This window comes from Schistocerca americana, chromosome 3 (genome assembly GCF_021461395.2).
Source record: "Schistocerca americana isolate TAMUIC-IGC-003095 chromosome 3, iqSchAmer2.1, whole genome shotgun sequence".
In the NCBI taxonomy this organism is placed as follows: domain Eukaryota; kingdom Metazoa; phylum Arthropoda; class Insecta; order Orthoptera; family Acrididae; genus Schistocerca; species Schistocerca americana.
The window spans coordinates 808025190-808169368 of NC_060121.1; the positions used below are offsets into that span (position 1 = coordinate 808025190).

At 42.3% G+C, this 144179-nt stretch overlaps 1 non-coding gene across 1 annotated transcript; it reads right to left on the bottom strand.

The window, feature by feature from the left end:
• Window positions 1-82257: 82257 nt before the first annotated feature.
• On the bottom strand, window positions 82258-82332 carry Trnas-cga. The gene has a single exon. It is a non-coding gene; the product is annotated as a tRNA-Ser (tRNA).
• Between the last annotated feature and the right edge of the window lie 61847 nt (window positions 82333-144179).

Consider the following 144179-nt stretch of genomic DNA (forward strand, 5'->3'; position numbering starts at 1 on the left):
TAGCTCAACACTGACTGATACCAATTGCTCAGAAAGGCTATTTAAAGGTATATTCACAGAGTAAATTAATTCAAGTTTTTTGAGGAACTACTACATTGAACTAGAGATGGTCAAATGCAGTATCGATTGTGTAGTAGCTGCTTAATAGCGATCACTGAGTCAAGGTGTTACGGTAACTTTAGATCGAGAGAGGTACGAAGGATTCTCACGCGTAAAGACGTGTTGCACCTGATGTGTGCTGGGTATATACTTACTCGCTACAGGCAGTAATGATTTTCTTATTTGCAAAATACTATGGTGTTTGATAACTGCAAAAGGAATCTCTACAGAAGTTGGAAATAATTAAGGTAAAGAAAGTTTTTTGTTACTAGCATAATGCGCGTTTTCAGAAGTGTTGACCGAGACAATGCATAGCACTCACATCCAATGATTTTGTAACGCTAATTTTTAATGTATAATCAGTTATTTGAGTGTGTTAATTGTGAACAGTATTAATTTTCAAAGAGTCAAAATACAAGTTGTGAAGTAAGTACAATATTGTTACGTATCCCAAGACAATACAAGTTCTCTGATCCATGTCATCTTTGATTAACTATTTTTCCCAAGAATTTATTGTCTCAGTCATATTCGATTTAATTAAAATTTATGCTAAGCAATAGCCTTGCACGTTAGCTGTTTGCTAGCTAACAATTTAAAATACTGAGAGAGAGCAGTGCGAAGAGTGTTACCATTATGTAGATAAAGGTGAGAAATTTTATTATTTCGGGGATAACATTCACTCAGCACAGGGACCATCATTTTCAAATTGATTAAGTTTTGTTTTATTATTATGGCTAATATGAAATCAATAGTGTTGCATCAGATACAGTACTCATGTTAGGTAAATTCATGCAATTTTGCTTCGGTATAAGTTATTCACAATTTACATTCTCGCAGATGAATTAAATTTACATTCTCGCAATCAGGAAATTTCAGTACAGGGCAAAGCGCATATACGACGAGATAAAATATACGTTCACATGCCTTTCCCACTCTACGCAATTTCAATCTTATTTCAAACGTACGTTTCATTTGGCGACAACTTTGTGCAGTTCGAAATTCTTTTTGGAGTATTTTGAAATAATACAGTCAGGCATACGCTCTGCTCTTTGTTACTCAGTTCGTAAGTGCAGTTAGCAATTTTGTGCTGCGTGTTTACTAATCCGTGTCAATCATTCCTAACAGGACAACGGCAAGTTGCTCTTTATTTCTTGTCTATTTGTTTGTTGTTTTATTGTATTTGTGCATCAAGCCGCTTAAAACGATTAGTAGCACTACGCATAGCTCTGTCATGTACAATACCGAAAATACTCATTTGCCAAATAACTCTGTTGCAATGAACATTTCGCATTCTCTTTGTTATTGCTCGCGTAATAACTAATATATTGATAAATGGTTGAGATTAATATGTTGCTACGAAAAGAGTCCTGAAATACCTTTTAGGGATGCTGTTCTGTGACTCTCTTTGGATCATTAATTTTCAACAAAACAATATATATTATGTTCTTATTATTCTGGATCCGGTTTTCTATAAAGGGAACAGTGTTTCGTTACTGTAACTCGTTATAAAGTTCAACATATCTTTCTTACTTTACAGTTATTGAAAAGGTTACTGAAAATTATTTCATTAACGATACTGATGTTACAGTACGCAATGTTTGTTCAACATCAAAATTTTGCAGGCGATTTTTGTTAACAGTAAAACACCAATAAGTACCACGACTAACACGAGAACATGAGACTATTATCACAGAAAAAATTTTTTTACTATAATGTTTGCCAGACCAGAACTACGCACAGCAGAATTTCTTTTATGTCATGAAGGTAAATTATCTTTTAGCACTGTTAATAATATATCATCCACAGCCCGCGTCCGCCTGTAAAACACATCATAAAATCTGTTGCTCTGTCCTGCAATCCCGAAAGCTGAAAGAAATAATTTTAGTTCACTATTACCTGTCCGCTTCTTTGCGGTATGATTGGTTTCATTTAATGCAGTTTGAATGCGCCGAGGCAGCGGCTCGTTCGTTCGTAGCGCAGCTCTGCACCACGAATAATATTTGAATAGCTGAAAATGTCTTAAAAGAATGGGATAAAATACCAGGCAAGCTTATTACAAATCATAATGCAAGTTTTCACTAAATAACTCTATTCAGAACATTTAGACAGATTAAATTTTTACACAGCTTTACAAATCAATGCCTAATGGCGTCCTTCCCTCAATCTTGACGAAAGAATGCTACACAAACATACAATATAGCGTCACAGGCTCTTCCTACTCACGTACCTCCAAAAAGACGACAGAGAAGTTAATGCTCGAGCGATACTATTTATACTCAGTTTGATATATTTTCAGCTTTGTTTGATCGGCTTCAGTACTCGCCGACACAGATATTATCTTTAAAAAAAATCGGTACATAATTCTATACAAGTATAAAACATAACATATAATGGTTTCTCTTTATTACATAAAGTTCACACAATCATTGCCCACGCAATTACAATCATCCAGTTCAATTATTCTTTTATTTTTTTACCACATATAACACGTGTTTTGCCAGGAGACGTTGCAAACACCAATTCTGACAATACTGCATTGACGACAATGCATTACCCGGCAGTCAGTGAAAGTGCATCTTCAATGCCAAACAGTCAAACTACCTTGAATTTTGCTTTACCTACCGATGTCGCAATTAACCAGACGGCACATTTCACAAATGGGGAAGCCGCTGATACGCCGACTTCCTACGTACAGAATTACTTTCTGATTATTTACCCTTAGAATTCAATCAAAATGACATGTCAAATGCTGCACTGTTGAACTGTTTACGCAAAATACTTTAAGGGGACCACACCGTGGTTCAGGTCGAGAAAAATCGATTTTCGGTTTTCATCATATTTCGATATATTAAGGTTTTATTGAAGTACTCTGAAAAGGGTTTTGCTGAAAAAATTTTTTTCGAGCATTTAAAGTGCATTTTCCTACCACGTGCCCCTCCCATTTTTCTGTCACCCATTTTTCTGCATATATTTTAGATCTTTATATTCCCTACATTGCACGTTAGGGATTTTTTTTTACTCCCGAGTTTGTTGGCTATCTTTGGAATGCAACGGTCGGCATTCTTTTGTTTCTGCTATTTGTAAACAACATGGTTTCAAACACGCAGTTAGTTTTGTTCAAGTGTGATTGCGAGTAATTGTTATAGAAAACTTGCAGGTATACTATGGGCAGGCAATTAGGAGAAATAAAGAAAATCTGGAGACAATAAAGAGAGATGTTTAGGCCATATTCTTCCATAAGTCCTCTACTGATGATAAGCCAAGTCATGGATTGTGTCCATCAGGAGAAAATTCGTGGTGGAAATACCATAAGCCTCAGGCAACTGGAGAATCTTATTTTAACCATCATTCTCTTCCTGCTGCTGTTATTACAGCAATTAAACTTATTTTCAGAGACTTGGCTCAGCTTGATCATCTAAGGAAATGTCAGCATGGGCAGACACAGAACCCAAACGAATGTTTCAACAGCATAATTTGGAACCGCCTTCCTAAAATGGTATTTGTAGGCATGCATACAATGAAACCAGGAGTTCGTGATGCTGTTATTACATTCAATTGTGGTAATATTGGAAATTGTTGGGTACTGAAAAAGCTGGGAATTAATCCTGGTGATAATATGACCACTGGGCTGCAACATTGCGATAAAATGAGGATAGCCGATGCAGACAGGTCTGCATCTAATAGTCTATGGCCAAGAAAGCAAGACAGACATCCAGGAAGGTGAAAATGAAGCTAGAAGACCTGCTAGAGGCCAAAGAAGGGCCATCATAGGCAGCAGGACAGTTTTAATTAACTGTAAGTAAAAAATTTTCAAAAGTTTTTTCTTCAAAGTCAGTTTCCCGCAAACTAAAATTTTCAGTACATATGCCCCATTATATCAGAAACTATCACAGGTAAATGAATGAAATTTTCAGAGACTCTGCGTAACATAAAAAGCCACCTTTGGTACTACATTCATTAATATTCCCCCATTAGGAAGTTCACAAAAAATATATTCTGCAGAAAAAACCTAATATTTGTTGTTGATAAATAAAAAAAATATTTCTTAAAAACTATAAAATGGATAAAGTAGATTTTAGTACAATTGACTCTATTAGCATCATCTAACATACAGTAAAAATATTAAGGTCCTGCATCAAATATTTTTTCAGATATGGGTCAAATACTTGCCTAAATTAACATGGGTTAGATAGGCAGGGTGTGGGACCCATAAACACTGATGGTCAGTTATCGAACGTAGTAAAATACATAAACAGCTGCTACAGTAAGGTTTTCGGTGATCTTAAAATCATACGAGACACGAACACATAGCTTCAAATCCATTTTACAGAGCATTAAACACAAGTAGAAACTCGTTTGAGTCAAGAACACGAAAAACACGAAGAAGACATGCAAACTGTCATCTGCCAGGAAGTTTCAGTGTCATCAGTAGACTTAAACAATTAGAGTTTGATACTGATTGTACGTAGACAAATCTGACATACACAAACTTAACAAGTGTACAAAGAAACTGCAGAAACAGATCGACGAAAACGACACCAACAATACTGCTCAAATTTCATCAGTTACTGAAAAACCTGGTGACTTTTCGAACACAGTAGATTTTAGAGAGTAATACCGATACTACATCTGAAAACAATTGCCTTATCTTTTTATTCAGTCTGAACAATTTCAGTCTATGAACCGCGCTACTAACGAGCTGAACTCACATAGCAATGCACTGAAACGGCCACGTTAAAAGATCAGATATACATAGTAACCTCCTATATAATGAGGTAGAACAATTTGACACTACACCGTTAGAGTAATATCTTGGCAGAATACGACGTGTGAGACGATTAGAAGCGGAACAACGTCTGCAAAACACATTTTTTAACGATAAAGAACGGACACGATGGTTTCGATTACAAGCATTTCTTGTCAGTACGCAGGTTCAAAGTATTCCGCAACAACAAAACAGATCTCCATTCCTTATACTGGGTACAACAGTTTTCATTCTCGTTACCACCTCATTGGCCTATTACTCATAAATTGGAATTCATTTGCAAATTTTTGTAGGGCGGACCCGCTACCAGAATGCGCCCCACTACAATACAATGCTACTGATTACAAGAATTTCATAAAGCTTTTGTGTCATCTTATTGGTCGGAAACTACACAACGAGGATTTAAAGATCAGTTGATCAGTTTACTGTCCTTTGAAAATTCTGGCTCCCCAACCATGACGTAATTTTTGGAACACATGGTTCAACAAAATCAGCACCTTACCGAGCCAAGTAGTCAATGAGCATTAATACAGAATACAGCCATGCATCTCTAAATTACCGCGTTCATTAGGCAAGTCTACCTGTTAATGGATCAACAAAAAGAAAGCATTTCTTCATTTCGCGATCTTTTACAACTTTTGGAAGTTCAGCATTCTGACTATTCCTTCGTCAATGAAAATTTCTCCCAAAACAGCAACAGTAATAACGCTAATGGATATCGAAGCTCATCGGGAAATTTTAATCACAGACGTAATTAGAGGTTTAGGAACGGCAATTGCTTTCAGAATAGTTTTCATAGACGTCAAATTTTAATAATCAGTGTTCACAAAACCAACAACAGTACTAACTGTTTGGTAGCAACAACCAGAATTATCCATAACAAATTCACCAACAAAACCAGCAAGTTTGAAATTCCGGACAACAATATTCTCAGCAAGTCAACTCAGCTTCAATGGTTCGCCGCAGACTTCGTGAACACGCAACAGCGTAGCAACGATACTACGTCAGAAGGCAATAATTTCGTGTATAGAAACTAGATGTCGCATTTCAACTGAAATATTCCGTATCAGGCTGATTACAGCAATAAACGAATAGGTCACAATCAGAATTTTCAGCATAATTATGGAAAAAACAATTTTTCCAGAATCAAGGACAATTTCGACTACGACCTCCACTTATTCTGAATGAACCTGACGTACGTTTACACCCACCTTAAACCCTAATGACTACGGTAGCAGAATTGTAGAAATTATTGAGATGCCACAACAAGCTTCGACAAATAATCAAATTCAGAATACTACATGACTAAAGGACAAACCCGTTGCTTTAGCCTGCAACGACGATCAACAGTTAGAGCCTCACGAAACAGTAACTGAAAATGTAATTACTTTCGACGACGATAGAGAAACGCGTTTACAAGAAAAGAACCAGACTAAGAAGACAGCTTCACACCCTGTCACTGAAATACAAATATGTACTCATAAATTTACTGCTGTGATAGATTCAGATTCGCCTGTTATAATACTGTGATAAGTGATGCTACATTTAATAAGTGTAACCACGATAATTCCTGTCCGACTTTTCCACTGAGCAAAACAAAAGTACGTGGCACAGATTCTAGCAGAAGCGTCGACGTAAAACTTCAAACACATTTACTTTTCTCTGTACATGGTCACACATTTTATTCTAATTTTTCGATTGTTCCCTTACTCACCACAGACGTAATGTTAGGTATGGACTGTCTGATCGAACATAAGGCTATTTTGTATTTGAAAAACTCGTACCTCATATTAGATGAAAATGACAACAGGTTGCTAGCGAATTTCACTAAATTTGTCCTCTGAGGAATAAAACATCAATAGAACTGAACTTATTTCAGGTACCAAAAATACGCATTTGCATACATCTTTTTACACTGACACTCATTTTCATTGCAATAATGTACCAGAAGATATAGAATACTACATTCAACAAGTAATTACCAACAAGGTAAGTGAAAACCAAGCAACAATTAATGACGAACAGCGGCAATTACATGACAGTTTACTACATCATCCAAGAGTCTTTGATAACATTCCAGATTCTACAGCAGGTTTCTTGTATGAATTCCAGGTCAAACCTCAGGATTCTTTCACATCTAAATATTGTTCCATACCATTTATTCATAGAGACCAGATCAAACAGGAACTTCAAGCCATGCTCGACTAAGGAACTATAGAACCAGCTGTTAGTCAGTACATAAATCCACTACACATTTTTATTAAAAAGGATCGATCTTTACGCTTTGTTCTCGGTTTGCGCCAGATCAACGACATTACAGTAATGGAAACTGATCGACCGCAGGCTTTAGACGAACTTTTACGGAAATTTCTTGGTACATCTGTTTATTCAACACTAGATCTGAAATGGGGTTTTGGCAGATTGAATTTCATACCATCTGTATAAAATACATGACCTTTCTCTGTTTTCGCAATTGCTATCAGTTTTGTAAACTGCCATATGGTTTGAGAACATCTTCTGCTGTATTCATACGAGGTATGAACACAGTAATACTGGCTGAATTGAAAGACAGAATAACCACGTATGTTGATGACATTTTATTTGTGGAACCCACTTGGTCAGCATAAAAATACTCTTCAAGCTTTACTTCAGACATTCTTTAGCAAGGCCTCACAGTTAATCTGAGTAAATCCCACTTTGGTAAGGTTTCTATTAAATTTCTAGGTCATATCATTTCTGCCAACGACATAGCGCCCGATCCAGAAAAACTTAAAGCAATCCGAGATATTACGATTCATGCTCTAAAAAAGCAACTTCATAGTTTCCTGCGACTGATTAACTTCTCCGTCGTCACATTTATTAATTTGCACTGGATACCTCGAGATTATGTCAATTAACAGGCAAAAATACTATCTGAACCTTAAGCATGTACTCTTGAATGCACTGATACTATCATACCCTGCTCCCACTAAGAACTTTTCTATCGCCACTGAGAGTTCCAAAACAGCTCTCGACGTATACATTTTCCAAGAGACAGGAAAATATGGCATCATTCTTACTAAAAGCATTGCATTTGCGAGCCACATTCCATCTGCTGCAGAACGAAACTATTCGATTACAGAGTTGGAAACGTTATCTGTCGTTTGGGCCTTTACCAAATTTAGACACTTTTTGTATGGAAGACATACCACATTTTATACTGTCCACTGTGCTGTTCAATTCCTGCTTTCCACTAAATTTTATCACGACCTCCTTGGACAATGGAAGTTATATTTACAATAATTTGACTTTACTGTAACCCATATTCCTGGTTCTCAAAACGTGTTAGCTGATGATTTATCCTGTTCTCTTACTACCAGACAACAAGACATAGCTACACATTTTTGCCAAACTAATTATCGTATTTTGTAGATACAACAAGTAACGTTTGAAAACTTCTCTTCTTCGTCTCTTAAAGACATTCCAGTGAATAGGATAAGGACAATATCTGGGAAAATATTAAGCATCTTTAGCACGAGAAGACCAATTCAACAATCAGACATCACTGCTTAGTATATAACAATATTCTCCTTCGACATACACATCCACACAGCGACAGTTGGATCTTATTTATACCTTAAGGTTTAGTCCACAAATTATTTGGTACATGCACGTAAATTACCCACGTTATCGTTCACGAAAGTGTTTCCTCATTTTCCCTGTTATTTTGCAAATGTGAAAAACTTATACGACGTGTTCCAGCAACATGCAAGCTTTGTCAGTAATTGAAACTTCTTATCTCGCTCCATTATATCCCATTATACCAATTACGTTATGTCACATGGCCGCCGTGGATATCCCCATAAGCAAAAGAGGATTTCTTACATTTTTGAGCAGTAGTTTTCAGACCACTACGTAATGCTACATCCAAAATTGTTTCATCAACTTTTTCAAAACATTTTTTACCCATTGTTGGTCATGTACAAAAAGTTATTTCTAATAATGGACCACAATCCAGATCATCTATATCCCTGCTTCATCAGACTCATCTGAACGCATTATGAAAGAAATTGGCAAGCTTTGACCCCTATACTGCCACAATAAACACAAAGACTGAGATAAAGATATTTACACATTTCACATTTCAAGCAATTATTAAATCCGTTCAAATTCACTGTATATTGTTGTGTCTGTACATGGTATTAAAGAATGTTGGATCGCCAAGCAAAATTAAGAACTATTAGCATTTCCTGCTTCACGGTGACTACGTAACCATGAAGTCATCGACATTGCACTCAGCAATATTAAGCTTGCATCTAAACGCAGGAAGAAACAACAGAAACAGTTAAGTCGTCTCCGCGAATTTAAAATCGGTCAACAAGTACACTCCTGGAAATTGAAATAAGAACACCGTGAATTCATTGTCCCAGTAAGGGGAAACTTTATTGACACATTCCTGGGGTCAGATACATCACATGATCACACTGACAGAACCACAGGCACATAGACACAGGCAACAGAGCATGCACAATGTCGGCACTAGTACAGTGTATATCCACCTTTCGCAGCAATGCAGGCTGCTATTCTCCCATGGAGACGATCGTAGAGATGCTGGATGTAGTTCTGTGGAACGGCTTGCCATGCCATTTCCACCTGGCGCCTCAGTTGGACCAGCGATCGTGCTGGACGTGCAGACCGCGTGAGACGACGCTTCATCCAGTCCCAAACATGCTCAATGGGGGACAGATCCGGAGATCTTGCTGGCCAGGGTAGTTGACTTACACCTTCTAGAGCACGTTGGGTGGCACGGGATACATGCGGACGTGCATTGTCCTGTTGGAACAGCAAGTTCCCTTGCCGGTCTAGGAATGGTAGAACGATGGGTTCGATGACGGTTTGGATGTACCGTGCACTATTCAGTGTCCCCTCGACGATCACCAGTGGTGTACGGCCAGTGTAGGAGATCGCTCCCCACACCATGATGGCGGGTGTTGGCCCTGTGTGCCTCGGTCGTATGCAGTCCTGATTGTGGCGCTCACCTGCACGGCGCCAAACACGCATACGACCATCATTGGCACCAAGGCAGAAGCGACTCTCATCGCTGAAGACGACACGTCTCCATTCGTCCCTCCATTCACGCCTGTCGCGACACCACTGGAGGCGGGCTGCACGATGTTGGGGCGTGAGCGGAAGACGGCCTAACGGTGTGCGGGACCGTAGCCCAGCTTCATGGAGACGGTTGCGAATGGTCCTCGCCGATACCCCAGGAGCAACAGTGTCCCTAATTTGCTGGGAAGTGGCGGTGCGGTCCCCTACGGCACTGCGTAGGATCCTACGGTCTTGGCGTGCATCCGTGCGTCGCTGCGGTCCGGTCCCAGGTCGACGGGCACGTGCACCTTCCGCCGACCACTGGCGACAACATCGATGTACTGTGGAGACCTCATGCCCCACGTGTTGAGCAATTCGGCAGTACGTCCACCCGGCCTCCCGCATGCCCACTATACGCCCTCGCTCAAAGTCCGTCAACTGCACATACGGTTCACGTCCACGCTGTCGCGGCATGCTACCAGTGTTAAAGACTGCGATGGAGCTCCGTATGCCACGGCAAACTGGCTGACACTGACGGCGGCGGTGCACAAATGCTGCGCAGCTAGCGCCATTCGACGGCCAACACCGCGGTTCCTGGTGTGTCCGCTGTGCCGTGCGTGTGATCATTGCTTGTACAGCCCTCTCGCAGTGTCCGGAGCAAGTATGGTGGGTCTGACACACCGGTGTCAATGTGTTCTTTTTTCCATTTCCAGGGGTGTATTAGTATGTAGTCATCATCTTTCCAACAAAGCCAAAAATAGGTGCAACAAGTTCGAGTTGCTGTGAAGTAGTTTGGGAACATCACATCAGTAACTGAAAACATTTTGTTGAATGAAACCATTTTTTTTTCCTGACTGAGATGATATTTGATACTACACTGTCAACCATGACATAATAATTCCTTTTTCATATTTCTCTACTTTTAGCACATTTATTTCACTATGTACTATGTATTTGTTATTTGTCTTGTAACTTACTACCATTTCATGCACTACTGTGTTTTTACAGATAGCCATCATCTAGGTACAGGTAATATTTCACATGTTTACTGTATATTGTCATTACTATTTTCTCATCAAGCTCGTTCACTGTTCCAGAACAAGTTGTTAGCATAAGTATAAACTTAAGTGTAACATCCATATACTACAATCTCATTTATATGCTGCTACTAATCAGTTCCTTTTCAGCATGCTACATGAGTATTATAGCAATATCAAGAACACCATGTAGTAACGATTTTTATATGTATGCTAGAGATGTTTCAGTTTGATTATAGTAATATTTTATTAAGTGATAATAATGAAGACACAATGATATTCTATTAATAACAATAATAATTATTAGTGAATGATAAGGCAAAGAAAACTGATGACACAGAGGTCACACTGTTACAATGAGAAATGTTTTATGATGATTTGAAGTTAAACAAATACACAATAATGGATTAACAGAGGTACAGATACTGTTGTTTAACCTATTGTAGAAGAACATGACATTACTTGGTACACACATGCATTACTTCTTCTACAACAAACAAAAGATTTGCTTTTGAATGGTAGAATAGTCATGCATGTTCTTCTTGGTACACTGCAATTTTCTGAAATAATTATGATTTTACATGACATGTGCACTGGCATTGACCATCTGCTGATATTACTTTTGATTGCACTAACTGCGCCATTTACGGTTCCAGTATAATAATTTCCTCATGCTTGACAGGTACAAAAAGCCATATCTCATCACCTATTTTTTTTCCTTTGTATGCTTTGCAATCTATGCTTATACTGTATGTCTACAGTTGTTAAGTCATTCTGATTTCTTTGACATTTTCTTGTTATCACACTTTTTTACCATGCTTTATTTTGACTGACCAATTTGACAACTATAGACAATATTGATTTTCTTTTGCAGCAAAAGTGCACTTTCTTTTGCCATTTTCCTACTTTTACCAGTAGTTATGCGCATTCCTTACATTGGCTATTATTAAATCATTTTTACTTCTCTCTATGTGGTATATTACTTATCTATAGTCACTATTTGCTAACATATACCATTTTCAGAGCTCATGAATTATAGAGATATTCTACCATACTGATCTTTCTTATTACATGTGTGAGCAAATAGACTGATTAATTATAAACTTTGTGTTTTTTCATTTATTTCTGTCAATCTTCATGTACCATTTTCTAGAATTATTGCCTATATACCTTAAGTTTTCAAGTTTACTTAGTGGCATTGCCACTGTTATCCTATATGTAACCACTACTGTTCTGCGGACAGATACTACCAGTAAATGTATTTATCGATAGCTTAGTACTAGAATACTTTAACTACTGAGTCTAAATCTTAATCTATGTACCATGTTGTTAGATAATGAATCATGAACACAATTTCTCACCTATGTATTGATGGTGCTGTCATAAGTAATCAGTCTTGGCTTGTGTAAGCTTAGGATTTTGCATTAATATCCAATACTGTAATACTTCACAATCTTAAAAGTCTGTAATGCCTAATAAGTCCCATTTTCTCTTTATGCTATTGTCCTTCTCTACCTTATCCACTGAGATAGTCATGAAACATGCACTTGTTTACTTGTCTGCAACAATATTAATGTATGGAATCTTACTAATGTCGACTATTACACACTACAAATGAGAGATCTGTAACGATACCATTCATTGCTCTCAAAACTGCAGCAGGCAGTACTTAATATACTAATATAATAATATAATATAATTAGCTGAGTTGTCATTGTGTTTCGTATTTACCACAGCCACCAATGAGTCTGCTCTATGCCAAATCTCACTACTTTGACATACATAGTGATGTTAACAAAAGAGAAAAGTTCAAGATAACATGACTTAAAAATTTAATGCTCTGATGAAATATGAACCAATGTCTATGGATTCTCGATTTCGAGACCATACTGACTGTAACTTTACCTTAGCCATTACTTTATCCTTGCCTTTTTCACTTTTTGCTTTGTATTTTATACTCGTGGTACTGTTACACTATGCTTTGTGTAACAATGCCTATGATTAGTCGTAACTATGGAAATAAGCATTATAAATGGACACTTGATTTCACATACTAGTGCACATAAGCACTACATTTCTCAATAAGTTTGTAAATACTTAGTAACGTTTTTCTATAACTCTGTATTAAATAACACAGGTTGCTTTTATTTCCATGTACTTTCTAAGGAGTGAGTTGCTGATACTATTGTGTTTTTCTAGTTCCCAAACTTTTATTAGCCTATACTTATGTAACGTTAAGAATTTGTTGTGTTATTATGGCCAATTGCCATAACAAACCTGCCAAATTCTTCAGAAGGAGGAAGCAGTGATATGAAAGGTATATATACACAGGGTAAATTAATTCAAGTTTCATACAAAAACACTATTCTGAACCAGAAATTGTCAAATGTAGTATCAATTGTGTAGTAGCGTTGCTGCCCAACAGTGATTGTTGGTTTAGGATGTTATGGGTAATGTGTTTAGATTAACTATAGATTGAGAGAGGAACTGAGGATTCTTAAGTGTAAAGACTTGTTGTACCTGATGTGTGCTGGATATATACTTACTTGCTACAGGTAGTAATGATTTTTTTATTTGCAAGATACTATGATGTTTTCTAACTGCAAAATGAATCTCTACAGATGTTAGAAATTATTAAGATAAAGGAAGTTTTTGTTATCTTCAACTTTTATAGTCCTGTCTTCCTCAGTTGCGTGTAATATTACGATATATTAATAATTTTTACTTATGGACCGTCTGACAGCAACTGAATAAAACACAATTTTAGTGCCATACGCGTTTCGCCTTTATTTTCTGCAAGGCATCATCAGTGGCCTGGAATATGTACATATGTTAGCTATTTTATTTACATTTTTGTCATTGTGCCCATAGGTTATAAACAGTTCTGGTGGTTGGTATTTCCTATTAAGTAGTAATGTTTTGAACTGTACTTACAGGTTGCGTGGACAATTTCCTACATATTACGCTCCTGTTGCATTTTTGGTGTTGTTCTTGTTCTTATGAACGCCAATTTGCGGTTTTTTTTCCCATTCCACAACACTATGCACTGAACGCTTGTTTTAAAGCAATGTTTTGGTTTCTGTTGCCGACTGTCAAATGTTTTTGCCAAAGATCGAATGTTATTGCCAAACTTATGAGTGTAACTATTGAAGTATCTGTGGCCTGTTCGTGTATGCATTTGTGTGCCCGTTTGTGTATGTGTGTGTGTGTGTGTGTGTGTGTGTGTGTGTGTGTGTGTGTGTGTGTGTGTGTGTGTGTGTGTGTGTGTGTGTGTTTTGGTGTGATATATATATTTTTTGTGCTGTGTGTGTGTGTGTGTGTCTCCAGATGATGTGGGGAAGAGTTTTCTTTTTTTTTATTATTTTTTGTTTTATGTTATCATTTCCTTTACTAAGTGTAGTAGGGAGCCTGTGCTGATGTGTCTTTGTTCATTTATCACATGTTTGTTTACTGCTATGGCTTTCTGGATGTGGAAATTTTCTTGCATTTGTATAAGATGTTTGTCATCGTTGCTTATTCTCATTATTTTTATTTCTTGTCAAATATCTGATTTTCTAGATAACTACAAATGAAAGTTTCAAAATCATATATTGGTACAGATACGCGGATGACATTATTTGTCTGGTAGATGAGCCAAGTGAAAAAACAGATGAACTCCATTCAGAAATAAAGAAAGCTCATCAGAACATAAAATTCACACTTGAAAAAGAAAAAGAAAATCAAATAAATTTTCTTGACATTACAATTAAAAAAGAAAATGGTAAACATACATTTAACATCTTTAGAAAACCAACAGCCACAGACACAATAATACATTCCACATCCAACCACCCCCACAGCCAGAAACTTGCAGCACTAAGACACATGTTACATAGATTAAACAGAATCCCACTCAGCAAGAGAAACTATGAACAAGAAATGAGTACAATCATACAAATAGCTAGGAACAACGGGTATGACACACATGTGGTACACAAGCTCAATCAAAAAATAAAAACACAAATAAAAAACAAACACAACAGTTCCACAATACAAGAGAACTCACAAGCTGAAAACTTACAAACACACTCAACAAACACACACAATGACAACACCACACAGAAAAGAACCAGATGGCCCACCATGACCTACACACATAAACTAACACACAGAGTTGCAAACATCCTAAAGAGACAGGGCTTCAAAATAGCATATAAGCCTGGGCAAACCCTTCAATCACACCTAAGCCAGCCAGCTACCGAGAGAGACAAATTCCAACAATAAGGAATATACAAACTTCAATGTCAAAGTTGTGATGCAGTATACCTAGGCATGACATGCAGGAATTTTCAAACAAGATACAAAGAACATATCAGATGTTGGAAGTATGAAACAAACCATTCCACATTTGCAGAACATTTAAAACACTACAACCATTATCCTACAAACATGGAACACGAAATGAAAATAATGAGAATAAGCAACCATGACAAACATCTTATACAAATGCAAGAAAACTTCCACATCCGGAAAGCCATAGCAGAAAACAAACATGTGATAAATGAACAAACACACATCAGCACAGGCTCCCTACGACACTTACGTAAAGGAAATGATAACATAAAACAAAAAATAATAAAAAAAAGAAAACTCTTCCCCACATCATCTGGAGACACACCCAGACACACACACACACACACACACACACACACACACACACACACACATACACAAACGCACACACAAATGCATACACCAACAGACCACAGATACTTCAATAGTTACACTCATAAGTTTGGCAATAACATTCGATCTTTGGCAAAAACATTTGACAGTCGGCAACAGAAACCAAAACATTGCTTTAAAACAAGCGTTCAGTGCATAGTGTTGTGGAATGGGAAAAAAACCGCAAATTGCCGTTCATAAGAAGAAGAACAACACCAAAAAAGCAACAGGAGCGTAATATGTAGGAAATTGTCCACGCAACCTGTAAGTACAGTTCAAAACATTACTACTTAATAGGAAATACCAACCACCAGAACTGTTTATAACCTATGGGCACAATGACAAAAATGTAAATAAAATAGCTAACATATGTACATATTCCAGGCCACTGATGATGCCTTGCAGAAAATAAAGGCGAAACGCGTATGGCACTAAAATTGTGTTTTATTCAGTTGCTGTCAGACGGTCCATAAGTAAAAATTTATATATTAATATATATATATATTTATATATATTTATATATATTTATATATTAATATTTATCGTAATATTACACGCAACTGAGGAAGACAGGACTATAAAAGTTGAAGATAACAAAAACTTCCTTTATCTTAATAATTTCTAACATCTGTAGAGATTCATTTTGCAGTTAGAAAACATCATAGTATCTTGCAAATAAAAAAATCATTACTACCTGTAGCAAGTAAGTATATATCCAGCACACATCAGGTACAACAAGTCTTTACACTTAAGAATCCTCAGTTCCTCTCTCAATCTATAGTTAATCTAAACACATTACCCATAACATCCTAAACCAACAATCACTGTTGGGCAGCAACGCTACTACACAATTGATACTACATTTGACAATTTCTGGTTCAGAATAGTGTTTTTGTATGAAACTTGAATTAATTTACCCTGTGTATATATACCTTTCATATCACTGCTTCCTCCTTCTGAAGAATTTGGCAGGTTTGTTATGGCAATTGGCCATAATAACACAACAAATTCTTAACGTTACATAAGTATAGGCTAATAAAAGTTTGGGAACTAGAAAAACACAATAGTATCAGCAACTCACTCCTTAGAAAGTACATGGAAATAAAAGCAACCTGTGTTATTTAATACAGAGTTATAGAAAAACGTTACTAAGTATTTACAAACTTATTGAGAAATGTAGTGCTTATGTGCACTAGTATGTGAAATCAAGTGTCCATTTATAATGCTTATTTCCATAGTTACGACTAATCATAGGCATTGTTACACAAAGCATAGTGTAACAGTACCACGAGTATAAAATACAAAGCAAAAAGTGAAAAAGGCAAGGATAAAGTAATGGCTAAGGTAAAGTTACAGTCAGTATGGTCTCGAAATCGAGAATCCATAGACATTGGTTCATATTTCATCAGAGCATTAAATTTTTAAGTCATGTTATCTTGAACTTTTCTCTTTTGTTAACATCACTATGTATGTCAAAGTAGTGAGATTTGGCATAGAGCAGACTCATTGGTGGCTGTGGTAAATACGAAACACAATGACAACTCAGCTAATTATATTATATTATTATATTAGTATATTAAGTACTGCCTGCTGCAGTTTTGAGAGCAATGAATGGTATCGTTACAGATCTCTCATTTGTAGTGTGTAATAGTCGACATTAGTAAGATTCCATACATTAATATTGTTGCAGACAAGTAAACAAATGCATGTTTCATGACTATCTCAGTGGATAAGGTAGAGAAGGACAATAGCATAAAGAGAAAATGGGACTTATTAGGCATTACAGACTTTTAAGATTGTGAAGTATTACAGTATTGGATATTAATGCAAAATCCTAAGCTTACACAAGCCAAGACTGATTACTTATGACAGCACCATCAATACATAGGTGAGAAATTGTGTTCATGATTCATTATCTAACAACATGGTACATAGATTAAGATTTAGACTCAGTAGTCAAAGTATTCTAGTACTAAGCTATCGATAAATACATTTACTGGTAGTATCTGTCCGCAGAACAGTAGTGGTTACATATAGGATAACAGTGGCAATGCCACTAAGTAAACTTGAAAACTTAAGGTATATAGGCAATAATTCTAGAAAATGGTACATGAAGATTGACAGAAATAAATGAAAAAACACAAAGTTTATAATTAATCAGTCTATTTGCTCACACATGTAATAAGAAAGATCAGTATGGTAGAATATCTCTATAATTCATGAGCTCTGAAAATGGTATATGTTAGCAAATAGTGACTATAGATAAGTAATATACCACATAGAGAGAAGTAAAAATGATTTAATAATAGCCAATGTAAGGAATGCGCATAACTACTGGTAAAAGTAGGAAAATGGCAAAAGAAAGTGCACTTTTGCTGCAAAAGAAAATCAATATTGTCTATAGTTGTCAAATTGGTCAGTCAAAATAAAGCATGGTAAAAAAGTGTGATAACAAGAAAATGTCAAAGAAATCAGAATGACTTAACAACTGTAGACATACAGTATAAGCATAGATTGCAAAGCATACAAAGGAAAAAAAATAGGTGATGAGATATGGCTTTTTGTACCTGTCAAGCATGAGGAAATTATTATACTGGAACCGTAAATGGCGCAGTTAGTGCAATCAAAAGTAATATCAGCAGATGGTCAATGCCAGTGCACATGTCATGTAAAATCATAATTATTTCAGAAAATTGCAGTGTACCAAGAAGAACATGCATGACTATTCTACCATTCAAAAGCAAATCTTTTGTTTGTTGTAGAAGAAGTAATGCATGTGTGTACCAAGTAATGTCATGTTCTTCTACAATAGGTTAAACAACAGTATCTGTACCTCTGTTAATCCATTATTGTGTATTTGTTTAACTTCAAATCATCATAAAACATTTCTCATTGTAACAGTGTGACCTCTGTGTCATCAGTTTTCTTTGCCTTATCATTCACTAATAATTATTATTGTTATTAATAGAATATCATTGTGTCTTCATTATTATCACTTAATAAAATATTACTATAATCAAACTGAAACATCTCTAGCATACATATAAAAATCGTTACTACATGGTGTTCTTGATATTGCTATAATACTCATGTAGCATGCTGAAAAGGAACTGATTAGTAGCAGCATATAAATGAGATTGTAGTATATGGATGTTACACTTAAGTTTATACTTATGCTAACAACTTGTTCTGGAACAGTGAACGAGCTTGATGAGAAAATAGTAATGACAATATACAGTAAACATGTGAAATATTACCTGTACCTAGATGATGGCTATCTGTAAAAACACAGTAGTGCATGAAATGGTAGTAAGTTACAAGACAAATAACAAATACATAGTACATAGTGAAATAAATGTGCTAAAAGTAGAGAAATATGAAAAAGGAATTATTATGTCATGGTTGACAGTGTAGTATCAAATATCATCTCAGTCAGGAAAAAAAATGGTTTCATTCAACAAAATGTTTTCAGTTACTGATGTGATGTTCCCAAACTACTTCACAGCAACTCGAACTTGTTGCACCTATTTTTGGCTTTGTTGGAAAGATGATGACTACATACTAATACACCCCTGGAAATGGAAAAAAGAACACATTGACACCGGTGTGTCAGACCCACCATACTTGCTCCGGACACTGCGAGAGGGCTGTACAAGCAATGATCACACGCACGGCACAGCGGACACACCAGGAACCGCGGTGTTGGCCGTCGAATGGCGCTAGCTGCGCAGCATTTGTGCACCGCCGCCGTCAGTGTCAGCCAGTTTGCCGTGGCATACGGAGCTCCATCGCAGTCTTTAACACTGGTAGCATGCCGCGACAGCGTGGACGTGAACCGTATGTGCAGTTGACGGACTTTGAGCGAGGGCGTATAGTGGGCATGCGGGAGGCCGGGTGGACGTACTGCCGAATTGCTCAACACGTGGGGCATGAGGTCTCCACAGTACATCGATGTTGTCGCCAGTGGTCGGCGGAAGGTGCACGTGCCCGTCGACCTGGGACCGGACCGCAGCGACGCACGGATGCACGCCAAGACCGTAGGATCCTACGCAGTGCCGTAGGGGACCGCACCGCCACTTCCCAGCAAATTAGGGACACTGTTGCTCCTGGGGTATCGGCGAGGACCATTCGCAACCGTCTCCATGAAGCTGGGCTACGGTCCCGCACACCGTTAGGCCGTCTTCCGCTCACGCCCCAACATCGTGCAGCCCGCCTCCAGTGGTGTCGCGACAGGCGTGAATGGAGGGACGAATGGAGACGTGTCGTCTTCAGCGATGAGAGTCGCTTCTGCCTTGGTGCCAATGATGGTCGTATGCGTGTTTGGCGCCGTGCAGGTGAGCGCCACAATCAGGACTGCATACGACCGAGGCACACAGGGCCAACACCCGCCATCATGGTGTGGGGAGCGATCTCCTACACTGGCCGTACACCACTGGTGATCGTCGAGGGGACACTGAATAGTGCACGGTACATCCAAACCGTCATCGAACCCATCGTTCTACCATTCCTAGACCGGCAAGGGAACTTGCTGTTCCAACAGGACAATGCACGTCCGCATGTATCCCGTGCCACCCAACGTGCTCTAGAAGGTGTAAGTCAACTACCCTGGCCAGCAAGATCTCCGGATCTGTCCCCCATTGAGCATGTTTGGGACTGGATGAAGCGTCGTCTCACGCGGTCTGCACGTCCAGCACGATCGCTGGTCCAACTGAGGCGCCAGGTGGAAATGGCATGGCAAGCCGTTCCACAGAACTACATCCAGCATCTCTACGATCGTCTCCATGGGAGAATAGCAGCCTGCATTGCTGCGAAAGGTGGATATACACTGTACTAGTGCCGACATTGTGCATGCTCTGTTGCCTGTGTCTATGTGCCTGTGGTTCTGTCAGTGTGATCATGTGATGTATCTGACCCCAGGAATGTGTCAATAAAGTTTCCCCTTACTGGGACAATGAATTCACGGTGTTCTTATTTCAATTTCCAGGAGTGTACTTGTTGACCGATTTTAAATTCGCGGAGACGACTTAACTGTTTCTGTTGTTTCTTCCTGCGTTTAGATGCAAGCTTAATATTGCTGAGTGCAATGTCGATGACTTCATGGTTACGTAGTCACCGTGAAGCAGGAAATGCTAATAGTTCTTAATTTTGCTTGGCGATCCAACATTCTTTAATACCATGTACAGACACAACAATATACAGTGAATTTGAACGGATTTAATAATTGCTTGAAATGTGAAATGTGTAAATATCTTTATCTCAGTCTTTGTGTTTATTGTGGCAGTATAGGGGTCAAAGCTTGCCAATTTCTTTCATAATGCGTTCAGATGAGTCTGATGAAGCAGGGATATAGATGATCTGGATTGTGGTCCATTATTAGAAATAACTTTTTGTACATGACCAACAATGGGTAAAAAATGTTTTGAAAAAGTTGATGAAACAATTTTGGATGTAGCATTACGTAGTGGTCTGAAAACTACTGCTCAAAAATGTAAGAAATCCTCTTTTGCTTATGGGGATATCCACGGCGGCCATGTGACATAACGTAATTGGTATAATGGGATATAATGGAGCGAGATAAGAAGTTTCAATTACTGACAAAGCTTGCATGTTGCTGGAACACGTCGTATAAGTTTTTCACATTTGCAAAATAACAGGGAAAATGAGGAAACACTTTCGTGAACGATAACGTGGGTAATTTACGTGCATGTACCAAATAATTTGTGGACTAAACCTTAAGGTATAAATAAGATCCAACTGTCGCTGTGTGGATGTGTATGTCGAAGGAGAATATTGTTATATACTAAGCAGTGATGTCTGATTGTTGAATTGGTCTTCTCGTGCTAAAGATGCTTAATATTTTCCCAGATATTGTCCTTATCCTATTCACTGGAATGTCTTTAAGAGACGAAGAAGAGAAGTTTTCAAACGTTACTTGTTGTATCTACAAAATACGATAATTAGTTTGGCAAAAATGTGTAGCTATGTCTTGTTGTCTGGTAGTAAGAGAACAGGATAAATCATCAGCTAACACGTTTTGAGAACCAGGAATATGGGTTACAGTAAAGTCAAATTATTGTAAATATAACTTCCATTGTCCAAGGAGGTCGTGATAAAATTTAGTGGAAAGCAGGAATTGAACAGCACAGTGGACAGTATAAAATGTGGTATGTCTTCCATACAAAAAGTGTCTAAATTTGGTAAAGGCCCAAACGACAGATAACGTTTCCAACTCTGTAATCGAATAGTTTCGTTCTGCAGCAGATGGAATGTGGCTCGCAAATGCAATGCTTTTAGTAAGAATGATGCCATATTTTCCTGTCTCTTGGAAAATGTATACGTCGAGAGCTGTTTTGGAACTCTCAGTGGCGATAGAAAAGTTCTTAGTGGGAGCAGGGTATGATAGTATCAGTGCATTCAAGAGTACATGCTTAAGGTTCAGATAGTATTTTTGCCTGTTAATTGACATAATCTCGAGGTATCCAGTGCAAATTAATAAATGTGACGACGGAGAAGTTAATCAGTCGCAGGAAACTATGAAGTTGCTTTTTTAGAGCATGAATCGTAATATCTCGGATTGCTTTAAGTTTTTCTGGATCGGGCGCTATGTCGTTGGCAGAAATGATATGACCTAGAAATTTAATAGAAACCTTACCAAAGTGGGATTTACTCAGATTAACTGTGAGGCCTTGCTAAAGAATGTCTGAAGTAAAGCTTGAAGAGTATTTTTATGCTGACCAAGTGGGTTCCACAAATAAAATGTCATCAACATACGTGGTTATTCTGTCTTTCAATTCAGCCAGTATTACTGTGTTCATACCTCGTATGAATACAGCAGAAGATGTTCTCAAACCATATGGCAGTTTACAAAACTGATAGCAATTGCGAAAACAGAGAAAGGTCATGTATTTTATACAGATGGTATGAAATTCAATCTGCCAAAACCCCATTTCAGATCTAGTGTTGAATAAACAGATGTACCAAGAAATTTCCGTAAAAGTTCGTCTAAAGCCTGCGGTCGATCAGTTTCCATTACTGTAATGTCGTTGATCTGGCGCAAACCGAGAACAAAGCGTAAAGATCGATCCTTTTTAATAAAAATGTGTAGTGGATTTATGTACTGACTAACAGCTGGTTCTATAGTTCCTTAGTCGAGCATGGCTTGAAGTTCCTGTTTGATCTGGTCTCTATGAATAAATGGTATGGAACAATATTTAGATGTGAAAGAATCCTGAGGTTTGACCTGGAATTCATACAAGAAACCTGCTGTAGAATCTGGAATGTTATCAAAGACTCTTGGATGATGTAGTAAACTGTCATGTAATTGCCGCTGTTCGTCATTAATTGTTGCTTGGTTTTCACTTACCTTGTTGGTAATTACTTGTTGAATGTAGTATTCTATATCTTCTGGTACATTATTGCAATGAAAATGAGTGTCAGTGTAAAAAGATGTATGCAAATGCGTATTTTTGGTACCTGAAATAAGTTCAGTTCTATTGATGTTTTATTCCTCAGAGGACAAATTTAGTGAAATTCGCTAGCAACCTGTTGTCATTTTCATCTAATATGAGGTACGAGTTTTTCAAATACAAAATAGCCTTATGTTCGATCAGACAGTCCATACCTAACATTACGTCTGTGGTGAGTAAGGGAACAATCGAAAAATTAGAATAAAATGTGTGACCATGTACAGAGAAAAGTAAATGTGTTTGAAGTTTTACGTCGACGCTTCTGCTAGAATCTGTGCCACGTACTTTTGTTTTGCTCAGTGGAAAAGTCGGACAGGAATTATCGTGGTTACACTTATTAAATGTAGCATCACTTATCACAGTATTATAACAGGCGAATCTGAATCTATCACAGCAGTAAATTTATGAGTACATATTTGTATTTCAGTGACAGGGTGTGAAGCTGTCTTCTTAGTCTGGTTCTTTTCTTGTAAACGCGTTTCTCTATCGTCGTCGAAAGTAATTACATTTTCAGTTACTGTTTCGTGAGGCTCTAACTGTTGATCGTCGTTGCAGGCTAAAGCAACGGGTTTGTCCTTTAGTCATGTAGTATTCTGAATTTGATTATTTGTCGAAGCTTGTTGTGGCATCTCAATAATTTCTACAATTCTGCTACCGTAGTCATTAGGGTTTAAGGTGGGTGTAAACGTACGTCAGGTTCATTCAGAATAAGTGGAGGTCGTAGTCGAAATTGTCCTTGATTCTGGAAAAATTGTTTTTTCCATAATTATGCTGAAAATTCTGATTGTGACCTATTCGTTTATTGCTGTAATCAGCCTGATACGGAATATTTCAGTTGAAATGCGACATCTAGTTTCTATACACGAAATTATTGCCTTCTGACGTAGTATCGTTGCTACGCTGTTGCGTGTTCACGAAGTCTGCGGCGAACCATTGAAGCTGAGTTGACTTGCTGAGAATATTGTTGTCCGGAATTTCAAACTTGCTGGTTTTGTTGGTGAATTTGTTATGGATAATTCTGGTTGTTGCTACCAAACAGTTAGTACTGTTGTTGGTTTTGTGAACACTGATTATTAAAATTTGACGTCTATGAAAACTATTCTGAAAGCAATTGCCGTTCCTAAACCTCTAATTACGTCTGTGATTAAAATTTCCCGATGAGCTTCGATATCCATTAGCGTTATTACTGTTGCTGTTTTGGGAGAAATTTTCATTGACGAAGGAATAGTCAGAATGCTGAACTTCCAAAAGTTGTAAAAGATCGCGAAATGAAGAAATGCTTTCTTTTTGTTGATCCATTAACAGGTAGACTTGCCTAATGAACGCGGTAATTTAGAGATGCATGGCTGTATTCTGTATTAATGCTCATTGACTACTTGGCTCGGTAAGGTGCTGATTTTGTTGAACCATGTGTTCCAAAAATTACGTCATGGTTGGGGAGCCAGAATTTTCAAAGGACAGTAAACTGATCAACTGATCTTTAAATCCTCGTTGTGTAGTTTCCGACCAATAAGATGACACAAAAGCTTTATGAAATTCTTGTAATCAGTAGCATTGTATTGTAGTGGGGCGCATTCTGGTAGCGGGTCCGCCCTACAAAAATTTGCAAATGAATTCCAATTTATGAGTAATAGGCCAATGAGGTGGTAACGAGAATGAAAACTGTTGTACCCAGTATAAGGAATGGAGATCTGTTTTGTTGTTGCGGAATACTTTGAACCTGCGTACTGACAAGAAATGCTTGTAATCGAAACCATCGTGTCCGTTCTTTATCGTTAAAAAATGTGTTTTGCAGACGTTGTTCCGCTTCTAATCGTCTCACACGTCGTATTCTGCCAAGATATTACTCTAACGGTGTAGTGTCAAATTGTTCTACCTCATTATATAGGAGGTTACTATGTATATCTGATCTTTTAACGTGGCCGTTTCAGTGCATTGCTATGTGAGTTCAGCTCGTTAGTAGCGCGGTTCATAGACTGAAATTGTTCAGACTGAATAAAAAGATAAGGCAATTGTTTTCAGATGTAGTATCGGTATTACTCTCTAAAATCTACTGTGTTCGAAAAGTCACCAGGTTTTTCAGTAACTGATGAAATTTGAGCAGTATTGTTGGTGTCGTTTTCGTCGATCTGTTTCTGCAGTTTCTTTGTACACTTGTTAAGTTTGTGTATGTCAGATTTGTCTACGTACAATCAGTATCAAACTCTAATTGTTTAAGTCTACTGATGACACTGAAACTTCCTGGCAGATGACAGTTTGCATGTCTTCTTCGTGTTTTTCGTGTTCTTGACTCAAACGAGTTTCTACTTGTGTTTAATGCTCTGTAAAATGGATTTGAAGCTATGTGTTCGTGTCTCGTATGATTTTAAGATCACCGAAAACCTTACTGTAGCAGCTGTTTATGTATTTTACTACGTTCGATAACTGACCATCAGTGTTTATGGGTCCCACACCCTGCCTATCTAACCCATGTTAATTTAGGCAAGTATTTGACCCATATCTGAAAAAATATTTGATGCAGGACCTTAATATTTTTACTGTATGTTAGATGATGCTAATAGAGTCAATTGTACTAAAATCTACTTTATCCATTTTATAGTTTTTAAGAAATATTTTTTTTATTTATCAACAACAAATATTAGGTTTTTTCTGCAGAATATATTTTTTGTGAACTTCCTAATGGGGGAATATTAATGAATGTAGTACCAAAGGTGGCTTTTTATGTTACGCAGAGTCTCTGAAAATTTCATTCATTTACCTGTGATAGTTTCTGATATAATGGGGCATATGTACTGAAAATTTTAGTTTGCGGGAAACTGACTTTGAAGAAAAAACTTTTGAAAATTTTTTACTTACAGTTAATTAAAACTGTCCTGCTGCCTATGATGGCCCTTCTTTGGCCTCTAGCAGGTCTTCTAGCTTCATTTTCACCTTCCTGGATGTCTGTCTTGCTTTCTTGGCCATAGACTATTAGATGCAGACCTGTCTGCATCGGCTATCCTCATTTTATCGCAATGTTGCAGCCCAGTGGTCATATTATCACCAGGATTAATTCCCAGCTTTTTCAGTACCCAACAATTTCCAATATTACCACAATTGAATGTAATAACAGCATCACGAACTCCTGGTTTCATTGTATGCATGCCTACAAATACCATTTTAGGAAGGCGGTTCCAAATTATGCTGTTGAAACATTCGTTTGGGTTCTGTGTCTGCCCATGCTGACATTTCCTTAGATGATCAAGCTGAGCCAAGTCTCTGAAAATAAGTTTAATTGCTGTAATAACAGCAGCAGGAAGAGAATGATGGTTAAAATAAGATTCTCCAGTTGCCTGAGGCTTATGGTATTTCCACCACGAATTTTCTCCTGATGGACACAATCCATGACTTGGCTTATCATCAGTAGAGGACTTATGGAAGAATATGGCCTAAACATCTCTCTTTATTGTCTCCAGATTTTCTTTATTTCTCCTAATTGCCTGCCCATAGTATACCTGCAAGTTTTCTATAACAATTACTCGCAATCACACTTGAACAAAACTAACTGCGTGTTTGAAACCATGTTGTTTACAAATAGCAGAAACAAAAGAATGCCGACCGTTGCATTCCAAAGATAGCCAACAAACTCGGGAGTAAAAAAAAATCCCTAACGTGCAATGTAGGGAATATAAAGATCTAAAATATATGCAGAAAAATGGGTGACAGAAAAATGGGAGGGGCACGTGGTAGGAAAATGCACTTTAAATGCTCGAAAAAAATTTTTTCAGCAAAACCCTTTTCAGAGTACTTCAATAAAACCTTAATATATCGAAATATGATGAAAACCGAAAATCGATTTTTCTCGACCTGAACCACGGTGTGGTCCCCTTAAAGTATTTTGCGTAAACAGTTCAACAGTGCAGCATTTGACATGTCATTTTGATTGAATTCTAAGGGTAAATAATCAGAAAGTAATTCTGTACGTAGGAAGTCGGCGTATCAGCGGCTTCCCCATTTGTGAAATGTGCCGTCTGGTTAATTGCGACATCGGTAGGTAAAGCAAAATTCAAGGTAGTTTGACTGTTTGGCATTGAAGATGCACTTTCACTGACTGCCGGGTAATGCATTGTCGTCAATGCAGTATTGTCAGAATTGGTGTTTGCAACGTCTCCTGGCAAAACACGTGTTATATGTGGTAAAAAAATAAAAGAATAATTGAACTGGATGATTGTAATTGCGTGGGCAATGATTGTGTGAACTTTATGTAATAAAGAGAAACCATTATATGTTATGTTTTATACTTGTATAGAATTATGTACCGATTTTTTTTAAAGATAATATCTGTGTCGGCGAGTACTGAAGCCGATCAAACAAAGCTGAAAATATATCAAACTGAGTATAAATAGTATCGCTCGAGCATTAACTTCTCTGTCGTCTTTTTGGAGGTACGTGAGTAGGAAGAGCCTGTGACGCTATATTGTATGTTTGTGTAGCATTCTTTCGTCAAGATTGAGGGAAGGACGCCATTAGGCATTGATTTGTAAAGCTGTGTAAAAATTTAATCTGTCTAAATGTTCTGAATAGAGTTATTTAGTGAAAACTTGCATTATGATTTGTAATAAGCTTGCCTGGTATTTTATCCCATTCTTTTAAGACATTTTCAGCTATTCAAATATTATTCGTGGTGCAGAGCTGCGCTACGAACGAACGAGCCGCTGCCTCGGCGCATTCAAACTGCATTAAATGAAACCAATCATACCGCAAAGAAGCGGACAGGTAATAGTGAACTAAAATTATTTCTTTCAGCTTTCGGGATTGCAGGACAGAGCAACAGATTTTATGATGTGTTTTACAGGCGGACACGGGCTGGTAAAAAAGGAGCTGCCTTTCTTTGAACTTTTTCGATGTACTCCGTCAGTCCTATCTGGTAAGGATCCCACACCGCGCAGCAGTATTCTGAAAGAGGACGGACAGGCGTAGTGTAAGCAGTCTCCTTACTAGATGTGTTACATTTTCTAAGTGTCCTGTCAATAAAACGTAGTTTTTGGTTAGCCTCCCTTACAACATTTTCTATGTGTTCCTTCCAATTTAAGTTGCTCGTAATTGTAGTACCTAGGTATTTAGTTGAATTCACGGCTTTTAGATTAGACTGATTTATCGTCTAACCATCTGCATACTGAAGTTCAGTGATGATTGTAGCGGATATTACAGTCTTGGCCCGTAGTCTATTGAGATTGAACAAATCACAACTAGTACTGTATTCTATTTCTGTGCGCTTTGGCTACTTCCCGTTGACAAGATGAAGTATAGTTTAACAAATATTGAAAACAAAGTGGGACCTATCACACAACCTTTTTCATACCCGTTGCGTTTTCGAAATTGTCTCCAGGACTATTGTTGACAAGAAACATGCCATTTATGTTATCGTGCAGAAGTCTAAGAACATTAATGTGCGTCGAGTGACAGTCTATTTTAGCTAAGATCTTCCACAGTCTAAAGCTTGACAAGACCCAGAGGACGTAGTTCTTCTTTACACTTCTCCTGCACTTGTGTGGCATAGAGAATCCTATCTGCAGTACTACGATTAGGTTGAAATCCACACTGTGTTGCAGATAAACACACTTCAGCGAGACGTATCAGGCAGTTGGATAGAATTCGTTCAAGTATTTTTCCAGCAGCAGATAGAAGGGATATTCCACGGTAGTTACCATAGTCAGTTATGTCGCCATTTTTGAAGATGGTAACTAACAGTGCATCTCTGAAATCAGGAGGAATGGTTTCAGTGCTCCATATTTTGACAATCTGAATTAGTTTATGTTCAGAGAGGAGACGCCCATCTTCTTTGAAAAATTCAGCATGGATTCCATATCTGATCCACCGGCTTTGTTGTTTTTCAGTTGTTTATTAGCTTTCTCGACTTCTTGTAGAGAAGGGCTTCGTCAAGATGAGGCTTTTTAGGTTATTGCGGAATTGTGGAAAATATTGTCTCATTGATCTCTGGGTCTTTATTCAAGAGTTCGTGCAAATGGTCCTTCCATCGTGTGTTAATGGAATTGATGTCCTTCAGGAGGGTAGAGCCAGCCCTAGAGTTACCTTGAGTTACTGGGCCACATATAGTTTTCGTCACGCTGAAGAATGCTCGAGTGTTGTTAGTTTCAGCTAGATTTTGCATTTCGTGAGATATCATCGTCCACTATTTTTTTCCTCTGCACTTGCTCCTTCGCTTCTAGATATTCTCTTTTCTTGGTGATTGGCTTAGGATTGCTCTGCCACAGCTGGTGTGCCTTTCTTGTATTGTTTACTAGTGCCTGTATTTCTTGGTCAATTTCGTCAAACGGGTCTTGGTGTTTGGTCTTGCAGTACCAAACTGATTCTTCAGCAGCTGACATTCTTGCAGCCTTCAATGTCGCAATGTGTTCTTCAGTGGTTTCAGAATATTTATCCGGTAGCCTTTCACCCAAGAGTTTTCTTTACTACTGCTATGCTTAAGACCGTCTGCGTTCGTTTTAGATCTTGAAATTTTCCTCTGTTTCCTACAATGTAAGTGAACGTGAAGGGATATCACATACTGTACCAATCGGTGGTCCGTTGAGCAGTCATCAGCGCTTGTCAGTGCTTTCTTGATGACGACATCGCGCTGGTCTCTAGGGCGCACAATTACATAATCAATCAAGTTGGTTCAAATGGCTGTGAGCACTATGGGACTTAACATCTGAGGTCATCAGTCCCCTAGAACTTAGAACTACTTAAACCTAACTAACCTAAGAACATCACACACATCCACGCCCGAGGCAGGATTTGAACCTGCGACCGTAGCAGTCGCGCGGTTCCGGACTGAAGCGCCTAGAACCGCAAGGCCACCGCGGCCGGCAATCAATCAAGTGCCAGTGTTTTGGCATTGGATGTTGCCATGAGGTTTTCAATTTATCCTTCTGCCTGAGTATGGTATTAGTGATAACTAAGTCGTGTTCCGAGCATTTTGTGAGCAGAAGAGTTCAGTTAGAACTGCATCTACCTATCCTCTCTTATTCTGTTATTTTGTGACATAGTGTTGAGTCTCTACCAATTTGTGCGTTGAAGTCTCCCAAGAGAATGATTTTGTCATCTTGGGATATTCTTGTCAGGAGCACTTCAAGTTGGTAGTAGAAGGCTTTCTTTTCATCGTCTTGACAAATGAGGATCGGGGCGTATGCACTGATAACTGTTTATTGATGAGTTTGAGGTATAGGTTCATGAGCCTTTCGCTTAAGCCAGCAGGGAGTTCATGAAGGTGAGTAACAAGTTCCTTAGTGGTATCAAAGCCAGAACCATGAATGCTGGGTTCATGAATTTCTTTTCCTTTCCAAAAGAAATTGTAGCAATCACCGTATTCTTTGATTTGTCCTTCGCTTGGTCTTCTAGTTTGACTCAGTGCTGCAATATCTATCTTAAATCTTTTAAGTTCACGAGAAACAATAGTTGATCACCTTTCCGATCGATTTACTCTATCATTATCCATTAGAGTTCGGATGTTCCAAGTAGCAAAGTTAATCTTTATTTTCTGTTGACCGCATGTGGTGTACCCTACGAGTGCGACTCTTTCCGGTCGGGTTAAAATTTAGGCTGGATACGTTTAGGGCATCTTTTACAGCCCTCTCCCCGTTCGAAGTGAGCAGAGGGGGTTCTGAACAGCCTCTTCTCACACAATGCGGCTGCCACAAATTCGTCGCCTATGTTCCTGTTCCCATAACTTAGGGTGTTGTGCTATGTCATTCAGAACGCCTGTGCATGATATCGTTCTGTGCGGGAATGCTGCTGCACAACAACGACAGCACATTTCTTGACAGGTTCGGGACCTGTGCCCAGTGGCATAGTAGTTACGGCGACTAGAGATTCCGAAACTGCTGCAGCCTTTCCAGCCGACGGGGAAACTTTGGTTGTCCCTGCGTGTGGTTTGCCGTTGAGGACTTTAAGCCCCCACCAGCTCATCCACCTTCCTAGGAAACAGCTGGTATAGGACAGGCGACTCTTTATACCGAGAGTATATCGAGGATTTTCTGCCAGGGTTTACTCCGTTAGCCTTAGAAAATCCCTCCTCATCCCACAGGATAATGAGTTCCACCTGTATTACCCGCATAAAGGTGGCTTGCCTCTTTCGCCAGCTTCGCCGTTGTGAGTTCCACAAATTACCGCCTTCGCCGCCGTTGATGGCTTCGCTGTACCCTGACAAGGGGCCCTCACGAGGCGCTATCACCCAGGCCAGGTGAAACGAAGCTTTTTAACAAGGTGCTACCTATCTTCCTCCTTTTCTCTCGACCGGACTTGGGGCCGACTATGGGAAAGTTCACACACCGAATACGTTCCTGACAATACTATTGGATGTCAATGTAACTTCATGCACGTACGCAACATCGACGGTTACTTAATGATTCGAGTTAGAGTTCTCTTTGACACTGCCACGAGCATGCGTTAGTGGTTGCGCGTGTTGAATGTTGTTAACAGAACTGGTAGAGTACATATGACGCATGAAGGACGACGGATGTTGAGTGATGCCAACTGCAAACAGGTACTGGACTCCGTGCAACAGACTAACAGCCCAACTGGGGATTATCGCCCCTTGAATAGGCTGGCGTTAACTCCATGACACAAATGACTAAGTTTGTTTTTGTGCCTTGAAGGGGAGGCATGGACTACTGACGAATGGCGTCACATTGTGTTTGACGATGAATTGCGGTCGTCAGCCAGTATGGCGGCGACTTGAGGAGAGGTCCTAATCTTACATTGTTTTGAAGGGGCACAGCGATGTTACTCCTGGGGAGTGTGGGGAGCCATTGGGTAAAACGTCAGGTCAGGATTGGTAGCCATTGAGGGAATTCTGAAGGCACAGCGGTACGTCACAGACATCGTGCATTCTCTCTTGCGACAGTATCGTAGTGCAATTTTTCAAGAGGACAATGCTCGTTTACATATAGCACATGTCTCTCTAAACCATCTGCATTTTTTTTGAGGTACTCCTCTAACCAACGAGTTCCTCAGAACTTTGCACATAGATCATGTGTGGGAACAGCTCGGATCTCAGCTCCGTCCCACTGCCAGTATCAAGGATATCAACAGTTGTGGATCAGCTTGGTTTAGGAGAAGGTACAACGGCTCTGTGGCACCATTCACCACGGGACCGGCGCGTGCATCCAGACCATAGGTGATGCGACGTCACACTGATAAGTGCGCTAATGCTGCCAAGTTCACTGTAAGTTATGGACGGGTCTGTAACCACTTAAATAACATCGCATCCCTCTCAACACATGAAGTTTCATTTCGTTTCCTCTTCCCTTTGTCGTCAGGCAGTGTACATTGTGGCACTAATTTATATAAAGAGAACAAAATATTGTTATGAGCTCATTTCTATTTGCATAGATATATGTATTTACTGTACATTACATATAATTATTTGTCACGTGATATGTACTTAAAATGATGAACACTCTTACGAGGGGGCAGACAGTGCTTCTCAATTGTCTGTTATAGCTGTTGACCTCTGTGGAGATTACGAATAACTGATCGCCTATTTTACCGTTTGCACTGCCCATTCCAATGGACAGTTGACGAACACTGTGAGCAAAACCGCACAAATCAGTAGATTAAAGTTTACTATAACTTTGTTAGGTAATGTTAACCCTTCCCAATAGCTCTCTTCATCACACGTTTGATGCCACTTTTCTGCTTTACAAGTGTTATTAGTAACTTTTTTTTTACACCAATTCATCACTGCAGCCATTTCATTATCCTTCTGTACTTTCCGTATGCAATGAATAGGACACATTTCACCTCGACAGTTATTCATTCCCAAAATGGTTAGCATGTGATGGTCCAACACGTTACTATGACTAAGCTTGCAAAAAAAAAAAAAAAAAATGACGCCACTGAATAAAATGAAATTCCTCAGCAGTTCCAGCCCCGCATAACTACATTTTCATATTCTTTTGTATTTTTATCTGAACACCCAAAATAAAAAGGGCGTTAGGCAAAGATTCAGTCTACTGTTCAGCCTCTTTATCGAAGAAGCAAATAAAATAAATGCTCAGCAACGGGACTAAGATACATGATGAAATGATATGAATGACACTATTCGCTGATGACATTGCTGTTCTCTGTAAAACGGAGGAAGAGCTATTGGAGCAACTGAATGGGATGAATAGCCTACTGAGCACCACATACTATGGACCGAGAGTAAAACAAGGAAATACGGAAGTATTAAGGAGCACCAGATACTAAATTAGCAGGAAACTTAACATCAAAACTGGGATGTACTTAAAAGATGAAATACAAGAATTTTGCTATCTTAGAAACAAAATATCGCAAGATTAACTAAGCAAAAAGGATATAAGAACCAGAATAGCGCAGCCAAATAGGGTATTTCTCGCTAAAATAAGTCCACTAGTATCAATGTTAAGAAAAAACGTTCTGAGAATGTACGACATTATTAAATACTATGTATTCTCACTTCTACTGGTTCCGATACTTACATGTACTCCTCCTGTGGAGATGTTTCCCTTCATCTATGTTGCATTTCAAATATGGTTTAGAACTGGCTGGGGAATCTTTGACTAATGACAGTCGTCATGAATTAAACACTGCTTATTAAGAGACCTCAATTTAACATCGCACATATATTTAGGCCGGCCAGGGTGGCCGAGCGGTTCTAGGCGCTACAGTCTGGAACCGCGCGACCGCTGCGGTCGCAGGTTCGAATCCTGCCTCGGGCATGGATGTGTGTGATCTCCTTAGGTTAGTTAGGTTTAAGTAGTTCTAAGTTCTAGGGGACTGATGACCTCAGAAGTTAAGTCTCATAGTGCTCAGAGCCATTTGAAGCCATATATTTAGAAATAAACATTTCAACCAGACTGTGCGGGACAAATTTGCCAATCCATCCGAAATGATCGTGACTTTCTGACTGTAATCTTCGATAAGGCTTTAGACAGAAAGACCATGGCGTAAAACTGGCTAGTATTAGTCGTGGATATTCTCATCTTTTTGTAATAAGAATATCTCCTGACGTTTTTTCCAATTAAAAAACAAAAGATAAAATTGTGTTCTTGTTTGTCACAAATATTTGGCTGTTTTTTTTTCCGAATATGGCACGGTTTCTGACGGAGTGGTAGACAGTTTTGACAGCACCTGGTCAAAACAGTCAAGATTATGTATTTTGTGTATGATAAATTTATTAACATTGGATAACAATATTTCATTCTGGCAGTGTATTAATTCTGTAAATATTAGCAGTTGCACTTCACTATAATGATTCACGTATCTGACAATCTCCTGACAGACTCTGCAGGAGAGGCGTTCTGCATCGCGGTGTAGCTTGCTGGCCAGGTTTCGAGAGGGTGCGTTTCTGGATGAGGTATCGAATATATTGCTTCCCCCTACTTAAACCTCCCGAGGAGATCACGAATGTAAAATTAGAGAGATTCGAGCGCGCACGGAGACTTTCCGGCAGTCGCTCTTCCCGCGAACCATACGCGACTGGAACAGGAAAGGGAGATAATGACAGTGTCACGTAAAGTGCCCTCCGCCACACACCGTTGGGTGGTTTGCGGAGTATAAATGTAGATGTAGATGTAGAAATGATAATGAGTATTATACTGAAATGTTTTATGTTTTGTATTTCAGAGTTTCTGACTTGTTCGACATCCACGAGAATCATCTCATTTTTGAGTCTATGGAACGAAAACTGAATCCACTCTAATCTCTAAAGTAATCTTATCGGATAGCGCCTCGTATTTGCAGACAACTATGACTACATGCCTGATAGAACTTAAGCGACCTGCCTTCCTCTAACTATGCTATTTTCCTTTCGTGGCGCTCTGGTAGCGGCGTTTCTTCACAGCAGTGCCACTGGTAGCGGGGAATGGACAGTGTTAGTCAGTAGTAGGGTGGGACAGTGTAGAACTCAGGGGGCTGCTGGCACAGTGGGCTCGTGGCCAACACAGAGGAGGAGGAAACAGGAAGGGCTGGGGTGGGGACGGACAGACAATTTGGCAGCCTGCCTACAGAGTACCTCTGCGCCGGCAAATACGAAAACAAGAGCGCCCCAATTGTCCCGGATGAGAATCTTTTCGGTGGAAGGCTACAGTGTCTGTGCGGGGCTGTAAAACTATTGCTCCTAACAAAACTATGAGTACACGCTCACAAGCATTCCGCTAACAATAGTGAGAGCATTAGAAAATCCGAACTAATTAAAAGTAGTTAAGAGACAAGATACACTACTGGCCATTAAAGTTGCTACACCAAGAAGAAATGCAGATGATATGCGGGTATTCATTGGACAAATATATTATACTAGAACTGACATGTGATTACAAAATGGTTCAAATGGCTCTGAGCACTATGGGACTCAACTGCTGAGGTCATTAGTCCCCTAGAACTTAGAACTAGTTAAACCTAACTAACCTAAGGACATCACAAACATCCATGCCCGAGGCAGGATTCGAACCTGCGACCGTAGCGGTCTCGCGGTTCCAGACTGCAGCGCCTTTAACCGCACGGCCACTTCGGCCGGCATGTGATTACATTTTCACGCAGTTTGGGTGCATAGATCCTGAGAAATCGGTACCCGGAAAAATCACCTCTGGCCGTAATAACGGCCTTGATACGCCTGTGCATTGAGTCAAACAGAGCTTGGACGGCGTGTACAGGTACAGCTGCCCATGCAGCTTCAACACGATACCACAGTTCGTCAAGAGTAGTGACTGGCTTATTGTGACGAGCCAGTTGCTCGGCCACCATTGACTAGACGTTTTCAGTTGGTGAGAGATCTGGATAATGTACTGGCGAGGGCAGGAGTCGAACATTTTCTATATCCAGAAAGGCCCGTACAGGACCTGCAACATGCGGTCGAGCATTATCCTGCTGAATTGTAGGGTTTCGCAGGGATCGAATGAAGGGTAGAGCCACGGGTCGTAACACATCTGAAATATAACGTCCACTGTTCAAAATGCCGTCAATGCGAACAAGAGGTGACCGAGACGTGTAACCAATGGCACCCCATACCATCACGCCGGGTGATACGCCAGGATGGCGATGACGAATACACGCTTCCAATGTGCGTTCACCGCGATGTCGCCAAACGCGGATGCGACCATCATGATGCTGTAAACACAACCTGGATTCATCCGAAAAAATGACATTGTGCCATTCGAGCACCCAGGTTCGTCGTTGAGAACACCATCGCAGGCGCTCCTGTCTGTGATGAGCGTCAAGGGTAACCGCAGCAATGGTCTCCGAGCTGATAGTCCATGCTGTTGCAAACGTCGTCGAACTGTTCGTGCAGATGGTTGTTGTCTTGCAAACGTCAGTATCTGTTGACTCAGGGATCGAGACGTGGCTGGACGATCCGTTACAGCCATGCGGATAAGATACCTGTCATCTCGACTGCTAGTGATACGACGCCGTTTGGATCCAGCAAGGCGTTTCGTATTACCCTCCTGAACCCATCGATTCAATATTCTGCTAACAATCATTCGATCTCGACCAACGTGAGCAGCAGTTCTCGATACGATAAACCGCAATCGTGACAGGCTACAATCCGACCTTTATCAAAGTCGGAAACGTGATGGTACGCATTTCTCCTCCTTACACGAGGCATCACAACAACGTTTCACCAGGCAACACCGGTCAACTGCTGTTTGCGTATGAGAAATCGGTTGGAAACTTTCCTCATGTCAGCACTTTGTAGGTGTGTGAATGCTGTGAAAAGCTAATCATTTGCATATCACAGCATCTTCTTCCTGTGGGTTAAATTTCGCGTCTGTAGCACGTCATCTTCGTAGTGCAGCAATTTTAGTGGCCAGTATTGTATTAACATAAAAGATACGCTAGAAAATAGCAATAGACATTTTGAAATACTGTTGTCCACTCTCTGTGCGAAGGTCCAGCGTTGTCTTGACAAATAAACGAAATTTTCATGCATCAACTGGAAAACTATCGAAATTTATGTCTTTTGAATACGAGCAGGTTATTTGCCTCTTTTACAGAAATGTGAAACATTACTTATTTCCTTTTTTTGTCGATGTTTTGGAAGCCATTTGACAACATAGTACATACACCACCAACATCTTGACTGAATGCTGTGAAAAGAAGCACGTGACCATTCGACCAGCTTCACGTTTCCGAGACACTCGTTGACGGGCTCTGGGTCATAATAATCTGTCCTTTGTCAAAATCGCTTATCTCGATGGATTTCCCGATTTGCAGGTCGTATCTTCACTAGGCCGGTCCTCCGTCCGTGTCTGGTCGGCTGACATATTTGTGTTACTTTGCCACGTGTACGAAACGCTACCAGGCGTCATCTAAGGCCGCGGTTGGGCAGCGGTGATAATATTTTGGCTCGTCAGTGTAACTGTCGTATTTCAGTAAGTGGTTTGTTATTGCTGTTTGATGACGTCGTAGTACAAAGCAGACAGGTTGTATCGGTAGGTTCTGTACACTCTATAATTAATCACTGTTGTGTACGCAGTGGGCTGTCCATTAGAGTTCACAGTTTTCTGTCTGACTTACCTCATCTGTTATTCCCCGTCTCTGAGGGAAAAGGCGGAGGGACGGGGCAGGAGGGGACTGTTGTAGTTTTAGAGGAGGCAGGTAGCTACATTGCCTTCCTTCCACTCCCCAAATAATTCATGTGCTAGCAGAGTCCACTGTCCACGGGCAGACCCGATAACCTACAGCCACGGCGCGGCTGGCAGGAAGTAATCCACTGCGTGGCGTCGGCCTATTTGCTTGTCACAGAGGCTGCCATAATGAAACGCAAACAGCAGCGCGCCCATTTGTCTTCCCGCACGCAGCGGACGCAGGGTGGCGGCCGCCTTGTCTAGCTGTCTTATTTTTGTTACGGTTTAACGCCCTGCCGACAGCCAAGTCATTACGGACTTCCTCGGATATGACAAAGAGTGGGAAAGGAGCGCTTCGTAATGAATCGTCACATTATTTTCCCAACATAATTTATTAACATCACGATCTATATACATCCCCCAAAACGAAATAATCTTTCTTCTGCGTTAAAAGAGCTTGAAATGTTTTCTAAACCTTAGATTTTAGAAGTACATATACTGAAATTTTCAGTTTCTATTTACTGACTGTATAACTCAACCCTTGTGTACGTTTATCACTATAGTGTTTTGTTCAGCAGCACTGGCAAGGCATGAACGGATCGATTTGTGTGAATTCCAGCTCTGTCTCTCATTCACTGATTCTCAGAAATTTTTTGCACATTGTCTATAGAACCTGTACTAGTTGCCCATACTGTATCTACCCAACGTAAGTACCGGGTGATCAAAAAGTCAGTATAAATTTGAAAACTTTATAAACCACGTAATAATGTAGATAGAGAGGTAAAAATTGACACACATGGCTGAAATGACATGGGGTTTTATTAGAACAAAAAAAAAAAAAGAAAAGAAACATCCCATATTGCTAGACGCGTGAAAGATCTCTTGTGCGCGTCGTTTGGTGATGATCGTGTGCTCAGCCGCCACTTTCGTCATGCTTGGCCTACAAGGTCCCCAGCCCTCAGTCCGTGCGTTTATTGGCTTTGGGGTTACCTGAAGTCGCAAGTGTATCGTGATCGACCGACATCCGTAGGGATGCTGAAAGACAACATCCGACGCCAATGCCTCACCATAACTCCGGACATGCTCTACAGTGCTGTTCACAACATTATTCCTCGATTACAGCTATTGTTGAGGAATGATGGTGCATTTATTGAGAATTTCCTGTAAAGAACATCATCTTTGCTTTGTCTTACTTTGTTATGCTAATTATTGCTATTCTGATCAGATGAAGCGCCATTTGCCGGACATTATTTTGATCGTTTGTATTTTTTTGGTTCTAATAAAGTCCGACGTCATTCCAAGCATATGTGTCAAATTGTACCTCACTATCTACATTATTCCGTGATTTATTCAGTTTTCAAATTTATACTGACTTTTTGATCACCCGGTATATTGAGAAACATACAGCACACAAGGGAAAGAAAATAGTTCAAAGTAATAAAACAGTCAAGTTGATAATATTTTTTACCTATGGCAGTTAAAGACGGCTACTTGACGGACAGAAAAGGAATAAAAAGACAAGTTATTTTCGTAAAGTAAAAACTAAGCTTACACTTCCCGTGAAAAAAAAAAAAGTTTACAGCCACATATATAACCAGTTTTGCCTATAGGTATTGAGGCACAGCCTTCAAATATCCACACACAGAAAGTAGAAAAGACATGAAAACACACAAAAGAGTCACAGGAAAGCAACAGTAGATCATGTAACTATGTCTGCAATCTAAATTAAATGAAGACAAGAAGCAGATGTAGCTAAGCTGGGTTAATCGAAAGTACATGGGGTAGGAAAACTCTCTACTTAAATCCAAGAAATAAGGTAGAGACGATGATTTAGTGTAAGATGATAAGATGACTCTGGAAAACATTCAGGAGGAACGAGCGTCTGTAGAACAGGAGACACAAACTGTAACGCATCCCCGAAAAAAATAAAACCAATAAAGTGAAATTTTCAGTATTAATTGTTCGAGAGGTAGGACACGTCACATTGACGACGGCAGGAGTATGACAAGAATACCATGGAGCAGCACACCTTTTTAGATTAGTGTTCAAAATGAACGTCCTGATGTGCCAAATAAAAGCTCTTACATATTTTTAATAAGAAGCAGGCGCAAATACATGAGTCTATGGAAAGATCTATGCGCGAAGCATACAATTACTACCACCGACTTACTTTAGCGAAAGATCTGGCAGAAAACCCAAGAAAATCCTGGTCGTGTGTAAAACCGCTAAGTGTGTCTAAGGCAGCCATCCAGTCGCTTGTTGACCACTCCGTCATAGCAGTTGAAGAAAGCCAGAGTTTTAAATTTCACGTTCAAGAAATCGTACAAACATAGCGTCGTTTGACCATCTAACAGGCATGCGTATGGACGACATAGTAATAAGCATCCCTACCGTAGAGAAACAGCTGAAGGAGTTGAACACAAATAAGGCACCAGGTCCAGACGAAATCCAAATTCGGTTTTTCAAAGAGTACGCTACGGAACTGACCCGTTACTTAGCTTGCATTTGTCTCTAATGTCTGACCCAGCACTAAGTCCCAAGTGCCTGGAAAAAAGCACAAAATGGTTGAAATGGCTCTGAGCACTATGGGACTTAACATCTGAGATCATCAGTCTCATAGATCTTAGAAATACTTAAACCTAACTAACCTAAGGACATCACACGCATCCATGCCCGAGGCAGGATTCGAACCTGCGACCGTAGCAGACGCACGGTTCCGGACTGAAGCGCCTAGAACCGCTCGGCCACCGCGGCAGGCGAAAAAAGCACAAGTGACTCCTGTGTATAAGAAGGGTAAAAGAATGGACCAGCAAATTACAGACCAATATACCTACCATAGTTTGCTGCAGAATGCTTGAACATATTCTCAGTTCGAATGTAAGATATTTCCTTGAGGCCGAGAAGCATGCCGGACGCGGTGGCCGAGCGGTTCTAGGCGCTTCAGTCCGGAACCGCACGACTTTTACGGTCGCAGGTTCGAAACCTGCTTCGGTCATGGATGTGTGTGATATCCTTAGGTTAGTTAGGTTTAAGTAGTTCTAAGCTCTAGGGGGACTGATGACCTCAGATGTTAAGTCCCATAGTGCTCAGAACCATTTTTGAACCGAGAAGCATATGTCCACTCATCAGCATGGTTTTATGAGGCACTTCTAGTGCAAAACTCAGTTTACCCTTTCCGAACTATGGCTGAAGGGCAACAAGCAGATTCCATGTTTCTAGATTTCCGGATAGCGTTTGACGCGGTGTCCAATTTCAGGCTATTAAAAAAGGTATGAGCATGTGGAATAGGTTCAGAGATACGTGAGTAGCTAGAAGACTTCTTAAGTTATAGAACTCAATATATTGTCCTCGACGGCGAATGTTGATCAGAGACAAGGGAATCGTCAGGAGTATCCCAGGGAATGTTATAGGACCGCTATGATTCTTTGTACACGTAAATGATTTGGCGAACAGGGTGGGCAGCAGTCTGTGGTTGTTTGCTGATGATAACGTGGTGTCCGGTAAGATGTCATCGTTAAGTGACTGTAAGAGGATACAAGATGACTTAGGCAACATTTGTAGTTACTCTGAGGAATGGCAGCTAGCTCTAAACGTAGAAAAAGGTATGTTAATGCGGATGAGTGGGAAAAACAAACCCGTAATATTCGGGTACAACATTAGTAGCGTCGTGCTTGACACAGTCGCGTCGTTTAAATACCTGAGGGTAGCATTGCAAAGCGATATGAGACGCAACGAGCATCCGAGGATTGTAGTGGGAAAGGCGAATGGCTGACTTCGCTTTATTGTGAGAGTTCTAGGAAGGTGTGGTACATCTGTAAAGGTGGTCGCATATATAACGCTAGTCAGTTTTGGATTAAAGAAGCACATAGAAGCAATTCATAACCGGCTGCTAGATTTGTTACTAGTAGGTCTGAACAACAGCGAATTGTTACGGAGATGCTTTGGGAACTCAAACTGTAATCTCTGGAGGGAAGGTGACATTCTTTTCGAGGAACACTACTGAGAAATTTTAGAGAAGGCTACTGCAGAACGATTCTGTTGCCTCCAACATACATTGCGCCCCAAGGACCATGAATATAACATGAGAGAAATTAGGGCTCATACGGAGCCATATACACTCTTGGAAATTGAAATAAGAACACCGTGAATTCATTGTCCCAGGAAGGGGAAACTTTATTGACACATTCCTGGGGTCAGATACATCACATGATCACACTGACAGAACCACAGGCACATAGACACAGGCAACAGAGCATGCACAATGTCGGCACTAGTACAGTGTATATCCACCTTTCGCAGCAATGCAGGCTGCTATTCTCCCATGGAGACGATCGTAGAGATGCTGGATGTAGTCCTGTGGAACGGCTCGCCATGCCATTTCCACCTGGCGCCTCAGTTGGACCAGCGTTCGTGCTGGGCGTGCAGACCGCGTGAGACGACGCTTCATCCAGTCCCAAACATGCTCAATGGGGGACAGATCCGGAGATCTTGCTGGCCAGGCTAGTTGACTTACACCTTCTAGAGCACGTTGGGTGGCACGGGATACATGCGGACGTGCATTGTCCTGTTGGAACAGCAAGTTCCCTTGCCGGTCTAGGAATGGTAGAACGATGGGTTCAATGACGGTTTGGATGTACCGTGCACTATTCAGTGTCCCCTCGACGATCACCAGTGGTGTACGGCCAGTGTAGGAGATCGCTCCCCACACCATGATGCCGGGTGTTGGCCCTGTGTGCCTCGGTCGTATGCAGTCCTGATTGTGGCGCTCACCTGCACGGCGCTAAACACGCATACGACCATCATTGGCACCAAGGCAGAAGCGACTCTCATCGCTGAAGACGACACGTCTCCATTCGTCCCTCCATTCACGCCTGTCGCGACACCACTGGAGGCGGGCTGCACGATGTTGGGGCGTGAGCGGAAGACGGCCTAACGGTGTGCGGGACCGTAGTCCAGCTTCATGGAGACGGTTGCGAATGGTCCTCGCCGATACCCCAGGAGCAACAGTGTCCCTAATTTGCTGGGAAGTGGCGGTGCGGTCCCCTACGGCACTGCGTAGGATCCTACGGTCTTGGCGTGCATCCGTGCGTCGCTGCGGTCCGGTCCCAGGTCGACGGGCACGTGCACCTTCCGCCGACCACTGGCGACAACATCGATGTACTGTGGAGACCTCACGCCCCACGTGTTGAGCAATTCGGCGGTACGTCCACCCGGCCTCCCGCATGCCCGCTATACGCCCTCGCTCAAAGTCCGTCAACTGCACATACGGTTCACGTCCACGCTGTCGCGGCATGCTACCAGTGTTAAAGACTGCGATGGAGCTCCGTATGCCACGGCAAACTGGCTGACACTGACGGCGGCGGTGCACAAATGCTGCGCAGCTAGCGCCATTCGACGGCCAACACCGCGGTTCCTGGTGTGTCCGCTGTGCCGTGCGTGTGATCATTGCTTGTACAGCCCTCTCGCAGTGTCCGGAGCAAGTATGGTGGGTCTGACACACCGGTGTCAATGTGTTCTTTTTTCCATTTCCAGGAGTGTAGATAGTCGTTTGTCCCTCGTTCTGTTTGCGAGTTGAACGGGAAAGAAAATGACTAGTAGTGGTACGGGATACCTTCAAACATGCGCGGTAAGGTGAATGAATCGAAAAAAAAAATGGAGTCGTCGTTGGAGAGCAGAGAAGCTTGATGACACAGGACCGTGAAAATATTAAACTGCACTCCAAGAAATGATTTTCTTGGAAGTAGCAATCATAATCGGACTTCGGAAAAAAAAGAAAAGTGGACTGCGGGTTCGACTTGTGAAAGACATAAATGTGCATTCGATAGCACGCTGATGGCGTGCGATTATCACGTCACCGATCCGTTCACTTGAAACGTATAAGCAGAAAGTTCAAATGATACTGGTGGATGGAATTGATCACTTTGTCAACAAATGAAACTATTGTGAAGTTTATTTCCATTAAAATCAAATGACAAATAATAAAATATACAGGACCTTGCAGGATGGTGGCCTGGATATAAAAGGACGGCAAGAGAAAGACTCATTTCGTTGTTTTTATAAAACATAAGATGAACGAAAATCGAACGTAGATGAGTTAAGTTTCAAAGAGGTAAGTTCTGCAACAAACACAAAACGATCTGATCGCTGACGTTAGGATTCGTTATAACATCCTGTTGAATGCGGAACAGAATGCCTACAATAATTTATTTTGCGCTATTCAACTGTAACTCACATAGTGGTTGAGTATTACATGAATTCTTAAATCAAATACTTGACAGACCAACGACACATGTATTTAGTTTAAAATGTAGTAGAAACTCAGTGTCGTCTAGTTAAATTTTCTGACAGAGTAGTCTCCAACATTTTGGACGCGTAACATAACTGTATTTTTTATTGCGATATTCTAAGCAAGCCTTGAAAAAGAGTAGACAACGCTTGATAGCAAAATATTAAATGGAAAGGCTTGGTGTTGACATATCGAAATTTAATTGAGCTCAGGGTTATTTAGATAAATATTTGCTCCCTGCCCCCTCTGGGCATAGTCGACGAATAACATGAAGAAACTTCGTTTGGGCCTTCAGACGTTAAGTGACAGTCATTAGCTCTTGGAAAAAAAAAAAAGAAAAAGAAAAACGAACTCGCTAGGCTTCACAGATTTAAAGATTTCTGAGTTCAGTTCTTTGACTTGTAATTCGTCATATTGTGCAGTTTACTGAAAATGACCTTTTTTGACAGTTTGCGCTTTAGCAGTTAAAAAATTCTTGGGATTAATTCATCATTAGGGTGAGCCCCTTTCATTCTGTGAACGATTACACATATCGAAACGCGGATTTCGGCAAATGTTAGAGCGTCGAGGGGCACGTATGTTTTTGTTTGGTTAATTTTTATAGCGCTGGTATCAACTGAGATATTGAAGTATGTACTTTTTAAAAAAATGAAATAGTATACTTTTTATAACTGCGTTCGATAGCTCTTGAGAAGACAATTACAGTGATATAGCGTCTTTTAATGTTGCCGTTGAAACCTGTCGTAAAAAATTTCGAGAAACGTCCTAGAATTTGAGAGCACTGCGTCTGGAATCGGCATTTGCGGCTCAAACACTGCGAAACAGGCGTCTCGGACCAGGATGTCTCGGACCAGGATGCGTAGTTGTATACCATTAAGTTGGCGTGCGCTACGAGAATAAATCTTTACTCCCCCTTGAACCAAATTACGACCTAGATGCAGGTTCACTTTCGAATGTTGTATATAGAAATACGTCATGGGCTAGAACCTAGTGTATCACAAAGGGCTTAGGAAAATTTTTTCACATTTGTGTATCCTCCCAGATTTATGTGATTTATGTGACGTGAAACAGAGAAATCAATTGCTCATTCTTAAAAACAATAAAGAGGTCTTATACGCTGGAAAACACAACTGCTGTATTAAATATATAAATGTAAGAAGGAAGATTTGACCATCTTTTTCTGTACGTGGCTGTGTTCTTGTTAGAGGTCAAATACATGCTATCGTACATCTGTCTCTACCTACACTGCCCTAAATTACATCATATGGGATACATTCATTGAACTAAATATTTTATTAAAAATACTTTGGTGACCACCTGTACACCGTAAAGTAAATATTCTTCTTAACGAAACGTCGCTTCGTGTTGAACGTAGGCGCGTAGTGACAATGTTACCAGCTACGTGCAATACACTCTGTCGACTTATTTGACATTGCAATGCAGTTTCGTGCACACGTACATGAAATAAATAGTTTACTAACAATGATTTGATAACCACCCAAATCATATTACATAAATTTTGCCTTAAATAAACTTTATCCTTTCTATAAGCACGTTATCAGTCTTTTGACCATGGACTGAAAGGAACATATGCAATCGCCGTTCGAGAGAACGATAAACGGATGTAATTACAATAGATGATACGGTAGAGCACGCACTGGCAATTCAACGACACATATCGTCTGGCGTAGTTGGGGCTCCGTCATAGACTGCATGTTTGACATCTTCCCAAAGATAGAAATAAAGAGGAGTCAAATCGGGAAAATTCACAGGTCATTTGGCAACAGAATTTCGTCGTACACAAAGTCCTGGAAAGTTCTCATTCAGTATTTTCGTTTGAAATACGGGACGCGTAAGCTGGACAGTCGTCGTGTTGCAGCCACATACACTGTCGAATATCCACTGGTACCTTTTCTAGAAGACCCGGCAGAATGTTGGTCAGAAAACTGTCAGAAAGTGTGCGTACGAATGTCCGTTTAGGACGCCTGAGACGAAGTAAGGTTCCACAATGTAACATCCTCTGGTGCCGCACCATACGTTTCCGCTACACGGCCGTTGATGTTGCACCTGACGAAGCCAGTATGGATTTTCGGCTGCCTAGTAGCGCATTAGCCTGGTTGGTAAACGTTGCTTCATCGGTAGGGAGCACACGTTAGAAATAAGTACGGTCGTCTCTGAGTTGCTGAAGGGAAAACCGACAAAATCACGGTCGTCGAGTGCCTTATGTAGTGATAGAAGATAGGGATGGAAATTCTGTCGATGCAGGATGCGAAAGACACTCCCCTGGGTGATTCCACATTCCTTGGCAATATGCCAGGTACCACTGTGCGGATTCATTAACGTCGCACCCAGAGCAGATTCTTTGTGTTCTTTGTCAGTAGTAGTTTTCTTTCTTATCCTCTTGTTGACTTTCAAGCAGCCTGTCCACACTAGCGTCTTGATAATTCGTGTAATTGCCTGGCGCATCGGACACTGGGGATCCGGACAGATAGCCCTATACCGCTGTACTGTTTTTACGGCACTTCTTTTACATTGACCGTATAAACGTAGTATATCCAACTTCACCTCTTTGGTATGTACTTCTGCACGCAACGAAGCAGATATGAGAGGCCTGCAGTGCAGACAAGTTAACAGACAATTGTATTGACTTTCTGACAGCGCAGCACGGAAGCTCTGCTTGGCGATTTTTGCTCCGCTAATACCGATTCCGCTCAGCGTGCTCTCAAATTCTGGGACATTTCCCGAATCTGTTTACGAAAAGTTTCAACGTCAGCATTAACAAACGCTATAACTCTGTAATTGTCTTCTCAAGAGCTATCAAATGCAGTTATAAAAAGTATACGGTTCAATTTAAAAAACGTACTTGCTTCAGTATCTCCGTTGATAACAGCGCTAAAAAGTTAACCAGATAAAAACACACGTGCCCCTCGACGCTTTAACATTTGCTGGAAACCACGTTTCGATACGTGTAACCGTTCAGGAAATAAAAGGGGTGTTACGTCTTATGTGACTCAACCTACATATATATACACTGATCAGCCAGAACATTATGAGCCGGCCGCGGTGGCCGAGCCGTTCTAGGCGCTTCAGTCCGGAGCCGCGCGACTGCTACGGTCGCAGGTTCGAATCCTGCCTCGGGCATGGATGTGTGTGATGTGCTTAGGTTAGTTAGGTTTAAGTAGTTCTAAGTTCTAGGGGACTGATGACCTCCGAGGTTAAGTCCCATAGTGCTCAGAGCCAGAAAATTATGACCAACGATCTACTATCGATATATACTCGTCCAGGCGACAGCAGCTTCTGGAGAGGACTGACTGCTAGTCAGACACACGCATGGTGCATGCAATATCAGTGAGCGTGCTGTCCATGTGTAGAATGGGGCAGGTGCGCTGTCTACCTGAGTTTGACCGAGGGCATAGTGTGATGGTCCGGAGGCTCGGTACAAGAAAAGAAGAATCCTTGAAACTCAGTGATATATATCGAAAATGAAACACTTGCAGCCGTCCTTTCGTTGTCATTTATTATACAGCAACTATCAACTGGTTGCAGACACAAAATAGCTGGTACCGTTTACAGAAGCCAGATCATAGATGTTGGTCACTGATAGGATTGTGTATATCATTGGAGTTCACCCCCTCAGCGTTACTTAAGGCCTAAAGATGGTGTACTGAGTTACCGAAATTGGTTGCTATATAGCAAATAACATCGACAAGACGGCTGCAGGTGTTTCATTTTATTACAAAAATGAGTGGTCGAAGTCCCACAAACACTCAATCACAAGGATGGACATACAAAAATCAGTGATATGTGGACAGTGGGTCTACAGAACCGATTGATAAGTTTTTCTCCACAGGGGACACTGATAGTTAACTTTTATCTCTGACAAAGATTATATCTGCTGATCACATGTAAACTCGACCACACCCACATAGCACAGGATTTGTTTCGCTCTCCAACACGTCAACTGGCAAGACTGAGCGCCGCCCGGATCGCCTTCAGTGATGTCCAGCACAGCTCTGGACAAAACGTTAGGAACTGAAAAGTTTCTTTGACCTCGCCATACAGCCTGGAAGTCTCATCAGCAACTGTGACGTCCGGCTGTGAAAACCTTCATTGTATGAACAGGGAGAAAGCGGTCTCCCAGACAACGTTGCCCCATTAGATCCCGTTCCAGGTGCCGTTATAGACTTGGAAGGCACATATAACTTGTCACCTATATGTAATAGTTTCTGCATTGTGGACACTATTGTCTGCCAGGATGGTCGATTCAGGACGCTGCGCAGGACATGGGGTGCATACTATCACTTTCTCACCAGTCATGAAATCAGAAAAGCTCCGTTAGCAGTTACAATCTTTATCATTGAGACCCTTGAGAAGTGGCTGCTGGCAGCGACGTGAAAGAATGCTTTGCCCTCGGATAGCCAAGCTTACCTCAGCAAAGTGCAATTCAGTGCATTCGGCTCGTGGCAGACGAGGGAACCAAGACAGCTGTGCCCTGTCTCAAGGAAGAAAAGTGATGACAAACTTTGCTGACTCAAGACTGACATCAGATGCTTCGCAGCTGGGAGACGTGGGTGTAGAACAGCCATCAGCTTCTGACCACACTGGCTACGATCCAAAGACCCCCTGGAGACACCCAGAGGCCTGATGCCAGCTGATAGTAATGGTTCAAATGGCTCTGAGCACTATGGGACTTAATATCAGTGGTCATCAGTCCCCCAGAACTTAGAACTACTTAAACCTAACTAACCTAAGCACATCACACACATCCATGCCCGAGGCAGGATTCGAACCTGCGACCGTAGCAGTCGCGCAGCTCCGGACTGAGCGCCTAGAACCACGAGACCACCGCGGCCGGCAGCTGATAGTATTTGTAGTGTTATATTACACTTGTATAGCGTGTGTGTTGTTTGCAGTGACTAGAAGTAAGAAGTATATGGTGCAGCATTTGCTTTTTACATGATAGAATAACTTCTTTGAAGTCTGTATTGCACACTATAAAAAAAATATATATATATAAGGAAGGAGGACTCGAAATTACACTCGCGGATGGAGGAGGCATGTGTTATATTTTCAGTGATTTTAAAATCGAATGAAATATACAATAAACTTTACAGTGTAAGCCAAAATATTAGTATGACATTGCACCACCGGTAACTTCGTTTGGGAAAGGTGTCATAAAGTCGTGTTATCCTCTCTTAAACTATGCTGGCACAGAATGGAGTCCACCTTCGACCTCGTCCCATACACGCCCTACCAGGAACAGATCTGAGGATCTTTCTGGCCAAGGGAGTTCCCTAAAATCACACAGTCAGTGACGAGCACTGCCCTCTTGAAAAATGACAGGAAGATACTGTCGAATGAGGGGTAATACATAAGGACATAGGATGTTCGCGATGCATGGTTTTCCTATCAGATTTCCCTTAATCACTACTAGCCGTCAACTGAGTGGAAGCCAAAGACTCGGCACAATGATGCAAAGAGCAACACCGCTGCGCCTCTCCACAACATTGGAAGAATGGGACGTTTCCCTAGGTTATCATGATAGTAGCTGACGATAGACATCGGGATAGTGCAAAGCCGTGGTTCTTTCGCTGAACACAATGCAAACACCATTCTTTAGCAGTTCGTGATACCTGGTCATGAGACGACTCCAAACATAGTAGTTTGTGCTGTGGTGTTAACGGCAGCCTACGGTTTGGACGGTAATTCCCTACTTCAAGTGGTGCTAGTCTCTGACCAAATGTGCAGGATGAGACAGAATGTTGTAGGAAGTCCATTACTGGCTGATGGGTGGCAGATGCGGATGTCGAGTAGTTACGATGTGCTTGGCATACAATATGAGGATCTGCCCTCGTGGTGGTCAGACGGGGTCGGCCATAAACTTGATGGCAAGTATGCCTGCCCTCAAGTTTGCATGCAATCGTACGTGGGGCGACCGACAAATCTGCATATTGCACGATTCGACAAGTCAGTCAAACGGAGACTAACAACGAGGCCCCTTTCAAGCTCTGCCAGGTGATGGCAACGCTCTCTCATACGAAAACGCATCACCTCCGCGTCCGCCACAGTGGTCATTCAGCAACTGTCGCTTTCACGTTCCTTAAGTATCCTGCCAGGCCTGGCGACAACACTAAACAGACAACACTAATATAGTGGTGGCCGTTCTACCTGTCACAATTAATTACAACTCTAATCATCTCTTGATGCGTAACGTACGAAGCTGCATTGATGTCCGATCATGTCTTCTGGGTGCTTCACGTTTTTTTTTGTCAGTCACTGTATGAATTACGTTATTTTCGTCGTTTTTAAAGCATAATACGATGACATGTCCAATGTCCTTGTAAAAGGTCTCAACGGATGAATAAAGCTACTTCTGTTACTAGTACTGCTGGCAAAACAAAGTAGACAGCTTCCCATTACGACGGGTGTCTCAGACTCTGGCAGTTATCGAAGTGGTCAACGGTTATTTCATACAGGACAATGCAAGAGCATAAACCGTTATTGTGTCTATGGCTGTGTATGCTCTTAAACCGTCCTGCATGAAATGACAGTAGATATTTTCCTTAGTTGTTAGGTGTCTGACAAAAGAACGCAATATACTGTTCGCACATCTGTCAGAAGATATGGACTAGTGAATAAGTTCGTTGGAATAGTTCGTGTTGCACTAATTGTGCATTCCACAGTCGAGTTTTCATGTCACGCAGAAGGCTCCTGATGTAAATGATGAAGATTTTTCGGAACTCCAAGGTCTAGTGTTCTGCGAGGCACATACCATGATAGATGCAGCCATGTTTCATGAAGGAAAAAAAATGGAAAAACCGGACAAGCCCGAGTAGAACTCGCGCTCTGAGGGTTCTGTACACACTTTATTATTTATACAGATGGGTCGTCAAAAGGTTTTCATGAATTAATTTTAGGTTTTCATGAATGAGGAAGGCAATGGCAAACCACGTCCCCTAGGACCTTGCCTAGTACAGCGGTGCGGGTCTCCCGCATCGTCCACTCCGCTCTGTCCACGAGTATGGGACTTCATCATCATCATCGTGAATGAATTTGTGTCTGTAAAAATATATGAAATCAATGGTCATATGATTTCGCTGCATTGACTCAAAAGCTTAAATAATTTACACCGACAAGGAATCGTAGACCTTGGTATTTGACATACATTTCAACTTAAAAACTGTACCTATACCTGAGAAAAAGAAGTCTTAACAGACATAAGGAGAAACAAACGGAAAAAAACCAGCAAAAAATTATTTTTTATATGATACAATTACAAATTAATAATTTTCGGTTTATTTCTTCACTTGTACTGTAAACCCTTGCTTCTTAGCGAATCGTGATTCTGGGTCAATGGGAAGTACCCAACTGGGTTTGAAGAGTAAGTTTGCGAGTATCAAAATATGTGACGTAAACGGCAGTATCTTTTGATTTCATTGAGTTATAAGCTTTTATTTTTTTCACCGCCAAGCCTAATCTCGACCGTAGTATTTGACGTATATTTCAACTCGACATCTTTACCCTTTCCTGAGAAAAAGGAGACTTATCAGACGGACAGACACATGGACAACAAAGTGAACTAGTAAGAGTCTCCTTTTCACCGACTGAGGTACGCAACATTAGGAAAGACCACTTCAGAATCAACCTCCCCACCGTGCACAGAGTACGCTAGCCAGTTGCAATACTTACATCGAACAAAAACGCCTGAATCGTTCGGTCGACACAGTATTGCTACTTCATTAGATTTCAGTTTACGTTTGGTGCTCAGCTCTGTGACCACATGTTGCTGACACGTAAGTCTGAAGCGTTAAATGACGCGACCGTTTTCTCAGACTTCTTTACAAGGCCGCTCGTAATTTAAAGTCGATACACCACTTGCTAGATTCTGAGATACGTGGCGCAGCGTGTACTGCGATCAGAGACATACTATGTAATGTCCCACGCCACGCCTGATACAGGAAAATACTCCCTGTATCCGAAAACATGTCATTTGAGTGCTGTAGCTGCCAGTTATAAAGTTCGTCGATGTTCAGTCGTATGTGAGTAAAAACAGAACATTATTTAAAAATTTACGTCGTTCATTTCCAGTTTGAGTTGCATACCTTTACTGTACAACTAGTTTAGATTCCCTAGATCATCTTCACATCTAAAAGCAAAGTAAGGCTAAGTATATACTATCTATTATTTAACGAGGGCTACATTTTTTCAAGGACTAATCGGCTGTGAAATTGAAACAGCAGGGGTATAAAAAAATTTATTTGCAAAATTTAACTACAACTTCCAGCTACTTGTCTATGTAGTTGCCGCTCCTACTTACGCATTTGTTGTACCGTGATACCAACATTTTAATGTCTTCTCCTTAGAAGGCAGCCGCCTCTGCTTTCCAACAACTCACTATACTGGCCGGCAAGGCATCGTGTGTGCCGAAATGCGGTTCGTGCAAGTAAAGACGTGAAACTCAGAGAGAGCCCTGAATGACGGGCGATCAAACACTGTCCATCGAAAACAATGCAAGAGCGTCTTTGTTCCAGGTGCACTGTGCTGCTGAGCATTGTCGTGAAGAAGGACAATGCCTGAAACTTCCTGGCAGATTAAAACTGTGTGCCGGACCGAGACGCGAACTCGCGGCCTTTGCCTTTCGCGGGCAAGTGCTCTACCAACTGAGCTACCAAAGCACGACTCACGCCCCATCCTCACAGCTCTACTTCTGCCAGTACCTCGTCTCCTACCTTCCAAACTTTACAGTAGCTCTCCTTCGAACCATGCAGAACTAGCACTCCTGAGAGAAAGGATATTGTGGAGACATGGCTTAGCCACAGACTGGGGGATGTTTCCAGAATGATATTTTCACTCTGCAGCGGAGTGTGCGCTAATATGAAACTACGTGGCAGATTAGAACAGTGTGCCGGACCGAGACTCGAACTCGGGACCTTTACCTTTCGCGGGCGAGTGCTCTACCAACTGCAAGGTTCGCAGGAGAGCTTCTGTAAAGTTTGGAAGGTAGAAGATGAGGTACTGGTAGAAGTAGAGCTGTGAGGACTGGGCGTGAGTCGTGCTTGGGTAGCTCAGTTGGCAGAGGACTTGCCCGCGAATGGCAAAGGTCCCGAGTTCGAGTCTCGGTCCGGCACACAGTTTTAATCTGCCAGTAAGTTTCATATCAGCGCACACTCCGCTGCAGGGTGAAAATATCACTCTGAGGACAATGCTTGTTCTGAACAGTCCTTCATAAATGATTTTCTGGAATCCCCTGGTCCACTTGCTGAACAGGATCATCAATTGACACCCGCTTCCTTTCTTGATCGCCAGCATTACGAACGCCTGTATGCCCAGCTTTAAAGTTACTGCACCATTACTACATTTAGCTGTCACGCATGACAGTTATGTTATGTGGGTTACTTTAAATCACCACCAACCCCTTAAATTGAAGAAATCGGATGACAGCAAGCACTCCAGGAGCTTGTTCCAGGTATCATCAGGTACTCACTGTGCGCACAGAACTGAAAGGTGCGATGTGACGCGATTGATGGATATATTAGAGACACTATTCAACACGTAGTCGTGTGCGGGAAGGTTCGCTGAATTTTCGCTGTCGTCTTCGTGACCGGTCTGATCTTGAACAAAAAAACCCTCGTACAAAAAGTAGGAAAGTGTAGTACAGAACTGTTGAATTTACCAACGTACTGAAGCTGTGTCAGCAACCCGTCGCGTCTGTATCCGAACACCACATCAGAATATTGTGGTATGTAACTGTGGCCTACGTTTTTGAGCAACTAACTGGTGGAGGGAGGAGCTATGGGGGAAAGGGAACAGAGAAAAAATTTAGAAGAGAGAAAGGAAAGCAGGGATGGGAATGCCGAAGGATGACAAGACCATAACGCATTTGCGTTCGATAAACCATTATAAGAACTTGTGGAACAAAAGGAGAGAATCTTAGGCTAAAGTGATAAAAACCAAAATTATGTAAATTTGTTTTCGGTTCTTTTGAGTATTACGGGTTACGTAATCACATTATGAATTCTACAACGACAGTAGGGGATCACATATTTTTCGAATCTTATTAATTCTTTTTCTCATTTCTCATTTCGTCGTGATGCTTCGTTTCGAAGCCGTGCAGAGAATTTCACGGTTGCAATGTAAGTGTAAGTGAACAAGTTTTGGTAATTTATTTTATTTTACCTTTCGTAGCAAAAACTGGCAGGAGGATTACAGCATACCTCAAGAAAGCAGTTAAGCCGACGAGGGACAGGATAATAAGAAGCAAGCAGCTTAAAACGGGCGGATTTTCACGTGAAGGGATGTAGCCAGGCAGCGTGGAGGAGTGGCACAGACTGCGGCGTGGGTGAGACAAAAAAACCAGTGCCGTGAGGCTATGCAGAGGACCGGCGCCGCAAATGGAGAAGCGGTGTCGGACAGGCGCTGGGATATGCCCCAGGAACGCGGCGCGCGGCGAACAACAAAAGCAGCGATATGCGCCTGTGCCTTCTGCGCTGAAGAATATCGCTGCCCACAGGCGTATCGTTATAACGCAGCTTCACAGGAAACTGCGGTCATCTGGTTCGGTTTGGTTTCAGGTAGGGTACGTCACGTGGTGTAGTGTAAGATGTTATTCTTCCTATTTACAACGGCTGCTAAACATCAGCATTCGCTCTACAGCGGAATATTACTGAAACATCCTGGAAGATGAAAGGTTCTCTCTGGATCGTTCCATAGGCTGTGGTTGAATCACTTTTCTGCAATTTCTTTTCTTCCCGGAATGCTGATGTAGCTAGGTATGGAGGGTTTCTACGAAGTTTGGAAAGCAGCAGAAAGGTATCGGCACAGTTTAAGGTAGCGTGGCTTCTGAATCGTGTCTGGGTAGCTGAGTCACAAATAGCAGTCCTCGCAACGACAATACTCCGTGTTCGAATCCCAGTACGGCACAGACCTCTAATCTGCCAGGTAGTCTGATAAGAGGAGGAGGTATACTTGGAAAATGCCGGGTGATACGGGAAGATTGCACGTAGATTACATTATGGTCAGACAGAGATTCCGAAATAAGATACTGGACTGTAAGGCGTACCAAGGTGCAGACATAGATTAAGATCACAATATAGTCGTGATGAAGAGTAGGCTGACTAAGTCATTAGTCAGGGAGGATCAATACGCAAAGAAGTGGGATACGGAAGTACTAAGGAATGACGAGATACGTTTGAAGTTCTCAAAGGATATAGATACAGCAATAAGGAATAGCTCAATGGGCAGCACAGTTGCTGAGGAATGGGCATCTCTAAAAAGGGCCATCACAGAAGTTGGGAAGGAAAACATAGGTACAAAGAAGGTAGCTGCGAAGGAACCATGGGTAACAGAAGAAATACTTAAGTTGATCGCTGATAGCAGCAAATACAAAAATGTTCCGGGAAACTCAGGAGTAGAGAAACACTAGTCGCTGAGGAATAAACTAAATAGGAAGTGCAGGGAAGCTAAGAAGAAATAGCTGCAGGAAAAATGTGAAGACATCGAGAAAGAAATGATTGTCGGAAGGACAGACTCAGAATACATGAAAGTCAAAACAACCTTCGGTGACATTAAAAGCTAAGGTGATATCATTAAGAGTGCAGCAGGAAGTCCAGTGTTAAATGCAGAAGAGAGAGTGAATTAAGTGTAAAGAATACATTGAAAGCCTCTATGAGGGGGAAGATTTGTCTGATGTGATAGAAGAAGAAGCAGGAGTCGATTTAGAAGAGATAAGGGATGCAGTATTAGAATCAGAACTTGAAAGAGCTTTGGAGGTCTTAAGATCAAATTAGGCAGAATGGATAGATAACATTCCATCACAATTTCTAAAATGGTTTAGGGAAGTGGCAACAAAACGACTATTCACTTTGGTGTGTGGAATTATGAGTCTGGCGAGATACCATCTGACTTTCGGAAAAGCATCATCCACACTATTCCGAAGAATGTAAGAGCTGACAAGTGCGAGAATTACCGCACAATCAGCTTAACAGGTCATGCATCCAAGTTGCTTACAAGAATAATATACAAAAGACTGGAAAAGAAAATCGAGGATGCGCTCGATCACGATCAGTTTGGATTCAGGAAAGTTATAGGCACGAGAGAGGCAGTTGCGACGTTGCGGTTAAGGCCAACGAAAATTTTTTTTGAAAAACTTTTTTTACTTTGACAGCTGATATTAATAGATTTTTATGTGATGAATCCAAATCTAGCATTAGATTTTCTGTATCACCCATAGTTTTCAAGGAATATGCTTTTTATTATATAGTTTAAAAATCGTGTGCTATACGGTAAACGGGGAAATTAATGAAACGCTTTGTCACAGCATAAGCATGGTTTGTATTTACAGTAAACTACTTAAAACAATGATATGTGTTAATAGAGGTTTCACTCGGCAGCTGGAATTGGTTTGTATTTTCTTTCTCTTTTTTGTGTAGCTTTTTCTAAGATGAGTCGCTTGCTGAACTTCTCGGTGAAGTGACCAACAGTAGTGCCCCATTATGTTGGCGTACCAGCGGCCTTAGTCGCGTTTTTCCATCACTTTAATGTCATAGTGGAAACGCTCTCCTTGCTCCTCACTAACATTTCCCATATTGTCCGGGAAGTAATCAAGGTGAAAGTTCAGAAAATGAACTTTCAGGCTCATTAAACATCCTCAAGATTTAAACTTCTTTAACATTGTAGCTATAAAAGAAACATATTATGGGTCTTTTTCATGCCCTAAGAATTTTGTAACGACTTGCTTGAATGATACCCATGCTTCTTTCTCATTCAAGGTCATTGCGGATTCAAAGCTAACATCAGACATCAATTTTCTAATGTCAGGTCCGACGAAGACGCCTTCTTTTAGTTTATCTTCTGAAAGGTGTGTAAACTTTTGGCAGAGATAATTAAAACTCGGTCCATCTTTAGGCAAAGCCTTTACAAACTGTTTCATTAGGCCTAACTTTATATGTAGAGGTGGTAGGAGTACGTGTTTTGGATCTACAAGATTTTTGCGTAAAATGTTCTTCTCACCAGGTTTAAAGACTTCCACACAGGTCAGTTCTTTCTGCACCAGTGTTGATCCCTAGCCCTACTGTCCCATTCACACAAGAAACAGCGAAATTTGGTAAAGCCATCTTTCTGACCAAGGAGCATGCATGTTACTTTTAGATCACCACATATCATCCAACCATAAGCAGAATAGCCTATTTGATTTAGCATTATTTCTAGGTTTTCATAGCTTTTTTTCATATGAACAGATGTCCAACAGGTATAGATGCATACATGTTACCATTGTGTTATAAAACAGCCTTTAAACTAGTTTTGGATGAATCAATAAACAGCCTCCAGTCTTCCTTTCTGTATTCAATAGCAAACTCATTCATCAGACCGGGAATGTCTGAGCAGTACACTAAGTCACCTTCTTGCTGAAAAAACTTGGAAAATTGCTGCTCTCTCTTTCTATACATGTATATGCTGGTTCTAAGTGCGAATAAGTTCTTTTCTTTTAATCTAGAGCCAAGGAATTCAGCTTTTTCTTTCGTTAAGCCCAGATCCCTAGCCAAATCGTTAAGCTCGGCCTGAGTAAACAATTTGGGCTCTAGACTTTCAGTATTAAAATGGAATTCAGCATCTGGTTCATCTAAATCAAACTGTACATCAGAAAATACTTCTGTTGAAATAGAATTTAAATCATCTGGTGGTTCAGGAACCATTAAATCTACACCATGCCCTACTACTCAGATGGCGGACGGAAGGTTAGGATAGCTTATTACCTTCTTGTTTTTCGAATTGTGACCAGTAATATCCACATTGCAAAAGTAGCAATCATCGGAATGATTTCTTGGCTTCCTCCATATCGTAGGAACAGCAAATCTAAAGGCTTTTGTTCTCCTTTTTGGATAATTTTCTCAGATCTTCAACACACACATAACATACCTTATGTGGCGCCCAAGATTTATCTTCATCACCAAGTTCAGATCGAAAGTATGATAGATAAACCTTTTTCACAAAGTCTGTAATGTTTCTTTGGTGTTTTTAATCACAAATTCACCACAAATATAACAAAAACTCTTAGCAGACACTGTACTGAGCACACGTACAGGAAACGGAAAAGTGAGGTATGGTTGACAGTAAACAAAAACACCATCTGTTAACACAAAAATAGAATTGACCTTTTTATGCTAGCAAATGTTTTTCAGCAGTGCTACCAACGTCATCTACATTCGTTACACCTCCTTTTTAGAATACTTTAACTATATATAAGCTGCTAAATTCTTTAAAAATGGCTTAATTCAATAAATTTAACTGTAAAATGTGAAGAAATGGGGGGGGGGGGGGGGGGTGATACAGTTTTTTAAGTATCATATTTGGATTTCCCACCCCAAAAACATAGGAATAAGGTTTTTTAACAAAAAAGTTTTTACATCGTTGGCATTGGTCTTATGCAATGTTGTACCTATCTGCAACTCAGAACTTCCATTATATGGTGAGTAGTAGCTATCCTTTTCACAATATTGTTACAAATATTCCTACTGTGATATAGGCCTATGCTGCCGTTGTTTAGGAATAGCTAGCCATAACTTGTTTTGCCATTACAAATTTCTCTTTTCAGGTAAAATTAATTTCGACAAACAGCATTTTCGGACTTAAAAATAAATGTGCACACAGTTGTTACAAACACAGAATATTGTGCTCTGCCTGCTGGATTATTCATTATTGTTAAATTTATTATATGGAGATAGTTATTAAGCAGTTAATATTATCCTTAAATACGATATGCTCAGTTCCAGAATATGATGTTGTTCGACAATGTAAAATGGTGCAACATGTTCTAAATTCTAAGAAAGTAGGGGTAAGCTATAGGGAGAGACGGGTCGTATACAATATGTACAGCAGCCAAGAGGGAATACTAAGAGTGGGCGACCAAGAACGAGGGGCTCGTACAAAAAGGGTGTAAGACAAGGATGTAGCCTTTCGCCCCTTCTGTTCAATCTGTGCATCGAGGAAGCAATGATGGAAATAAAAGAAAGGTTCAGGAGTGGAATAAAAATTCATGGTGAAAGGATATCAGTGATACGATTCGCTGATGACATTGCCACCCTGAGTTAAAATGAAGAAGAATTACGTGATTTACTGAACGGAGTGAACAGTCTAATGAGTACAGAATATGGATTGTGAGTAAATCGAAGAAAGACGGAGGTAATGAGTAGTAGAAATGAGAATAGCGAGGAACTTAACATCAGAATTGATGGTTCTGAAGTAGGTGAAGTTAAGGAATTCTGCTACCTAAGCAGTAAAATAACTAATGACGGACGGAGCAAGGAGGACATAAAAAGCAGACTAGCAATGGCAAGAAGGGCATTCCTTAATTTGAGAAAGAAATTTCTGAGAATATACGTCTGGAGTACAGCATTGTATGGTAGTGAAACTGGAACAGAAGAGAATCGATGCATTTGAGATGTGGTTCTACAGACGAATATTGAAAATTAGTTGGACTGATAAGGTAAGAAAAGAGGAGGTTCTGCGCAGAATCGGAGAGGAAAGGAATATGTGGATACAGACAAGGTACAGGATGATAAGACATCTCTTAAGACATGAAGGAATGACTTCCATGGTACTAGAGGGAGCTGTAGAGGGCAAAAGCTGTAGCTGAAGACAGAGATTGCAATACATCCAGCAAATAATTGAGGACGTTGGTTTCAAGTGCTACTCTGAGATGAAGAAGTTAGCGGAGAGCCGCATCAAACCAGTCGGACGACTGATAACAAAAAGAAGTCTGATAATTTGCAGCTTCAATCAGTACTTGACCATAAGCACAGCTAGCTTCACCTGTGCTGAACTATATTCTGACGAAATCTTACTACCTGTATTGCATAGCTGCCAAGATAATTGCTGATACGTCACTTACCATAATAACTTTCACCGTAATCTACGCCATCGTATATAGGGTGTCGCAAGAGGAATTGTCGATGTTTAGGAATATAACTGGTGCTATCATTCGAAGTAAAACAGTCTAGTGAACATACGCTCTGAAATGGATAATTTAAGAGCTTTGAGCACTTGTTGGTCATCGATACCGTGAAACAAGTCTTCTTTGCTGCAAGCTCTTTGTTTTCCACGTTTTTGGAGGAGGTAGTGTGGACCAAAACAACACACAAACAAAAGATTTCTATTAAACATGGGCTCTAAAATAGATACCTTAAGAGCTACGCGCACTTCTTCTTGTTCGATACTGTGAAACAAATTACTTCATCTGCAAGCTCTTTGCTTTCCATGTTTTGATAGTAGGTGGTATGGTCCAAAAAAATAAAAAATTTGTGTAGTAAACATTGGCTCTAAAATCTGTGCCTTAAAAGCGATGAGCACTTGCTCTGTAGATGTGTTTCACAGTAGCGAAGATGAACAAGTGTTCAAAGCTGTTATGTTATGCGCTTTAGAGGCCATGTTTCTTTCACGACCTTTTTTTTTGTGGTACATACTACTTACCCTCAAAATGTGGAAAGCAAAGAGCTTGTAGCGGAAGGTATTTGTTTCGCTGTATCGAAGATGAAGAGGTGCTTGTAGCTAAGCTGTACATTAGAACCTATGTTTATTACACTTTTTTTTTTTTTTGTTTAGTTCCAGACTATCTACTCCCAAAACGTGGAAAGCAGGGAGGTTGCATTAGAAGAGATTTGTTTCATTCTGTCGAAGATGAAGAGGTGCTCATACCTCTTAAGTTATGCATTTTAGAGCCCATGTTTACTAGATTCTTTTCCTTGTTTCGATCCATACTACCACCTCCCAAAAAGCGAAAAGAGAAGAGCTTGTTGTAGAAGAGATTCGTTTTACAGTACTTGTTTAACAGTATCAAAAATGAAGAAGTCCCGATAGCTCTTAAGGTACGTCCTGCGTTTACTAGTCTTTTATGCGTCGAATGGTCGTTCCTGTCATATCCCCGAACATTGACCATTCCTACTGGGAGACCGTGTATTCTACGGAAGCAGCTATACAGTGCTCTTCACGGTGGTTGCAGACTAGTGATGCAGATATAACTTGATTATGCATTCGGTCTCCTTTGGACTTTCTGGCAGTTAACATCCGTTTAATCTCTGGCAGTGCTTTTTGTATATGACAGATATCAGTTTAATGTTTCTTCATTAATCCATACAGTAATGTCTGGCTGAGTAAATCATTCACTTATCAAATCCAGATATAGGTCTACAGTGGGTCGTCCGCAACATGCAACGTGTTGTTCAAACCATCCTTCTGCACCTACACCTGCTTGTATATTCAGCGAATTACTGTAAGAGGCTATATCTACATCTACAGTATTCCACTAAGTTTAATTTTGCCACCCGTCCCAGCCGCAGATGGACCGGGAGACGAGTGACTGTTTACATCTCTCTCTCTTTGGTCTAAACCTACGTACCGAGCGAGATGGCGCAGTGGTTAGACACTGGACTCGCATTCGGGAGGACGACGGTTCAATCCCGCGTCCGGCCATCCTGATTTAGGTTTTCCGTGATTTCCCCAAATCACTCCATCAAATGCCGGGAAGGTTCCTCTGAAAGGGCACGGCCGATGTCCATCCCCATCCTTCCCTAATCCGATGAGACCGATGACCTCGCCGTCTTGTCTCCTTCCCCAAAACAACCCAACTCTCTAAACCTACGTAAGGGTGCATCGGCATGACGTGGTAAGTGGTAAGCCTCTTGACGATCTGCCACCACTGAGGCATGGTAGCTTGCTTTCTGCAAGTGCATCCCCGTCTGGTTTTTAATGTGGTCTGTCCACCGAAATGACACGCGTCTATGGGTCCTCTAGGACTTTTACGTTGCCTCTTCCCTTCTGCCAATGTGACCAAAATATTTCAACTGATTTTGGTTGACAAGAGTCGACCGTCTTGTTCTGATGGCGAGCTACCTCAGGATCGATTCATCAGTCCGATGTGCTGTCCATGATATTTGAAGTAGTCTTCTGTATCATCACATTTGCAGAGCATCAATCCTGCGACGATCCACGGTCTTCTTCGTCCAAGTTCGTAGCGATAGGGAAAATTAGAGTTCGGACGATGGTGGGCTTTATCTTGGCGGAGATGGAGGTGTCCTTCCAGATGAGAGCATGTTTTGCTGTAGAATTTCTGCCAGTCGACATGAACCTACGGATCTGTGGCTCGCAATCTCCAATATCAATGACAACAGACTCTAAATACTCGAAGCGACTGACGACCTCGTAGCCACAATTCTTGTGATGTTAGGTTTGTTGTCATTATGGTAATTTAAAGTCATTAATTTGGTTTTTTATTGTTTTTTCAACCGGACGACACTAAGAATGCGTACGTAAAATACATTATCACCAGGACTGACGGAGCAAAGTCAGCTTGCTCACTTAAGGACCCTGGATGCCCGGGAGAAAGAACGAGTGCTTAATAACGTCAAGCACTAGCCAGTGGATACATTTGTCAGACTTCGTATGGATTTTCAGGTCTGTACGGAAAGTAGGCCTACTTGAAAAGTTACTAAAGTGCTACTTTGGTCTCTTTCGCATCCTCCATCGTTGTCGGACGTCACATAGGAGGTCAAGGATTATGACCCTATGTCAGGAAGACAAAAAAACAGACACATCCACCACGTCCTCCGTATGAAGCCGTACCGCAGATACGCTGGTCGACGATGGTAGACTCAAACTGAATATCCACTCGAAGATCGCGGAAGTTCGGTGGAAGGTGCTACCTCCGATGCTCATCACAGTGAAGAGTGTCTACTAAAACAAAAAGAACGCGAGGAGTCACAAGCGCCGCCAAACAGAGGACCACTGATAAGATCTGGATACATGGTAGTGTAGGCTGCTCAAACAGGAACATCTGATTCAGTGGGTCGCCGATTCTGCGGGAGAGGGAGCCATACCGTGTACTCTGGTGCATGTAATGTAGCGTAGTACTTGGTGTCGCTGGACGGTGCGCTGTGGCCTGCCTACAAGAACAACCATTTGCAATTATTTAATATTTAGTATTTATCATTTGTGGAAGATTGTTCAAATATCTCTTATCTTGATTGTTTGTTGTTCGTATATATACTAGAACTTTGGAAAATTCGTGCGCCATGGCGCTCTGTGCGCGGGACCACATTGATTTGGCAATCTTTGCGAGAATTTTTAATCTCTGCGAGAATTTTGAGAGGTCGAGTAGAGAAACTAGCCGAGAGAGGTCGGGTGTTGCGACGCGAACGAGGAGACGCGTGCGAACGGCCTTTGCGAGGGGAGTTAAGAGGGGTGCGGAAACTTGCTCGGTGTCAGTCGGTTGCTGCTGTCTCGCTTGGCTACGATTATCCTTCGCGTATGGGGTCATTGGAGCTGTGGCCACTTGTTTATTGATTCCACTGTGTACGCTGCACGATCAGACCAATTCCGGCGTTTGAAAACGGTGAGCCTTACTGCCCTTAGGACGAACCTGTGTTCGACGACTGTTTGTAACGTGGCGAGTTGGATTTAATGAATAGAGCTTAGTGCTTGGAACTGTATATCCAGGTTAAAGGTCTCACAAGTGTACTTGGCTCAAGTATACACTTGCATGTGACTTTGTGGTATAGCTTGGACAGCTGAATTTGATGATCTAGTATGTTAACGTTCACAATGGTAAATGTTCCCACGCCGTGTAGTGCTTGCTGTAATTACATACATTTAACCTTATTAGTGGAGACTCCTCCCCCTATGAACCATGGACCTTGCCGTTGGTGGGGAGGCTTGCGTGCCTCAGCGATACAGATAGCAGTACCGTAGGTGCAACCACAACGAAGGGGTATCTGTTGAGAGGCGACACAAACGTGTAGTTCCTTAAGAGGGGCAGCAGCCTTTTCAGTAGTTGTAAGGGCAACAGTCTGGATGATTGACTGATCTGGCCTTGTAACAATAACCAAAATGGCCTTGCTGTACTGGTACTGCGAACGGCTGAAAGCAAGGGGAAACTACTGCCGTAATTTTTCCCGAGGGCATGCAGCTTTACTGTATGATTAAATGATGATGGCATCCTTTTGGGTAAAATATTCCGGAGGTAAAATAGTCCCCCATTCGGATCTCCGGGCGGGGACTACTCAAGAGGATGTCGTTATCAGGAGAAAGAAAACTGGCGTTCTACGGATCGGAGCGTGGAATGTGAGATCACTTAATCGGGCAGGTAGGTTAGAAAATTTAAAATGGGAAATGGATAGGTTAAAGTTAGATATAGTGGGAATTAGTGAAGTTCGGTGGCAGGAGAAACAAGACTTTTGGTCAGGTGATAACAGGGTTATAAATACAAAATCAAATAGGGGTAACGCAGGAGTAGGTTTAATAATGAATAGGAAAATAGGAATGCCGGTAAGCTACTACAAACAGCATAGTGAACGCATTATTGTGGCCAAGATAGATACGAAGCCCACACCTACTACAGTAGTACCAGATTATATGCCAACTAGCTCTGCAGATGACGAAGAAATTGAAGAAATGTATGATGAAATAAAAGAAATTATTCAGATAGTGAAGGGTGACGAAAATTTAATAGTCATGGGTGACTGGAATTCGGTAGTAGGAAAAGGGAGAGAAGGAAACGTAGTAGGTGAATATGGATTGGGGCTAAGAAATGAAAGAGGAAGCCGCCTGGTAGAATTTTGCACAGAGCACAACTTAATCATAGCTAACACTTGGTTTAAGAATCATGAAAGAAGGTTGCATACATGAAAGAACCATGGAGGTACTAAAAGATATCAGATAGATTATATATTGGTAAGACAGAGATTTAGGAACCAAGTTTTAAATTGTAAGACATTTCCAGGTGGAGATGTGGACTCTGACCACAATCTATTGGTTATGACCTGTAGATTAAAACTAAAGAAACTGCCAAAAGGTGGGAACTTAAGGAGATGGGACCTGGATAAACTGAAAGAACCAGAGACTGTACAGAGTTTCAGGGAGAGCATAAGGGAACAATTGACAGGAATGGGGGAAAGAAATACAGTAGAAGAAGAATGGGTAGCTTTGAGGGATGGAGTAGTGAAGGCAGCAGAGGATCAAGTAGGTAAAAAGACGAGGGCTAGTAGAAATCCTTGGGTAACAGAAGAAATATTGAATTTAATTGATGAAAGGAGAAAATATAAAAATGCAGTAAATGAAGCAGGCAAAAAGGAATACAAACGTCTCAAAAATGAGATCGACAGGAAGGGCAAAATGGCTAAGCAGGGATGGCTAGAGGACAAATGTAAGGATGTAGAGGCTAATCTCACTAGGAGTAAGATACACTCCTGGAAATGGAAAAAAAGAACACATCGACACCGGTGTGTCAGACCCACCATACTTGCTCCGGACACTGCGAGAGGGCTGTACAAGCAATGATCACACGCACGGCACAGTGGACACACCAGGAACCGCGGTGTTGGCCGTCGAATGGCGCTAGCTGCGCAGCATTTGTGCACCGCCGCCGTCAGTGTCAGCCAGTTTGCCGTGGCATACGGAGCTCCATCGCAGTCTTTAACACTGGTAGCATGCCGCGACAGCGTGGACGTGAACCGTATGTGCAGTTGGCGGACTTTGAGCGAGGGCGTATAGTGGGCATGCGGGAGGCCGGGTGGACGTACCGCCGAATTGCTCAACACGTGGGGCGTGAGGTCTCCACAGTACATCGATGTTGTCGCCAGTGGTCGGCGGAAGGTGCACGTGCCCGTCGACCTGGGACCGGACCGCAGCGACGCACGGATGCACGCCAAGACCGTAGGATCCTACGCAGTGCCGTAGGGGACCGCACCGCCACTTCCCAGCAAATTAGGGACACTGTTGCTCCTGGGGTATCGGCGAGGACCATTCGCAACCGTCTCCATGAAGCTGGGCTACAGTCCCGCACACCGTTAGGCCGTCTTCCGCTCACGCCCCAACATCGTGCAGCCCGCCTCCAGTGGTGTCGCGACAGGCGTGAATGGAGGGACGAATGGAGACGTGTCGTCTTCAGCGATGAGAGTCGCTTCTGCCTTGGTGCCAATGATGGTCGTATGCGTGTTTAGCGCCGTGCAGGTGAGCGCCACAATCAGGACTGCATAAGACCGAGGCACACAGGGCCAACACCCGGCATCATGGTGTGGGGAGCGATCTCCTACACTGGCCGTACACCACTGGTGATCGTCGAGGGGACACTGAATAGTGCACGGTACATCCAAACCGTCATCGAACCCATCGTTCTACCATTCCTAGACCGGCAAGGGAACTTGCTGTTCCAACAGGACAATGCACGTCCGCATGTATCCCGTGCCACCCAACGTGCTCTAGAAGGTGTAAGTCAACTACCCTGGCCAGCAAGATCTCCGGATCTGTCCCCCATTGAGCATGAAGCGTCGTCTCACGCGGTCTGCACGTCCAGCACGAACGCTGGTCCAACTGAGGCGCCAGGTGGAAATGGCATGGCAAGCCGTTCCACAGGACTACATCCAGCATCTCTACGATTGTCTCCATGGGAGAATAGCAGCCTGCATTGCTGCGAAAGGTGGTTATACACTGTACTAGTGCCGACATTGTGCATGCTCTGTTGCCTGTGTCTATGTGCCTGTGGTTCTGTCAGTGTGATCATGTGATGTATCTTACCCCAGGAATGTGTCAATAAAGTTTCCCCTTCCTGGGACAATGAATTCACGGTGTTCTTATTTCAATTTCCAGGAGTGTAGATACTGCCTACAGGAAAATTAAAGAGACCTTTGGAGATAAGAGAACCACTTGTATGAACATCAAGAGCTCAGATGGAAACCCAGTTGTAAGCAAAGAAGGGAAAGCAGAAAGGTGGAAGGAGTATATAGAGGGTCTATACATGGGCGATGTACTTGAGGACAATATTATGGAAATGGAAGAGGATGTAGATGAAGATGAAATGGGAGATACAATACTGCGTGAAGAGTTTGACAGAGCACTGAACGACCTGAGTCGAAACAAGGCCCCGGGAGTAGACAACATTCCATTGGAACTACTGACGGCCTTGGGAGAGCCAGTCCTGACAAAACTCTATCATCTGGTGAGCAAGATGTATGAAACAGGCGAAATACCCTCAGACTTCAAGAAGAATATGATAATTCCAATCCCAAAGAAAGCAGGTATTGACAGATGTGAAAATTACCGAACAATAAGTTTAATAAGCCACAGCTGCAAAATACTAACACAGATTCTTTACAGACGAATGGAAAAACTAGTAGAAGCCGACCTCGGGGAAGATCAGTTTGGATTCCGTAGAAATACTGGAACACGTGAGCCAATACTGACCTTACGACTTATCTTAGAAGAAAGATTAAGGAAAGGCAAACCTACGTTTCTAGCATTTGTAGACTTAGAGAAACCTTTTGACTATGTTGACTGGAATACTCTCTTTCAAATTCTAAAGGTGGCAAGGGTAAAACACAAGGAGCGAAAGGCTATTTACAATTTGCACAGAAACCAGATGGCAGTTATAAGAGTCGAGGGACACGAAGGGGAAGCAATTGTTGGGAAGGGAGTAAGACAGGGTTGTAGCCTCTCCCCGATGTTATTCTATCTGTATATTGAGGAAGCAGTAAAGGAAACAAAAGAAAAATTCGCAGTAGGTATTAAAATCCATGGAAAAGAAATAAAAACTTTGAGGTTCGCCGATGACATTGTAATTCTGTCAGAGACAGCAAAGGACTTGGAAGAGCAGTTGAACGGAGTGGACAGTGTCTTGAAAGGAGGATATAAGATGAACATCAACTAAAGCAAAACGAGGATAATGAATTGCAGTCGAATTAAGTCGGGTGATGCTGAGGGAATTAGATTAGGAAATGAGACACTTAAAGTAGTAAAGGAGTTTTGCTATTTGGGGAGCAAAGTAACTGATGATGGTCGAAGTAGAGAGGATATAAAATGTAGATTGGCAATGGCAAGGAAAGCGTTTCTGAAGAAGAGAAATTTGTTAACATCGAGTATAGATTTAAGTGTCAGGAAGCCATATCTGAAAGTATTTGTATGGAGTGTAGCCGTGTATGGAAGTGTAACACGGACGATAAATAGTTTAGACAAGAAGAGAATAAAAGCTTTCGAAATGTGGTGCTACAGAAGAATGCTGAAGATTAGATGGGTAGATCACGTAACTAATGAGGAAGTATTGAATAGGGTTGGGGAGAAGAGAAGTTTATGGCACAACTTGACCAGAAGAAGGGATCGGTTGGTAGGACATGTTCTGAGGCATCAAGTGATCACCAATTTAGTGTTGGAGGGCAGCGTGGAGGGTAAAAATCGTAGAGGGAGACCAAGAGATGAATACACTAAGCAGATTCAGAAGGATGTAGGTTGCAGTAGGTACTGGGAGATGAAGAAGCTTGCACAGGATAGAGTAGCATGGAGAGCTGCATCAAACCAATCTCTGGACTGAAGACCACAGCAACAACAACAACAAGAACAGTGGAGACTGGCAGTACCTTGGTATATTTAGCTTTCATTCTTGTCAGATAACGGAATTTAATCTTGTGTCAATGCTCATATGCAAAGGGTCCCTTTAAGCAATAAAAATGAGGCAAACTACTGCTGGTTATTAATAAACTTAATCGGTTTTAGTGCACTACTCCTCAGGTCCTGTAACTGGTCGCCTTTCCCTCCATGTTGTTGATCAAGGGATTCAAGTTGTTTATGGCGGTCCAAGTGGTCTGGGCCGATCAGTTGATGGAGAAAGGAAACAGCACAATGCAGTAACCGCATTTGTAATATTGCTGTGGCAAATCAGAACGGGTCGACGCCTTGACCTTGGATTATTGCCTCTGAGCACTGTGGGACTTAACATCCGAGGTCATCAGTCGCTTGTACGCGTTGAATGTGGTAAGGTCGCAGACGCTCTTCTATCAAAGTGTGATGAACGACAGTGTGCGACACACCACTTCTCGGACGATGCTTCTAGTACTCTGAGTAGGGTCTTGGTGGATGCGCTCCGGAATTTGTTCCTCGTACCTTCTTCGTGTTGTGCGCTTGTTCCTTCTGCGCGGGGTAGTAAAGAGCCAGTATGTCTCAATCTACGCAAATTAAATACGTACTCGTAAGGCGTCTACTGTTATAATTTATTTAATAGTAAAACGAAAATACACGACTGGCCATTAAAATTGCTACACCACGAAGATGACGTGCTACAAACGCGAAATTTAACCGACAGGAAGAAGATGCTGTGATATGCAAATGATTAGCTTTTCAGAGCATTCACACAAGGTTGGCCCCGGTGGCGACACCTACAACGTGCTGACATGAGGAAAGTTTCCAACCGGTTTCTCATACACAAACAGCAGTCCGTAGCTCGTGGTCGTGCGGTAGCGTTCCCGCTTCCCGCGCCCGGGTTCCCGGGTTCGATTCCCGGCGGGGTGAGGCATTCTCTCTGCCTCGTGATGATTGGGTGTAAAATAATGATCTCTTAAAATAAGAAAATTTTTCTTAAAAACACTGTATCAATAACTTTAACAAATCCCACGACAATGGTATTTTATGTAAGATGTTTCCTTTACATATTTAGCCATTATTGAGGTAATCTACATCGTGAACTACTAGCAACTCCCTGAATTCGTGCCAAAACTTGAGGCTAACAAATACTGACGTTGAGAAAACGGCTAATTAAATTTATAACGTCAAGAATGTCAACACAAATAAGACCGTTAGTCATTTCGTTTGAGAAACAATCATTTCTCAATACACACAACTGGTTAAGATCGTAAACCCCAAAAATGGTTCAAATGGCTCTGAGCACTATGGGACTTAACATCTATGGTCATCAGTCCCCTAGAACTTAGAACTACTTAAACCTAACTAACCTAAGGACATCACACAACACCCAATCATCACGAGGCAGAGAAAATGCCTCACCCCGCCGGGAATCTAACCCGGGAACCCGGGCGCGGGAAGCGGGAACGCTACCGCACGACCACGAGCTACGGACTGCTGTTTGTGTATGAGAAACCGGTTGGAAACTTTCCTCATGTCAGCACGTTGTAGGTGTCGCCACCGGGGCCAACCTTGTGTGAATGCTCTGAAAAGCTAATCATTTGCATATCACAGCATCTTCTTCCTGTCGGTTAAATTTCGCGTTTGTAGCACGTCATCTTCGTGGTGTAGCAATTTTAATGGCCAGTCGTGTATTTTCGTTTTACTATTAAATAAATTATAACAGTAGACGCCTTACGAGTACGTATTTAATTTGCGTAGATTGAGACATACTGGCTCTTTACTACCCCGCGCAGAAGGAACAAGCGCACAACACGAAGAAGGTACGAGGAACAAATTCCGGAGCGCATCCACCAAGATCCTACTCAGAGTACTAGAAGAATCGTCCGAGAAGTGGTGTGTCGCACACTGTCGTTCATCACACTTTGATAGAAGAGCGTCTGCGACCTTACCACATTCAACGCGTACAAGCGTTGTAAGAGTAAGATTTCCCTCCGCGACGAGCATTCTCAGAGTGGTTTTTTGTTACAAAGTGCGCAGCGTGATTTTGTAAACAAAGTATTCGTCACAGATGAAGCGTGTCTCACTTGCGACGGAATAAAACATTTCCGTAAAATGCACACGTGTAGTGTACACAATCCACAACAAGTAGTAGCAGTACATTTTCAGCGCCGCTTTTCCGTAAATGTATGTGTAGGTATAATCGATCATTACATTATTGGGACTTACTTTTTACCTGGACAATTGACTGGTAACAATTATCGCATATTTCTAGAGGCAACATTACTACTCACTTTATTACGAAATATTCCGTTAGCCGCACGTCATAACACGTGGTTCCTTCACGATGATGCTTCACGCCGCATTCATCACAGAGTACTAAGATTTTTGAACGGACGATTTCCAGGACGATGGATAGAACGCTTTGGTCCACATCGACCGCCAGAATGCAGTCCTGGTTCAAATCCACTCGATTTTACTTTAAGCGCCATATGACGAAATTGATTTATGCCCGGCAAGTAAATAATGTGAACGAACTTAGAGGATTTCCGATGCTGCCCGTACTATAAAGGCAGACAGATGTTCATGTGTGTAAACGAGTGCGATGAAACTGGGTTGGACGTACTGAAGCATGTGTCGAATCGAACAGAGATAATTTCGAACACTTATTGTAGTATTGGTGTAATGGGAAACAAAGCAATGTGGGTTTCATTTTTATTACGATTTGTTGAAGAAAAGGAAGCAATCTGAATTTAATTTTCATCATGGTATTGCTGCAAAAAGAGGAAACAACTGATTCTAATTAATGCACAACAAATAACGTAGTAATTGGTAGATTTCCTATTAAGGGAAACACATTTTATTTGATGTTAGCTTTTGTTTAGTACCACGACTTTCGTTAAGGTAACGTTGTAAAAGAGAAAACGTCGGGTTGTACTTAATTCATTCTCTACGTAAAAAGAATGACACGTTCATGACAACTCAATGACTGTTTAAATTGCTTGATTGGGTAGTAGGTACCGCCTCGCGACGTCGCTGTACGTGTCCAATGTTTAAACTGCGCTGGTTCGTTGTTATCATTTCTCTGACCGCCGCGTTGATGTCTGTAATAAAGAAGCAAGGTCGTGTGCCGTCAGTTTACAATGTAAACAGAACTGCGTCTACTATCAAACCTACAAATACCTGTCTTTTTGAAATACAAAAATAAAAAACGTGTTACAACGATATTTCATTCGACCTTTTTGTCGAGCATACCGAGATGTAATGTCTGTATAATTTTGGCAGTTTATAGCGTATGTAGCCTGTATATGTGAAATTAATGTTTAAAATTTGAACGGTGATCAGTTGTAGGCACATACACTGAGTTGAGTAGTGGCCACGTGACCGAGTGGTTGAAAGTGAGTGCAGAGTCTGGAGTGGGGCCTTCTTGGTTTTTCTCGGGATATATTTTGACGAGCCTTCCACCTGGGTAAGGTTGGTGATTACGGTTTAGACAACAAGGTAGCGTTCACCGGAGTTAGTAAAGTTCTGGTGGTCGCGAATTGGACTCATAGAAATTTCAATATTTAGCACAGTTTCGTGGGAGTGATCCCTGAAACCTGAATTCTGCCGGGACTTGGGAGAAATTCGTGTTGCTTTCAGTGATCGTTACTTCTGCGACGACGCCAATTTTATTGTTGTTTTAGGCAGCAGTGAACATAAATAATTTTCCCGAATTTTATTATTTCAGATTGTGTGACGAACTCGTTAACTGTTTGTCACGATAGCATCGACGATTAATAGACATTAGCTTTGGCTGTGAATGTTAGTGATATTTTGCGTAGACGAACGTTTAATATGTTAGTACTGTTAATGCAAGACTGAGTGTACTTATTTGTGCTTACTAATGAGCGTAAATGCTCTGTTTACGCTGTTTAACTACATTTGGCACTGTCCTTTGGAGAAAAGAGGACCACTTGCATGAATATCAAGAGCTCAGATGGAAACCCAGTTCTAAGCAAAGAAGAGAAAGCAGAAAGGTGGAAGGAGTATATACAGGGTGTTACAATAAGGTACGGCCAAACTTTCAGGAAACATTCCTCACACACAAATAAAGAAAAGATGTTATGTGGACATGTGTCCGGAAACGCTTAATTTTCATGTTACGCCTTATTTTAGTTTCGTCAGTATGTACTGTACTTCCTCGATTCACCGCCAGTTGGCCCAATTGAAGGAAGGTAATGTTGACTTCGGTGCTTGTGTTGACATGCGACTCATTGCTCTAGAGTACTAGCATCAAGCACATCAGTAAGTAGCATCAACAGGTTAGTGTTCATCACGAACGTGGTTTTGCAGTCAGTGCAATGTTTACAAATGCGGGGTTGGCAGATGCCCATTTGATGTATGGATTAGCACGGGGCAATATCCGTGGCGCGGTACGTTTGTAGCGAGACAGATTTCCAGAACGAAGGTGTCCCGACAGGAAGACGTTCGAAGCAATTGATCTGCGTCTTAGGGAGCACGGAACATTCCAGCATATGACTCGCGACTGGGGAAGACCTAGAACGACGAGGACACCTGCAATGGACAAGGCAATTCTTCGTGCAGTTGACGATAACCCTAATGTCAGCGTCAGAGAAGTTGCTGCTGTACAAGGTAACGTTGACCACGTCACTGTATGGAGAGTGCTACGAGAGAACCAGTTGTTTCCGTACTATGTACAGCGTGTACAGGCACTATCAGTAGCTGATTGGCCTCCACGGGTACACTTCTGCGAATGATTCATCCAACAATGTGTCAATCCTCATTTCAGTGCAAATGTTCTCTTTACGGATGAGGCTTCATTCCATTATGATCAAATTATAAATTTTCACAATCAACATGTGTGGGCTGACGAGAATCCGCACGCAATTGTGCAATCACTTCATCAACACACATTTTCTGTGAACGTTTGGGCAGGCATTGTTGGTGATGTCTTTATTGGGCCCCATGTTCTTCCACCTACGCTCAGTGGAGCACGTTATCATGATTTCATACGGGATACTCTACCTGTGCTGCTAGAACATGTGCATCTACAAGTACAACACAACATGTGGTTCGTGCACGATGGAGCTCCTGCACATTTCAGTCGAAGTGTTCGTACGCTTCTCAACAACAGATTCGGTGACCGATGGATTGGTAGAGGCGGACCAATTCCATGGCCTCCACGCTCTCCTGACCTCAACCCTCGTGACTTTCATTTATGGGGTCATTTGAAAGCTCTTGTCTACGCAACCCCGGTACCAAATATAGAGACTCTTCGTGCTCGTACTGTGGACGGCTGTGATACAATATGCCATTCTCCAGGGCTGCGTCAGCGCATCAGGGATTCCATGCGACGGAGGGTGGATGCATGTATCCTCGCTAATGGAGGACATTTTGAACATTTCCTGTAACAAAGTGTTTGAAGTCACGCTGGTACGTTCTGTTGCTGTGTGTTTCCATTCCATGATTAATGTGATTTGAAGAGAAGTAATAAAATGAGCTCTAACATGGAAAGTAAGCGTTTCCGGACACATGTCCACATAACATATTTTCTTTCTTTGTGTGTGAGGAATGTTTCCTGAAAGTTTGGCCGTACCTTTTTGTAACACCCTGTAGAGGGTCTATACAAGGGCGATGTTCTTGAGGCCAGTATTATAGAAATGGAAGAGAATGTAGATGAAAATGAAATAGGAGATATGATACTGCATGAAGAGTTTGACAGAGCACTGAAAGACCTAAGTTGAAACAAGGTCCCGGGAGTAGACAACATTCTATTATAACTGCTGACAGCCTTGGGAGAGCCAGGCCCAGCAAAACTCTACCATCTAGTTAGCAAGATGTATGAGACAGGCGAAATACCCTCAGACTTAAAGAAGAATATAATAATTCCAACCACAAAGAAAGCAGGTGTTAATAGATGTGAAAATTACCGAACTATCAGTTTAATAAGCCACGGCTGCAAAACACTAACACGAATTCTTTACAGACGAATGGAAAAACTGGTAGAAGCCGACCTCGGGGAACATCAGTTTTGATTCCGTAGAAATGTTGGAACAAGTGAGGCAATACAGATTAAGGAAAGGCAAACCTAAGTTTCCAGCATTTGTACTTGAAGAAAGCTTTTCACAATGTTGACAGGAATACTCTCTTTCAAATCCTGAAGGTGACAAGGGCAAAATACAGGGAGCGAAAGTCTATTTACAATTTTTACAGGAACTAGATGGCGGTTACAAGAGTCGAGGGGCATGAAAGGGAAGCAGTGGTTGGGAAGGGAGTGGGACAGGGCTGTAGCCTATCCCCGATGTTATTTAATCTGTATATTGAGCAACCAGTAAAGGAAACAAATGAAAAATTCGGAGTAGGAATAAAATCCACGGAGAAGAAATAAAAACTTTGAGGTTCGCCGATGACACTGTAATTTTGTCAGGGACAGCAAAGGACTTGGAAGAGCAGTTGAACAGGATGGACAGTGTCTTGAAAGGAGGATATAAGATGAACATCAACAAAAGCAAAACGAGGATAATGGAATGTAATCGAATTAAATCCTGTGATGCTGCGGGAATTAGATTAGGAAAAGAGATGCTTAACCTAGTAAATGTGTTTTGCTATTTGGGGAGCAAAATAACTGATGATGGTCGAAGTAGAGAGGATATAAAATGTAGACTGGCAATGGCAAGGGAAGCGTTTCTAAAGAAGAGAAATTTGTTAACATCGAGTATAGATTTAAGTGTCAGGAAGTCGTTTGTGAAAGTATTTGTATTGAGTGTAGCCATGTATGGAAGTGAAACGTGGACGATAAATAGTTTAGACAAGAAGAGAATAGAAGCTTTCGAAATGTGGTGCTACAGAAGAATGCTGGCACTTAGATGGGTAAATCACATAAGTAATGAGGAGGAATTGAATAGAATTGGAGAGAAGAGAAATTTGTGGCACAACTTGACAAGAGGAAGGGATCGGTTGGTAGGGCATATTCTGGGGCATCAAGGGATCACCAATTTAGTATTGGAGGGCAGCTTGGAGGGTGAAAATCGTAGAAGGAGGCCAAGAGATGAATACACTAAACAGATTCAGAAGGATGTAGGTTGCAGTGGGTACTGGGAGATGAAGAAGCTTGCACAGGAAAGAGTAGTATGGAGAGCTGCATCAAACCTGTCTCTGGACTGAAGACCACAACAACAACAACAATAACAGTTGGCACTGTTGGTCTGAATACTGTCCAACTCATATAGTAGTTTTGTCTATGTTAAGCCACCATTCACGGACGAGTAGCCATATTTCTGAAATAAACATTTGGCTCGAACGTTAAGTAGTCTGGTTTAGCCCTCTGCTGGCTTCACTATTTCGTCTCTCAAAGATACTCTTTCGTCTTCCATCGAATTCCTTACCCTTTATTACTCACACCTTGCGTAATGTCCCTTCCAAAACTCTCAACAACGTCGGGCTCCTTGTGTTTATCCAGGCACTATCTCTTTAACTTCCTACCAAACATCAGATGGAAGTATATTCTCCTTCGTAAGATCTGGGTGTTGCTGAACGGGGACAAGTGGAGAGTAGTGGAGCGACTTTTGCGGTAAGCTCAGGTGGAGCGGTGTGTGTGGGGACCGCAGCAGTCGCTTGCAAATGCAGGAGAGCTGCCAGCCAGCGCTGTGACGGAGTGCTGCGGTCTCTCCTGGGAAGGCGCCAGCGCCCACAGGCTGCGTCCAGGCCCCGGGGCGGCGCGCTTGCCTGCCACAGGACGCGGCTCCAGCTCGCTGTTTTACCTGCCATTCTCACAAGGGAAATATCCTCTATAAACGGCGTTATTATAGGGTGTCCAAAAAAAAAAAGTGTCGAATGCATTGAGAGGTGGTAGTAATCGAAACAAGAAAAGTAAGTCTAACGAACACAGGTCCGGAAATGCATACTTTTTGTAATGGCCGGCTGCGGTGGCCGTGCGGTTCTAGGCGCTCCAGCCCGGAGCCGCGCTGCTGCTACGGTCGCAGGTTCCAATCCTGCCTCGGACATGGGTGTGTGTGATGTCCTTAGGTTAGTTAGGTTTAAGTAGTTCTAAGTTCTAGGGGACTAATGACCACGGCAGTTGAGTCCCATAGTGCTCAGAGCCATTTGAACAATTTTTTTTTTTTTGTAATGATTCAAATAAACAAGGATGCAGAAATGTGTATTTTCTGCGCTAAACTGTTGTTTACACGGGTGGTCAACGTGGTGTCCATTTATGACAATGCACCCCTCTACCCTTCGGCGTGAGTAATGTTGTACACTTTGAAGTATAGCCGGTTGTTGTTGTCCCTGCTGGCAGGCATTGAAGACGCGACCCTGTAAAGCCCGCACAACGTTGATTGGCATGACCTGTACCAATTCCTCCAAGTGTCCCCGTAACCAAAAGTCTAGGGGATTGAGGTCTCGGAAAGGACCAGGCTAAGCCCCTCCTCCCACTCAGTCTTGCGGTCCTGAAATGTCTACGTCAGATGTTCGCTCACATTGCGACGAAAGTGTGTTGGTGCGGCATCATACATGAACTACTCTTTCATTCGTTCTGCAGTGGCACAGTCTCTAACTTTGGCTCAGAAGGGGGTAAATTGTGCTGCCACAAAACTCTTTGGTCACTTACCTAATAGCATCAAAAGTCTGACAGATAGCCATATACCATTTAAAAGGAAATTAAAAGAATTTAGAATTTCTTAATGGTAACTCCTTCTACTCATTAGATGAATTTTTGGATATAGTAAGTGGATAATTTCCCAATCTCAAATAAATAAAAAAATAAAAAAAAATAAAAAATTGAGTGTCATGTAATATTTTGTCTAATGTAATATCTTGTATAGTCACCTTTTATTAACCTGACACGTTCCATATCTTTTCGAAGTGTCGTATTCATGATCTATGGAACAAGTACTAATCTAATCTAATCTAATCCATCAAAGTAGGCAATACATTAATGAAAAATTCCAGTTGATGTGCCCCAGTAAACCTTTGTGGTAGCACGTGTGGCCCTATTAACCTATCGCCAAGTACGCCTGCCCATAAGTTGATGCCCTCTTTCCTGAATCTCTTGGCGATTTACATTTACCCACACATTCTGGTTGTGGAAATTCACAACACAATCTGTTGTTAACCCTGCCTCATCGGTAAATCAAATCTTGGATGTGAAGAGTGGATCAGCGGCACACTTCTGCAACAGCCATTGAAAGAACTGCCGTCTATCAAGATCATCCTCTGGCATTAGGGCCTGACTGCGATGTAGGTGATATGAGTACAGCCACTGTTAATGGAGTCCCCCCTCACCAAGATACCAGAGTAAGACACACCTTCTGCTGCTGATAACAGTCGACATTGCTCCCAGGGGTTCCTTCCACAGAACGTAGCACACACTCCTCCATGTCAGGCGTGCAGACTGCGTGGGACCTTCTACCGTGAGTCTTCCGAGGTGCAAGGGTAACTGTGCCTTCGGACGCTGGAAAAGTCTGCCGAACAGCTCTCGCTGTGAATATTTTTCAGCATAGAGGGCACCGGCAAGCAGACTACGACCGCAGAATACCACATCCGCCATTTCACTTGTCGAGTAGTAGGCTTCCATTGCTAACAGGTGGTGCAAGACAGAAAATGTAAAGGTACTACACCATTTGCACGTGCAAACAGTGCAAAAACAGTAAGCACATGAGTGAAACTGCGTTTGGAAGAAGGTAAAACACCATGATGCGTACCCAGGGTCGACAGTACTGTTCAATAAGGCACAAAAACACGACGAAAACTAACGTAGGCTATAGCACGACTCGAACCACACAACTGACTGTAGACCACCCGATGGTAAGTGGAGTGCTGTGAGTAAGACATCATAATACCTTGACGACACATTTGACGGAGCGCCAATGCAGCGATTGTGCTAAAATCCACAAGCAAGCGTCGCACTACCCTTCCTATAAACACGTGTTTGTCTTGGAAAGAATGCGTTTCCGGACCCACGTTTATTGCACTTATTTTTCTTGTTTCACTGACTACTACCATTTCTTAAAGTATTTGGCGCAAATAACTGTTTGGTACATGGACCTAGGTTTCGACACCTACTACGGTTGTCTTCATCAGAATGAAATTTTGAGAACCATAAAATTACATTGCGGGAAAACGGTGGTCAGAATTTGGAGCAGCTGTGTTCAAGTAAAAAATCAAATAAAACACGTTCTAGCCTTGTCACGTATGCCTAGCTACAAACAACATCAGTCTGACGTGACAACCCTGGAACGTGTTTTATTTTATTTTTGACTTAACGAAAGCTGCTCTAAATTCTGGTCTTTGTTTTCTCGGAATATAATTTAACGGTTTCTCAAAATTTCAATCTGATGAAGATACCCATAGTAGGTGTCGAAACCTAGGTCAGTGTACCAAACAGTTATTTGCAACTGGTTGGATATATATACTGTTCAGCCAATGATTTTTCTATGTTTCAAATATATACATACATCAAAAAACGTTTTGCATCACCTCGGTTCAGAGAGTTCCGGAACCTGTACAAACAACTGGAATAGAGATCAACATAAACATCATTTCCGCCCTTTTTATTGCTCATGAAAAAGACACATTGCATTTTGTACCATCATACAGCGAGAACTTCAGAGGTGATGGTCCAGATTGCTGTACACACCGGTACCTCTAATACTCAGTACCACGTCCTCTTGCATTGATACATGCCTGTATTTGTCGTGGCATGTTATCCACAAGTTCATCAAGGCACTGTTGGTCCAGATAGTTCCACTTCTCGACGGCAATTCGTCGTAGATCCCTCAGAGTGGTTGGTCGGTCAGGTCTTCTGTAAACAGCCCTTTTCAATCTATTCCAGGCAGGTTCGATGGGGTACATGTCTGGAGTACGTGCTGGCCACTCTAATCGAGCGAAGTCGTTATCCTAAAGGAAGTCATTCACAAGATGTACACGTTGGCGAAGCGAATTGTCGTCAATGAAGACAAATGCCTCGTCAATATGTTATCGATATGGTTGCACTATCGGTCGGAGAAGGGCATTCACATATCGTACAGTCGTTATGGCACGTTCCATGAGCACCAGCGGCGTACGTCGGCCCCACATAATGCCTCCCCGAAACAGCAGTGAACCTCTACCTTGCTGCGCTCTCTGTACCGTGTGTCTAAGGCGTTCAGACTGAGCGGGTTGGCTCCAAACACGTCTCCGACGACTGTCTGGTTGAAGGCATATGCGACACTCATCGGTGAAGAGAACGTGATGCCAATCCTGAGCGGTCCTTTCGGCATGCTGTTGGGCCCGTCTATACCGCACTGCATGGTGTCGTGATTGCAGAGATGGACCTCGCCATGAACGCCGGCAGTGAAGTTGCGCATCATGCAGCCTATTACGCACAGTTTGAGTCTTAACACGACGTTCTGTGGCTGCACAAAAAGCGTTATTCAACATGGTGGCGTTCCTGTCAAGGTTGCTCGAAGCCACAATCCGTAGGTAGTGGTCATCCACTGCAGTAGTAGCCCTTGGATGGACGATCGAGGCATGTCATCGACAGTTCCTGTCTCTCTGTATCTCCTCCATGTCCAAACAACATCGCTTTGGTTCACTTCGAGAAGGCAGGACACTTCCCCTGTTGAGATCCCTTCCTAGCACAAAGTAACAATGCGGACACAATCGAACCGCGATACTGACCATCTAGGCATGGTTGAACTACAGACAACACGAGCCGTGTACCTCCTACCTGGTGGTATGACTGGAATTGATCGGCTGTCGGACCCCCTCCGTCTAATAGGTCCTGCTCTGGCGTGGTTGTTGACGTTTTTGGGCGGGTTTAGTGACATCTCTGAACAGTGAAAGGGACTGTGTTTGTGATGCAATATCCACAGTCAACGTCTATCTTCAGGTGTTCGGGAAATCCGGGTGATGCAAAACTTTTTGCATGTGTGTATATATGTTCTGATTAGCCGAAACATTATTACCACTGCGTAGCGCGGTGTTGGATGCCGCCTGGTGGCGTTCCGGGCACGTGACTCGGTACCAAAGGTATATAAAAGGAGCAGATACGTCGCGGAATCACCCTAGTGAAGATATGGTCTCAAAATGGGAAAATCCATTCAGATACGCGACCTTGACAAAGAGGAGATTGTTATTACGCAGAGCCTGTGAACGATTATCACGAAAACGGTGAAGCTGGTCGAATTTTCAAGTGCTACTGTCGGTAGCATCTGCAGAAAGAGGCAGAACGGTGAAACTACCACTAGGTGCTAGGTGGTTGGACGTCCACGACTTTTCATAGAACGTGGGGTTGGGTAGCTTGTCTGCTCTGTAAAGTAGGATAGATTGTGATCTGTGACATTTCTGCTGAAAGAGCACAATGCTGGTGCACGCACAAGTATTTCGGAGCACACCGTTCATTGTACATTGTTGAACTTAGAGCTTCGCAGCAGATCACGCTGGAACCGCGCGACCGCTACGGTCGCAGGTTCGAATCCTGCCTCGGGCATTGATGTGTGTGTGATGTCCTTAGGTTAGCTAGGTTTAAGTAGTTCTAAGTTCTAGGGGACTGATGACCTGAGACGTTAAGTCCCATAGTGCTCATAGCCATTTGAACTTTCTGAGCAGATCACACCCGCGTGTTTACATGTTGACCCAACGATATCGTCAATTATAACTGAAGTGGCCGGCCAGTGTGGCCGAGCGGTTCTAGGCGCTACAGTCTGGAACCGCGCGACCGCCTCGGGCATGGATGTTGGGTTTACGTAGTTCTAAGTTCTTAGGGACTGATGACCGCCGATGTTAAGTCCCATAGTGCTCAGAGCCATTTGAACCATTTGAACAACTGAAGTGGCCGCAGGACCATCGGATTCGACCTCGATCGATGGAAACGTGTCTGCTCTTCATTTGAATCTCATTTTTGCTACGCTAGGTCGATGTTCGTCTTCACGAAAGCAGTCATCGAGGTGAACGCATCACGGACACATGATGGTGGGAGCAACACTATGCTTTGACAGACATTCTCCTGCGAATAGGTATGTAAAATTCCGTTCTATTTTGTTTATACTGGTAAAAAACCGGCGCTTTCCGTTGACACTAGGAGTCGCACAAGGACTTGATGAATGGTGTTCGTTTGGTCTGACTCGAGGTACACATTCAAAACAAGAAATTGCAGATATCTGCCGGAACACTATATAAAATGCAGCTGTTGACACCTTATACACACAGGGTCAGTCTCGTGACTTGCTGAACGCTTTCAGATATCGGAACGAGGTTTTCGGCACGTGGTAGAACGTTAACGTGCACGTACTTCAGTGAGTAACAGAGAGTCTTAACTCTTGTATCTAGGAAGATACTGAAGCTAGTATGATTTTTTTAGAAATAGAATTATGTACTTTGTTTAACGGCATCCTAAAGCGCTTGACAAGACGAGTACACTGATGTAATGATAGTTCATTTTAAGTCCGAAATTATTAGCAAAAGAATACAATTAATACTCTAAAATTGAAAGGCAAGTGTGTCGAAATCTGTTATTAAGTTGTAAACATCCCCATTCCAGGCTACGCCGTTGCATCAAACCTTTCGACTGTTTGTCTGCACTGCAAAACTAGCAGGAACTGTTGGTGTCTGTCGGCATGTCACTTCTGCTGCAAAAGTCCTTGAATACAGACACGTACACGAATGAGGAGAAGTTACAAAAGTCAACCAGAGGACGAGAATGAAGATTGCAAGTGATAGAGCACATGAAAAAGTTATCAATCCGCATGGTGGCACGCATTGCCCAAAAATGTCGGATCAGCCAGACAAGTACCATTCGTATCTTGCATCGACATAAATTCCATCGTTATTCAGAATGAGATTTTCACTCTGCAGCGAAGTGTGCGCTGATATGAAACTTCCTGGCAGATTACAACTGTGTGTCCGACCGAGACTCGAACTCGGGACCTTTGCCTTTCGCGGGCAAATGCTCTACCAACTGAGCTACCGAAGCACGACTCACGCCCAGTACTCACAGCTTTACTTCTGCCAGTACCTCGTCTCCTACCTTCCAAACTTTACAGAAGCTCTCCTGCGAACCACGCAGAACTAGCACTCCTGAAAGAAAGGATATTGCGGAGACATGGCTTAGCCACAGCCTGGGGGATGTTTCCAGAATGAGATTTTCACTCTGCAGCGGAGTGTGCGCTGATATGAAACTTCCTGGCAGATTAAAACTGAGTACCCGACCGAGACTCGAACTCGGGAGAGCTTCTGTAAAGTTTGGAAGGTAGGAGACGAGGTACTTGCAGAAGTAAAGCTGTGAGTACCGGGCGTGAGTCGTGCTTCGGTAGCTCAGTTGGTAGAGCACTTGCCCGCGAAAGGCAAAGGTCCCGAGTTCGAGTCTTGGTCGGGCACACAGTTTTAATCTGCCAGGAAGTTTCCATCGTTATTGTTTGTCACTGTATCAGGCACTCGGAGGACATGATTTCGAACGTTGTGTAGAATTTTGTCGGTTTCCTCTGCAGCGATAGAGCGACGTCGCTTCGTTTTTCCAACCTGTGATCTTTGCCGACGAAGCAACATTTACGTGTCACACTAATGTACTAATGTACACAACGTGTGCATAGCACGCACTACTGGGCAGTTGAAAATACACGCTGGTTTAGTCATGTACAACGAAACGACCGTGCAGCGTAAACATAATTATGGTGCGGTATCACAGGAAATTACATTTTCGGACCTTACTTCACCCCAGGGTTGTTAAAAAGAAATACGTACGCACACTTTCTTACGAACAACTCTTCTAGGAGAGGTACCACTGGATAAGCGACAGTGTATGTGGTTCCAACACGATGACTGACCAGCTAACTCTTACCATAGAGCAACGCAAATACTGAATAAAACGTTTCCCGACCATTGGATAGGACAGAATGAGGCAGTACAATGTCCTGCCAGGTCCCCTGCTATGACTCTTCCTCAGTTGTTTCTGTGGGGAGCACTAGAAGACGCTCTATATCATGAAGCCCCAACAACATCAGACGATATGCGCCGTAGGGTTGCGAAGAACCACCGACTAAAACCGATACCGGTATTTTAGTTCTAAACAACCGGTATTTTTCGGTATTTGTTTGGTCTCAGTAGTGACAGGTTTCTTATTTTTTAATAACAATAGGATAAAAAACGAAATATCGATAAGACATTACTCTTTTTTAAAGAAGAGTAATTTTTATTCGTAAAATTTCCCTTGAATTGGAATGTTGCATTATTATAGAAAATGGGGAACGCATCAGTTCTATTTTAATAACAATTCCGACAAAAACGAGCACCAAACACATGACATAAGAACTCGTAACTATTCCTGAGACAATAATGCACCTGGCCAATTGGGTGGCAGACTTGTACATACAGTGTTTGAGACGTGCCCTATGTGGTCTATATGGTTCCTCTCTGTAGTCGTGGGACATGCATTATAGATTGGTACCACCTCTAGTCTAGAAATATTTTACGAAGTGCGATATCAACGAAGTAAAACGCTCCAATTGCTTCAAAAAATTGAGAACGGGAGGAGCCGCAACAAACTTGCGACATCATATAAGGAGAACACTTGAAACTTAACAATTCATTCATAGTTTACAATAAAAACAGAAAGTAGCTGATTTGTTGCTTGTGCCTACATTATATGCCTTTATCTGCTTCTAGCGCTTGAAAATGTACAAATTAACACAAAAAACATACTTCTCCAACATCAGTTTTCACCCTTTAGCACTGACTAATCGTAATGCCTAAATAACGGTATGATCCTCGATTAGAACAGGATTTTTGAACAGAGTTTCAAAAAATTAGAACCAGTAGAATACTGGCAATTTTGTTGTAGTATATCTAGTTACATTTTCCGAGAAAAGCAGGGAACAGTAGCTGGACTAAGTACTTTTCTATTTGCCTATTTCATTTAATATTTTGATTCGATGTATCTTGAAATTGAGGAAGTCAAAATTTTTTAATATTTATTATATTATTATAATTAAAGATTTACAACAAATAATCAGAATATTCTACAATTCAAATCAGTATTCACATTAACTCCAAGCGGGTACTATAAGCTCCGTAAACGGAAATTCGGGAGGGCAACGGTTCAATCCCGCACCGGGCCATCCTGATTTAAGGTTTTCCGTGATTTCCCTAAATCGTTGCGGGCAAATGCCGGGATGGTTCCTGTGAAAGGGCACGGCTGACTTCCTTCCTCGTCCTACCCTAATCCAACGAGACCTATGACCTCGCTTTTCGGTCTCTTCCCCCAAATAACCCAACCCAACCGTAAACGGAAACATGACGCCGACAGCGGCCGCCCGTCGGGCAGATAACGTTGAAACAACCTTAATACAGGAACTAATCTGAAACAGAAAAAACAGAATAGATACCGTACCACTTAACTCTTCTTTATACAATAGCTTTACAGGACATGAACTACTTAGACGGGGTTAGCGGTCGAGCGAAATTTATGACTTTTTACTTTTTTTTTACGAACTGAGCAAAAAATTAAAAAACCTTGGCCAGTGTTTATTAAAATAATAAAAATACTTAATAAAAATAAAGTCCAAAAGGGGCAAAAGCACTATTAAAGACGAACACACATTAAAATTTCACTTAAGACCTTAGCCTTCCGTGGTGGCCGAGCGGTTCTAGGCGCTTCAGTCCGGAACCGCGCTGCTGCCACGGTCGCAGATTCGAACACTGCCTCGGGCATGGATGTGTGTGATGTCCTTAGGTTAGTTAGGTTTAAGTAGTTCTAAGTCTAGGGGACTGATGACCTCAGATGTTAATTCCCATAGTGCTTGGGGCTATTTGAACTTAAGACCATAAGTACTGTATAACAACTCTGAAATTTCGTAGCTAAACATTACAGTGCTTCTGCTTTAAGTCAATTTACAAGAACAAAGAGAACGCCTCCTTAAGAAATTGACTCAAATTACAAAACTCAGCTCTCGATGTTTAAACAACCGGGAAATTGCTGGCAAACTTCCTTTCCGTGAGATTAAGAGAACAGATGTTCACAGTAAATTCCAATTATATTAAGAACTCCTCGGTTTTGGTTCCCACACAACTTTCCATCAACCGCGAAGCCAGATGGAAATTTCAAACAGAGGATCAGCATCTACTTCCGTGCCGCTGTTTACTTCCACGCTCCGCCCGAGTTCTGATGCACACTTCGAGCCAAGGCGCAACTCTGCTTTACGGCGAAGCGCACACTGCAACAAGTCAGTATGATTTCACCGGCATGACTCTTATATCGTGGGTTATATCGGGAACCCTGCTTACAAGGTGAGCTGACAGTCAGAGCCGACTGCCGACACAATTGCCGCAACCTCCCACCTGCGAGCCGAAAGCCAACTGGCACGATACGGTCTCTTCTACGTCTCTTGAAGGCCTCGTTCAGCCCCTCCCGCCATCTAACGGAGAGGCAAAGGAAATGGTTCAAATGGCTCTAAGCACTATGGGACCTAGACTTAGAACGTCTTAAACCTAACTAACCTAAGGACACCACACACATCCATGCCCGAGGCAGTGTTCGAATCTGCGACCGTAGCAGCAGCGCGGTTCCGGTCTGAAGCACCTAGAACCGCTCGGCCATAACGACCGGCAGAGGCAGATCACACGCGACAATAGTAACGTCCCTGAAATCGATAGAGGCCGTCTCAATTATTATTATTCAAATCTAAGGAAGTTAATACAGTAGTTCCTTTTTTTCGTCAATAGAGATGTTTATCAGTAACAAGTATGGACGACTGACGTCTCTGTTTCGGCGTTGATAGAAACAGCAACGCGGAGGGTTTAAATGGAAAACTATCTGAAAAAACTGTATTTGTTTCCATAAAAACATGGAAACGTACGCACATTTGACGTAGTTTTCTTAAGTACCGCCTGATACGCCCGAAGCTAGCATATCCCGTAGTTCCAGATACAAATATAGTGGCTGACCTTGTATCTATATGAAATGAGGTTTTTCTTAGCAGCGTGGGCCTATTTTGCTGCATATAACGACGAAGCATCGCATGAGGGCTCTGCTTAGCGGTGTTTGCAGCGCAACAGCCGACTCTGGCCGCATTGCTTCCCTATTTTAGTACATTTCACATATTCTTTTGCAAAATTTTTGAACGACAATATAAGCAAGAGCTCTACCATTGTGATTGTGTTTGCAATAGCTATTCAGCACAGTTATTAAAAGGATACGGTTCCATTAAAAATGTCTCAATATCTCTGTTGATACCAGAGTTCAGAACATTATCCCCAGGAAACAATACGTGCCCCTTAGATGCTATCAATTGCGGAAAACCTCGTTTCGATATCTATCTGGAACCGTTCACGAACTAGAAGGAGTCGTTACATCTTACGTAACATGCTGTCTCATGATAATAAATGACATAAACGAATTCAGTTGAAAGTACACGATACTACAAGTAATGAAGCCTCAGTAACCATAGGTCTGCAAACGAACCGTTTGTGTTCAAATGGCTCTAAGCACTATGCGACTTAACATCTGAGGTCATCAGTCCCTAGACGTAGAACTACCTAAACCTAACTAACCTAAGGACATCACAGACATCCATGCTCGAGGCAGTATTCGAACCTGCGACCGTAGCAGTAGCGTGGTTCCGCCGTTTGTGTGACACCCGCGACTTCGTGGTTAGCAGCCACCACTGACTTCATTCTCCGTAAACAACATCCCATTTAGTAAAGGGTCACAGCACTCTACAAAAGTAACAGAAGTTGCCAGAGATAACCGCGCGGAGTGGTCGCGCGGTTTGAGGCGTCACTTCACGGACTGCGCGGCCCCTCCCGCGGGAGGTTCGGGTCCTCCCTAGGGCATGGGTGTGTGTGTTGTTCTTAGCATAAGTTAGTTTAAGTAGTGTGTAAGTCTAGGGACCAATAACCTAAGCTGTTTGGTCCCTTAGGAATTCACACGCATTTGAACATTTGTCACAGACACTATGGTAGCAGTGCAGCTGTTTTGAATAAACACGTCAACAGTTAAATGACTGTACTCGTAGTTAAAGCAGGTGTTCAAAGTGCCGTCCTTGTAGCGGGATGCAGACCTGTACCCGTTGCTTCAACGAGTTTCGAATCCTTTCAAACAAACCTGGATCAGTTCGAAATTCTTGACAATCACTGACGAGTCTCTGTTCCAGTCGTCAATCGTGTTAACCGGAGTGTCGTACACTACACCTTTAAGATGGACCAGGACACAAAATCTGTGGGTTTCAGATAATGTGATCTTGGAAGTCACGGCACGGGTCATCCTCAACCAATCCATCTTCGGCCATTTCGGGGCGTCAGATATCGCCTCACAATAGCGGCAAAATGTGCCGGTGCTCCATTATGCGTGAACCACTTCCTCTAAGGGAACATCCTCAAGAAATCCTGCAGGATGATGCTGTAGAAACCGAGGGTAATTCAGCCCATTGAGTTTGTTTGGTGTCATGCACGGCCCAATAAAACGATCACCTATTACCGCTAACCTTACATTCAGTGAGGAACGTTGCCGGTGTGGAGACTCATGCACAGCTTGTGGGTGGAGCCTAGTTGACTGCGAACGTGAGAATTGTGGCAATTAAACACCCTATCACGAGTGAACCCCGCTTCATCTTTAAATGGAATGTTATTTTCAGACGTAGGCTTGCATGCAGGTTGTCATTGCATCCACTGACAGAACGTTAGTCTAGGACCAATGTCCTTCTCACTAAGACACTGAGCTCGTTGGAGGTGATGCGGGTACAGTGCATTGCGGTGTATTATTCTCCCAACATTAATGTGGCTCATTCCTGAAATTTTTGTGGAAATTCTCGTTGTCGAGATTCCTGGAGAGTGATCGATTGTTTACAGCACCGCATCTTCAAACACACGTGTAATTCGCGCAACCCTGCCCACTCACGCAGCATATGCAAATCTCCCAGTTTCTTGGCGATATTGACGCACCCTTGTAAACGTTCGACTCTCGGGGTGCTTTCGGGCAGAGTATGCTTGTTGGCACAAGCTCGCGGCCTCCCGTCATTGCCGTTAGCCCTACACTACTTGAAATGCTTATCCGCGTACTCCTCGTTACTGTAATATTCCATGTTACCATGAACATTCGTAAGCCATAGCTGACGCTCCGCAAGCAACTGACATGAGTGATACTCTGTGTACTGTACTGTGGTATCCGTACTGTTTACAACTCCACGTCTCGAAAATGTAAACAGAGCCCCACCAAGGTCAGGCATGTAGGGTTTACACAGAATCTCGTCAGTAGTAGCTGCTAATAAAAAAGTCGCAGTTATCTCGCAAACGATTTCTTTTGCGGGCTTAGGTTTGGTCCTAGTATCGTGCACTTTCCACTGTATACATTTAAGTCATTAATTATTATACACCCTCCCTTAGGTTCTTCAGGTGTTTTCTCTCATGCCTCTAGAGATTTTGCAGTTCTTTTCCATCCGGGACTGTAATACTGGTGAGATGCTCTATTGCTTCATCAATCCGCTTTCTTCTACAGTTTTCTTTTTCGTCTAGTGGCATGGATCACATCTTTCATCATTTTCTGTTGTGTTGTACCCTCTGCCATTCTCTCTACATGTTCTGACCATGGTATTCACCGTGATTTGATGAATGTTGCTGTATTTCTTCCTTGTTTCAGTGCCTGTATCTCCATTTTACAGAGTGTCCTCTCACTTTCTTCCGCCCTTCTGGAGCTATAAATTTCACGGCGGTACTCGTTAGTCAAGGTTGTTAAAACATTTCAGGCATCCTTAAAAATATGATAATGTAGTGTGTGGACTATAAGTTGAGAATGTGGGTCTCACGGGGAGCGTACCGGCGATAAGTCGCTGCAGTCGCTCTATCCTCTGTGCCCTCGGTGGTTCAGATGGAAGCTACATAATTGGTTTATATCAGAGATCTGGAAATTGACAGTTTTTATGGAAATGTTCTTATCGATTGGTTAAAACCACAAGATTAACATTCAATTAATGTCCAGAAAGTGTACTTGGAAGGCTAGTCATCTTTATAATATCTCCTCTCCGCCATTTTCAAGTATTTCAGAAATCGTTTAATATGATTATTAAATTGTTTTTATGTGCGATGGGCATAAACCTTTCATATTCTGTATTTGGTGACTTCCATACATTTGTGTGAAATGCTCATAGCTAGTCTGACTAAACCGATAAGGTTAAAGATCAGTTTCTACCCTAAATCTGCCTCTGACAGGGACGATTTCCTTGTGTACATTAATATAAAAAGAATCCAAAAAAAATGTTCAAATGTGTGTGAAATCTTATGGAACTTAACTGCTAAGGTCATCAGTCCCTAAGCTTACACACTTTTTTTTTTCTTTGTCATCAGTCTACTGACTGGTTTGATGCGGCCCGCCACGAGTTCCTTTCCTGTGCTAACCTCTTCATCTCAGAGTAGCACTTGCAACCTACGTCCTCAATTATTTGCTTGACGTATTCCAATCTCTGTCTTCCTCTACAGTTTTTGCCCTCTACAGCTCCCTCTAGTACCATGGAAGTCATTCCCTCATGTCTTTGTGTTATCATCCTGTCCCTTCTCCTTATCAGTGTTTTCCACATATTCCTTTCCTCTCCGATTCTGCATAGAACCTCCTCATTCCTTACCTTATCAGTCCACCTAATTTTCAACATTCGTCTATAGCACCACATCTCAAATGCTTCGATTCTCTTCTCTTCCGGTTTTCCCACAGTCCATGTTTCACTACCATACAATGCTGTACTCCAGACGTACATCCTCAGAAATTTCTTCCTCAAATTAAGGCCGGTATTTGATATTAGTAGACTTCTCTTGGCCAGAAATGCCTTTTTTGCCATAGCGAGTCTGCTTTTGATGTCCTCTTTGCTCCGTCCGTCATTGGTTATTTTACTGCCTAGGTAGCAGAATTCCTTAATTTCATTGACTTCGTGACCATCAATCCTGATGTTAAGTTTCTCGCTGTTCTCATTTCTACTACTTCTCATTACCTTCGTCTTTCTCCGATTTACTCTCAAACCATACTGTGTACTCATTAGACTGTTCATTCCGTTCAGCAGATCATTTAATTCTTCTTCACTTTCACTCAGGATAGCAATGTCATCAGCGAATCGTATCATTGATATCCTTTCACGTTGTATTTTAATTCCACTCCTGAACCTTTTTTTTATTTCCATCATTGCTTCCTCGATGTACAGATTGAAGAGTAGGGGCGAAAGGCTACAGCCTTGTCTTACACCCTTCTTAATATGAGCACTTCGTTCTTGATCGTCCACTCTTATTATTCCCTCTTGGATGTTGTACATATTGTATATGACCCGTCTCTCCCTATAGCTTACCCCTACTTTTTTCAGAATCTCGAACAGCTTGCACCATTTTATATTGTCGATCGCTTTTTCCAGGTCGACAAATCCTATGAAAGTGTCTTGATTTTTCTTTAGCCTTGCTTCCATTATTAGCCGTAACGTCAGATTTGCCTCTCTCGTCCCTTTACTTTTCCTGAAGCCAAACTGATCGTCACCTAGCCCATTCTCGATTTTCTTTTCCATTATTCTGTATATTATTCTTGTAAGCAGCTTCGATACATGAGCTGTTAAGCTGATTGTGCGATAGTTCTCGCACTTGTCAGCTCTTCCCGTCTTCGGAATTGTGTGGATGATGCTTTTCCGAAAGTCGGATGGTATATCGCCAGACTCATATATTCTACACACCAACGTGAATAGTCGTTTTGTTGCCACTTCCCCCAATGATTTTAGAAATTCTGATGGAATGTTATCCATCCCTTCTGCCTTATTTGACCATAAGTCCTCCAAAGCTCTTTTAAATTCCGATTCTAATACTGGATCCCCTATTGTTGTTGTTGTGGTCTTCAGTCCTGAGACTGGTTTGATGCAGCTCTCCATGCTACTCTATCCTGTGCAAGCTTCTTCATCTCCCAGTACCTACTGCAACCTACATCACTACAGTAAAGCTGCATGTCCTCGGGAGAAATTACGGCTGTAGTTTCCCCTTGCTTTCAGCAGTTCGCAGTACCAGCACAGCAAGGCCGTTTTGGTTAATGTTACAATGCCAGATCAGTCAATCATCCAGACTGTTGCCCCTGCAACTACTGAAAAGGCTGCTGCCCCTCTTCAGGAACCACATGTTTGTCTGGCCTCTCAACAGATACCCCTCCGTTGTGGTTGCACCTACGGTACGGCCATCTGTATCGCTGAGGCACGCAAGCCTCCCCACCAACGGCAAGGTCCATGGTTCAGGGGGGACTGGATCCCCTATCTCTTCTAAATCGACTCCTGTTTCTTCTTCTATCACATCAGACAAATCTTCACCCTCATAGAGGCTTTCAATGTATTCTGTCCACCTACCTGCTCTCTCCTCTGCATTTAACAGTGGAATTCCCGTTGCACTCTTAATGTTACCACCGTTGCTTTTAATGTCACCAAAGGTTGTTTTGACTTTCCTGTATGCTGAGTCTGTCCTTCCGACAATCATATCTTTTTCGATCTCTTCACATTTTTCCTGCAGTTATTTCGTCTTAGCTTCCCTGCACTTCCTATTTATTTCATTCCTCAGCGACTTGTATTTCTGTATTACTGATTTTCCCGGAACATGTTTGTACTTCCTCCTTTCATCAATCAACTGAAATATTTCTTCTGTTACCCATGGTTTCTTCGCAGCTACCTTCTTTGTACCTATGTTTTCCTTCCCAACTTCTGTGATGCCCCTTTTTAGAGATGTCCATTCCTCTTCAACTGTATTGCCTATTGCGCTATTCCTTATTGCTGTATCTATAGCGTTAGAGAACCTCTAACTTCTCTCGTCATTCCTTAGTACTTCCGTATCCCACTTCTTTGCGTATTGATTCTTCCTGACTAATGTCTTGAACTTCAGCCTACTCTTCATCACTACTATATTGTGATCTGAGTCTATATCTGCTCCTGGGTACGCCTTACAATCCAGTATCTGATTTCGGAATCTCTGTCTGACCATGATGTAATCTAATTGAAATCTTCCCGTATCTCCCGGCCTTTTCCAAGTATACCTCCTCCTCTTGTGCTTCTTGAACAGGGTATTCACTATTACTAGCTGAAACTTACACAGTACTTAACCTAAATTATCCCAAGGACAAACACACACACCCATGCCCGAGGGAGGTCTCGAACCTCCGCCGGGACCAGCCTCACAGTCCATGACTGCAGCGCCCTTGACCGCTCGGCTAATCCCGAGCGGCATAAAAAGTATTCCACCAACTTGCTGATATCCTTCATAAGGAGCTAATTATGCTTCTGTAACGATTGGAGCACATGTAATTCAAAGTGCAGATTTTATTTCTTTATGTTTGAAGTTTGAATGTCTTTAAAAAAAATTTTCTTGATGTTTAACTTAATTCTTTCTTGTAATTTAGTCAGTAACACAATCTTAATCATTTCATGTATAACGTGTGTACATGGTTAGTGTATGTACTTCGTATGTATTTGGAATGTGTTACATTGTTTCTTTAATAAATGGTCTTATATATAAAAAAAAAGGTTGATAGAGCGTCTGCCATGTAAGCAGCAAATCAAGGGTTCGAGTCCCGGTCGGGGCACACATTTTCAACTGTCCCCGTTGATGTATTTCAACGCCTGTCAGCAGCTAATGGTACTGATTTAGTTGTAATTTCATTTTAGTCATCTTCCGTCTGCGTCCACACCTTTAACCCATATGTGGCTAAATGGCGAACTAGGGAGTCATATGGCAGGAGTTTCAGTCTCCAGCAAAACACGATGAATAACCAGTACTGCAGCAGCGACTGAACAGCGCTGTTGCATGGCAGTAGCAGTCATCGGGGAACAAGGCAGCAAGCAAGGCACTGCTGGACTACGGATTACTCTTTGTGTTTTAATGCACCTGTGAAGCGATGTATATTTCATCGTTAAACGGAGTATCGCACTAGATTAATTTCGGACTGCTGTGTCGAATGAACATGAAAATTCGCCTTAAAAATAATTTTGTTTTGTAACGGGAAACAAACCGTCACTTTCCATAGATATTGCACGTCGCATGGAAGACGTGATGAGCAGTATCTGTCTGAGCTGACTGCAGCTACACATTGCAGAAATGAAACTGCAAATATCCGCCGAAAGACCAGAGGAGATGCGTGTGACGAGTATGTATCCGTATATGTATGTATTTACGGGGTGTTTCAAAGTCTTTGCGACAGACATGTTGGGAAACAACTTTTGTTTGAGACAAAGTGTTTGCTGGTACGTAACGGCGTCGTATAAAACTGGTTATGCTCCTGAGGGCGGCAGGGTATAGGCATTCAGCGATGTTTATATGCTACTTGTGTTGCCTATCATCCAGTCATCTGCTCCGTGTGAAAGGGGGCTGGCCACGCAAAACTGAAATTCCTGATCCGTTTCTAAAAAACGGTTCTCTGCTTAGACACACTCGTGCTTACGGTTTTCTTGTTGAAAATCATTCTATCAACTTGCTAGGGCAGATAGTAGCATGCAAATGCAGCACACCGGACCAGTAGATTTCGGTGAATTCGAGTCGTCCCAGGACAGGCGAATACTAAAGAACGCCTAACGTAGCAGGGTAGCGTCAGCGAACATGTTGTCTCCGTCAAAAGTTGTTCTCCATGATGTGATGTAGCACCTCTAGATGTGTTTGTAGCAAAAACTTGGAAATCCATTTATATATTGAGGCTCGGCAATGAGTAATAATGCAACTATAAGTTGCTCGTTTTCGTGCGATAGACCACATTCGACCGGTGAAAACACTTTTAATGAAGGTGCCTGCAATATGCAATGATCAAAACGCGTAACACAAAACGCATGGTAACATGCTAACCCTCATTCAGATACAAAAGACGAGGCTGCCGTCACCACGGGACCCGCTCAAGACAGCGTCATTTGCAGACTTTCCAGTGCACTCAGGGAAACTATACACAAGGTGCATATCGCCTCGTAATCAGTAAACTTATCCGCACTGCCGCGAAACGTTATTAATCTACAATACTGCCAGGTTAAACAAACACAAGACAGATCAGAGCCGTATTGAACGTAAGCTTGAGGGCAAAGAGTAAATTGGGGACATCAAAATTAGGGAACAGGCTGCCTGGTATTGGGTGAAGAAGGAGAGGAGGGAGAAAATAATGGAGCCGGCCAAGGTGGCCGATCGGTTCTAGGCGCTTCAGTCTGGAACCGGACGACCGCTACGGTCGCAGGTTCGCATCCTGCCTCGGGCATGGATGTGTGTGATATCCTTAGGCTAGTTAGGTTTAAGTGGTTCTAAGTCTAGGGGACTGATGACCTCAGGTGTTAAGTCCCATAGTGCTCAGAGCCATTTGACCTAAAATAATGGAAATAATGGGGGTTTATGTTGGGGATAAGCTTGGAATTAAGGGAAGAGGGATAGAACTGTGGCAAGATCAATTGAATAATGAGGAAACGGGGTGCAGAACTTATGAGCTGCTGCCAAACATAGAGGGACGTTTAAGGGGTTTAGGGCATCAAACGGGCCGACTTGGAGCAGGAGAGGCACCAGAGGATATTTTAATTCCAACTGTCCATACTTATACAAATAAATTCATAAAACTTTGTCAGCATGACCAAGAACGATTCAGGATTCACAATCACAACAGTGGAAGTTCGAACACATAACAGAATGAAATTGATTTTGCTTGTGAAATTTCAGCATTTTTTCACTTACTATTGGCTGCATTTGTTGCTATAGGTACACTTTTCTTCATAAGTAAGAGAGATTGTTCGATGAATTTTGCACAGCATACAAACCATACTTACAGGAGTATGAAACTCTAGAATTTTCCAAATTTATTAAAACTGTGGTAAAAATTGAGGTAATTAACTATAAGAGTTGAGTTTTTTCTAAACATGAAGTTTAAAATGCAACAGCTCATTCATTTTTTTCATAAAGTAAATAAATTCTAGAATTTCATATACCTGTAAGTATGGTCTGTGTGCAGTGCAAAATTCATCGAAGAATCTCTCTTACTTACGAAGAAAAGTATACCTATAGCAACAAATGCAGCCAGTAGTAAATAAAAAAGTGATGAAATTTCACATGTAAAAAAATTATTTTGTTATTTTTTTGAACTTCCACTACTATGAGTGTGAATCCTGAATCCCTGCTGGTCATGCTGACTACGTTTTACGAATTTATTTGTAAAAGTATAGACAGTGGGAATTAAAATGTCCTGTGGCGCCTGTCTTGCTCCAAGTCGGGCCGCTTGACGTCCTACCCCCCCTTAAAGCTCACATACCTGAAACCAACCAGAGGACTGCTGCACTTCCTTACCAGACATAGGCCCTACCGGACATACTTGTGTCTTTTTGGGAAGCGGGCTGCCCCAAAGTGTGACTGTGTTGCTGTGCAGGACACTCCAGACGATGTTGCATATCAGCTTAGACAGCAACTCCCTAACGACACGCACCACCTGCTCAGGCAAGAGGACACATATAACGAGCTTAACAAACTTTCGGATGAGATTTCTAGAAAAGTTCTTAGGGAATGTTTGAGGAACAAAATTAGTAAATAATCACACCGACTTAGACTCCGTGCATCTTCCCCGTTCCGCCGGGGTCTGGACTTGGCCAGCCGCTTCACGGCTGGAATCTGCGTTGCTTTGGATTAGGGTGGAGAGTGTTCACCATCACAGATTAAGACACGCACCTACTACGACGATAGATATTAGAGACAGGTTAGTTGTAGAAAGAAAGGATAAAATTCTTAGCATAGCACTGCAGCGAAACTAAGTCCCAGTGCCAGTGTCACGCCCACTGGGGTTAGCTCAATGGGCAAGGCCAACAATAACTAGGTTTGTAGATTACTGGCACACCTGCAACGCTGCAGGTAGTGTACTTTAGTAGGATAAAGACAGCTGTAATTTAATAATAATAAAGTTCAAAAAAAGATAAAAATAACCAGCACTTAGCCATATGTAGAAATGGAGTAACAGTAGATTAGAGATCCCTGTAGTGGTGAAGGAATAAAAGCATTTACCTGAAGTGTAAATGTTGGAACACGTGAGGCAATACTGACCTTACGACTTATCTTAGAAAATAGATTAAGGAAAGGCAACCTACGTTTCTAGCATTTGTAGACTTAGAGAAAGCTTTTGACAATGTTGACTGGAATACTCTCTTTCAAATTCTAAAGGTGGCAGGGGTAAAATACAGGGAGCGAAAGGCTATTTACAATTTGTACAGAAACCAGATGGCAGTTATAAGAGTCGAGGGGCATGAAAGGGAAGCAGCGGTTTGGAAGGGAGTGAGACAGGGTTGTAGCCTATCCCTGATGTTATTCAATCTGTATATTGAGCAAGCAGTAAAGGAAAGAAAAGAAAAATTCGGAGTAGGTATTAAAGTGCATGGAGAAAAAATAAAAACGTTGAGGTTCGCCGATGACATTGTAATTCTGTCAGAGACAGCAAAGGACTTGGAAGAGCAGTTGAACGGAATGGGCAGTCTCTTGAAAGGAGGATATAAGATGAACATCAACAAAAGCAAAACGAGGATAATGGAATGTAGTCGAATTAAGTCGGGTGATGCTGAGGGAATTAGATTAGGAAATGAGACACTTAAAGTAGTAAAGGGGTTTTGCTATTTGGGGAGCAAAATAACTGATGATGGTCGAAGTAGAGAGGATATAAAATGTAGACTGGCTATGGCAAGGAAAGCGTTTCTGAAGAAGAGAAATTTGTTAACTTCGAGTATAGATTTAAGTGTCAGGAAGTCGTTTCTGAAAGTATTTGTATGGAGTGGAGCCATGTATGGAAGTGAAACATGGACGATAAATTGTTTGGACAAGAATAGAATAGAAGCTTTCGGAATGTGGTGCTACAGAAGAATGCTGAAGATCGGATGGGTAGATCACATAACTAATGAGGAGGTATTGAACAGAATTGGGGAGAAGAGGAGTTTGTGGCACAACTTGACAAGAAGAAGGGACCGGTTGGTAGGACATGTTCTGAGGCATCAAGGGATCACAAATTTAGCATTGAAGGGCAGCGTGAAGGGTAAAAATCGTAGAGGGAGACCAAGAGATGACTACACTAAGCAGATTCAGAAGGATGTAAGTACTGGGAGATGAAGAAGCTTGCACAGGACAGAGTAGCATGGAGAGGTGCATCAAACCAGTCTCAGGACTGAAGACAAGACTGAAGACAACAACAACAATAACAATAATTTTGAATAAAGAATTATTTTTTAAAGAAAAAAGAGTAAAGTGTGCATTTGCTGTTGTCAGCGCCAAGTACTGTGTGCATGAATGGAACAGTGTTGCTTCCAGATAAGAGATGCAGCGCAAGCTGTCGATCTTCACACTTTTGTAGAGACGTTTTCAGTGCAACACAGATACAAAGACAAGTGAGGCTAAGAAATTACTGTGCAAGGATCCACAGGACACTACAGGTACGTTATATCAAATTACTTAGAAAAATTCCTGAACGATCTCCGAAATTGTGTCAGTATGCCTCAGTGCTCCAGTTTTCATTAGGCTTCAAGACAGTGAGAGCAGAACTGAAAAATGTGATGAACGAAGATACCATATCTTGAAAACTATTCTTACCAGTCGCAGAGCAGATTCCGGGAACCTTAAACAAGGAAAATAATGGCGGAATACGTGTTACAGGGATATATTTGAAATTCCTTCGTTATAGTGGTGTCATTGTTGTGTTTTGTTTGCCTGATACAGACTACTTAACAGAACAATGGAAACAAATTATAATGAGACTAAAATAGTAGATGGCTAACATGTAGAAAAGAAAATTGTGTAAATATATTCGCAGAACCAGTTAAAATGTAATTTAAAACTGCCATCAGGAAAGAGCAGCGAGCGCTCGCGACCGGCCGCCATGTCATCCTATGCCACGTGGTGTCATTCACATCCGGTACGGACGGACGTGGCGCCAGCACACCGATCCTGCGGCCGTTGTTGGCTTTCCAGATCTTGAAGCCGCTACTCCTCATTCAAGCAGCTCCCCAGTTGGCATCACGAGGCAGAGAGGAAACCACATTCCAGTTCTTCCAGCAAGGAAAAATTCTTGAAAGTGCCGCGCTGCGTACTCAGCTATGGAGGTGGACCATAGAACCAGCTAACGAGGTTTCATGTTTAGGGCACATGGAACTGTAGACCCGATGAAAGCTAAAGAAATAAACGTAAGAGTAAAATTGACATGACTATTTTTGGTGAGAGGGAAGTTAACACTCTATAGTTTTTGACAGTTCTAATTTACGATGCTGAGATGAACATTCGCGAAAAATATTCAAAAAAATGAAGGTCGTTCACGGAGCAGTCGAGAAATCCATGTTGGGAACTATAGGGAAACAAAGAAATCGATCAAGGAACAGTCTGAAACCGAAAACGTAGTTATTATTGTAAAGAAAATAAAATGGAGTCCGGTAGGCAGACGAGTGTGTGTTAGATGGGCCAAGAAAATTCTTTCGTGGATTCGAAGTAACAGAAAATGCCAGTAATCCGAAAACATGCGAAAGTGAACAGAAGAGTGTATATCTGAGACTATAAATCATAGAAAGGACTAGAAGAAACCTTTCTTCAGCGACAAATATCAAATGACTAATGAATCTATAATAAATAATACGTACATCGTACCACTCTTGGTTGCACAGTTTATAAATGGCACGTATTTATTCAGATGAAGGTAACGTAGCTAATATTTCATTAACAGAACATCCGGATAAAGACATGAACATTAAATCTCAGCAATTTGCATAAATTATTATGAAACGAAGCAGTAGGAGTAATTACGAAGTTCTTTACTGTTGAACTCGTTGCTTGCGCCAAGCAGACGAAGGTCAGTCAGTCACTAATACGCATTCACTGCACGCATATTCACGCTGCAGTGGCAAATACGTCAGTTTACTCTGCGCACGAGTTATTCGGTCGTTTGTTCAGATCTTTTTAATTCATCCTTTTATCACAAAAAATGTAACCCTCGTTATGTGAATTCACACAAATTATGTCCCGCAAACTGAACTTTTTCAAAGAAGTATAAATACCAAAATTCCATGTGAATTTTGAAAGTTGCTCGGCTTATTGAATACTCATGATGTTTTGGGCCGTGGGACTGACCGTTATTTTCATTATACACGATATTTCGTCTGGCAACCTGCCGACACCTTCAGGTGAGCTGTCGATACTGTTACCCTGGTCGCACCTAGCTTATGAAATCGACCACTTTCCTTCTGCTCTTTTGGTATTAAAGGATTCGGTACTGGCGGTGACTGAGCTGTAGTTAATGCACTCACTGAAAACTACAGTGAAGATTTTATTATGCAAAGTATTATTACGCGGTAAAACAAGACGATGAGTAGTGTTGTATTTATTTTGCGACGCTATCACACATGCTACTTCAAATTTATTCCTGCTGATATCATTCTTAACTTGTCTTTAGTTCTTCTAAGAGAACTTATGTACCGGTAGCGGATGGCATTATTTCCTTGACCTTAAAGCACAAGCACAGAAGATGATAATAGTAGCGGACAGACATGAAATCGTGTGGGATAAATAAAAATCTAGTTTCAGTGAGATCTTCTACTTCTGTGGTGCTGATTACCAAAGCAGTGGTTTTATTTATTTATTAATCTGGTCACGGTTATTTTCATCAGTCTTGGACAATCACGTATCTCTGTCGGGGCCGGCCGGAGTGGCCGAGCGGTTCTAGGCGCTAGAGTCTGGAACCGCGCGACCGCTACGGTCGCAGGTTCGAATCCTGCCTCGGGCTTGGGTGTGTATGATGGCCTTAGGTTAGTTAGGTTTAAGTAGTTCTAAGTTCTAGGGGACTGATGACCTTAGAAGTTAAGCCCCATAGTGCTCAGAGTCATTTTATCTTTGTCGACATTTAAATCAACTATTAATAGTACGAGTACACTGAGAGTCATAAAATACTGTACGTCTGATATATGCCTACACATTCGCACAGGCTCATCTAAATCAGCATTTAATACGCTGCAAGTAGCCTGGCCGTACACGTCTTTCATTAAATACCTTTTTGTCCTCCTCAACAGAAAGTCACCACCGCGTTTGTTGAATCCTTAACCGTAAGTGTGCTTCACACTCCTGGGCCATTCTTTGTTCTCTCTCTACCCCCCTCCCCCTCTATCTATCTATCTCCTCCACCCCGTCCCTCCGTCCATCTCCTCCTCCCTCCTTTCTCTTTTCACCCCCTCCCCTCTCCTCTCTGCCCATCTCCTTCTCTTCCCTTTTTCTGTCTACTTCTCGCTCCTCCTTTGTGTGTCCATCTCCTCCCCCACCTCCTCTATCTCTCCATCTCCTCTTCCCCCTTCTGTTTCGCCATTGTCATCTCCACCCCAATAGGAGATTGCTGCTTTCAACTCCTACAGTGAGTAATGCGTGTACCAAAAAAATGGTTCAAATGACTGTAAGCACTATGGGACTTAACATCTGAGGTCATCAGTCCGCTAGACTTACAACTACTTATACATAACTAACCTAAGGACATCACACACATCCATGCCCAAGGCAGGATTCGAACCTGCGACCGTAGCAGCAGCGCGGTTCTGGACTGAAGCGTCTAGAACGGCTCGGCCACAGCGGCCGGCTGCGTGTACCAAGTTAGGTTGAAATCTAACCAGGACTTTAGGAGTTTTCCACCGGCGGCTTTGCTGCATTAAGCACTTGTCATACATATATTTAACGCATTTTACTCGTATTTGTGCCCATATAATCATTGTGTCGTTAGCGAATCTCGCCCTACAGTTTCGTCTTCATGCAGTTCAAGGCCTTGGCGTCATATCGCCTGATACACACTGAAGCGCCAAAGAAACTGTTAAAGGCACACATATTCAAATATAGAGATATTGAAACAGGAAGAGTAAGGCGCTGAGGTCGGCAACGCATATGTGTCTGGCGCAGTTGTTAGATCGGTTACTACTGCTAAAATGGCAGGTTATCAAGATTTAAGTGAGTTTGAACGAGGTATTAACTCAGTGCACGAGCGATGGGACACAGCATCTCCGAAATAGCGATGAAGTGAGTATTTTCCCGTAAGACCACTTCACGAGTGTACCATGAATATCAGGAATCCGGTGAAATATCAAATCTCCGACATCGCTGCGGCCAGACAAAGATCCTGGAAGAAAGGCACCAACGACGACTGAAGAGAGTCGTTCAAGGTGACAGAAGTGCAACCCTTCCGCAAATTGCTGCAGATTTCAACGCAGGGCCATCAACAAGTGTCAGCGTACGAACCAGTCGGAACCGAAGGCCCACTCATGTACCCTTGATGACCGCACGACGCAAAGCTTTACGCCTCGCCTGGGCCCGTCATCACCGACATTGGACTGTTGAAGGCTGGAAACACGTTGCCTGGTCAGACGAGTTTCGTTTCAAATTGCATCAAGCGGATGGACGGGTACGGGTGTGGAGAGTCCTCCCGGCTAGCCGTGCGGTCTAACGCCTTGCTTCCTGAGCGGGAAGGCGTACCGGTGCCCGGCACGTATCCGCCCGGAGGATTAGTGTCGAAGTCCGGTGTGCCGGCCAGCCTGTGGATGGTTTTTACGGCTGTTTCCCATCTATCTTGGCGAATGCGGGCTGGTTCCCCTTATACAGCCTCAGTTACCTATGGCGGCGATTGCTTCGCAAACACTGTCTCCACGTACGCGTAAACCATAATTACTCTACCACGCGACAATTGGGATTACACTCGTCTGGAATGAGACGTTCCCAGGGGCCCGGGGGCCGAACCGCACAGTAACCCCAGGTTCGGTGTGGGGCGGTGGTGGGGTGAGTGGACTGCTGTAGCCTGCTGTGGGGTTGTGTACCACTGAGGGCTACGGAGGGGACGAAGCCTCTCCGTCGTTTTTAGGTCCCCTGTTCGATACATGCGCACATACGTGTACGGAGACAACCTCATGTATCCATGGACCTTGCATGTCGGTAGGGGACTGTTCAAAGCTGGTGAAGGCTCTGTAATGCTGTGCTGTGTGTGCCGTTGGAGTGATATGGGACCCCTGATTCGTCTCTGACAGGTGACACGTACGTAAGCATTCTGTCTGGTCACCAGCATCCATTCATGTCCATTGTGCATTCCGACGATCTTGGGCAATTCCAGCAGGACAATGCGACACCTCATACGTCCAGAATTGCTACTGATTGGTTCCAGGAGCACTGTTTTAAGTTTAAACACCTCCGCTGGTCACCAAACTCCACAGGCATGAGCATTATTGACCATATCTGGGATTCCTTGCAATGCATCTCCAACCCCCTCGTACTCTTACGGATTTATGGACAGCCCTGCAGGATTCATGGTGTCAGTTTCCTCCAGCACTACTTCAGACATTAATCGAGCCCATGCCACGTGTGTGGCAGAACTTCTGCATGCTCGCGCGGGCCCTAAACGATATTAGGCAGGTGTACCAGTTTTTTTTTTTTTTTTGGCCATTTGGCTTTTGTTGGTACCTCCAGTGGTATATGTGGATATTGTCTGCAAACTGTGTTGCGAATAGAGTTATTAGTAAAAAAACTAATAAGGTAAAACTCCTGCCTGATATGAAAGTTTTACTACCCGAAGGTGAGAATGTAGTAAGCAATAAACTTTTCCCCTCTTATTATTTTGTGGCGGGTGTCAGAGTGAAAAAGTCTCTTAAAGTTCGTTGCAAGTCACTAAGTCATCTCATTCTCAAATGCTGGATGAATGTAGTCCCGTTATTTGCGCTTCGATAGTTTGGATACTTTACACACCGTACACTCCAATCTTTGAGAAGGGGTGGTTCTTAATCCTACGATGGTTATTTCCAAGCAGTACGTGATTTGTGTAACAACTGTGGTTGGAATCAAAAAATGGTTCAAATGGCTCTGAGCACTATGGGATTTAACATCTGAGGTCATCAGTCTCCTAGAGCTCAGAACAACTAAAACCTAATCTAACGACATCACACATCCATGCCCGAGGCAGGATTCGAACCTGCGACCGTAGCAGTCGCGCGGTTCCGGACTGAAGCGCCTGGATCCGCTCGGCCACCGCGGCTGGCTGGTTGGAATCAATCCAGTTGTTTAGGAGGAGATGTAGAGCATACGAACAAACGTCCTGTTTTATAATATTTTTTGTTAGTACATGTGTCAGGTGATATTAGAGTCCGTAACAAGTAGTCTTAAAACTGATGAAGTATTCTGCATCATTGTAAGTCGACAACATTCTTAGTTGTTTCTTCTGTTAACGATCTTTTTGCCAGGGATACTGGGAAGGAACAAAATATTCTTGGATCTGTTAAGATATCTGCAAAAACGTTTCTCACTTTTTTACTTAAAAACTGTATTCAGGAGCTGAACTGAGGTCAGAGTGTCATTGGAGTAGGCTTCTTGAATAGTTTTCAGATGATTCATTCATTCTACTACATTGTATGACACGTTACTCCCATATATTTCAGACCATCATTTGGGTGTGTTTTGAAAGTCTGTTGTAGATAAACTATGATACAGCCACAATTAACTAAAATTTTCGTTCACTTCACGCACAGCCTTGCAGCAATAATAGAGTCCAGATAAATGTAAACACTATTTGTTGGAATCACTCTTCTGGATGATTAAGATCACATTCTAGTGCCCCATCCATTAAGTGTTTTTTTATATATGGTATTTTCTAGCACGTTTCAGTGGGGTCCAGACTGTTACAAACCTACAGTAAAGATCCACGCCCCATCCTCTTAAACGCGTCTAGAGTACAAGGAATTTTTAATAACAATACACGTACGGGACGCGCTGAAATGGACTTTTCCAAGCAAGATGCTCCATAACTGACTCGCAGACTTGACGACTTTCGAACAACTAAGTTTGACTCAATCGGAATAGTTGTGCACAACGACTGTGGTATATTTCAAAAAAAAAGGAAAACGAATTCAGCAACTCAGTCGCTAATCCACACTGTGGTTTTATTGCAGATCTAGGTTGCAGTTATTGTGTAGCTATCTCCTCAGGCCTGTGACAAGACATGTTACTATGCAACTTTAAGTTCAAATCTGTGCTTTACATTCTGAACTCTTATTGTTAGCTGAAGATGTTGTTTTTTACCTGCATTTGTCAGTGTGCAATACTGAGTATTTACATTTATTAGTGTCATTTAGACTCGATACATTGAAGGTAGCAGTTTTTATAGTTTTATTGGGTCATTTTCGCGTGAGCGTAAATGTTTGTTTGCATTATAAATATGAGGGATAATCAGTAGTTGTAGCTTACCGTAGGATATTGTTTAATTCTGTAATAATATTCACTAGATAGCCCCTAGCAGTTTACTGTAGGTCACTGTTTATTTTTCTTTAGTATTCACTACACAGCCACTAGCGGAAAAAAAGCACAAGATCTAGCTTCCACCATATATTTTTGTTGTTTTTCATTGTTGAGTGTCCTTTCTGCCAACTACGGTGTAGCTGTTAACCTTGTGTGGCAATAAATCACATACTAGTTAGATGCATAGGGGATGTGTCTGTTGTGTGCGAATGAAGGAGGGGTTGGTCACAGTCAAAATGCAGCTGGAAGCTTTGTTGGCCACAGTTAACAGGCTCCAGAGTGCCACTTTGAGTTGTGGTGATTATGGGGTGCCTGGGGCAGCCTCTGCTGTACTAGATGTACGGGGGGGGAGGGGGGAATGTCACAGCTCTTTGTCACTGAACCGACGTCAGGTGCGACTGAGCCGGCAGGCCCACCTTCACCTCAGTGTGGGTGGCGGAGTGTGTCGAGGTCTCGAACCTCAAGGCGAAAGCTGCATTGGGGACACAGGCTCCTGCCAATTCCCATGCACTTTGCTAAGAGATTCAGTGTGCTATCTGATGCTGGGGGGGGGGGGGGGGGGAGGCTGAGCCGAATCAGAATGCTCCCTCTGCCAGGATAGTGGCCGCTCCTTCAGCAAGGTCCGGACAGACACGTGGGGACAGGGGTTTGTTAGTTATTGGGAGCTCCAGTGTCAGGCGGGTCATGGAACCCCTCAGGAACATAGCGGCTACGGCGGGGAAGAAGTCCAACGTTCACTCGGTGTGCTTGCCGTAGGGCCACGTCGGGGATGTGGAAGAGGCTCTTCCAGCGGCTATCGAGCGTGCGGGGTGCAGCCAGCTGCAGACCGTTGCACATGTCGCCACCAATGATGCCAGTCCTCGGGTTTCCGAGGAAATCCTCGGTTCCTTTAGACGGCCGGCTAAGTTGGCGAAGGCGGCCTCCATCTCTTGAGCAGTGGAAGCCAAGCTGACGATTTGCAGCATCGTACCCAGGGTGGACAGGGCTTCTTGGGTTTGGAGTCGTATGGAGAATCTAAACCAGAGGCTATGTCGACTCTGTGACGAAAATTGTTGTAGATTCCTCGATCTATGCTATGGGGTGGAAGGTTGTAGGACGCCCCTCGATAGATCAGGGGTGCACTACACACACGAAGCAACTACATGGGTTGTGCAGTACTTGTGGCGTGCACGTGTCTTTTTTTTTTTTAATTTTTTTTGTGGATTAGGTTGCTCCCCACGGGAAACTAACCGTTTTGTGGATAACATCGGAAGTTCACTGAGGCTTTTTGCGGATGATGCTGTGGTATATCGAGAGGTTGTAACAATGGATAATTGTACTGAAATGCAGAAGGATCTGCAGCGAATTGACGCATGGTGCTGGGAATGGGAATTGAATCTCAATGTAGACAAGTGTAATGTGCTGCGAATACATAAAAAGAAAGATCCCTTCTCATTTAGCTACAGTATAGCAGGTCAGCAAATGGAAGCAGTTAATTCCATAAATTATCTGGGAGTACGCATTAGGAGTGATTTAAAATTTAATGATCATATAAAGTTTATCGTCGGTAAAGCAGATGCCAGACTGAGATTCATTGGAAGAATCCTGAGGAAATGCAATCCGAAAACAAAGGAAGTAGGTTACAGTACACTTGTTCGCCCACTGCTTGAATACTGCTCAGCAGTGTGGGATCCGTACCAGAAAGGGTTGATAGAAGAGATAGAGAAGATCCAACGGAAAGCAGCGCGCTTCGTTACAGGATCATTTAGTAATCGCGAAAGCGTTACGGAGATGATAGATAAACTCCAGTAGAAGACTCTGCAGGAGAGACGCTTAGTAGCTCGGTACGGGCTTTTGTTGAAGTTTCGAGAGCATACCTTCACCGACGAGTCGGGAAGTATATTGCTTCCTCCTACGTATATCTCGCGAAGAGACCATGACGATAAAATCAGAGAGATTAGAGCCCACACAGAGGCATACCGACAATCCTTCTTTCCACGAACAATACGAGACTGGAATAGAAGGGAGAACCGATAGAGGTACTCAAGGTATCCTCCGCCACACACCGTCAGGTGGCTTGCGGAGTATGGATGTAGATGTAGATGTAGATTACCAGTTCTTGACTCTCATGTGGATGTGAAACTGTAAAAATTGTTAGTTTGCTTAAGCAGGTCAATCCAAAGGATTTATATATGCTAAATCTCATGTTAGTAAATAGTGAAGTGTTTGTGGCAAGATCCACGAGTTACTCTCCGAAATAAGCAGTAGTAAAGCCAAAATTATATTACGTACCGAAAGCTGGTTGCAACCAGATATAAATAGCTGTGAAATTTAGAACTCGCGTTGGATAATGTTCAGGAAGGATAGGACTGACGCTATGGTAGGTGGTGTGTTCACTGCAGTTAAAAGCTATTTAATCGTAGTTGAGATCGATACTGGGACGGACTGTGAAACAGTCTGGATAAAGCTGTCAATCAGACAAGGAGTGACCATTGTATTAGGATGTTTTTATAGACCACCAGCATCCGGAACAAGCGTCGCAGAGCGTTTCAGGGAAAGTCTTGAGTACATAGGAAATAAATATTCAAATTATCCATTAGTTATAGGTGGAGACTTTAATCTGGCGTCCATTGACTAGGAGAATTACACGTTTATCCCAGGCGGCAGAAGCAAAGACTCATGTGAAGTTATTCTAGGAGCGCTCTCAACATACAACCTTGAGCAACTGGTTAGAAAACCAAATCGAGATGGGACCATATTAGATATCTTGGTGACAAACAGACCTGATCTTTTTGAGGAAGTTATTCTAGAAGAAGGCATTAACGACTATAATGTCGTTGGGGCTTCTATGTCAGTGGAAGCTGCAAAAAAGCCAAAGAAACAGCGTAGAGTTTTCTTGTTTGGGAAAGCAAATAAACGTGTCATTAATGAATATCTTTATAGTCAGCTGCAAGCATTCACCGCGGCACACAAAGATCTTGAGCATCTTTGGTCGGAATTTAAAGATATTGTCCACCACGTGCTAGAGGAATATGTGTCTAGCAAAAATATATGGGAGGAAAAGGTTCCACCTTCGTTCATCAAACATATTAGGAAGTTGCTGAGAAAGTAGAGAATGTTGCACAATCGTTTTAAACGTAGTCACTGCCACTCTGACAAACAGAAACTACGTGAAATGAAAGCAGCTGTCAAAAGGTCAATGAGAGAGATTCTTTCAACGAATTTGAAAGCAATATTTTATCTCCAGATTCTAAAAATAACCCCAAAAAGTTTCGGTCGTGCGTAAAATCTATGAACGCTACAAATAATTCAATACCTTGTCTTGCTGACACTACGGGTAATGTAACGGATGATGATAAACAGAAGGCCGAAGTTCTAAACCTAGCTTTCAAAAACTCGTTTACTGTAGAGGATTGCAGCACCATCCCCCCTTTCAATTATCGAACAAACGCAAGGATGGCTGATATAGTGTTTAGTGTACCTGGGATTGTAAAACAGTTAAGATCCTTTGACACCAGGAAGGCATCTAGCCCAGATGATATCCCCATAAGATTATATGTTGACTAAGCTACAAATATAGCCCCATTCTTATCCATCATCTATCAGAGATCATTGGAACAGCGGAAAGTTCCACGGGACTGGAAGAAGGCCCAGGGTAGAAAATCGGATACACATAATTACTTGCAAATTTCACTGACATCGATTTGTTGTAGAATCATGGAACATACCAGGTGATCAAAAAGTCGGTATAAATTTGAAATCTGAATAAATCACGGAATAATGTATATAGAGAGGTACAAATTGACACATATCCTTGGAATGACATGGGGTTTTATTCGAACCCAAAAAATACAAACGTTCAAAAAATGTTCGACAGATGGCCCTTCATCTGATCAGAATAGCAATAATTAGCATAACAAAGTAAGACAAAGCAAAGACGATGTTCTTTACAGGAAATGCTCAATATGTCCACCATCATTCCTCAACAATGACTGTAGTCGAGGAATAATGTTGTGAACGGCACTGTAAAGCATGTCCGGAGTAATGGTGAGGCATTGGCGTCGGATGTTGTCTTTGAGCATCCCTAGAGATGTCGGTCGATCACAATACACTTGCGACTTCAGGTAACCCCAAAGCCAATAATCGCACGGACTGAGGTCTGGGGACCTGGAAGGCCAAGCATGACGAAAGTGGCGTCAGAGCACACGATCATCATCTCCAAACGACGCGCGCAAGAGATCTTTCACGCGTCTAGCAATATGGGGCGTTTTTGATTTTTTGTTTTAATGAAACCCCATGTCATTCCAAGCATGTGTGTCAATTTTTAACTCTCTATCTACATTATTCCGTGGTTTATTAAGTTTTCAAATTTATACTGACTTTTTGATCACCCGGTATTTTGTATTCAGACATAATGACCTTTCTAGAACCTGAAAAGCTCATGTGCAGAAACCAGCACGGTTATGCGAGACACAGCTGGCCCACTTGGTGCATGATATTCAACAGGCTCTAGATACCGGCTCCCAGGTTGATGCCATATTCCTCGACTTTCGAAAGACGTTCTACTCAATTCCGCACTTTCGCTTGCTCCAAAAAGTGCGCGCTTACGGTCTATCCGATGACATATGTAGTTGGATAGAAGGTTTTCTAACAGACAGAGAGCAGTATGTCGTTCTGAATGGGGAGACTTCAACAGAAACAAAGGTAACATCAGGTGTGCTCCAAGGCAGCGTAATAGGTCCGCTGCTTTTTACGATTTACATAAACGATCTGGTTGATGGTATTGACAGCGGCATTAGACTGTTTGCCGATGATGCTGTAGTCCACAGGAATGTAGTATCACACGAAAGTTGTGAACAAATCAATGAGGATTTGCAGAAAATAAATGCGTGGTGTAATGACTGGCAGTTATCTCTTAATATTAGTAAGTGTAGCCTACTGCGTATAACAAAGGGAAAATCCCCATTAGTGTACAAGCATAAAATAAATGCCCAGTCTTTGGAAGTGGTAACATCCGTCAAGTATCTGGGTGTGACTATTCCAAATGATCTCAAATGGAATGATCAGATTACACAAGAAACAGGTAAGACAAACTCTAGATTGCGGTTTTTTGGTAGAATCCTGAAGCGATGCAGACCTTCAACAAAGGAAATTTCTTACAAGACTTTAGCTCGTCCAGTTTTTGAGTGTTGTTCGTCAGTGTGGGACCCTTACCAGTTGAGTCTGATTCAAGAGATTGAGAAGGTCCAAATAAGAGTAGTTAGATTCGTGAGTGGTCCATTTAGACATCGCGAGAGCGTTACAAATCTCACAGGAAGTTTGAAGTGGGACGCACTTGTAGACAGACGATGCGCTGAACGGAAGGGGCTGCTGACTAAATTCCAAAATCCGATCTTCGCCGAAGATGTAGAGCATATACAGGGTGTTTATAAACGAATATCGGGGTTTTAACCTTTTATGATATTTATTTTATTAAACTTACAGTTATAAATGATATGTCAAATGAAAGAGCAACTCAAACAGTTTTACTAAGAACCTTATAATCCTCACTGGCATAGCGAAGTACGCGATTCGTTGAACTTCACTGTACCCAAGCGCTGGATAGGCCGCAAGTGGCGCAATGACAGAACTTGCTTTGCATGTCCTCCACGTTCACCCGACCAAACGCCATGCGATTTTTTCCTTCGGGGCTTCATCAAGAATAGTGTGTACGTGCCTTCGTTACCAGCAGACCTTCTCAAAATAAGAAACCGGATTGAAGAGGCTGTTGCTACAATCACCTAAGACACACTTTCAACGTTTGGGAAGAACTCGGCTGTAGACTTGATGTGTGCCGTATGACAAATGGTGTTCGCATTGAACATTTATAAGGTTCTTGGTAAAACTGTTTGAGTTGCTCTTTCATTTGACATATCATTTATAACTATAAGTAAGGAGATACAGAGAGACAGGAACTGCCGATGACATGCCTCGCTCAGACCGCCCAATGGCTACCACTGCAGTGGATGACCGCTAACTACGGATTATGGTCCGGAGGAACCCTGACAGCAACGTCACGACGTTCAATAATGCTTTTTGTGCAGCCACAGAACGTCGTATTACGACTCAAACTGTGCGCAATACGCTGCGTGATGCGCAACTTCACTCCTGACGTCCATGGCGAGGTCCATCTTTGCAACCGCGACACCATACAGCACGGTACAGGTGGGCCCAACGACATGCCGAATGGACTGCTCAGGACTGGCATCCTGCTGTCTTCACCAATGAGTGTCACATATGCCTTCAACCATACAATTGTCAGAGATGTGTTTGGAGGCAACCCGGTCAGGGCGAACGCCTTAGACACACAGTACAGGGAGTGCAGCAAGGTGGAAGTTTCCTGCTGTTTTCGGATGGCATTATGTGGGGCCGACGTACGCCGCTGCTGGTCATGGAAGGTGCCGTAAAGACTGTACGATATGTGAATGCCATCCTCTGACCGATAGCGGAACCATATCGGTAGCATATTGGCAAGTCATTCGTATCCATGGACGAGAATTCGCGTCCCTATCGTGCACATCTTGTGAATGACTTCCTTCAGGGAACGACATCGGTCGACTAGAGTGGCCAGCATGTTCTCCAGACGTTAACCCTATCGACAATGCCTGGGATTGATTCAAAAGGGCTGTTATGGACGAAATGACCCAACAACCACTCTGAGGGATCCACGCTGAATCACCGTTGAGGAGTGGGACAATCTGGACCAACAGTGTATGATGAACTCGTGGATAATATGTTGTTGTCGTTGTTGTGGTCTTCAGTCCTGAGACTGGTCTAATGCAGCTCTCCATGCTACTCTATCCTGTGCAAGCTTCTTCATCTCCCAGCACCTACTGCAGCTTACATCCTTCTGAATCTGCTTAGTGTATTCATCTCTTGGTCTCCCTCTACGATTTTTATCCTCCACGCTGCCCTCCAGTACTAAATTGGTGATCCCTTGATGCCTCAGAACATGTCCTACAAACCGGTCCCTTTTCTTGTCAAGTTATGCCACAAACTCCTCTCTCCCCAATTCTATTCAATACCTCCTCATTAGTTATGTGATCTACCCATCTAATCTTCAGCATTCTTCTGTAACATCACATTTCGAAAGCTTTTTTTCTCTTCTTGTCCAACCTATTTTTCGTCCATGTTTCACCGCCATACATGGCTGCACTCCATACAAATACTTTCAGAAACGACTTCCTGACACTTAAATCTATACTCGATGTTAACAAATTTGTCTTCTTCAGAAACGCTTTCCTTGCCATTGCCAGTCTACGTTAACCCTATCGAACATGCCTGGGATTGATTAAAAAGGGCTGTTGTGGACGAAATGACACAACAACCACTCTGAGGGATCCACGCTGAATCGCCGTTGAGGAGTGGGAGAATCTGGACCAACAGTGTGATGAACTTGTGGGTAGTATGTTGTTGTTGTTGTTGCTGTGGTCTTCAGTCCTGAGACTGGTCTGATGCAGCTCTCCATGCTACTCTATCCTGTGCAAGCTTCTTCATCTCCCAGTACCTTCTGCAGCCTACATCCTTCTGAATCTGCTTAGTGTATTCATCTCTTGGTCCCCCTCTACGATTTTTACCCTCCACGCTGCCCTCCAGTACTAAATTGGTGATCCCTTGATGCCTCATAACATGTCCTACCAACCGATCCCTTCTTCTTGTCAAGTTGTGCCACAAACTCCCCTTCTCCCCAGTTCTATTCAGTACCTCCTCATTTGTTATATGATCTACCCATCTAATCTTCAGCATTCTTCTGTAACACCACATTTCGAAAGCTTCTATTCTCTTCTTGTCCAACCTTTTTATCGTCCATGTTTCACTTCCATACATGGCTGCACTCCATACAAATACTTTCAGAAACGACTTCCTGACACTTCAATCTATACTCGATGTTAACAAATTTCTCTTCTTCAGAAACGCTTTCCTTGTCATTGGCAGTCTACAATTTATATCCTCTTTACTTCGAACATCATCAGTTATTTTGCTCCCCAAATAGCAAAACTCCTTTACTACTTTAAGTGTCTCTTTTCCTAATCTAATTCCCTCAGCATCACCTGACTTAATTCGACTACACTCCATTATCCTTGTTTTGCTTTTGTTGATGATCATCTCATATCCTCCTTTCAAGACACTGTCCATTCCGTTCAACTATTCTTCCAAGTTCTTTGCTGTCTCTGACAGAATTACAATGTCATCGGCGAACCCCCAAAGTTTTTATTTCTTTTACATGGATTTTAATACCTGCTCCGAACTTTTCTTTTGTCTCGTTTACTGCTTGCTCAATAGCTTCGGGGAGAGGCTACAACCCTGTCTCACTCCCTTCCCAACCACTGCTTCCCTTTCATGTCCCTCGACTCTTATAGCTGCCATCTGGTTTCTGTAAAAACTAACTTTAATATATCCATTTCCCTTTTTAAATTTTGTAACCTACCGCCCGATTAAGAGATTTGACTTTCCACGCTCCGATCCGTAGAACGCCAGTTTTCTTTCTCCTGATGACGACGTCCTCTTGAGTAGTCCCCGCCCGGAGATCCGAATGGGGGACTATTTTACCTCCGGAATGTTTTACCAAAGAGGACGCCATCATCATTTAATCATACAGTAAAGCTGCATGCCCTCGGGAAAAATTACGGTTGTAGTTTTCCCTTGCTTTCAGCCGTTCGCAGTACCAGCTCAGCAAGGCCATTTTGGTTAGTGTTACAAGGCCAGGTCAGTCAGTTGCCCCTGCAACTACTGAAAAGGCTGCTGCCCCTCTTCAGGAACCACACTTTTGTCTGGCCTCTCAACAGATACCCCTCCGTTGTCGTTGCACCTACGCTATGGCTATCTATATCGGCGAGGCACGCAAGCCTCCCCGCCTACGGCAAGGTCCATGGTTCATGGGAGGGGGGGGGGGGGGTGGATAGTATGCCACGACGAAATGCATCAATGCAAGACGACGAAGCTACTGGGTATTAGAGGTACCGGTGTATACAGCAATCTGGACCACCACCTCTGACGGTCTCTCTGTATGGTGGTACAACATGCAATGTGTGGCTTTCATGAGCAATAAAAAGGGCGGAAATGTTGTTTATGTTGATCTATATTCCAATTTTCTGTACATGTTCCGGAACTCTCGGAACTGAGGTGATGCAAAACTTTTTTTGATGTCTGTATAAAATTCAAGCAATATTCCTAGCATTTTGCCCTATATCTCAGCTTATATTCAGAATTTCAGAATTTGTTCTTGAGACCATGTTTACTGAGTTTATGGAAATAAGTGTACAAAATTTTATAATTCTAGTCTTCATAGCTTCGGAGAAAGAGGTATGTAAACTTAAAAAAGGACACAGAAGAACATAATTTAGAAGAAATACTACTTAAAGTTGAACATAACGTTTTTCCATATGTCACCTCTTCCCGAGGCCCTAGGTTTGTACTCTTTCCCTTCAAGGCTTCTCTTCAGGTTTCTTGTTTTCTACCTTCTTTCCTTTACCATGTCTTCAAAATTTTCAGCTGCAGAAAGCCACTATAATTTTTCTCAAGATGCCTCGACTAAATTTCTCATCTTAAAGCCCATTGTCTCTAATACTTTTATTCTCCTCTCTTTTCCTTAATTAAATCCAAGAACTGCACCATAAGTTACAATTCTTACAACAGCAGCAGATGAAAACGTGGCAAAACAAGAATTGCTTCTTCATCAACTGCAGCAGCAGCTGGTTTGTTATTGTTTCCAAGATACGGAACAGAGCCACATACGAGCTATAAAACCAAACAGTATATATCACAGCCTTCTAGATGTACCCCATGCATGTTTGCTTGAAAGTAATCCACGAACTCGTTGTTCATCTAACTGGTATTAAAGTGTTTCTTCAAAAAGTGGACTGTCACGAAGGTCGTATGGCATATTTAATTATTTTTCAGGCACGTCGGATGCGATTTCATCATAGAACTTTGGGACCTTATTGTCTATGAGTTCTACTGTTAAATAAAAAATAAACTGAAAAATGACATTTTCGATCAATTCCATGAACGTACGCACTTAAAGCACAGAGTGTGCAGGGTGTAATTCGGGCCAGAGGTGGTTCTGCTGTGCATTGGGATTGTTTATTGCATAACGACTTGGTGCAACTCACTCAGGACAACGCGATGTTTGTTTCAAAATTCTCGGTGGGCAAGTGTCGCCCTTTCTTCTACACCTTCATGACGGCTATGCTACGGACAGTCTCGTACTGTCGGTGGGCAATTGTCGCCCTTTCTTCTACACCTTCATGACGGCTATGCTACGGACTGTCTCGTACTGCAAAATGATTAGAGTCGTGTGGACAGGAGAGCACGCATAAGTTACTGGTTCGACGAACACTCTGGCAGCGTATCGCATCTCGAACTGCACGCTGTTCATCTGATCTTAATCGCATGGAAAATCTTTGGGACTATTTGCAACATAGCAGTGAACATCCCCGCATTTCGGAAGCACCATGGGACCTAATCTTCAATGTATGGCTTCAGGTCGACGTGCCATACTTCAAGAAACTAGTAAATTCTAGTCTTCTTTGAAAAGAGACAGTTGTCATTGCTAGAATCGGTGTTGGACGATGTTAACATGTACGCTTGATGTTTGTATTAGGTTGGTGTATAAGTTCGTAGCATTTTTGTTTTGGATGTTGGTATTCCGGTTGCTATGGGTGTATTTTTCGATTGTCATTTTTTATTTGTATTTCACTGCTGCTATTTGGGTTAACATTTCGTCATTTTGTCGTTTGGAGATACTGAATGGAGCTGGGGACGCTAGAAAATGGAGTGACAAGTGGAGAAATCGGAACATTTGCGAGATATTCTTCATCACATTTGCGCCGTGTAGGGGATAAACCCACTGGAGAGAGCTTTAAGGAAGATCGTTTTCACATTAGCGACCTTCCACGTCCAGAATGATCTTTTTGTGTGATGAGGATCGTTTAAAAGCATTAACGCACAATGATCCACGTCAGTGTACGCGAGAGCTGACAGATACGCTGAACTGTGATCATCCGACCATCGAACCACATTTCCACGCAATGGGGAAGGTTCAAAAATCAGGTGTATAGGTACCGCATGCTCTACGCCAATATCACAAAACTCAGCACGTTGCCATATGTGCATCTCTGCTTTTGACTCGTGAAAAGCACCAATCATTCCTATTGTGTATCGTTACTGGTGACGACAAATGGTGCCTTTGTGGTAACGTAACGAAAAGAAAGGAATGGTCGACCCGAAACAATGCCGAAGCTCTCCGTACATAGGCTTGCGCTCACCCACAAAATATAGTGTTATGCATCTGGTGGAACAGCAACGGTGTGGCGTACTGAGAATTCCTTCCCCAAGGTGTAACCAACACTATTGATATTTACGTCAACAACTGAGGCGTCTTGTATGAGCAGCCCAAGAACAACGACCAGGAAGACTGCGTGAAGTTATGGTACTCCATGATAACTGTGGTGTCACCGCCAGACACCACATTTGCTAGGTGGTAGCCTTTAAATCGGCCGCGGTCCGTAGTATACGTCGGACACGCGTGTCGCCACTATCAGTGATTGCAGACCGAGCGCCGCCACACGACAGCTCTAGTCTAGAGAGACTCCCTAGCACTCGCCCCAGTTGTACAGCCGACTTTGCTAGCGATGGTTCACTGTCTACATACGCTATTTGCAGAGACGACAGTTTAGCATAGCCTTCAGCTACGTCATTTGCTACGACCTAGCAAGGCGCCATATTCAGTTACTATAGTTGCTATCTTCTAGAATGTATTCTGAAGAGATAATATTGTGAATCATGTACCCTCAAGAGCGGCGTTCATCATGAGTGGATTAAAGTCAAGTATCAAACTAATTACATCCGCTTTCTGAATTTTCATTCCTTGTCATGTTCCAGACCTCACGTCAGTATAGTTCTTCCCTCCTCACGCCAGCCTGCGTGAGCTAAAACGCGTGCATTTCGGCCTCCACTCGTAACACGGTGTTGGCTCTTCTGCTAACACAAAAATAACACCCGCCGAATTCTGCTGGGCCGACAAGTCATTCAGTACCCAACTTATTCATCTGATCTAGCGCCCTCAGATCTTCACCTTTTGCCGCGCGGGATTAGCCGAGCGGTCTTAGGCGCTGCAGTCATGGACTGTGCGGCTGGTCCCGGCGGAGGTTCGAGTCCTCCCTCTGGCATGTGTGTATGTGTGTTTGTCCTTAGGATAATTTAGGTTAAGTAGTGTGTAAGCTTAGGGACTGATGACCTTAGCAATTAAGTCCCATAACATTTCACACACATTTGAACATTTTTTTTCTTCACCTTTTCCGCTCGCTATCGACAACCTTTAAGGAACCTCCTTTCTAGACGAAAAAGAGCCTGAACAATGCTGGACGAGTTCTTCGTCTCAAAACCCATGTGATTTGTACAGTCGCGGAATCTAAAAGATATTCTAGCTTTGGCAGACTGTTGTAAGTAGTGAAGGAGAGTACATCATTGATGACTAAAGTTTCTGTTATGTGTGTCTATTGTGTTTCTTGAACTACTGCAGAAACGCTAAGAGCTTATGCACCAATCCAATAATTTCTTGTCCTGTGTGCCGATTTTTCATTTAAGGCGCTGATGGTATAGGAGTGACCCGCAACCTGGATTACCAGCACTGGAATGACGGTAGACCACGGTAAGTAGAGGAGGCGTGCGGCAGTCGAACTGCAGTCGCTGCTGCGTGTGAAGACGGCTCGTGGTGGCGTCCGCTGGTCCCGGCGCAGCGCCGCAAGGCCAGCAGGTGGCTGGCTGGCTGGCTGGCTGTGAGCGCCGCCGAATCGCCGGCCTTGGCGCCGTCGGCCTGACCTCGGCGGGACTCGCGCCGCGACCTCCGGCCTCAAGGCCGACTCAGCCTCCTCCTCCTCCTCCTCCTCCTCCTACATTCGGGGCTCAGAATTCCTCTCTCCCGCAGCACTGCAGGTCCTTCCAAGGGGCCGCCCGCACGATTTCCTTCGCTCTCTCAGTTGGCCCAGAGGCTGAAAATACCGCTTCAGTTGTAAACTTCTTTTATTATCGACCGGTCTCGGCCTCTCATACGCCCATCTTCAGGTGTCGTACCGAAATAGCAAGAGACGGGGGACAATTTATAAACGCAGCAATACACATAACAGCCGGCCGCTGTGGCCGAGAGGTTCTAGGCGAATCAGTCCGGAACCGCGCTGCTGCTACGGTCGAATCCTGCCTCGGGCATGGATGTGTGTGATGTCTTTAGGTTAGCTAGGTTTAAGTAGTTCTAAGTCTAGGGGACTGATAACCTCAGATGTTACGTCCCTTAGTCCTTAGAGCCATTTGAACCATTTGAATACACATAACAAACAAAACTTTTTCATTAAAAATCTAAATTAAAAAAAAAAAAATTTCGAAACCGTCGGTGGGGCTAGGTGCTGCGAAATCTATGTCAATGTGACACAACACAGTATTACGGACGGCTGCCTGGGTAGAAAAAGATACAAAGATTGGCATGACACACTTGGAGCTGTGACCCCTGACTGCCGCGGTAGACGTGTACAAGGCACGGTGTGCTACATTCAGATCTACATACATACTCCGCAACCCACCATACGGTGCGTGGCGGAGGCTACCTCGTACCACAACTAGCATCTTCTCTATGTGCCTCTGTACGAACCCTAATCTCTCTTATCTTATCTTTGTGGTCTTCCCGCGAAATGTAAGTTGGCGGCAGTAAAATTGTACTGCAGTCAACCTCAAATGCTGGTTCTCTAAATTTCATCAGTAGCGATTCACGAAAAGAACGCCTCCTTTCCTATAGAGACTCCCACCCGACTTCCTGAAGCATTTCCGTAACACTTTCGTGATGATCAAACCTATCAGTAACAAATCGAGCAGCCCGCTTCTGAATTGCCTGATAGTGATCCCAAACGCTCGAGCAGTACTCAAGAATAGGTCGTATGTTTTATAAGCGGTCTCCTTTACAGATGAACCACATCTTCCCTAAAATCTACCAATGAACCGAAGACCACTATCCGCCTTCCTTACAACTGCCATTACATGCTTGTCCCACTTCATATCGCTCTGCAAAGTTACGCCCAAATATTTAATCGACGTGACTGTGTCAAGCGCTACACTAATAATGGAGTATTCAGACATAACAGCATTATTTTTCCTATTCATCTGCATTAATTTACATTTATCTATATTTACAGTTAGCTGCCATTCTTTACACCAATCACAAATCCTGTCCAAGTCATCTTGTATCCTCCTACAGTCACTCAACGACGACACCTTCCCGTACACCACAGCATCATCAGCAAACAGCCGCACATTGCTATCCACCCTATCCAAAAGATCATTTATGTAGATAGAAAACAACAGCGGGCCTACCACACTTCCCTAGGGCACTCCACATGAAACCCTCACCTCCGATGAACACTCACCATCGAGGACAACGTACTGGGTTCTATTACTTAAGAAGTCTTCGAGCCACTCACATACTTGGGAACCAATCCCATATGCTGGTACCTTAGTTAGGAGTCTGCAGTGGGGCACCGAGTCAAACGCTTTCCGGATGTCAAGGAATATGGCATCCGTCTGATACCCTTCATCCATGGTTCGCAAGATATCATGCGAAAAAAGGGCGAGTTGCGTTTCGCAGGAGCGATGCTTTCTAAAGCCGTGCTGATGCATGGACTGCAACTCAAGGAAATTCATTATTTTCGAACTGAGAATATGTTTGAGAATCCTGCAACAAACCGATGTTAAGGATATTAGTCTGTAATTTTGAGGATCCGTCCTTCTACCCTTCTCACATACAAGCGTCACCTGCGCTTTTTTCCGGTCGCTCAGGACTTTACGTTGGGTAAGAGATTCGCGATAAATGCAAGCTAAGTAAGGATCCAATGCAGTAGAGTACTCTCTGTAAAACCGAATTGGAATCCCATCAGGATCTGACGATTTATTTATTTTCAACCCATTCAGCTGCTGCACAACCGCAGCGCAGAGCATGGCGTAATGATTGTAAATAGTGATTGTAAATAACAGTGGCACATGAGTATGTTCTTTTAACTGAGGACTGTGGCGCGTTGTAACAGTGTATTTCTTGTGTAATTTTTGTTTTGTTTTTTCTTCATTTTAAATGTAACCACTAATTCAAATTCTGAACGGCCAAGCTAGTGACCCCGCGTTCTTCTCTCCGTCAACAGATGGCAGCACCTTTGCCACTGTGGTTTACAGGTTTGCTTCCCCCTTCGCAACAGCTACTACATGCTCTGCTCTCGTAGGTAGCACACCGCGACTTCTACGCGTCTACGGCGGCGTTCGGGAGTCACAGCACCAAGTATAAGTGTCCTGGTATTATTTCTATATTTCATTACCCAGACAGTCGTCTGTAGTACTGTGTGGTGTCACTTTCGCCTTGACATAGATTTCGCAGGACCTAGCCCGACCGGCGGTTTTTAAATGTTTTTAATTTTTTTTATGAAAATTTTTTTTTATGTGTATTGCTGCGTGTAAAAATCATCCCCCGTCTCTTGCTGTTTCAGTAAGACACATAAAGATGGGCGCATGAGAGCCCGAAACCGGTCGTGTGATAATAAATAACTTTACAACTGAAGTGGTATTTCAAACCTCTGGTATAATGCTCAGTTGCGGGTATTCCTCCAACAGGATTGTTTGTCTCTCAACTCGGTACGTTTAGGTATTTCAACGCAAATTTGCCATGTATTCTCTTTTTCCCAAAATACAAAATACGAGGGCGTTCAATAAGTAATGTAAGACATTTTTTTCTCGCCCAGCTTTGGGTGATGGTTCAAATGGCTCTCAGCACTATGGGACTTAACATCTTAGGTCATCAGTCCCCTAGAACTTAGAACTACTTAAACCTATCTAACCTAAGGACATCACACACATCCATGCCCGAGGCAGGATTCGAACCTGCGACCGTAGCAGTCCCGCGGTTCCGGACTGCAGCGCTTAGATCCGCACGGCCACCGCGGCCGGCACTTTGGGTGAGAAAATGCGGAATTTGTTATGGAATATTCGCACTTCAGCCTCTATAGTTTCATGAAATTCCGATAGCTGGCGTCTGTAACTGAGGTCCGCTCCAAGCAGAGAGCTGTAATTGCGTTTCTTTTGGCAGAAAACCAGAGCATCAGAGATATTCATACGGGTTTACAGAATGTCTGCGGAGAGCTGACAGTGACAAAAAGCACGTTGTGTCGCTGGCCGAGGTGTCAGTCATCATTGCAACAAGTTCGCGGACATCTGTATCATCTATCGCTTGCCGGATGGCCGGACACAGCTGTGAGTCCTGCTATGTTGGAAAGTGGGGACATTCTTATTCGAGGTGGTTGACAGATCACGATCAACCACCTCGCTGCACAATTGGACGTGTTGGACACACTCTTCCACTAGTTGGGGTACTCAAAGGAATGTGCCTGCTGGATTCCTTGCCGCCGAACAGAAGATCATAAACAACAACGAAGGATCATCTGCGTGAAATTGCTTGGGCATTACGCGGCTGACCGTGACAATTTTTTGTCGACCATCGTCACAGATGATGAAACATGGATTCAGCACTTCAAACCGGAAATAAAGCGGCAGTTTATGGAGTGCTGCCTGACCATCTCTCCTCCGAAGCATAAGTTCAAAGCCACACCCTGAGCCACTAAAGTCATGGTGACTGTCTTCTAAGACTCTGGAGAGGTTATTCTGTTTGATTTCCTCCCTCATGATGCAACTACTAGCTCTCAAGTGGATTTGGCTACCCTCAGGAAACTGAAGAACTTCCGTGTCCGTCGCCACAAAAATGCAGACGAAGTTCTCAATGACAACGCAAGGCCGTACCAAGTCTGCGCACCCTAGAGGAGCTCACAAAACGTCATTGGACTGTTCATCTTCATCCACCCTACATCCCAGATCTCGCACCTTCCGGCTTCCATCTGTTAGGCCCAATGAAGGATGCACTCCTCGAGAGACAGTGCGGCAAGACAAGTAGAGTGGTACCACGCGGGCACAAAAGCGTTCCCAGTATGGCGGCGTAAGGCCGTCACACTGATCGCAGGGTTTTGTATCCAGCAGTGGGGAATAATGCCGTGAATTGGAATCCTTAATAAAACCTACCTGCTTTCAGAAGAAAAGTGTTGCATTACATATTGAATGCCCCTCGTATAATATCGCTCAGTTTTTCTATGCAGAAATAAACTTTCACGGAAAGATAAAAAGCGATACCTCAATTAATAAAGAGCATTGCACATATATAGGACGAGTATAAGATCTTTCCCTGACTACAAAATTTTTTTCTAGTGGGCTGTGCTCGGTACGTGCATAAGGTTTGTTTCAAATGGTAGTTTAACTCGCCAAGTATTTTATGAATACATTTCCACATGTCTATGCGGTTTTCTGCAAATGGTAACTTGTGTAGTTTTTGTGGACGCACTTTTACACTTTCTCTGACAGCATCTGGTTCATTTTCCGATTCTCCCGCTACGAGCAATTTAATCAGTTATAAAGAGTGTAAATTTTAAGTTGACAAACCGGGATAACTCGAAAAATAAGCTTCACACGAAAAAATGTGTGGTGCTAAAATTAGTCCGCCACCCCAGCCCCGTGGGGGTGGGGCGGGATAAAACTTTAAAATTGCAATTGGGAATCCCCATTTTTATTGCAGAATCATATTCCACATAAAAAAGTACGTACATTTTGTCTTAAACATTTCTTTTGATTCTTGCTAGTTGATGCTGAATTCAAGAAAATCTTAAAGGGGAATACGTTCATCTTTAGTTAGCGAGAGGGTTAGTTTTTTCCTCGGTTAGTCTTTCACTTTGTTTACTCTGTGAGTTACTGAGTTCACTCATTAGTAAGTAGGATGTCTGGTTAGTTAGTTAGCTAGTCAGATGATTTGTTTGATAATTAACATTTGTGTGGCCTCATGATCACGAAACAAACAAAACTTATCCGAATCTGCAGAAAAAATTAATATTTGGGTCAACATGTGTAAAACTCTAATTCCTCTCTCTCAGACCCGACCCTATGGGGAGAGAGGGAGAGTTTTAGTTTAAGCGAATCAAAATTTACGAAGTAAATAAGTATGTTTTATTTATCCGTAACCATTTTCCACCCAAAAATGAGAACATGGATTTTCTTGAATTACAGCGCCAACTGCCAAGAATCAAAACAAATGTTTAAGACAAAATATACGTAGTTTTTTATGTAGAATCTGATTCTGCAGTAAAAAATGGGGTTCCCATTTGAAATTTTAAGGTTGCCTCCCGCCCCACCTCCAGGGAGCCGGTGTGGCTGGCTAATTTTAGCACGAGCAGATGTCCCCTTCAAAAATAACCAACTTTGGATTTTACACATTTTTTTTGTTTGAAGCTTATTTTTCGAGTTATTTTGGTTTGTCAACTTAAAATGTACACCCTTTGTATGAACTTTTACAGGAACACGACTGGCTTCATGGTTTAAAATCACATCTTCAGGTGTACATGCATCAGTAAAACATTTAAGCCCTTATACGGGAAGGAGGGGACTCAGCCTTTTCAAAATAAAATACTGTTACCCGCAACAACCAGAGCGTCATATCTCAGCTGGACCATCTGAAAAAGACTGACTTGTTAAAAGAGCGTTTACTTCATACCAGGGAGCGACGGACAGAAATCGTCCAACCACCACGCCGTGCAGGACCACACTGTGGTCGACGTGCTCATCTGTGTCACGGAGGGTACTTGCGCCACCACACACACGGCGTGGAAAGTTACAAACATTTTCGTGCGTATCCAAAAATCGTGTGAATGACTGAGGCTCCCGTTACACGGCACAACCATATAAACTGTAAAATACTTCATCATAAAATATGTTAAAATCAAATAGACCACATCCAAGAACATATAACAAGTCCAGGGTCGATAACTAAGCAGTCGAACAATTACGACATTATGTCCCTGAAATGCAATCAAAGCTAGACAGCATTTAGTAATATCTTAACTGCGCCTGATTCTTAAGTATATGTTGGGGGTACAGCTTTAGACTCCGTATGATTTCAGTCCCCTCCAGAATGTTTACGATCTGGTCCTTTACTTCCCTGTGTACGACTTCTAAATTATTGGCTACATCTGTTATGGAGTGGCAAAACTCACTTGATTGGCTACTTAAAGCAGACTTCGAATTCCTCAAACTCTACTGTTCTCCGAACTTAATAGCAAACACTCTGCCAGTCTGCATCACGTACCTGGCAGGAAAAATGTCGCAAAATAGTTCAAATGGCTCTGAGCATTATGGGACTTAACAGATGAGGTCATCAGTCCCCTAGAACTTAGAACTACTTAAACCTAACTAACCTAAGGACATCACACACATCCATGCCCGAGGCAGGATTCGAACCTGCGACCGTAGCAGCAGCACGGTTCCGGACTAAAGCGCCTAGAACCGCTCGGTCACATCAGCCGGCTAACTGTCGCAACTGATGCAATATAGACCAGCAGTGTCGTACTTTTCATAAACTACTTTCTCTCTATTTACAAATCTTTGGCTGAGATTCTATGGGATAAAGAACGCTGGCTTTATCATTTTTCTCCTTAACGTTCTGCCTGCTTTCTGTGAAATCGTGCCAAAGTAAGGGTATCCTACGGCTATCAATGCACTCGTCTTCCCCTTCGTCCAACCTCCGTTGTGTGATTTCATTTCCATTTGAGCTCTGCCTATTCCTAGTGAATTCTTTTTTACACAGTATACCATTATTAATATTCGTTATATCACTGTAATCGTATACACTGATATGTGTATACGATTCTCTATCATGTGCCTCCTTAGACAAGGGTACACTGTGAAGTGTGAGTAAAACAGAAGCGATTTCTGGCGTTCTCCAAGGTAGTGTTATAGGCCCTTTGCTGTTCCTTATCTATATAAGCGATTTGGGAGACAATGTGATCAGCCGCCTTTGGTTGTTCGCAGATGGCGCTGTCGTTTACTGACTAATAAAGTCATCAGAAGATCAAAATAAACTGCCAAACGATCTAGAAAAGATATCTGAATGGTGCGAAAAGTGGCAGTTGCCCCAAAATAACGATAGTGTGAGGTCATCCACATGTGTGCTAAAAGGAACTCGTTAAACTTCGGTTACACGATAAATCAGTCTAATCTAAAAGCCGTAAATTCAACTAAATACCTAGGTATTACAATTACGAACAACTTAAATTGGAAGGAACACAAAGAAAATGTTTTGAGGAAGGCTAACCAAAGACTGCGTTTTACTGGCAGGACGTTTAGAAAATGTAACAGACCTACTAAGGAGACTGCCTACACTACGCTTGTCCGTCCTCTTTTAGAGTACTGCTGCGCGGTGTGCGATCCTTACCAGATAGGACTGACGGGGTACATCGAAAAAGTCCAAAGAAAGGCAGCACGTTTTGTATTATCGCGAAATATGGGAGACAGTGTCACAGAAATGATACAGGATTTGGGCTGGACATCATTAAAAGAACGGCGTTTTTCGCTGCGACGGAATCTTCTCACGTAATTCCAATCACCAACTTCCTCCTGCGAATGCGAAAATATTTTTTTGATACCGACCTACATAGGAAGGAACGATCACCACCATAAAATAATGGAAATCAGAGCTCGTACGGAAAGATATAGGTGTTCATTCTTTCCGCACGCTATACGAGATTGGAATAATAGAGAATTTTGAAGGTGGTTCGATGAACCCTCTGCCAGGCACTTAAATATGACTTGCAGAGTATCCATGTAGATGTAGAAGGCGATACAACATTGATCTAAAAGCTACCATTTTGAACGCAAGGGGATGGTCAGAACCGGCGAACGGGAGTGTGACACGCTGGACTCTGCCGAGATTTCGGGGCTCCGTTAGTGAGTAATTGTGATCCATGTGACATATCGCGTGCCCGCGACTTCGCTATTTCGTGTGCGCTATAACGAATTACAGGCGCCGCACATAGCTACTCCGTCGACGCTTGCGTCACCTGAAACACCGCTATCCATAGAGAAAGGAGGTATAATATGGCTGCTCCGGAATGTTAGGGCAAAAAGAATCACAGTCTCGCCAATTAGTCTCAGTCCCACCTAAGTAGCGTAACTTCTGTGCAGAATAAATCCATGAAAGTCTATTCAGCATTAGGTAATTTCAGATTGCGCTATGCATGCTTTGAGCTATGGTTAATAGATCAAAGAGATAAACTTTAGTCTTTGCCAACCAAACGACACTCAGTGGAGTGCTAACTATTTGTTGTTTCTGTTTATGTTACCAGTAGTTCGTGATTTATTTGTCATCTCGCTTAACTTATGCTGTTTCTCTTTCACTCCTGGAAATGGAAAAAAGAACACATTGACACCGGTGTGTCAGACCCACCATACTTGCTCCGGACACTGCGAGAGGGCTGTACAAGCAATGATCACACGCACGGCACAACGGACACACCAGGAACCGCGGTGTTGGCCGTCGAATGGCGCTAGCTGCGCAGCATTTGTGCACCGCCGCCGTCAGTGTCAGCCAGTTTGCCGTGGCATACGGAGCTCCATCGCAGTCTTTAACACTGGTAGCATGCCGCGACAGCGTGGACGTGAACCGTATGTGCAGTTGACGGACTTTGAGCGAGGGCGTATAGTGGGCTTGCGGGAGGCCGGGTGGACGTACCGCCGAATTGCTCAACACGTGGGGCGTGAGGTCTCCACAGTACATCGATGTTGTCGCCAGTGGTCGGCGGAAGGTGCACGTGCCCGTCGACCTGGGACCGGACCGCAGCGACGCACGGATGCACGCCAAGACCGTAGGATCCTACGCAGTGCCGTAGGGGACTGCACCGCCACTTCCCAGCAAATTAGGGACACTGTTGCTCCTGGGGTATCGGCGAGGACCATTCGCAACCGTCTCCATGAAGCTGCGCTACGGTCCCGCACACCGTTAGGCCGTCTTCCGCTCACGCCCCAACATCGTGCAGCCCGCCTCCAGTGGTGTCGCGACAGGCGTGAATGGAGGGACAGATGGAGACGTGTCGTCTTCAGCGATGAGAGTCGCTTCTGCCTTGGTGCCAATGATGGTCGTATGCGTGTTTGGCGCCGTGCAGGTGAGCGCCACAATCAGGACTGCATACGACCGAGGCACACAGGGCCAACACCCGGCATCATGGCGTGGGGAGCGATCTCCTACACTGGCCGTACACCACTGGTGATCGTCGAGGGGACACTGAATAGTGCACGGTACATCCAAACGGTCATCGAACCCATCGTTCTACCATTCCAACAGGACAATGCACGTCCGCATGTATCCCGTGCCACCCAACGTGCTCTAGAAGGTGTAAGTCAACTACCCTGGCCAGCAAGATCTCCGGATCTGTCCCCCATTGAGCATGTTTGGGACTGGATGAAGCGTCGTCTCACGCGGTCTGCACGTCCAGCACGAACGCTGGTCCAACTGAGGCGCCAGGTGGAAATGGCATGGCAAGCCGTTCCACAGGACTACATCCAGCATCTCTACGATCGTCTCCATGGGAGAATAGCAGCCTGCATTGCTGCCAAAGGTGGATATACACTGTACTAGTGCCGACATTGTGCATGCTCTGTTGCCTGTGTCTATGTGCCTGTGGTTCTGTCAGTGTGATCATGTGATGTATCTGACCCCAGGAATGTGTCAATAAAGTTTCCCCTTCCTGGGACAATGAATTCACGGTGTTCTTATTTCAATTTCCAGGAGTGTATTTTATGATTAATGAACTCTTGTCATTTTTGTAAAAGATTAAACCGGTGTTCTTACATTAATCACCTGCCACTAATTGAGAACAATAATGACAGGGCCACTATTTCATTAGTTTTGCTTAGAGTTCAATTTTAATTTAAGATTCTGATGAAAGTGATAACCTCCAGTGCAGGCCAGCAATAACAACCACTGTCAGAGGGCAGATCAGTTTAGCAGACGCATGGCCAGACAGACATGGGGAAGGCTTACAAGTTAAAGCGATTGCTGTCAGGGTGTAAACTTGCGGTCTTATGTTGTCTTTCAAATCAAACCGCAAGGCCAGTGTTGTCTTGCGTCCTAATAAAGACAGATTTTCGAACTGCATTTCAAAACTTCCAGAAACGTTGGGATCGGTGTATCCGCTCCTACACCCATAAGGCGATTAATTTGACGGCTATGGTGCAGAAAAAGATCTAGGTAAGACGTAATAATTTTAATTAATGTACGAAGGGCGTTTGAAAAATCCGTGCAAAAATAAAAACTACTTACGTGTTTGGGGTAAACCTTTCTTATTTTTCGTCATAGTCTCCTTTTAGACTTATACACTTCGTCCAACACTGTTCTAATTTGTTGATTCCTTCCGAATAATAGGAATTGTCCAAGTGAGGTAAATAGCTATTAGTTGCTGCAATCACCTCCTCGTTTGAATAAAATCTTTGTCCCGCCAACCATTTCTTGAAATTGGGGAACAAATGGTAGTCCGTGGGAGCCAAGTCTGGAGAGTAGGGGGGGATGTGAAACGAGTTGGAATCGTATTTCCACTAATTTTGCGACCAAAACTGCTGAGTTGCGTGCTGGTGCATTGTCGTGATGGAAAAGGACTTTTTTGTGGTCCAATCGTCGGCGTTTTTCTTGCAGCTCGGTTTTCAAACGGTCCAGTAACGATGAATAATATGCACCTGTAATAGTTTTACCCTTTTCCAGATAGTCGATGAGGTTCATTCCTTGCGAATCCCAAAAGACAGTCGCCGTAAACTTTCCGGCCGAAGGAATGGTCTTCGCCTTCTTTGGTGCAGATTGTCCCTTGATAAGCCATTGTTAAGATTGTTCTTTGGTCTCAGGAGTATAGTAATGTATCCATGTTTCATCCACAGTGACGAAACGACGCTTAAAGTCCTGCGGATTCTTCCTGAACAGCTGCAAACCATCCTTGCAACACTTCACACGATTCCGTTTTTGGTCAAGCGTGAGCAATCGCAGAACCCATCTTGGGGGTAGCTTTCTCATGTCCAAATGTTTATGCAAAATATTATGTACCCGTTAATTCTAGATGCCCACAGCACTAGCAATCTCAGGCACCTTAACTCTTCTGTCATCCATCACCATATAATGGATTTTATCAATGATTTCTGGAGTCGTAACATCCACAGGACATCCAGAACGTTCAGCATCACTTGTGGCCATATGGCCAATCCGAAAATTTTCAAACCACTTATAAACTGTTCTAATCTAAGATGCACAGTCGTCGTAATGTTTATCAAGCTCCTCCTTAGTCTCATGAGGTGATTTGCCTATCATAAAGTAATGTTTAATCACCACACGACATTCTTTTTCGTCCATTTTTTAAAAATTACTCGACTTCCTTGATTCACACGAATGACAAACACAAAGAAATAGACCAATATGGCTGAAATTTGGTGTGCGTTCTTTCAAAAGATGCTACTAACGAAATATGACCTACATACGCGCCGTTGGTACCATCTCTCGGACTATGCACGGACTTTTCAAACGCCCCTCGTATTTCGGCTTCTTTTGGATAGCACCAACTATATTTCTCCCAAAATCTGCAACCAATCAAGGTTTCGCTACGAAACGTTCACTGACATGAAGCTACGAAAGAAAAGGATTGATTAGGATAATTTTTGAAAACTAAACTTTTGGAGATTTTTCCTCTACCACGGAAAATGACCTCTTGTGTAATATGTGACCCTTTTGTCGCTTGTAGTAAATGAATTTAATTTGCTAGTTCCTGTACTACCATACTTGCCGGCAGTGTAATCATATACAGTATATACTACAATTTTCATTTATGTGCTGCATAAACGTAAGCCATAAAAACACTTGATGATGATAACATGTTGCTGAATGTGCAGTGATAATTTTACTAAAAACTGTGCCTGAAAATGAGTTTATTCCTAGTAACATATAAGAAAACAAAGTGTGACACTTCTAGATTGAGCAACATCCGAAATAATCTTCAATGTAGAACTACGCTCTTTATTACGTGCAGGAGAGTTTTTAATGGTAATCTGTCACTACTTAAACTTTTTCAATTAATCAATATCTTACTGATTTTATGCCTATGTTCTCTGGAGCTCCAGAGAACATGGATACCTTCTCTGAAGTACTATGAAGCAACTAATCTAAACCGTAAGAGTTGGACATTCTAAATAATTGGTATCTTGTAGTATGCACAGGGAAATCAAATGATAATATGAGACACTGATCGCGTAGTATCTAACTTAATTGCAGGCTAACTACGCGATTTCTCACTGCACCATATTGATATATTATTTGCTACGCAACATCGAGCCAAAGTTCTTCTGCAGTTTTCAAAACATATAAAAATTTGGCCCAATAGGAGAGAATAAGTCGGCGAGGAGGAGAGATCAGTCAGGTTTTCCCCCAACAAGTCTGATAAGAAGCACAATCTGTGTGTGTGCGTGTGTGTTTTAATTGGACGAGCGCTAAACAGCGAGGTTATCAGCGCTCAGCAAAATCCGTGTGGTCGTTCTGGGTAGCTCTTATGATGGTTATTAGTTTCTAATGCTTCAAGCCCCGAACGTTCTCTGTTTTCCGTGTCCTGGATTCAGTATTTCAACATATATTGAATTCATATCGTCGGTTTCTAAATATAATTGCAAAAATGGGGAGTCTCTTTCTTAAAATTTCCACACATATATGATCTTCAGTGTGCCCCTGTACTCGTATTTACTGTGTAGTACAATCTACATTCCTGGCAAGTTAACTTGTACAATTCGCTTTTATAGTAGTAGAACTGTGTCTCTGGCTGAACATATTTACGTCTATGGCTCCGTGATGTAGTCGGCCAGTGAGTAACTTCATACTGTGAAGATATCGTAAAATTTTGTTGTCAAATTACTGACAAATGACGTGTCAAAAAATAATAAATGTCCTTTCCAGTAACCGTTAACACTCACGCACGTGCTGTTGGCACTTTGCATTAATTTTAGTTACGCGGCGAATTTATTGATATAGACGTATCATTAGGCATTCATGAGAGTATAAATATAACTGTACGTAAGTGGGCTTAAGCATTAGCTTTTTGCACTGTACTGTAATCTTGGCGTGTAATGTAACTTAAATGTACTGTTGGTTAACTACGTTAAATACTACGTAAGAATCATATGGAGCATTATTAAGTGACAGTGCTATGAACCAGAGACATCAATAAACAAAAAAGATATATTTTTCTCTCGGCGGCTGTTTAGCTCTTCACAGAGATAATTCCTGCCGAAGCTTTTTGAGGACATTCGCTTGATCTTCACAAAACATTAACCACGAGTTTCGATGAGTGGATTTGAAGACAAACTATTCAGGACTACAGAGTAAACAACACGTAATAGAAAAACAATAACAAGTAAATATTTTAGGCTGTTGCTTACGATGTAGGAAGAAAGGACTTGCACTCTATGTCCTCAATTATTTGCTGGATGCATTGCAATCTACATTCTCCTCTACAGTTTTTACTCTATATAGTTACTCTAGTACGAAGCAAGTTTTTCCCTGGTGCCTGAACACATGTTCTACCACCCTGTCGCTCCTTGTTGTGTTTTCCGTATGTCCCGTTCTGTGGAGAACCTCCTAATTCCTCACCTTATCAGGCGACCTAATTTTCAACATTCTTCTGTAGCACTACATCTGAAACGTTTGCATTTTCTTGTGCGCCAGTTTTCCCACTGTCCGTGAGTAACATGCATACGAAGCTGTGTTTTAAAGTACAGTCTCAGAAATTTCTTCTTCAGTTTAAGACTTCTCCTGGCTAGGAACGCTCTTTTCGCCTGTGCTAGCCTGTTTTTTCATGTTTCCCGCACTACACAAATCATAAGTTATTGTGCTTCTAAAGTATCACGATTACTTAACTTCGTCTACTTCGTGGTCTCCAATTTTTATGTTAAGCGTCTCACTATTCTAATTTCTGGTATTTCTAATTATTTTCGTCTTTCTTCGGTTTACTCTCAATCCACATTCTTCACTGATTTGACTTTTTATTCCGTCCAAGAGTTCTTCTTCAATTTCGCTGAGGGTAGCGATGTCATCAGTGAATGTTGTCATTGATATCTTCTCACACTGACTTTTAATCCCATTCTTGAACTGTTCTTTTAGTTCCGTCATTGTTTCTTCTGTGTATAATTTGAACACTAGGGGTGGAGGACTGCATCACTGTCTTTGGCCCTTTTTAATCCAGGCATATCGCTCTTGGCCTTCGAGCCTTATTTTATCCTTCTGGTCCTCGTGAACATTGTAATCAGCCATCATTCTCTACTTACTCCCATTTTTCTCAGAATTTCGTACATCTTGAACCATTTTCCACTGTTGAACAAGTATGTCGGTTCGAGAAACCATATGAACGTGTCTTGATTTTCCTCCAGGCTTTCTTCCATTTTCGCCTTCCAACAGATCCTCAGTTTTCTTTACCATCGCTCTGTTTATAAATTTTATTAGCAAACTGGACGCACGACCTGGTAAGCTAATTATGTGACAGGTATCACACTTACCCACTCTTGTTATCTTCGGATTTGTGTGCATGATTTTTTTTCTAAAATCTGATGGTATATCGCCTGTCTCATACACTCTGCACACCACACTGAATAATCGTTTGGATGCCTCTTCCCCCTATGATTTTAGAAATTCTGATGGAGTGTTAACTATCCCTTCTGCCTTATTTGATCTCAAATGTACCATACCTCTTTTAGATTCTGAGTCGCAAACTGGATCTTCCATATCAGGGGAAGGGAAGGGCCAGTTCAAAGATAATGGTGCAAATGCTAATTGTTGTTGCAAGTTGATCTTACTGGATTAACAGGATCAAGTTCCCCCACATCCTTTTTTTTATCTCAGTTTTGTGGGTTTCGTCATTCATTTGAGTGAAAGGGTCAGGGTCTTTCTCTTTGTAAATAACAACAGGCATTTAGTAAAATTCTGGGTTATTTAGAATAATTTTTTTACAAAAATTTCTTTTTCGAAGTTACGGTACAATTGTCTATTTTATTCATTTTTTAACAGTTTGACAGAGAATTTATACAGAAACAGAGATACATCAGGGAGACATTACTGTGTTTCCAATTGGTTAATTACATACTTTTATAGAGTATACACAATACTGGGGAAATGGCGAGACTAACTGGTACGATTCGCAGCAGGTGAAGAAAGAGACATGTACACAGCAGTCATATATATATACCTATGACATGTGGTCGTTATTACTACTCTACTCTACGCATGCATACAGTATAAATATATCCACTCATATTTTCTCTCTCTCTGTCTGTTTCTCTCTCTCTCTCTCTCTCTCTCTCTCTCTCTCTCTCTCTCTCTCTCTCTGTCTCTCTCTCTCTCTCTCTCACACACACACACACACACACACACACACACACACACACACACACACACACACACACACACACACACATACAAACACACAATTAAGAAAGTGATTCCTAACCCCACAGATGAACCATTTGTCTCACGATGTGACAATCCAACTTTCAGCTACGGTGCAGTACGGATCTCATGGCTTCACGATCTAAGAACTACTTGGTGCACCAAGTGCAGAACGGCGCCGAACTCCTCAAGTAGGCACCTCTAGTAATCTTCGACCGAGTGAGCCTTGAAGCAGCATAATGCACAGCCTTACCTATTTTTGGTTGGTGCCTGTGTCTGTACACTATGTTTGCACTTTCGATCCAAGCCCCACATGCTCACAATCTGTGGACTATTCCTCTCATCTTTCATCAGGACATTTACCTTCTTGTTTTGAAGCCTAATGCTGAAAGGATTGTCAGTCACATATCCACATCTGTCGAATGCTTCAGCGTGGTATCTTAGTACTTGACACGGATCACGGCCTTATCCTTATAAAGTAACTTTGGATCGCCAGGATTTGGTATTGCTAACTGATAGCGGAAGTAGTACATGTAAAAGTCTAGAAAGGTCCAGAACACACATACTGAAATAGATTGGTTTTGTGATCTCCACCATCACAGATAAAGTTCAGCCCCGCGACAGACGGGATACACGACAGTCAGGATGGGTGGTGTGAATTCGCCACCCACAGGTGTGTTGGTGAGCGGGGAAACCCGATACAACGTGAACTACAACAGACTAACAACTAACTTTAGAAAACTAGTAACAGTGCACTGCTTCACAAAGGGTAGAACATATTTAATTATATTACCATTTAAGAACCAAACATAAATAAATAAAAAAACAACCATCTGCCCAATCAGCGAATATGATGATAGGAAACAAAACAAAACACTTAACAACTGGGAAGTGCTCTTGCTACAGGAATCTGAAAACTAATAAAGCTTACGTGCCCACAAAATTAATTGGCAGTCAGCTACTTGTACTAATTATGCAACAGGATGATTGGCCCACACATTGTACTGGCATTGTTTGGGACAACAACGGTGTTAGCATTGTCAGGCATGGTGAATACATCGACAGGTTCAGTAGTGACACCATTATTATCAACCATGGTGACACTGTAATCAAGAAAAGTATATGCATTAGTGACAGGCCGACTCACGGTATGATAGGTATGATATTAATGAAAGGTAATGTGCAGACACTTCTGTCATTCCTGCAAAGGAGAGGCGACATTAATAACTATCATGTAACAGACATACGCAGTTGTTAATAATAACAGTAGTAATAATAATAAAAACAACGCCCAGTAGTTATTTTGAAAATCATTGGTGTTGGTACAGCTTCACAGGGATTTCCATCATTCATCATCCTCTGCGCTGACCGGATTATTGCCTTTTAATATTGCACCCAGCTCAGTGTTAATATCGATCTCATTGTGGGCAAGTGTGATATCATTTGGAGTAATGGCTCCCAGTATTTCATCAGTATCAAGCAAATTGTGAGCATGTGTGACATCCTTCAGTTAATGGACTCTAATATCATATCCAGCTTGGCTTAAGCGCTGATCTCATTGTTAGCATGTGTGACATGGACTTACTCTGCAGACAGAGTTGTGTGTACATCCTCCAGCCTCATGGCTGCAGTCTCACTGAAGAGTTCTGCAAGAAAGGAAAGCGTTACAGGAGGAAACTATCATGCTATTATTATTATTATTATTCACGTGAGGTATATGCTTACATTCGCAAAATTCGCATTTTAATGGTTAAGGATATATGCCAACTAGCTGTATTACCTCTTCTAATTCAGTATTCTTTAATTTTATCCTGGGTCAGACTCTAAACCGAGTGATGTCTTCCAACAAATCATCGCTTATATGTAGACCACAAGGTGACAAGTTGCAACTTGAAGAGATAAGTAATGAGGCCACCAGCAATGGCTAATGTCTTACCTCCCTTCTCATAGTGCAGTGTAGGTGGTGGTCACAGTGATGAAAGAGTAGAATTGTCTTATTAATCCCCCTCCCACATGTGGGGTCTCAAATCTACGTCGCCCAATCACAATGCTGGTACTAGGACAAAGGGGCCCATATTTTTGGATTGGATTGGATTGGATTGTCACTGCTGTCTTATTGCTGTCAGCATGATTCAGAGAACCATTACATCTTATCCAACCATCTGGCACACACCACTGTTGTAATAATTCTTTTTATTACTGCTTGTTGTTTTATCACGTAGAGGTGGCAACAGTGCCCCATTATCGCAAGGAGCTATACCACGCCTGCACTGCGAGGTAGTAGGCTGCAGAGGTTGGCCCTGCAGCTGTTCTTGTGCCACGGTTGCAGCTTGTATCACAGAGGCCCTGTGCCGAAACAGTCTTACCTCTATGTGGTGGGTATGCCTCTATCAGTATACAAACATGCAGTCATGAAGAATGTGCACCTCCCAGTTGGTTCTCATATAAAATGACTGGGGTTTTTCCATGTACAGAGCAGCTCCAGTCGGTCCATGTCAACAGACTGCTATGGGCAAATGACGCTTACAGAAATGCACTGAACAGACGCCTAAAGTTATAACTCCAGTCCACTACCAACAGCCCAGATAGTGTATAATGAATGTTTGATTGAAACCCGTAAAAGATGTAGGAGGAAGTGCAATAAATGAAAGTAAGTTGATCTCTAGTCCTATTCAAACCCCAAATTAGGAATTTGTTGAAATGGACAACACCAGTTAAGAAGAACAGTATCATTTGTTGAGAAACCAACTTCAAAATATTTCTACATTGTTTAAAGCACATGTAAGTCACTTACATGTCAAAAATACTTTCTCCTGAGTCGTCAAATGATTGGGCCATTATAAACTTCAAGGTTCCTTATTAACACATTTTTGAAAAATCAGGAAGCCTTGACACTTTTTCACAGCCTTTGATGTAAACACTGTTACCTGTTTGATCAAAATTTTGAAGTAAATTTGTAATATTTTTGTACTCCGTTCCAAGACGGTCCCACCATTTTCTGTGGTGAAAACACGTTAACTAAGCAGCTGTCCATCAATGTTTGGCGTTCGTGACTACTCCAAATGGTCTGTGCAAAGAGAAGATAGTTGATAACGTTGACAACAGTCGACCAGTGTTGTCAAATGCAAGGAACACAACGGCTTTGGATACATATTATCCGCACCTGTCGTAAAAGCCCTGCACATCCACAACATTGTTTGCACGTTGATGGGCCATCAGGGAATGCCTCACTTGTGAAGCACATTGAGACATTTATGCCAATCACTGTACGGTTTCTGTGAGAGATGAATAATTAACATGATGATGCAACATTAATGCATATGCTGGGGTGTGTGGTGGAACATTGTGTAATGATTGAAGCTGAATATGGATGTCTATAGGGTCTGATTTGATACTCTCATTCTGATTTGAGAAACCGAGCAAAACAACAGTACTAAATCGTTAAAACGCTTTAAGCTGAGAATACGTCCTATTTTAACACCCTCATAGTATGAAGAGCAAAATCTAGTATACATATCATACAGTAGATCGATATTTTTATAGCCCGCCGGCCAGAGTGGCCGAGCGGTTCTAGGCGCTTCAGTCTGGAACCCCGCGACCGCTGCGGTCGCAGGTTCGAATCCTGCCTCGGGCATGGATGTGTGTGCTGTCCTTAGGTGAGTTAGGTTTAAGTAGTTCTAAGTTCTAGGGGACTGATGACCTCAGATGTTAAGTCCCATAGTGCTCAGAGCCATTTGAACCATTTTTTTATAGTCCCAGTCAGTCGTTATTACCGTAGGGATCATGTGCAGAATTCAGAAACACTCTTGCATCTGTTACTGCAAAGTTGTCGAATACAGTGGCATCCTTCCTCACATTCGCTTTCCTGTCTGTTTACAGCGATAGAATAATGAATCAAAACTTCTCTAGTTGAACTGACATTTTAATCACCCAACTTTGCTCTTGAAGCCATGAGTAAAACTGAATATTTGTAAAGTTACCTTTAATGGAAACTTAATGGCAGTTCAACACTTGCATTCATTGCTTGTAAAAGTCTCATACGCTCCTTGTCTGATACAAATAAATGGGGCACTTTCCACACAAATATATCGAGCAAACCGATATTCTCTTCTCTCTCCTCTTGAATGTACACATTTTTATCCACAGTACCTCAGACGAGAATCACTTCTTGTTTAACATTCACAATTATACATTTATTATCTTCAAGACGACTTATCGATTTACCGTTGAACCATGCTACTTTTTGTGAAGCATTCACTCCCAGAGTTTACGTTGATACATATGTTTTGAGGGTCAATGTGACTCCAACATTTCTTGCGCAGTCGACCTCGACACCATTAAGGTCATATCTTATTTCTTGCAATAGTAAGGGAAACGCATTATGCGAAAGTTGCGATGTTGCAGCTGCAGGTCTTCCATTGCTCTTCATAAATTTATCTTCCAGGTATAGGAAATTGCTACTTCGAAATTGTAACTTATCTTCATATTGAATCAGAATCAATATCTTGTCTTTATAACTAAATGTTGCTGGAACAGCAGGTATGTGGGAGAAATACTCCTGGCAACTTTTCATATTCAGCTAGAGCTGTTACATAGTGTGAAGTCACTGCACAGTTTCAGTCCTGTCGACTAAAGAAACTCATAATTCTCAAATATTATCACATTATACTCACACTTCTGCCGTGAAGCGACGTACTGATGTCGGTGTACATTGCTTCTATGCTTTATACCCATAAGTAATATGACCTCCTCTTCTTGAAAATTAACTAGATTCCCTTCCTGGTCCACAATGTTCAACTCGAGACAGTCTAGTGTCTGAACAGTCACTGGGAGGTGTACCAGGCTCCTCAGCTCCTTACTGAGTTTGTATCCTGGTGCCACCACAGGGAAAACCAGTAGAATGTGTGAATTAATGGGTTTTTGAGGTATGAATTCGTTGCTATGTTACACTCAACATGGATTATGCTAACTGGGAGCATGTCCACAGCTGGACCCAACACCTAAATTTTCTCAGCATCACTCTCGAAAACATGGCTCCTTGAGTATCCCGGTAGTGGCTATCTTGGACTTCCCTTGCTATAGTTTATTGTGTATTTTGTCATGTTTATCTCTGTTTCAAACATATTAATATTTGTACGTAACTCAGACACTTTTACACATTGTTTAGTAATAACATTTAAACCATGGATTTCGTATGAGTGTAGGAATATTTCCACAACTTCAACTCCACCAAAATGAAGTTTATTGTTCACCTCGGTGGTATTTGGAATACTGTTGTATACATCCAGACCAATCAACGTAATTCTCCACTCCCCTTGCTTAGATAAATTGGCAGAAACTAAGGAGCACTTAATGCCGACGAACATTCTTTTGGCATTAGCATGCACAATAACACATCTAAACGTCAACTGACACAATGATATGCATGCTACTTGTTTCTGTGCAATCGTAAGGAAGAACATTGAGTAGAAATGTCCACAGATGTGTGAATGAAAGCCTTGGTAGCATCGAAAATTGAAGGACCCAAAGCCACTGGTGGAATAATGGCAACCATAAATCCCTGTACATGTCGAAGTAGCACAAGATTTTGTAATATGCGCAACCCATTACATTTCAGAAGCCTCTGAAACATTCTTTAGATTTCCACATTATCTCTGACAGTGTACTCCACAGATCTGTATTTGTACGTGGTCTCTCCGATGGCATACCTATGGTTTTTTTATATATAAATAGACCAAGTCCTTTCTTGCACATTTTTAAATATAGCTCTTTCCCAATGGAGATGGCCTGCAACATCCTTTTACTCCTTTTAGATTCCTGTAGTTGGTCCTCTGCATTTGGTGCTTTCTTTACTGTTCGCTACAGCAGCCACTCATCCTACCAATGAAACGTTTGCTGGTAGCCCCCTGCAGAAGCAGGAATTGTGGTAGAAACGGAATAATTCCACCAGATGTCTTAGGTAATGATAGAATCCTAGGCATTTTAATGTGTCTTCTTCCTCTTACTCCCTTCTGCTTCAAGGAACTTTTTGTTACTACCAGTAGTGATTTGCTGCAGTTTTCTGAGCATTCTATAGGTTTTTCCCTTATTCTCGTTCTTTAGTGTACGATGAGTGGCGTTCATGGCATGTTGAAAATTTACCCAAGCACGCAATTTACGTTTGGCGTGCATCACTTTATTAAATATGACTGCTGCGATATTTCGTTTCATGTTATCTCCAATATATTTTCTTGGCTGTCTGAGCTAAAATCCGACCAGCAGTGTACCGTTCTGCCAGACCTTAATTTGCAGCATATGCTAAATCACGTTTCTTGCAAGCATCATCAAGTAGCTTAATCCTTTTGTCCAGGCCCACATAAATTGCAGCCGGCCGAAGTGGCCGTGCGGTTAAAGGCGCTGCAGTCTGGAACCGCAAGACCGCTACGGTCGCAGGTTCGAATCCTGCCTCGGGCATGGATGTTTGTGATGTCCTTAGGTTAGTTAGGTTTAACTAGTTCTAAGTTCTAGGGGACTAATGACCTCAGCAGTTGAGTCCCATAGTGCTCAGAGCCATTTGAACCATTTTGAACCATAAATTGCACCCAGGAGAAGGAAATTCAACTGCCAGTTTATCGAGAACACTGTGATTACCTCTGATGCGCTTCCTAGCAATCATAGTGCGCTACTGCACTGCCTGACTTATGTATCATCGGTGGAGAGTAGGCATTTCTGTAGAACGTGGTTGCAGTTACATTGATGTCTTGCATGGGTGCATCCACTCATCTGTGGATAGCACAGCTTCTGTGTATAATCACCACAACTTAGTATTAGTATTTTCTGTGTATAAATCTAGCATTTTATCCGAACAGCTGTAGTATCAATATTGTATTACTTCGTAATTAACATCTGAACACTGACCACTATTACAGGAGGATGGAAGGAAGGAAGTGGCGAAGGCACTCTGCTGGAATTGGCAGCAGTGTTAGTTGTGTTGGGATTGGGATTGGTGGGGGTGGTGCCTGCAGCAGCAGTGGTGGCATGGCGAGGAATATTGGCCATCTTTACATAAAGGTTCAAATGCATGACTGGACATAGTGGCCTGTTGAGACAGACTAGTGGCTAGCAGGCTAGACGAGCGGGGCTTCCCTCCAGCCAGCCCCCTCCCCCCCCCCCCCCCTGCCCTGAAGTGGTCACAGTGGTAGCAGCACTAGCGGCAGCAGTGATAGTGGGTTAATTGTACATATCACTGCTTGGCACATGCTTTGCTGCACAGTGCAGCCCTGCAGAACCGGCGCTGATGACACTTGATATGTAGCAATATTTTGTGCAATATCTACTTTTTAACATGCTTTTTCATCGGACAAACTCGGCTACAAAACGTCTGATTGAAACGACTGGGGAAAATATAATCTAATTTGTAGGAGATTCTTATTGTACTTACACTTGTATATATTCTTTCCATTCATTATTTTTCTACAATATTGTGCGAATGATTTCTTTCTATAGCTCTTAAATTCAGCCTGAATTGTGTTCAAACCAATAGAAACAACAACATGCATGTATATTATTATTATTATTATTATTATTATTATTATTAGTAGTAGTAGTAGTAGCTTTATTCATCCATAGATCTCTTTTTACAAGGATATAGAACATGTCAAAGTATTTGCAAGTTTAGACCAATTTAGAATAAGCTAATTCGTATATACATACATTTACAGACTTCTAGTTAGAGACCATCATTAGATTTACTCCTGCTATACAATACTTTTCTTACAAATAAATTAAATAATGTAATGCCACATTGTTCACTCATATCTCACTATCAGTCACTGCACACACTTTACACGCATTGTTTCACAACACTTCACTCACTACACACACACACAAACACACACACTCTGGTATCATTTATACAGCGCTCTAACTGCTTTATATTTACACTGTAGTTGCGTAAACAGTCTAAAAGGTCATAGTACGTAGCTCTGATGTATAGATGGCAGTGGCATAACTTGTCTGTCACAATCACTAATACGCAGTGAGTTCACGCAAATTGACGACACTTGCGTATTTAATAAATACCCATGTGTCTCTGGAAGTTATTTTCAGCATTGCCTCTCCATACACATAGACTATAGATGCCTTCCTTTCAAACATATGGACATTAGTAGAAGTAAGTCACAGGTCGTACTCGGTCGTCATCTTTCTCCTGCTGTAATCTGTCATACTGCCCAAGTAGTCCCACTTGTGCCACGTACACTTCACTCTCGTACTGAACCATTGTAGATTCTCTTCTTCAGTCATTACATTAAAGTCACTACCAGGCACCAGGCGTACGTTCACACCTGTAAATCTGCTAGCAGTCAAAAGTTAGGTGTGCGAAAGTAGTAGCTGCCGCTTCTCTGACTGTAATGGTTGAGGGTAATCTGATAAACCTGGAAGACCACCTTTCGGTTGCTGTCGTTGTGCAGTGAGTAGGAAGCTGTATACCTGTGTAATCTGGTGTAGCATTTCGGCTAGTACAGCGTCAGGGACCTTTGTGCTGTTGGAAGAAAAAACAAGACAGTTTACCACATAGGATGTTATTAACAATAATTTTTTTCATAATACTAATAAGGGATGGACAAGTACTTACACTTCTTTTTATTTGCTCCATAACTGTTGGCAATTCATGGTGATTCTTCCGCTACAATGAAGATGTGTATGACAATGCTTATGCAACTGAAGCTGTGTCAAGATGGGGTGACGGGGCATCATTAGGAATTCAGGTGAGAAGATTTGGGATCGTTTTAACCTAATGGAAGAGCCGCGGTCCCCACATAACTGCTTCAGTGTTCATAATCTTTAATACGTGCCTTTATTAAAATCAAACGAGTTTTAAAAAGATATACACTAAAACTGACTGAGAAGACTTAAGAAAAATGACTTAAACAGTTACCAGTAATTATGAGCCACCAGATTTTAAAACCAATTAACTACAGTTAGCAAAATTCACTGAGCAGTTTAATTAAATGATCTTTAAACTGCTGTCATTAATTATGAACACACTGTCACTGAGTAGAGAGCAAAGGTAAATAATTTTAAATACAATTAACAGTCACTGAATAGTTTTTTTTCAAAATTTCGATACACCTCGAAAAATATTTAATATTCTTTAATTCTTCAAACACGAAGATTTAAATCTTACAGCAGGCTATACTTACAGTACAAAGCAAGTATGGGAACGTGAATGTTAACGAGTTATAGAGAACTCTATTTATAACAGTTTTTTGGTATATGTTCAAAAGTAACAAAGCTGTCAATAATTATTTAAAAAATCAATCGCTAGATCTTTTTAAGGCCAACAACTTCCTTTGTTTAACATTTTTCGACCAGAGCTCTACTATTTACATATCTATGAAAAACCGGTTTTTTGCAGCTTTGCGGATATTTTGGCCATATTCGCCATCTTGGAACGAGTTTTACGAAAAAAAGCTTTCTGTTTAAAATTTAACTTCCGATGCGCTCATAATTATTGTTTTCAGGTAATAGTTTTTTTTCAAATTTACATTACGCCATCACTCAACGCTTGGGCTAAATAAACTGAATGCCGCCATGTGGCGTTGTTGACACGTTGCACATAAGGAAAGTTTATAACCAGAGCAAAGGCGAATGAGGAGCTGAAAAACGTGAAAATTTCCTGACGTTAGCGAATTTGGCAGAAGCAGGTTGTAATGACTCGGCACTTTGGAACCAGTATCACAGAAACAGTGTAGCTGGTCGGCTGTTGGAGTCGATGGAAAGTGATTGAAGGAACATGAAATCACAAAAGGCGACACACAGAAAGTGGAGTTCGGACGCTTGTCCAGTCTGTATACGAGGGTAGACGGCATTCTGTGACGGCTCTGACGGCAGAGTGTACTGATCGAGCAGGCCCAAGTATTTCGGAGTTCACTGCTCGGCGCACAGTGTCGAAAATAAGGCTCTGCGGCAGAACAACCATACGTGTTCCTATACGAAGATGGTATCCGTTCTTTCGAACATGACCGAAAGAACAGATACCATCTTAATATAGTTCAGGTTAACCGGCCATTGATGATCTTCTTCTTCTGTGCTGGATGCACACGTATTGCTCGAACTCTTACGGGGCTCGGTAAATTTGTCTGCCGCAAGTAATAAGTGTAATGGGCAGGGGCACTACGAATGTAGTGTATGGAGCGTGCTAGGGATAAATCCCTGCAGTCGCACTATCCTCTGTGCCCTCGGTGACTCAGATGGATCGAGCGTCTGTCATGTAAGCAGGAGATCCCGGTTCTAGTCCTGGTCGGGGCACACTGTACCCGTTGATATATATCAACGCCTGTCGACAGTGTAGGGTCTTGATTTAATTATCATTTCATACGTGTTTCGATGTTGACCCAACGATATCGTCAGTTACTATTACAGTGACCACGGCATCATTGACATTAGGGCGTGGGTCAATAGAAACCTGTAGCCTGTGTAAAGGGGTGATCGTCTTATAAAGTGGAGGAATGAGAATTCGGGTGAGATTCTGATAATCGCGTAAATGAAACAGTGTCAGTCAAGAAGTTGTACTGTCATTATTGTGATGTTAGTATAAAAGGCAGACAGTTCTAAAAAAGGGAATGCGTTACATCTGTGGCTGGAGTTTGGAAGTAAACTGGTTATCTGAATCTGAATGTAGTCTTCAAAGTGAAGCTCGAAGTTAACGAAATTCTATAAATATGACTTTACTGTCCCTATACGTCACCTCGCGACTCTATCTCACCCCAGAAAACTGTAGCAGGAGGCTGAAACGCCTGCAGAATCAGTCATTGGCGCCACACCAACGACTCTCGCCACCGGATAAGTCAAATCAGCCCGGCATCTTTCTATGTCACTCAGCTCACCTGCTCCGGGCTGGAGTCTCTCGAAGATTAAGCGATGAAGGCTCTCTGCGATCAAGACTTGAAAACGAAGTAAATTTTTATTGAGTGCTTACTGAGAGGAAAACTAGCATTACAGCGTTTTTCACTGTATACTCTGTTCGTATTGTCTGGGAAAAGGATCTTAAGAGCGCCTACCTGTAAAAATATTTCTTAAGAAGTGCAAGTTCCCTTCGCTGAGGTTAACTTCAGACTGTTAATCAGTAATGTGTCTCATAGTATTTAGTGGTGAAAAATGGCATCTCACTGTCTTTCTATCCCGATCTGTGGTCAATAAGGTGGGTCGTCATCGACATACACTCATGC